The sequence below is a fragment of the Eleutherodactylus coqui genome, chromosome 10, assembly GCF_035609145.1.
Source record: "Eleutherodactylus coqui strain aEleCoq1 chromosome 10, aEleCoq1.hap1, whole genome shotgun sequence".
NCBI classification, from domain to species: Eukaryota; Metazoa; Chordata; class Amphibia; order Anura; family Eleutherodactylidae; genus Eleutherodactylus; species Eleutherodactylus coqui.
The window spans coordinates 57742001-57868779 of NC_089846.1; the positions used below are offsets into that span (position 1 = coordinate 57742001).

At 45.1% G+C, this 126779-nt stretch overlaps 1 protein-coding gene across 1 annotated transcript; it reads left to right on the forward strand.

Moving 5' to 3' along the window:
- The first annotated feature begins 9135 nt into the window (after positions 1-9135).
- Positions 9136-90459, forward strand: LOC136579754 (complement factor B-like). The gene is made up of 20 exons (XM_066579815.1): positions 9136-9150; positions 9267-9365; positions 12294-12446; positions 19517-19720; positions 33674-33859; positions 35126-35299; positions 37986-38081; positions 41295-41428; positions 47444-47582; positions 48776-48907; positions 50349-50444; positions 52090-52227; positions 53604-53710; positions 59184-59301; positions 59458-59602; positions 62663-62742; positions 63156-63259; positions 73968-74100; positions 75198-75247; positions 89839-90459. The coding sequence occupies exons 2-20, from the start codon at positions 9320-9322 to the stop codon at positions 89998-90000; spliced, it is 2397 nt and encodes a 798-aa protein (XP_066435912.1). The 5' UTR covers positions 9136-9150; positions 9267-9319; the 3' UTR covers positions 90001-90459.
- The last annotated feature ends 36320 nt before the right edge of the window (positions 90460-126779 follow it).

Sequence of the window (126779 nt, forward strand, 5' to 3'; positions counted from 1 at the left end):
CAACCCAGTTAAGGTCTGGGGCATTCTATCACATTCACCCTGAGTGCAAGGAAATGGCCAAGACGAACAAACGGATTGTGTACATATATACACACACACAGGGGCACACTTTTTATATTATATATACATATACATATACACAGACACTTTTGCATTTTTATAAACAAGGCAAACAAATATGTTTATATACCAGACAGAACAATCTGTATACTTACCTGCATCCAATGTGGTCCCAATGGCAGGTATACAGGCTGCTATCCTCCTGCATGCTTGGGCCCCTGCTGTCTCCCCAGCTCTGCTGCCATGAACAGAAGGAGGGCCGGTGAGAGGAGGTCTGAGCTCTTCTCCTCCTGCAGCTGCTCCTCACACCAGAGATGATGTCTTCTGCAGGCTTCTTTCCTCCTCCGCGGCCGTTGTCAGTGTGTTATCGGCACTTCTCTATTTTTGTCTGCTCCACTAGACAGAACAAGACGATTGAATATCTCTTACTGACAACAGCACGGAGGGTGGGGGAACTTGCTGCACAGCCGGCGGGCCTTGTGTTTGACATGTGTGGCATAGACAGATTGGAGCCAAGTTCATATCCTGCCACACAACATTATCATATATGATACAAGGTGCATTAAAATGTTAACATACATAGATTAGTATGGGGCCCCTATGCTTGTGGGGCCCATGGGCAAGTGCCCATCAGGGCCATGCGTTAAGATGACTCATTCAATGAGAATCACTAAGTATCGTTCAGTCTTTCACATTAGTGAATATGAAATAATGAACAAGCGCTGTTTAAATGGAACGACAAGTGAAAGAGCCAACAATGATTTTTATGCCTGCATAAAATGAATCATGAGCGAGAAACGAATGATTCTTTATGAATAATCATCATTCAGCCGTTGATTCGCATTTAGACTGAACGATTATTGTTCACTTTCTCTATATTGAACAATGCTTTGAGCGATAATCCTTGCATCTGAAAGCACTATAAAGGCCCATTTAGACACAACGATTATCACTCAAAATTTGCTCAAAAGCCGTCTTTTGAGCGGTAATCGTTGTGTGTAACTGCACCTACATTGTGCAGTTTTCGTTATGCCATCGCTCATCGTTTTCTTTCAGTGTGCTGAAAGACAAGATGAGCCTTATCAGGGATTCACAGCGGGATACAGCTGATACAATTGTTTCAGCTGCATCCTGCTCCCTGATAACAGGCTGGTATGAAGAACAGAGCTGTACAGCTCAGTTCTCCATACCCCGCTCGGACAGCCCGGCTGTATAACAGCTGGGCGCTCGGAGCGGAGAACAGCTGGAGTGCAGGGTGATTGCTCAACCTTTGAAAGGTGCAACTCCCGGAACGCAGTCATCTGTGAATGAGATACTGCATCAGCTACTTTGCTACCAATGCCAGGAACATGCTTGGCCCTGAACCAGATGATATACTGCAGACACCTCAAAGCCAGGTGGCAAAGCAAAGCTAATATCGGCAATGAACTAGAAGAGAGGTTATTGACTACTTGAACCATGGACGCTTTATCTGTCTAAAAGAGGATACGTCTGTTGGACATTATGCAACCCCAAAAATCCACAGTTGCCACAATTAAAAACAACTCTAGCAGTGTCAGATTTTTTGTAAGGGCAAAATTTGACCACCGACCAGGCCAAAGCCCTATAAACAATCTCTCGCCAAAAACTGCCCCAAATCTTGAACTACCTGCAGCATCTGTAAAAAGCTGAAAGCCAAAATTTGAACACTCCATCTCCATCTCCTGGCGGAGCTCGGCCCCTGATGACTGGTCAGTCTATATGTTACTGGTGGAGCTCGGCCCCTGATGGCTGGTCAGTCTATATGTTACTGCCGGAGCTCGGTCCCAGATGACTGGTCAGTCTATATGTTACTGGTGGAGCTCGGCCCCTGATGGCCGGTCAGTCTATATGTTATTGGCGGAGCTCGGCCCCAGATGGCTGGTCAGTCTATATGTTACTGGCGGAGCTCGGCCCCTGATGGCTGGTCAGTCTATATGTTACTGGCGGAGCTCGGCCCCTGATGGCTGGTCAGTCTATATGTTACTGGCAAAGCTCTGCCTCTGATGGCCGGTCAGTCTATATGTTACTGACAGAACCCTGCCCCTGATGGCTAAGTCTATATGTTACTGGCGGAGCTCGGCCCCTGATGGCTGGTCAGTCTATATGTTACTGGCGGAGCTCGGCCCCTGATGGCTGGTCAGTCTATATGTTACTGGCGGAGCTCAGCCCCTGATGGCTGGTCAGTCTATATGTTACTGGCGAAGCTCGGCCTCTGATGGCTGGTCAGTCTATATGTTGCTGACAGTACCCTGCCCCTGGTGGCTGGAAAGTCTATATGTTACTGGTGGAGCTCGGCCCCTGAGGGCCGATCAGTCTATATGTTACTGGCGGAGCTCGGCCCCTGATGGACGGTCAGTCTATATGTTGCTGGTGTAACTCAGCCTCTGATGGCCAGTCAGTCTATATGTTACTGGTGGAGCTTGGCCCCTGATGGCCGGTCAGTTTATATGTTACAGGCAGAGCTCGGCCCTTGATAGCTGGTCAGTCTATATGTTACTGGCAAAACCCTGCCCCTGATGGCTGGTCAGTGTATATGTTACTGTTGGAGCTCAGCCCTTGATGGCCTGTCAGTCTATATGTTACTGGTGGAGCTTGGCCCCTGATGGCTGGTCAGTCTAAATGTTACTGGCGGAGCTCGGCTCTTGATGGCCAGTCAATTTATATGTTACTGGCAGAGCTCGGCCCTTGATGGCTGGTCAGTCTATATGTTACTGACGGAACTCGGCCCCTGATGCACGGTCAGTCTATATGTTGCTGGCGTAACTCAGCTTCTGATGGCCAGTCAGTCTATATGTTACTAGAGGAGCACGGCCCTTGATAGCTGCTCAGTCTATATGCTACTGTTGGAGTTCAGCCCTTGATGGCTGGTCAGTCTATATGTTACTGGTGGAGCTCGGCCCCTGATGGCTGGTCAGTCTATATGTTATTGGCGGAGCTCGGCCCTTGATGGCCGGTCAGTCTATATGTTACTGGCGGAGCTCTGCCCCTGATGGCCGGTCAGTCTATATGTTACTGGTGGAGCTCGGCGCCTGATGGACGATCAGTCTATATGTTGCTGGCGGAGCTCAGCCTCTGATGGCGGTCAGTCTATATGTTACTGGTGGAGCTCGGCCCCTGATGGCCGGTCAGTCTATTTGTTACTGGCGGAGCTCAGCCTCTGATGGCCGGTCAGTCTATATGCTGTTCAGACAGCTAGTTGTCATTATACAATGATTATCGCACTGGTTTCTATTAACCCTAATATATCAAGGCAAAAAATATATAGCATCTTTGCGTTGCGATCTTACTAGACCCTTTGGTTCCTATTACTCTGTAGCATACAGGGCTGTTAATTGTACACCCCTAACACAGAGATATTAACCATTTAGGGGCTCTTACCATCAAGGATTTATTTTTATTTCAGTGAAGCAATTACTCACATCTGAATCATCCTATTTTAAGCAATGCCTGCATGCTATTGTGGTAATTACATAGTGAGAAGAAATATATTCTAGTCCTAAATAATAATCAGTATATCTACCAAACTGACTAAGACCAATAATAGACCTTTCATTCTGACAGTCATTAGCTGTTACTAACATAATACTGGCAGTTGTCATACAAAAAAAAGATATTCAAACTATATCTGTCTTGAAGATTTTATCTTCACAGTGATGTATGATTGTCCACCAATGAATAAAGATTGGACATGTTAGTAATCACTTCTAGGCTGTAACCTATGGTTCATTTATGCCTGAGATTCTAATAAATGACACCTCACAAATTTACACATACCTGCTCTTAGCTCCGCCCACTGATCACATGATGATGACATCATCACAGGTCATTTATCATCCTTCTACACTGAATGAGGAATTGTGGGCAGACTACATCCCCCACAAATCCCTGCGGCTTCAGTTGCTATGGATACAGCAATTCTCAGTCTGACAGTTTGTACCTGCTTGTAAGACAGCTGGACACCTGTGTTGAGACTCCAATAAATGACACCTCACAAATGTCTACATACATATCTAGCGGTTCATACTGACCAACAACATTGCAGCATAGTCCTTCACCACTATCTTCACATCTCCTGAACGTGATATCATGTCATCTCAAGTGCTAATGCCACCAACACCAGTCCAGCCTTCATCTAATCATCAACCGTTGTCCATTGTTGTAATAAACCGTTGCTGTTGTGCAAACATGTCACCACAGAGGCTTCAATGCCGCCGTGAAGCTAATGCAGCTTACATGACACAGCGACAAGCCACAATTTCACCTCATCCACCAGCTGAAGTTTGTAAATCACATGCAGCTCATATGCGAAAGCTATGTAGCAGAGCTGTGTTTGTGTGACGTGCATGTAGCAGAGCTGTGTGGCACATTGCGCCACCAGAAACACTGGCACTATAATTTCCTAATATTTACTAGTAGCTTTGTTAATGATATAAGGTCGCACGGCCAATCACAGAACATCATCCAAGTATTAATAGACTATAAAGCTGGCCATATGTAGGGGTCCCTCGGACAGGTGGATTAAGAGAAAGTACGTAAGTTGCGGAAACTGGAACAATCTTTACTTGGAGCAGAATTTGTGGTATAGTCTTTAACAAGTTGTGGCACAGTTTCAACACTTTAGCACACAGGCTTTAGAATCTCTGCATCACAGTCTCTCAACTTGACAATTCTATCCTGACTTAGCAGTCCTTGCAGAAGTAAGTCACAGTCCCATTAAACAAGTTATGATCTATTTATACATGTTATAGTTTCTATAAGCACATTGCATGGCTTCAGGGACACACTCATGAGGCTATACACTCACAGTCTCTATTGTGGCAAGGCCTTCAACCTCTCGACAATACAGCAACATCAACAACAACAGCATCCTCAGCTCCATTATTTGGATTGACTGGAGCACGCTCACCTCCAAGCCAGGTCTCTCTTGCAGTATAGTGCCTTCAGCTGTACCCAACCTCTTGTCAGACCATTCATACTAGCTACTGCACTCACACAGTGATTCTCTTTCAACCACCATGGCCATAACAGCATTCATGCATGCATCAAACACTCCGCCTTAACACCACAGACACCACCCTTATGGGTGAGATATGCTCTACCATTTGCTCAACAAATGCATATACCCCTCCCAGCACAGCGATGGGTATGTAAACTTTGCATTTAGAAGGAGAGAATCGCTTGTCATTAGGGTCTATTTCTTATGGGATGATTCCCTAAAAACGTATTCAATCGTATTAATGATGCACATTGTGTGTACTGTACAATGATAAGTTATTGATAAGATGGAGGGTGGGACTTCAGAATCATCTTCTCTGGGGTCCCATGAAACAACAACCCAACACTGTTCTCACCAAGATGCAACCAGTACTTTATCCTCACCCTTACAGCCAGCGACTCAGGGCATCAGAAACACAATGGTTCTTATCATTTTTTCTTCACAACTATCTCCTACTTCCTAAGGAGAGCATAACATGAGGAAACCCGACAGTGGAGGTGAAGAGGATCAAAGAAATTCTGAACATCAAACAGGGCAATAGCTGGGAAGATTATCTGGGTAAAGGCTGATTTAGGCACACCGATTATCGCTCAAAATTCGCTTAAAAGCCATAGTCTTAGCGATAATCTTTGTGTCTATCTTGCGCCTGTCATTCAGTTTTCGTTAACGATTCTCCACAGTATATACATATAGAGGTACGGTAGATTCTCCTCAGTATATACACAAAGAGGTGAGGTAGATTCTCCTCAGTGTATACACATAGAGGTGAGGTAGATTCTCCTCAGTATATACACATAGAGGTGAGGTAGAATCTTCTCAGTATATACACACAGAGGTGAGGCAGATTCTCCTCAATATATACACATAGAGGTAAGGTAGATTCTCCTCAGTATATACACATAGAGGTGAGGTGGATTCTCATCAGTATATATACATAGAGGTAAGGTAGATTCTCCTCAGTATATACTGTGAGGTACTGAGGGGTGTAGTGGTGGATGGTCGCTACGTCACCCCTCGGTTCCGGTATTATGCATAAAGAGACTGGAGGAAGGTCACGTCCCGCTATTGGAGACGTAGGAAACCAGGAGTGTAATGTGGTCTCCAGCAAGTAGTTGCTGGAGATCTATTCTTTAAAATATCCAGGCCTGTTTTTTTGGGAATGGATGGCAGGTTGGTAGTGGGGCTGTTCATTCCACCTCCTCCACTCCAGGGTGTGGGCGAGGCCAATCAGCCCAGGTGCTGAGGCTGAGCCAGACTAAGGGTGCACATAAAAAGCAGGTGCACGGACACAGAGAGAGCTAAGATGGCTTCGGACCCTGGCAGCCTGTGTGACCGGCTGGAGTTAGAAGCCCTGCGATACACTGCACCTGCTAAGTGCAACCTAATCAGGCCAGGACGGCCTGATAGCGGGATTGTGGACTGTTATTTGTTTGCCTGAAGCTAAGGCTTGGACTGTTTATGTTGCTGATATAGAAAATAAAGACGCAGGTCACGCCTGCTTTGGACTGCATCCACTGGTGTTCTGTCTCTACATATTGCGAAATCCGCACGCTACCAAGCTAATTACCCCACAATACACATAGAGGTGAGGTAGATTCTCCTCAGTATATACACACAGAGGTGAGGTACATTCTCCTCAGTATATACACACAGAGGTGAGGTACATTCTCCTCAGTATATACACATAGAGGGGAGGTAGATTCTCCTCAGTATATACACATAGAGGTGAGGTAGATTTTCCTCAGTATATACACATAGAGGTGAGGTAGCGTCTCCTCAGTGTATACACATAGAGGTGAGGTAGATTCTCCTCAGTATATACACACAGAGGTGAGGCAGATTCTCCTCAGTATTTACACATAGAGGTAAGGTAGATTCTCCTCAGTATATACACATAGAGGTGAGGTAGATTCTCCTCAGTATATACACATAGAGGTGAGGTAGATTGTCCTCAGTATATACACACAGAGGTGAGGTACATTCTCCTCAGTATATACACATAGAGGTGAGGTAGATTCTCCTCAGTATATACACATGGGGGGTGAGGTAGATTATTCTCAGTATATACACACAGAGGTGAGGTACATTCTCCTCAGTATATACACATAGCGGTGAGGTAGATTCTCCTCAGTATATTCACACAGAGGTCAGTCATATTCTCCTCAGTATATACACATGGGGGGTGAGGTAGGTTATTCTCAGTATATACACATAGAGGTGAGGTAGATTCTCCTCAGTATATACACATAGAGGTGAGGTCGATTGCCCACTGTATATACACAGGGAGGTGAGGTAGATTCTCCTTTGTATATACACATAGAGGTGAGGTAGATTTTCTTCAGTATATACACATAGAGGTGAGGTAGATTCTCCTTAGTATATACACATAGAGGTGAGGTAGACAAATCATTTTCGTAGGCGTTATGGTTTCTGAGAAAATAACTATCTTATGTATCACAGGTTTTCACAGTTTTCCAGGTTTAGAATTGAATATTGAAGTAGCGACCCCTTTACTTTTGATATTTATGACCCAAAGCATGCTCGTGCCAGATTTCATGTTTGTGCGGTACAGATGTGTGTTATTAGTTACATTACATGGGGGGTGGGGGGGTCACTTTCACGCTTAGAATTGAATAATCTAGTTCCGACCCCTTTACTTTTCCTATTTAGGACCTAAAGAGTGGTCGTGCAAAATTTAACATTTGTACGTCACCGGGAAGTTAGAGAATTAGTGGCGAGTCAGTCAGTCAGTCAGTGAGGGCTTTCGCCTTTATATATATATATATATATATATATATATATATATATATATATAATATATAGATAGATAGATATACTTGTGCCTCGCTTCAGTAGACAATTTTACGCTGCAGTAATGTAAAACTTTGGTCCAACTCCAAATTTTATCAGATGGCATCCAACCTTTCATGGAAGCTGCTGCAAAGTTTTTCACTTTAGCTATTTTAAGCTTTACCAGGTAAGGATCTGATCAGATCTATCTTTGGTGCATCCAGTTTAGGAAATGTTTATCCCCCTTAAAAAACCTGTGACAGATATATCTATATAGGCAGGTGCTTGTTCTTGCAGAGCTAAACATATATCTGTCACAATAATCTTATGGGTACCGCCAATGCAAACCGTGAGATCAGAAATAGGCAGGAACATGGCTGTTACATATCCTACTCCTGCTACAATTGCTGGCATTGGTTAGATCGCCCGGCGGAAGTCAGGTGTCTTCCGATTATCGGTGGTGGCTCTCAGCTGCGATCTGGGGCTCCAAGACAGGTGAGTATGCCCTCTTTTTTATTTTAGGCTGGGCTCAACAGGTGGATGGGATTAGGTTGTATTGAGAAAACCCCTTTAAGTCAGCAACAAATGGGATAAGAAGGAGGTTTGTGAATGTTGGAATTGTGATTATTCTTTTTTTTTTATTTCAATAAACTTTTATTCAAAAAAAGAAGAAAATTGTATATGTCATATGTTTATAGAAATTGCACTTTGTAACAGAAATTAGTCAAAAATATACAACTGTACATTGTGAAAATAAAGCTTCCTATTTTTTTTTAACTTTTGGATTAATAATATTTACTATAGGAACATAGCTTCTTGCAATTTTAACATGGGTTTATGAACCTAGGAGGAATAGAGTAGGGGTAGGGGTGATTGAACAGACCATAGGGAGGGGTGAGGGGGGGGGGGGGGACGAGAAAAGAGGGAAAAGTGGAATGGGCAAAGAGGGGAGGAAATAGGGGTAAAGGTATAGGTCACCACATACTGCATACTCTATATATATACTTGCATTGGGTTCTCCTGAGGCTCCTCTACATATCTCCTTCTATTGTAACATTTCCTCTAACTGTTTTGTCTACTAAAGGCAGTTCTCATTCTGTATATGGAGTAGCCAAGGACACCACATGCCTTTGAACGAATTCCATGAATCTTTCTTCATTGGAAAAAATTTCTCAAAAGAGCTATGTTTAGACACCATTTTTATGATGTTGCTGAGGGAAGGTACGTCAGGTCATCTCCAATTTCTGGTTAGGGATAACTTGACTGCTAGGAGATTGTGCGAAGTAAGTATTCTACAATATCTTGGGGCTTCATCTATTCCTAACGACATTAAGCATATATCTTTTGCAAGAAAGAGTTGTCTCACCTCACTTCATCCATATCTGCTCGTTTCCTTTAGTGTTTGTAGAGAAAGATATATATTCACGTCCGTAATCCACTCGATCGGGTGGCATGCATAAACTGAAATGTCCAGATAATGGGAACACACGGATCTTTGGTGAGTAAAATCTTCTCTTTATTAGAATAAGTGCTTCACATAATCAAATAGCGTGGAGAATGCGTTTCAGCTCAACAGAACCTTGTTCACCTCGTATAAAAAACGTCACTACCTGTTCATTTAAATTTCACAATCAATTAAAAACATCTGATTATTAACCCCTTGCAAATTTAATATATTAGATGCTGCCTTGTTCACTTTAGGTCAGCAATACTATTACTATATATATATTCAAACTGGATTCATATAATAGAAATTGTATATCATTTATCAAAAGAAATATAAATCATACCATTATATTATATAGAAAACTCGGTTTATAAAATATATAATACTTGTATATATATATATATATATATATATATATATATATATATCTTACAATGAAAGTAGTATACTTTAATATACTTAAACACATTATCATTAATCCTATATACATAATATTATTATTAAGACACTATATATCACATATGATTACATTATGATTATGATTATTGTGAATATGATGAATAATTATCGTTAATGTAAAACAACTATTTGATATTTATTAACATTAAGACATACTATTAATTATTTATTTATGTGTAGTGTAATAAGGATAATTTGGTATACCTAGCTTAATTATTTGTGTGATATATAGTCAGGTGGCACCCAGCGGTCACATGATCGCCGAGCCGGGAGACAGAAGGGAGAATGCGGAAGACGCCTGACAGGTAAGCAGCCCCCCCCCCCACGGTGCAGGCTCCCGGCTCGGCGTTCATGTGACCGCTGGGGGTCAGGTGACACCGGCGGTCACATGATCGCCGACCGGATTCTCCGTGCATTACATAGCGCTAATTGAGCGCTATGTAATGTGTAGAGGAGAATGCAGAAAGGGTTGAAAACCCTTTCTGCCCTCTCCTCGGGGGTACTCGATGAGGACCAGTGCAGGGGTGTATCTGCACCCGATGTGTCTGATGATAGGGTGCAGATGCACCCCTGCACTGCAGTGTCGGGTCTGTCCCGACATCGGAGCTGTGGAGAGAAATTATGATGTCTGGGCAGGCCCGACATTGGATTGGAAAGGGTTAATAATCTACCTACAGACAGTGGTATCTACTCGTGGACGTTCAAACGGTAAACATATATATGTAGACAATGACCCTCAACCAGTGGACCATAGCAATACTGGTGGGCAGGGTATGGGCTGTTTTGCTTACAGATCTCCCAACCCTATGTGCTTATGGTTAATAATAACCCTTTCTTACAATCAGGACAAGACGTTGGCCACAATGGTGACATATCCAGGACTTGGAACAATCACCATTATAGGGCGGTGGCCACTCATTTACAGTTTCTTTATCAGGCAAATAATACATATTTAACTTTCCCTAACTGACCCTCAACTCTTCTTCCACCCAACCCTCCTAGGCAATGGCGGCCGCCGTTTTCCCCCACATTTTAACGCTTTCTAGTAAACCTGCATCTTTCAGGGCGCCCCTCTTAGTCCTAAGAACTTCTTCCTAACTGCTGTATTGCAATCTACCATGTGCATCCATGTCACACATTTTCATAAGAGTCTTTTTTAACTTTTCACAAATTGAGACCCTTGTTTCTCCGACACAAATTTATCCGCTCGACGGCGGCCCTTAAGGGGCCCCGTCCTCCTTAACAAAGTCTTAAGCATATCAAAACAAATCACAACAACGACAAAGAGATTCCATGGAGTGTATCCTTCTAATCCAAATTATCAGCCCTTTGTATATATGGCAAAATAACCGAAGGTCTCTTCTTCTATGGAACCTATCTCACAGAGTGCATCCCCCTAATCCAAATTGTCTGCCCTAGCACGTCTCACAGAGTACTTCCCTCTAATCCAAATTATCTGCTTTTTACACAGGATAACCGAGGGTCCCTGCTTCTGTGAGGCTAGTATGTGGCGAGACAACCGAGGGTCCTTTCTTCTGTGAGACAAAAACCTCTGCAGATACAACAAACAACCCCCACTACTGCTGAAACACTACAGGCTTCACAGTATAGATAAACTATAGACTAGTCCCTGGGTGGGTGATTGATGCGCTTATCACGGTCAGTGGTCCGTGACGACAAACCTGAAGCCCAGGAGTTACTGTGTAGAACTCTTAACCCAACCCGTCCGGTCACAATTCACAGATAGTCCCTCCTGCTGCAAGACTCCAAGCGTAAAACACAACATAAATATATGCTGGTCTAACCTTGAGTTCTGTGAATTGATCAGACTCGGTTGCAGCAGGACGGCTTCCTTGTAGCGTGGATACGGGTGGTCTGGGCTTTACGGCTCCGGTTTTACCGCCCCACCGTTGGGGTCAAGAAATACAGAAGGGTCAATTTTCCAAAGGTCACTGACAACCATAATTTTTGATAATTCGTATCTTGGAAACTATTGAGCGTAGAAGGATGTGCACGGTGTCTTTCTCTTTCGAATATTATGCAGATTTTTAACATCCTTTCCTAACACAGTAATTCCAATACAAGTTAAAGCGAAATTGGAGCAAAAATCTTTCATGCACGCACATTTTGAACAATATGTGTGAAAATGTCTGCTGAAAATTACAACCATCTGAAGCATTGGATTACAATGTATTCATTCAGATGGGTGATGTTTAGCTGTGCAAAATTGGCTGGCTGAAAAAAAAAAGCACATACGCGGCCAAATTTGCCCTATCTTTTGACCCAAACACGCTGACAGCTCCATAGACTCCTATAAGAGTCTATGGGAGCTGTCAGAAAGGAAGGAGGGGGGAGTTTAACAGTAGGTAGCACTGCCAAACACCGACAGATGATTTAAAAGTGATTAATAGTAGTTCTGTTGACCGAGGGATATATCTTGTGCATTGGGTAATATCACTCAGCTCCTCCCTTCTGCAAACACCTTTTGTTAAACTGCACTGTTTGTTTTATCATTTACAGGAATTAAGTTCTCCTCAACCTCTATATATACAGCACCAAATCCCCAGCAAGGCTCAGATTCCAGAAGCAGAGAGAAGAGGAAAGACAACTGTCTGTGCAGGAGAGAGAACACGTACAAGATGTTACCTCTAATCCTCCTCAGCCAAGTAGCAAGTAAGTAACAGGGGAGAGGAGAGAGCCCAGGACATGTACTGCAATACATGTACTGCAATTTACAGATGGAAAAAGCTTTATCACAGCAAAGATAGCAAATGCAGAGTTTGTATACAAGAAAGAGCTGATCTTGCCAGGTCACAATACATCTTAATAACTGTCATTATTTAACTTGATATTTCTCGTGCGCTATTTGTTCATCACTGACTTCAAGCCAGCTTGAAAACCATCATTCCTGCTTATCAGGACCGCACGCTGAGTTCTCCGCGGGTAGGTCTGATAGCTACCATCCCGCTGGAGAACAATGGAGATGAATGTAGAGAACAGACCTCCAGCTGTTATCTGCATTCAGCGAAAGGCATCATTTGCATGCTAATAAGCTACTAAGTAGCTACTTAGTAGTTTATGCAAAATGATCGCTCAAAACTGTCACTCAAACTATTGTTTGAGCTAATTTTGAGCAATCATTGTTCCGTCTAAATATGCCTTTAGTCAGAAGAGGAAAATGTGATTGTTCTCAGCAAGAGAAACAAAGTATTCTTGTAGATATGATACCTTTTAATGGCTAACAAAACAATGTTATTTCATTCAAAAAATAACCTCTAATCCATTTAGGGTTCTTCCTCAGGCTTAATGGAATATATCTGAAGATCTGAACAAATATATATATGTGTATATATATATATATATATATATATATATGCATTAAAATAATACCAGAACCGGATGAGTAGAGAAGTAAATCTGTAATTAATCAATTACTCCACTGATAAGGATGTAAAAGTTTTATGGTCTCTAAACTGGTGTTAAAGGGGTCATATCAGTGGACTGATGACCCATTTCCTGCTTGTTTTTTGTGATGGGAAAATAAAACCTTTTGGATACTGAATTTGCACCTTGGATGCTGCTGAAGCTTTTTCTTCTTTATGGTATATACTTCTTGTAGTGACAAGGATCCAGTCACTTCGCTTTGGCTATTGCATGCTGGACGCCCAGCCCCTGGTTGGGGTCTTACAATTTGTGCTGCTATCGGACTTTTTTCCAAGGAAAGACGATGTGCATGATACCTAGAGGTCTTACATGATGTCATGGGGGGCATAGATGTTAAAAAAAATAGTTACAAAATGAGACTGGGGGTAGCAGCCAGAACTGGTTTTTCTCCGCACTGCAGCCTCCAATAAACCCCACCAGTCTTGCCAGATATAAGGGTCATTATGATGACTGCGGGTAAAGTGGCCCATATGGCATAGAAACACTTTAGCAATGGGTTTAAGTGCAGCATATCTACTTTTTGAGCCCTAAAAGTGTGCTGTACAGTTAATGTATATTTATTATTGCAGTTATCTATGGTTGCTTTTAACAAATCCTTTACCTCAATGTCATTCCCATTGTCTATACTGGCATTTAAAACACTGCTGTGTAAATGAAGCATACTAAAGAAGGAAAGTCTCATGAGAAGAAATAAACTGATTTTGAATGTCAAAAAAAATAGTTACAAAAATAAGTAAAACAAAATTACAGAATGAAATGAAATTAAAATATATACCGGTACGTAAAAAAGAAAATGACTCAAAGCAGATGCCAACCCACACCATGGCCATATGCACCCTGTAAGCCAAAACTATACAAATTTATATATCAAAAAATCAGAAAAAAATGAGGTACACATTCCAGTTTTTATTTTAGCGTAAATATACCAATTTTAAAAATAAACAACTATGATTTTTTTTTTTTTAATTCTTTTTAGCTTTTTACCCCTAATATAATAAAAAAAGCCAATGAAAAAAGATATAAGAAATAGCCCTATATGTCATGGAAAAAAAAGCTGCAGAAATAATTTTGGTAGCTGAAGAAAAAACTAATAGTAAGAAAACCAAATGAGTACAATCCCTAAAAAGTTTCTGATCATTTAGGACCAAAACAGCCAGCTCTGATCTGTATCATTGGGGAACACAGCTCTGACCTTGGGTATATCTTGTGCCACTAGGAGGCGACACTAAGCATAAAAGTGTTAACTCCCCCCACCAGCTGTACCCCCACTAGCATCGTGCTAGGTTGGTTTTTAGCTTAGTGTCTAGGAGGCAGGACTATTTTTTCATCTCTTATTTTTTCATTTTTCTCCAAAAGGACCAGGGAATAACAGGGAGGCTGGACTCTCCCTGTTAACCCACCGAGGAGGGCGAACAGAGGTGAACCCAACCCTCTGTTGTCTGCCTGGTCCCCTCAGAAGACAAGGAGGCACACTCGGCCCCCAAACTGTGTGACCCGCCAGCCGTAGAGCCCCCCCCTTACTTATGGTCCGGCATCCCCTGTCCCATCAAAGGCAGGCGATGGTGGGGAGCAGCTCTGCTGGAGCCGGGAAGCCACCTTACCTCAGGCAGGAGGTAAGTATGTGGTTTTATTTTGTTAGTCCACCTTCGCGCGGGCCGAACGGGTTGCGCTCGCGCCCCAAAGGCTCTTGTGTTGCGTAACCTGCGATTGCCGCGCTCTGGCAGTTTGTGTTTTGCGCTGTCTGCACCCGTCGCACTCCAAAGACTGGCGCCTGGAACTGGTGTTTTGCGTTTTTTTGCGCCGTCCGCGGCTTTTGACCGCACGCGGCCTTTGGTGTAGCCGCCCTTAAACTTGTTTGTGCGGCTTGTTGTGCCACCTGCGGCCTATGGCGCCCGTGGCCGATGGTGCAGCCGCCCGCAGTTGTTTGTGCCGCCCGTGGTTGTTTGTGCCGCCCGCAGCCGATGGTGCAGCCGCTCGCGGTTGTTTGTGCCGCCAGCGACCGATGGTGCAGCCGCCCGCGCCCTATGCTGCAACCGCCCGCAGCTTATTTGTGCCGCCCGCGTCCCCTAGTGCAGCCGCCCGTGGCTTGTGTGTACTGGCCGCCTGCGGCCCATGGTGCCCCTACGGCTCGTGCTTGTGCTGCTCGCAGAAGGGAGCTCAGGTGCGCGCAGCTCAGCGTGCTGCCGCTTGCGGCTGGGTTTTGTTTAGCCGCCATGCAGTTCAGGCATTATGGCGGCAGTGCGAGGGTTTTTTTTCCACCCAGTTGCACTCCGGCCTTGATGGCATGCCGGACCGGGTTGAGCCTGGCCTAGCGGCTAGCTACCCGGTTACCCCTCCTGCAGTTACCTGCAGGCCGCTTTCCGCAGGGTCCGAGGTCAGTGGACGGCCCGGGTAGAACCACATACGGTGTGTCATCTTGCTATGAAACGAGACTTGCATTCACTAGAAGACGTCGCCCTATGAACGATATTGTCAAACTGCCTGTGGCCTTTTCTCTAGCCTTGCTGAGACCTGTGGTACCTTCCAGATGAAATGAGTACTGTCACAGGAGTTCCGCCAATACATCACGCATCATCTCCACTCTGCAGCGGGTGAGCTCTCGCATTGGACCCTTACTTACCGGCTAGCTCCCCTGGGATGACCACCTGCAGCTCCCAGCAGGCAACTTTAGGGTGATCTATGATTTTAGGAGAGTCGCAGGCTGGAGCGGCATACTATGCGCGCTCCCGCCACAGCCGAGAGAGACATGCAGTCACAGAGCATCTCGCTTTACGCACAGTCCGGACTTGGGGGTATCTGGTGGCTTTCCTGGGTCCCAACTCCGACATGGAGCTGGGGGGCTATAGATAAGTCTATAGTCCGCCCCTCCTGTCAGCTGTTTGCCAGGTTGAACCACTGTAAGTCCGCTCCTTCTCGGGCGGACTCAGAACTGCATGATATATTGCGTTTTTTCTAAGAACCTGGACTGCTAGTTCTATCAGCCGTGTCCATACGGACATGGGTAGCTCAGGTCGTCTGGACTACAGGCAGGATACCGTTTGAGACTGAGCCCCCTGCTGGCCCTGATGGGTGCAGTACAGGCAACGTTTTTCCTATATTGGGATTGAGAGAGTGTGGCCGTAGAGGTACTCGGTAATTCAGTCTCTAATTGCGGATCAGGTGTAGGGCGCTGATCCTCAGCAAAACTAGTTCATCTGATTGCCTTGTGAGACTAATCGTATAGGGAAGTTAATGTGTGCAACGGAATTAGGGTGGACGGATCCAGAACTTCGCTGCGATCCTCCTGCATTGTTCTTTCTGCATATTGCTTGTAGGAGAACGACTTGTACTGTCGAAAAATCCTTAGGGTTCGTCCCTCTCTACTGCTGATGTTTCCTCAAAGGGACCAGCGAGAGTCCCGTGCCTGCATACCCTTGCGGTCCTGCTGTGTAGCTTACCTTTTTGTGCCTAGTGCATTCGGGTGGTTGCAATGTATCCTAGTACAGGGACAGCCATAGTGGACTATCCAGTCAGTTCCCATTCCAGAGGATAGACTTCTTCGGAAGCCCACGGTTTCATGCAGAAAGTGGGTGCTGTGGACATTGCCTCAGGATCACAGGGCGGAACGATCCTCTCAGATCAAACAGCCGACGTCACGGATAGGGGTTGTTGGGATACACAGCATCTGGGTCATGCTGCTCTTCAGCTGTGCGGCCCGGGGCCTGAAATTGGTCCTGTAGGTTTAGATGCCACCCACAGTCTGGGGGTAGCCAGCTGCATATATGACTTCTTCAAGAGATCGACCGGGGAACTTTCCGCTGCAGAATCACACAAGTGGTTTCTTCATTGGTGTCTGGAATCGACCCGCTTCCTCCCTCATGACAGGACTGTGAAGGTGATATTGATAAATGTGGATGTAAAGGGAAGATGATGTCTCCACAGCTTTGTTTTGTACCGAAGGTTGTCATCAGGAGACGTTCATTATCGACCTGTGGTATATTTTCCCGCTCCCGCGGGTAGTGGGACCCACTTCAGTGAAGTATCCAGTGAACACCATTCTCAGTAGTGCCTCATCCTGAGGAACGCTCCGGTGGCAAGTGGGCTCGGTCTGACTACGCAAGAGTATCTCTCTCGGGTAGCATCCTTCAGTTACGCTGGCTCGCTGCTAGTAATCCAGGCAACTCCAAGTGGATTCCTGCTCTTCCAGGGTGGACTTCTTGCACCAGCTTGCCGCAGTACAGGATAACAAGGCCAGTAAGGTTATATTCTCAGGCCGTGTTATGGCTCATATTACTCGGACGGCGGGTGCCTCTTTGGAAGCTCCTTATCAGGAGCCCCCTTTTTTCCTCCCAGAGGATGGATGGGGCGGTTACTCGGGCCCCTTTATTCCACATCTCTGAGCACGCTGGATGCCTAGTCATCCATTAATGCTAGTCGCAGTTAAAGAGCTGATTACGCTGCTTTACACATGCGGCTTATATTTCCCACATCCTTGGGTACTGCTCTAGAACATCCCAAGGTCAGAGCTGTGTCCCCCAATGATAGCACTTACCGTAAAATCTTTTTCTCGTCTTGTTCATTGGGGGACACAGCACCCACCCAGTCTGATATTAGGACTGTAACGTATACTCCTTAGTTGGAGGATCCTCGGTGCAGTCACACACAGTGTTGGAATGAGTTACAGTTCGTGAGTATTGTTATTTATTATCTATTACTGTCATATCCTACTGCTTGCATACAAACTGAGCTAGCACGATGCTTGCACGGGGGGTATAGTGGGTGGGAGGAGTTAACACTTTTATGCTTAGTGTCGCCTCCTAGTGGCAGAAGCTATACCCAAGGTCAGAGCTGTGTCCCCCAATGAACAAGACAAGAAAGAGATTTTACGGTAAGTTCTTACAAAATCTAGTTTTAATATTACAATTGTTGAAATGGTGCACTTTATATGGATTTATTATAGAGTTATCATAAAGTTTGAACCAAACCACCAGTAATATTGGGTATATACAGTCATAAACTGCCCAATTTTCCCATTATGATAAGTGTATGTTTGTTACGGGATGGCCCTGTATTGAACAGCGTACTCAATTGCACATTTCCATCCAGATAAAAGAAAGGTATATTCATGCATAACATCCTGAAATATATATGCCAAAAGGGCACTATGTGCATGTGCCAGATTAAAGCTTTACAAATTGTCTGCACTGACTACTGTGGGCGCCTATACACCTTCCCCTTTAAATATCCCACACTTATCTATGAAATCGGGTTCTACACTGATTATTGCCAGGGACCTCCTTTTCTATAAAACTGTCCATTATTATACTATTATACTATACTATTATTGTTATTGACACTGGTGAATGTTGCCATGAACGATGGCCAACCAATAAATTGAATAGAGGGTCTGTTCATAGTGGAAGTGTCTGTCAGGAAGCTGCTTGCCAATATGCTTTAGGGGTTGCCTGGTTGGAGGGGGAGAGCCGGGCCGGCATGACTTCTCTAGACTAAGATGAGCTCTGTGCATGGAAAAGGACTGACAAGGTGGGACAAGAGGGCTACTGGATCTGGACTGACCGATGGTGAACCAGTAGAACCAGAAGTGGATTGTAGCAGGAAATGTGAGGAATATTGCCAAGCAGTGTTTAATCTAAGTTGCTATAAGTAGCTGCCATGTGTATGATGCAACCACAAGTTTGTGCCCCGTGTGAGAGACTATTATGTAACTACCAGCTATGTTTGAACTGTTACTACCGTAACCACTAAGCTTCTCTTATGGGACCGTTAAATGTACACTAATGGCTATGATCACCCATACAAATAATAGAGTTGGATCAGTTCTCAAAGACTTTTATTCTAAACTTACCTGAGTCTATTGATTAACTTAGTATTGCATTATATCAGCTACCTAAGTACATAATACATCCAATGCACCATTTTATATCTTATGGAAAAAGACGAGTCACCTTGTAAATACATTACATTTATCATGTATTATTCTACAGAGCTGTATTCATAAAGCTGCTGGTAGTAAATGGAAACTGTTAGTTTATTACTGTATAGTGCCTGGTGTAAAAGCAACACTTTCCATAATTCAAGGAAGCAAGGTGTGCACAGACATTGTAACATGAACAGTGCAGAACTCTGAATGCAGCTCTGGATTAAACTGTAATTCCTTGAGATTGGGATATGTGTTATCCTGTCTATTGGTTAAAAAATGGCTGCCCTCCAATTATATGAATCTCTGTCCATACTGACCAATGGCTTCTGCTGCTCCTGGGTTACATTTTCTTCTTTAACACCATCTCTCTTTGTTTTAGTGTCCATTGCTCTTCCTACCCCCCAGTGTGATCTTAATAAAATAATCATTGCCGGGGGTAAATATACTCTGACTAACGGCACAAATGTCGGCAGTGAGGTCGAGTACACCTGCCCCGAAGGAAAGTATCCGCACCCATCCTACTCACAAGAGTGCCTCCCCAACGGTCAATGGTCGAAGCAGAAAGCGAAGCCTGAATGCAAAGGTAACTCACTATGTCTATGTTTACTGGTAAGATGTTCTATGGGGCTTATTCACATATCTGTGACCTTGTGCTTTTCAAAAATTCGGACACAAAATACATCAGACAGCATGCGGACACCGTTCCATGTGCTGTCCGGTGTTCACAGAGCCCACACATTACATGCCCCATTTTTGCCTGTAAAAATGGAGGAGAATAGGGCATGATGCGATAGTTTTTACCCATGTGAATAGCCTAGTTGGCTGTTATCGATCCGTGTGCTGTCCGTGGAATACAAGGACAGCAAATGATCCAAATGCGCTGACATGTCAAAAGTCATGGGATAGCAATATGTAATTTAATTATGAGGTGGCATTATCTCAAGTGACAGCTTGGGTGCCACCACACCTGTCTAAGTAGCGAGGTGTAATCTAGTAAGTGAGGTTAAAAAAGAGCCAGTGAGCTCATAGCAAAGAGATGTGAATTATTGGAGCTCCTACGAGGCATGATAGTAGATGCCACACGAATGGGACATTCCATTTCCGAAGTAGTGTGAGAATTTAACATTCCTTGATTCACAGTGCCATGTGAACTGGGAATACATCATAGAAGGCATTACCACCTACAGTGGACAGCAGTAGTCACTCGTGGGTGCTTAATGATCACAACCGGTGGCATATGGCTAGAATTGTGAACAAGTGACTGGCAGAAATCACATCCACATTCAATGCAGGAGCCCCACATACATATTCTGCAGGCCAGTGCTGCATTATTTAGCTTCTATGAGATATGGGAGCAGAGGAGCCACCAGAACGCCTCTGTTAACACTTCAACACCAAACACAGCGTAAATTCCCTGGGCTCAGGAGGTTGCTAACAGAACTGCAGGGGACTGGCAGCATGTGGCATGGTCCCATGGGTCACAGTACCAATAGTTTTGGGCTGATAGTAGGGGTTTTTTTGTGCCACAGAACCCATTAACCCCTTGAGTGGCACGCCCTGGGACGAGCTCCACTGCCCATAGGGATATAGCCCGGAAGATTTCCGGGCTATGTTTCACAATGGGACCTGCAGAGCCCAATGCCATAAGCTGTGGCATCATGCTCTGCCTGCACAGTCCCACAGATAACAGTGCAGGACTTTTAAAAAAGAAACAGGAAGATATTCCCGATCTGCCGGCAACTTCCCGCTTCTTTTTTAAACTCCTGCACTACTTTGTTTACAGGTTGCCACGGAGACCATCGGCTTGTCTGAAGCCGGACGATGGTCCCTGTGGCAGGAAGAGAGCTGGTGCTTGGCTGTCAGAGGATAGCCAGGTACCAGCTCTTACACAGCAGAGAATGGAGAAAACCTCTGATTTCTGCTGTGTTAACCCTTTACATGCCGTTGTCTATGCTACCGCAGCATGTTAAGGGCTGGCAGAGGAAGGGGACTCCCTGTCAGAGGATAGCTGGGCACCAGCTCTTACACAGCAGAGAATTGAGAAAACCTCTGATCTCTGCTGTTAAACTCTTTACATGCCACGGTCTATGCGACCGCAGCATGTGAAGGGCTGACACCATCGAACACCGCAATGTGATCAGGGGGTCCTGATGGGTCTCTGTGGAAGTCCCCTAAAGAGACAAAAATTTTAAAGTAAAAAAAAATATTAAAAAATAAACATAAAAAAACCTTTCTCTCTTTACTTTGTAAAAAATTAAAAACAAAATTACACATGTGGTATCCCTGCATTTGTAATGACCCAGAGAAGGAAGTTAGTACATTATTTAACCCCTTAATGACACGGCCCCTTTTTTCCCCCCTTTTAGTTTTTTCCTCCCCTTTTTAAAAAAATCATAACCCTTTTATTTAACCATCGACTTCGCTGCATTAGGGCTTGTTTTTTGCGTAACGAGTTGTATTTTTCAATGCTGCTATTCAATGTACTGAAAAACATTTATAAAGTTCTAAGTGGAGTAAAATGAAAAAAATGACATTCCGCCATCTTTCAGTGCGTTTTGTTTCTTACAGCACACAAACTGCAACAAAAATGACCTGATAACTTTATGCTATGGGTCAGTAAGATTACAACGATACCAAACTTGTATAGTTTTTTTTTTTTGCTGTAGTATTTGTTTTTTTTAAAGACATTTAATGTTTTAAAATTATTTTCTGCTGCATCTTCTGCGCTCAATAACTTTTTTATTTTTCCATTGACGTTGTTGAGTGAGAGCTCATTTTTTGTGGGATGTCTTGTAGTTTACGTTAGTACTAGAGATGAGCGAGCAACAAAATGCTCGGGTGCTCATTACTCGAGACGAAATTTCTGCGATGCTCGAGGGTTCGTTTCGAGTAACGAACCCCATTGAAGTCAATGGGCAACCCGAGCATTTTTGTATATCGCCGATATTCGCTAAGGTTTTCGTTTGTGAAAATCTGGGCAATTCAAGAAAGTGATGGGAACGACACAGAAACGGATAGGGCAGGCTGCATCTCAAGTTCACAGGTCCCACTATTAAGCCACAATAGCAGCAAGAGTGGGCCCCCCCCCCAACAACTTTTACATCTGAAAAGCCCTCATTAGCAATGCATACCTTAGCTAAGCACCACACTACCTCCAACAAAGCACAATCACTGCCTGCATGACACTCCGCTGCCACTTCTCCTGGGTTACATGCTGCCAAATCCCCCCCCCCCCCACGACCCAGTGTCCACAGCGCACGCCAAACTGTCCCTGCCCAGCCTTCAGCTGCCCTCATGCCACGCCACCCTCAGGTCTATTTATAAGTGCGTCTGCCACAGGAAAAGCAGGCACACACTGCAGAGGGTTGGCACGGCTAGGCAGCGACCCTCTTTAAAAGGGGCGGGGTGATAGCCCACAATGCTGTACAGAAGCAATGAGAAATCCAATCCTGTGCCACCTCCATCTGGAGCTGCACAAGTGGGCATAGCAATGGGGAACCTATGTGCCACACACTATTCATTCTGTCAAGGTGTCTGCATGCCCCCAGACAGTTTTTTTTATAAATAGTCACAGGCAGGTACAACTCCGCAATGAGAATTCCGTGTGCACCCACAGCATGGGTGGGTGCCAGGAAGCCACCGGCGGTACATAAATATATCCCATTGCATTGCCCATCACAGCTGAGGTAATGTCGTGCTTAATGCAGGTGGGCTTCGGCCCACACTGCATGCCCCAGTCAGACTGGGGTTCTTTAGAAGTAGACACATGCAGTTACAACTCCCTGTGGACCCTCAGCATGGGTGGGTGCCAGGAAGCCACCGGCGGTACATAAATATATCCCATTGCATTGCCCATCACAGCTGAGGTAATGTCGTGCTTAATGCAGGTGGGCTTCGGCCTACACTGCATGCCCCAGTCAGACTGGGGTTCTTTAGAAGTAGACACATGCAGTTACAACTCCCTGTGGACCCACAGCATGGGTGGGTGCCAGGAAGCCACCGGCGGTACATAAATATATCCCATTGCATTGCCCATCACAGCTGAGGTAATGTCGTGCTTAATGCAGGTGGGCTTCGGCCCACACTGCATGCCCCAGTCAGACTGGGGTTCTTTAGAAGTAGACACATGCAGTTACAACTCCCTGTGGACCCACAGCATGGGTGGCTCCCTGGAACCCACCGGCGGTACATAAATACATCCCATTGCAGTGCCCAACACAGCGGATGTAACGTCAGCTGTAATGCAGGTGGGCTAAAAATTGATTTGATTACACTGTAGGCCAAAAATTGGTGTACCAACAGTACTAATGTACCTCAGAAAAATTGCCCATGCCCAACCAAGACGGCAGGTGAAACCCATTAATCGCTTTGGTTAATGTGGCTTAATTGGTAACTAGGCCTGGAGGCAGCCCAGTAAAAATAAAAATTGGTTGAGGTGAAAGTTTCAATGCTTTAATGAGCATTGAAACGTAAAAAAATTGTTTACAAAAATTATATGACTGAGCCTTGTGGGCCTAAGAAAAATTGCCCGTTCGGCGTGATTATGTGAGGTTTCAGGAGGAGGAGCAGGAGGAGGAGGAGGAATATTATACACAGAATGATGAAGCAAAAAGGTCCCCGTTTTGGATGGTGATAGAGAACGATGCTTCCATCCGCGGGTGCAGCCTACTTATTGTTTAGGTATCGCTGCTGTCCGCTGGTGGAGAGGTGGAGAAGAGAAGTCTGGGGAAATCCAGGCTTTGTTCATCTTGATGAGTGTAAGCCTGTCGGCACTGTCGGTTGACAGGTGGGTACGCTTATCCGTGATGATTCCCCCAGCCGCACTAAACACACTCTCTGACAAGACGCTAGCCGCAGGACAAGCAAGCACCTCCAGGGCATACAGCGCGAGCTCAGGCCACGTGTCCAGCTTCGACACCCAGTAGTTGTAGGGGGCTGAGGCGTCACGGAGGACGATCGTGCGATCGGCTACATACTCCCTCACCATCGTTTTACAGTGCTCCCGCCAACTCAGCCTTGACTGGGGACCGGTGACACAGTCTTGCTGGGGAGCCATAAAGCTGGCAAAGGCCTTGGATAATGTTCCCCTGCCTGCGCTATACATGCTGCCTGATCTCTGCGCCTCCCCTGCTACCTGGCCCTCGGAACTGCGCCTTCGGCCACTAGCGCAGTCGGATGGGAAGTTTACCAACAGTTTGTCCACCAGCGCCCTGTGGTATAGCATCATTCTCGAACCCCTTTCCTCTTCGGGAATGAGAGTGGAAAGGCTCTCCTTATACCGTGGGTCGAGCAGTGTGTACACCCAGTAATCCGTAGTGGCCAGAATGCGTGTAACGCGAAAGTCACGAGAAAGGCATCCTAACATGAAGTCAGCCATGTGTGCCAGGGTACCTGTACGCAACACATGGCTGTCCTCACTTGGAAGATCACTTTCAGGATCCTCCTCCTCCTCTGGCCATACACGCTGAAAGGATGACAGGCAAGCAGCATCTGTCCCCTCAGCAGTGGTCCAAGCTGTCTCTTCCCCCTCCTCCTCATGTTCCGCCCCCTCCTTCTCCTCCTCCTCTGGCCATACAGGCTGAAAGGATGACAGGCAAGCAGCATCTGTCCCCTCAGCAGTGGGCCAAGCTGTCTCTTCCCCCTCCTCCTCATGCTCCTCCCCCTCCTCCTCATGCTCCTCCCCCTCTTCCTCAACGCGCTGAGATATAGACATGAGGTTGCTCTGACTATCCAGCGACATACTGTCTTCCCCCGCCCCCGTTTCCGAGTGCAAAGCGTCTGCCTTTATGCTTTGCAGGGAACTTCTCAAGAAGCATAGCAGAGGAATGGTGACGCTAATGATTGCAGCATCCCCGCTTAGCATCTGGGTAGACTCCTCAAAGTTTCCAAGGACCTGGCAGATGGCTGCCAACCAGGCCCACTCTTCTGTAAAGAATTGAGGAGGCGGACTCCCACTACGCTGCTCATGTTGGAGTTGGTATTCCACAATAGCTCTACGCTGCTCATAGAGCCTGGCCAACATGTGGAGCGTAGAGTTCCACCGTGTGGGCACGTCACACAGCAGTCGGTGCACTGGCAGATTAAACCGATGTTGCAGGGTCCGCAGGGTGGCAGCGTCCGTCTTGGAGTTGCGGAAATGTGCGCTGAGCCGGCGCACCTTTCCGAGCAGGTATGACAAGTGTGGGTAGCTTTTCAGAAAGCGCTGAACCACCAAATTAAAGACATGGGCCAGGCATGGCACGTGCGTGAGGCTGCCGAGCTGCAGAGCCGCCACCAGGTTACGGCCGTTGTCACACACGACCATGCCCGGTTGGAGGCTCAGCGGCGCAAGCCAGCGGTCGGTCTGCTCTGTCAGACCCTGCAGCAGTTCGTGGGCCGTGTGCCTCTTCTCTACTAAGCTAAGTAGTTTCAGCACGGCCTGCTGACGCTTGCCCACCGCTGTGCTGCAACGCCGCGTGACACCGACTGCTGGCGACGTGCTGCTGCTGACACATCTTGATTGCGAGACAGCGGTTGTGTAGGAGGAGGAGGGTGGTTTAGTGGAGGAAGCATACACCGCCGCAGATACCACCACCGAGCTGGGGCACGCAATTCGGGGGGTGGGTAGGACGTGAGCGGTCCCAGGCTCTGACTCTGTCCCAGCCTCCACTAAATTCACCCAATGTGCCGTCAGGGAGATATAGTGGCCCTGCCCGCCTGTGCTTGTCCACGTGTCTGTAGTTAAGTGGACCTTGGCAATAACCGCGTTGGTGAGGGCGCGTACAATGTTGCGGGAGACGTGGTCGTGCAGGGCTGGGACGGCACATCGGGAAAAGTAGTGGCAACTGGGAAACGAGTAGCCGCCATCATGCTTTTGAAAGCCTCCGTTTCCACAAGCCTATAAGGCAGCATCTCCAGGCTGATCAATTTGGCAATGTGCACGGTTAACGCTTGAGCGTGCGGGTGCGTGGCGGAGTACTTGCGCTCGCGCTCAAACAGTGGCGCCAGCGACGTCTGGACGCTGCACTGAGAGACATTGCTGGATGGGGCCGAGGACAGCGGAGGTGATGGTGTGGGTGCAGGCCAGGAGACGGTAGTGCCTGTGTCCTGAGAGGGGGGTTGGATCTCAGTGGCAGGTTGGGGCACAGGGGGAGAGGTAGTGGTGCAAACCGGAGGCGGTGAACGGGCATCGTCCCACCTTGTGGGGTGCTTGGCCATCATATGCCTGCGCATGCTGGTGGTGGTGCCTCCCTAGCTGATCTTGGCGCGACAAAGGTTGCACACCACTGTTCGTCGGTCGTCAGGCGTCTCTGTGAAAAACTGCCACACCGTAGAACACCTTGACCTCTGCAGGGTGGCATGGCGCGAGGGGGCGGTTTGGGAAACAGTTGGTGGATTATTCGGTCTGGCCCTGCCTCTACCCCTGGCCAATGCACTGGCTCGGCCTGTGCCCACACCCTGACTTGGGCCTCGGTGTCCTCGCCCGCGTCCACGTCCTCTAGGCCTACCCCTACCCCTCAGCATGCTGTATTACCAGTAGTGCAGAAACAGAACGCTGTAATTTAATGTGCCGCTTATTGGCCTGTGGTTGGAGGCTGACTTCGTTTACGGAACGCCAGGAAATAATTTGGCGCAAGCCTGCTGTAACACTTAGCTGGCTGCGTATGATTTAGTAGAACTACTACACCCAGCACACACAGACCCAGAACACTGAGCACAGTGACAGGCAGGCCAAATAGATTTTTTGCCCATTATTTTTTTGAAAAGCCCCACTGCCTATATTCAATCAATAATATTTATATGTCTTCTGTCCCTGCCTAAACACCACTTCTGTCCCTGGAGTATTACTGCAGGGCGCAATGCTCTGCACGGCCGATATAGCAAAAAAAAAAAAGTGCAACACTGCAAAAAGCAGCCTCCACAGTACTGCACACGGTTAGATGTGGCCCTAAGAAGGACCGTTGGGGTTCTTGAAGCCTACAATCACTCCTAACACTCTCCCTGCCTAACCACCACTTCTGTCCCTGGAGTATTACTGCAGGGCGCAATGCTCTGCACGGCCAATATACCAAAAAAAAAAAAAGTGCAACACTGCAAAAAAGCAGCCTCCACAATACTGCACACGGTTAGATGTGGCCCTAAGAAGGACCGTTGGGGTTCTTGAAGCCTACAATCACTCCTAACACTCTCCCTATACCAGCTCCAACACAACAGCACTTTCCCTCAGCTAAGTCAGAAGGCATCTGTGGCGAGCCACAGGAGGGGACGATTTTTATACTCGGGTGACACCTGATCTCCCCAGCCACTCACTGCAGGGGGGTGGTATAGGGCTTGAACGTCGCAGGGGGAAGTTGTAATGCCTTCCCTGTCTTTCAATTGGCCAGAAAAGCGCGCTAACGTCTCAGAGATGAAAGTGAAAGTAACTCGAACATCGCGTGGTGCTCGTTACGAGTAACGAGCATCTCGAACACGCTAATACTCGAACGAGTATCAAGCTCGGACGAGTACGTTCGCTCATCTCTAGTTAGTACCAATTCAGAATGCATACGACTTTTTGATCGCTTTTTATTGCATTTTTTTCTGGGAGACAGAGTGACTAAAAAAGGGCATTTCTGGCGCTATTTTTTTTTTTTTTCGGACTACGTTCACTATGTGGGGTAAATAATGCACTACTTTGATAGATCGGACTTTTACGGATGCGGCGATACCAAATATGTAATTTTCTTTTATGATTCAGATTTTTTTTATTATAGATATGGCAAAAGGAGGGTGATTTAAACTTTTATGCCTTTTTTTTAAAACAATAAATACATTTTTATTGATCTTATTTTTACTTTTTTTAAAACCCCCATGGGGGACCACAACTGGTGCTTTGATTGCTCCTGCAGTACGATGTAATGGTGTACAATTGCAATTATTGCCTGCGGGTGTCAGCTGTAATAAACATCTGATGCCCGTGCTGTATGAATGGAGGTTGCGCCACGATCTCTCTTTACACATACCCCAACGCTGTACGTCCTGGAGCGGGAAGGGGTTAATCTGCAGGGTGCACAGCATGGAAAAAAATTTTACGTGGCAAAAGTAGCTAATTTAGTAGTAATCTCACCATATAAAAAATGGAATGAAAAGGGATGAAAATTCTGCACAGATCAATAAATGGTACTAGTTAAAAGTACAACTCATCCTGCAAAATAAAAACCCTTACACAGCTCTGTTGATAAAAAAAAAAGTTAAAATGCTCAGCAATAAAAAGAAAAAAAATATTATTTTATTTTAAACTGTGAAAAAGTAGCTAAAAAGAGAAAAACTATTACAATTTGGTATTGGCATAATCGTACTGGCCTGTAGAATTACTTTAGGCTGGGTTCACACAAGGCGGATTTGCCGCGGAAATTCCACGCGGAATTTCGCCGCGGCAAATCCACCTGCGGCCGCTAATCTCGGCATTAGCCAGCCATGTGGACGAGATTTCTCAGAAATCTCATCCACACGGGACGGCCAATCCGCTGCGGTAAGTCAGGCAGGAACCGTGGCTGCGGCGACCGCAGCCGCGGCTTTAGATTATGCAGCATGTCTATTTTTCTCCTCAATGGGAGCGCCGGCCGCACCGGAAGAGCGAGCGGCCGGGCCGCTTCAAAGCGGTTCTCCCGGCGGAAATCTTGCGGTTTTTGCTGCGGCCAAACTGCGGGATTTCCAGCGGGAATCCGCCCCGTGTGAACCCAGCCTTAATATATTATTTATACTGCTCAGAGAATGCAGTGAAAAATAAAAATAAAAAACATGCCAGAATTACAGATATTGTTAATCTTGCCACTAGAAAAAAATGGAATAAAAAGCGATCAAAATTTTACATGTTCCTAAAAATTAGATAAATGAAGACTGGAGTTCATCCTGCAAAAAGCAAGGCCTTCTAGAGCGCTGGTAATGGAAGAAAAAAAAATAATACGGCTCTTGGAATGTGGCGACACAAAAGCAAACCTTTAAAAAAAAATTTTTTAAATGTTCAAAAATAGCAAAACATAAAACAACTGTATAAACTTGGTATCGCCGGAATCGTGTGACTCAGAGAATAATGAGAATATTTATTCTGCACGCTGAACGCCGTAAAAATGAAATCCAAAAAACAAATGTCAGAACTTCTTTTTTTTCCCCAATCTCTCTGCAATTTTTTTTCAAAAGTTACGCAATACATTATTTATACCCAAAAATGATGCCATCAAAAAGTACAACTTGTCCCACAAAAAACAAGCCCTCATATGGCTGTGTCAATGGAGAAATGAAAAAGTTATGGCTCTTGGAACGCGATTGGAAAATTAGTTGAAATTAAATGATTGGCCCATTTAACCCCTTAGTGACGGAGCTTTTTGCTTTTTTCCATTTTCGTTTTTTCCTCCATCCTTTTAAAAGATCGTAGCTCCTTTTTTTATCCATCAACGTCGCTGTATTAGGGCTTGTTTTTTGCGGGACGAGTTGTATTCAATGGCACTATTTATCTATATATATAAAATTGAATGTATGTCTGTCTGCGTGCGTGCGTGTCTGCGTGCGTGTCTGTTTGTCCTTTATGCGCTACTACACCATTCATCCGATCGCCGTGAAACTTTGGGAAGTTGTTAAGTACACTCCTGGGAAGATTATAGGCATAGTACAAATATCCTACGATAAATGGCGCGCGAGCGTCGTCGAAAGTTACGCCCCCCCCCCACGTAGATCGAATAAGTAAGCCACCTGCTATTGTGATGTCATCACTGATGTCATCAACATCGGACGCCCTTGAACATGCCCCAACATGTTCTATAAAGCTGCATTGTGATGTCATTAAGGCTGTATTATGACACGTACAGCTTGGAACCACTAGAGCACGCCAGCCAATTACCATTGGAGTTGGAAGTGGGTAAACAAGTACTAGGATATCTTCCTAAGAAGCCACAGCAGCCGGATAAATTGTATGTTCCACCCAACGGCTATTTTATTCAGCCCGCAAGGGGGAAGCAGCGGCCTACAAAATCTAATTCTCTCATTTCCTGATGTCATAGATAGATAGATAGATAGATAGACTGTATGCAATAACCCTGATAGATAGATAGATAGATAGATAGATAGATAGATAGATAGATAGATAGACTGTATGCAATGACACGTACAGCTTGAAACCATAAATACTAGAGCACGCCAGCCATTTACAGTCAGTCTCCATTGGAGTTGGAAGTGGGCAAACATGTACTAGGCCAGTGATGGCGAACCTTTTAGGGACCGAGTGCCCAAACTACAACCCAAAACCCACTTATGTATCGCAAAGTGCCAACATGTCAGGGGGCGGGGCTTATCACAACGTATGATTTTACCCCCGTCGTTCTAAAAAGGACAAGGCTGTTTCAGAATAGACCGGGTGCAGATTCTGACTGCTTTTTGGACGCGGAAATACTGCAGAATGTCCTCAGCGGAGATTTCTGTGGAAAATTCTGCAGCATTTCCGCATCTAAAAAGCAGTCAAAATCTGCACCCGGTCTATTCTGAAAGAGCCCTGCCCATTTCTGCCACATGTACACATACCCCAGCGGTAATAGTGACACCTTCACCCCAGCGATAATAGTGACATCCCACAGCAGTAATAATAGTGACACTCCCCCCATTAGTAATAAGAGTGACATACCCCAGCGGTAAACCTCAGTGGTCGCTGCTGCCGTCATCTAGATATATAAAAACGTAGTATGTATGTATGTCTGTCTTCGCAGCAACGCGCGAGCATGCCCCAACATGTTCTCTAAAGCTGCATTGTGATGTCATTAAGGCTCTATTATGACACGTACAGCTTGGAACCACTAGAGCACGCCAGCCAATTACCATTGGAGTTGGAAGTGGGTAAACAAGTACTAGGATATCTTCCTAAGAAGCCACAGCAGCCGGATAAATTGTATGTTCCATGTAGGAAGCAGCGGCCTACAAAATCTCATTCAGGTAGGTAGGTTCAGTTCTTGGAGGTTGGGGAATGCTTATGGGCAAGGCCTTATGTCTCATCCCAACTCGATTATTCAATTCTAAGCGCAAAAGAATTAGCGTCCAAATTTTATGTACGGAATTTAATTCTCTCACTTCCCAATGTCATAGAAACTTGAAATTTGGCTCGAGCATTGATTATGTCATAAATAGGAAAAGTTAATGGGTCCCAACTCGATTATTCAATTCAAAGCGCCAAAGAATTAGCGTTCAAATTTTACGTACGGAATCTAATTCTCTCATTTCCTGATGTCATAGATAGATAGATAGATAGATAGATAGATAGATAGATAGATAGACTGTATGCAATGACACGTACAGCTTGGAACCATAAATACTAGAGCACGCCAGCCATTTACAGTCAGTCTCCATTGGAGTTGGAAGTGGGCAAACATGTACTAGGCTATCTTCCCAAGAAGCCACAGCAGCCGGATAAATTGGATGTTCCACACAACGGCTATTTTATTCAGCCTGCAAGGGGGAAGCAGCGGCCTACAAAACCTCAGTGGTCGCTGCTGCCGTCATCTAGATATATAAAAACGAATGTATGTATGTCTGTCTGTCTTCGCAGCAACGCGCGACGGGTACGCTAGTTGTAACATATAATGTACTGAAAAACTTTTAAAAAATTGTAAGTGGAGAGAAATAGAAAAAAACGACATTCCACCATCTTTCGGTGCGCCCTGTTTCTACGGCGAACAAACTGCTACAATAAAGATCCGATAACTTTATTCTATGGGTCAGTACGATTACTACGATACGAAACTTGTATAGTTTTTTTTTATGTACTACTTGTTTTTATTTTTTAAGATATTTAATTTAAAAAAAATATTTTCTGGGTCCATTTTCTGCGCACAATATCTTTTTTATTTTTTTGTTGACATAGTTGTATGAGGGCTCTTTTTGTGTGGTACGTCCTGTCATTTCCGTTGCATACAATTGACTTTTTGATTGCTTTTTATTACATTCTTTCTCAGAGTTAGGTTGACCAAAAAAGTGCATTTCTGGCGTTCTTTATTTTTTTTTCACCGTGCAGGGTAAATAATGCATTACTTTGATCAGACTTTTATGGACGCAGTGATACCAAACACATATTTTTGGTTTATTATTTTGATTTGTTTATTGCAAATATGGCAAAGGGTTTTTTTTTTTAACTTTTATTACTTTAAAAAAAAAATAATTACTAAAACTTTATTGATCTTATTTTTACACTTTCTTTTAGCCCTCCTAGAGGACTACAACCAGCGATGCTTTGATCGCTCCTGCAGTATGACGTAATGCTACAGCATTACGTCATACTGCTTTTTGACAGGCAGTCTATCAAGCCACCCCATGGGGATGGTTTGGTAAGCAACCTGCTAAGGCAGCCCTGGGGCCTTTCATCCCCCCCCCCCCCCCCCCCGGGCTGCCATGACACCTGTACGGCTCCCCCGATGTTCAGGGCATTTAAAGGGTTAATAGCCGACTGATTTCGGCTATTGCCCGCAGGTGTGAGCTGTAATAAACAGCTGACACCTGCGATGTATGGAGGGAGATAGTTGCGCTATCTCCCTCCATACACGTCCTGCAACAGCTATGGGGCTGTCACTAACGGGTTAAAAAACCTGCCCCCGAGGGGTCTGACAGGGTGGTAAGAAACCCGCCACTAAAGGGGTTAAGTCATGAACCCCAGTTGTCAACAAGGCACTATGCAGGCTGGTGGTGGTTCCATACTAGTGTGGGGTGTTGTCATGGCATGTGTTGGGTATACTAGTCCGCCTAAACATGTCATTGACGGGTGCTTGCTATGTTTCACTGAATAGTGATCATTTGCAACCCATCACATGTATCCCCATAATGATGGGATATTTCCACAGGGTAATGCACCGTGCCATCAGGCCCAAGTTGTCAAGAACTTGTTTGAGGAGCATTCTGGAGAGTTCCTACGAATGGTGTGACCTGCACGTTTGTACAATACACAAGCTCAATTGAGCATTTATAGGATGTGGTGGAGATGTCCATACACCCGAGATCCTGCGCCTAGAAATACAACAGAGCTGTGGGTCAGAACAGCATGGTTAACATTCTTTCAGATGTCTTCCGTCCACTTGTGGAGTCAATGCCACATTGAGTTGCTACACTTCACTGTTCTAGAGGGGGTGCTAGGCAATATTAGTTCCAGTCTGAAGACTTTTGGCATGTCAGTGTATATCGGGGGAATAGCTATAAGGGTGCAGAGGTAAAGGTTGCACCCAGCCTCTGGTACCTGCAAAGAACCAAAGGCCTTTCTACCACATAAGAAGAGTATTATAAATGGCACTTAGTAGGTGGGGACATAGATTTTACATTGGGGCCTGGATCCACAAGTTATGCCTCAGGCAATAAAGGGTATAATATATGACTGTGCCACTTAGCAGTGTTGGAATTTCTCCTCAGAGGCTTCAAAGAAGTTTGTCCTCTACTGAAGCTTTGTGGACCATCACTGTGACATGACATGGGCCCAGCGAAGGATCGACTGGTACCAGAACTCATACTTAGCATATCATTCTTATGTGTTATATTTGTTCCCATCACCCTACAGCCGTGCAGTGCCCCCGACCAGCCATGTTTGAAAATGGAGAGTTCTATCCCCGGAAAGTGAGATATTTTGTAGGAGACATCCTTGAGTTCGAGTGCTGGGGAGGATTTAAAATGTTTGGACCTGTAAACCGTACCTGTCAGTCAAATGGAAAATGGAGTGGAAAAATTACAGTATGTGATGATCAAGGTACAAATATGTCATAAATCTCATATGTTGGTGTAGTAGCAGCAGGGTTTTGGTAGGTTATATGCTTTTCTGAAAAGATGACCTCTCAGGTTGCTTTTGAAGGTTTGGAAGATGGGGGAGAGTGTGATCATTTGGTGTACTGAGCTCCAAAGTATGGGGGATGCATGGGAGAAATTTTGGAGATGACTGTGTAGCAGTGGTTTTGTGAGGACCAGAGATTACATGTAGGGAGGTTTTGGAGGATTGAGTCAGAGATGTATGGAGAGGACAGGCTGTGGACTAGAAATTACATGTGGGGATGTATCGGAGGATTGAGTCACAGATGTATGGAGGACACAGGTTGTGGACAATCTTGTATGTCATTGATAATATCCTGAACTGGATTCTCTGGATGATGGGTGGCCAGGGAAGGAATTGGCAGAGGGGAGAACAGCAGGGAAGTATCAGGAGGAAAGGTAGATTAGTCAGGCAGCAGACTTGAGAATGTACTGGAGGGGCTCAAGAGTGCTGGATGAAGGGCCAAAGAGAAGGATGTTGCAGTAGTCAACGCAGGAGATGATAAGGGAATGCACTAGACATTTTGCTGTCTCAAAATTGAGCAATGAGCAGATCATGGAGATGTTTTTTGCTTTGGATGCGGCAGGAGGTGATAAGGGCTTAGTTATGTGGTTCGAAGGACAGGTTGGAATCAAGACTTACCTCGAGGCAGCAGATTTGTAAAACTAGGAAAAGCACGGAGTGTGATTGATAGGTCTAGTGGGAGGGTTTCGTGAGATGGTGGGGGGACCTAATGAGTCCATTTCTCTCTATGTTGAATTTTGAAAAGCAAAAGGAGAAAGCAGGAGGATATAGTTGATAAGTAGTCTGGGACTTTGGATAGCAGGGACGTAACGTCTGTCATAAAAGTGGTTCTGAAAGCCATGAGATGGTATTCTAGGCTAAAGGTATAGATGAAGAAGAGTAGGGGTCCTAGGACAGACCCTTGAGGGACATCAATAGAGAGAGTGCAAGAGGAGCAAGTGGTGTGTGAGCGGGAAACACTAAATGCTCAATTGCGACGTTATGAGGAGATCCCAGTGAGGGTTTAGAAGAGTGAATGTATAAAACGTGATTTACTATGTATATTATCTACCGTGATCATGCTCTGGATGAAGGAAACATACCCTAATATTACTCTGACACAATTGTCCTCTCTCTTCTCTGTGCATCTCTTCTGCCATTTCCATTCCCCTTTAACACCCCCTCTGCTTTCCACACATTGCACAGATGGCGACTGTCCAAACCCAGGAATTCCTCTCGGGGCAAGAAAAGTAGGTACTTCTTACAATATTGAAGCCACAGTGAAGTATACATGTGAGCCTGGGATGGAGATGCTCGGTTCTAAGGAGAGAGTATGTAAAGAAGACAAGAGTTGGTCGGCTGCAGAACCGTCCTGCAGATGTAAGATCATTCAGATTAAAGTCAAACTGCCTGACTCGCCTATTTAGAGTAATATGATGTAGTTGTTTGCAATTAGGTTTATGATAAATCGATATATATATTTACGTACAGCACCATTATCAAGGTTGCCAACCACATTACAAGGGGTCATCCAGGACTAAAATTTGCATTTACTCTGAGGAAGCCGCATTTAATGCGGCAATACACGTGGGGCTTGGGGTTGCTACTTCAGGCATATATTTTGTGGCTACTTCAGCCTGGATTTGTCTACATTCACTTTCTGGAGTGCATGGTTTTAGGACTACTTTTGCTACTTCCCAATACCAGATCATTCTATTCCATTTGGGACTTTTCATTTCTGATTATCTCATGCACTTGCACTTTATTATGTTTTCAAGTCCTATTTCATTGGACTAAGGCTCAGACTTGCTCACAGGGAAATGGGCGAAGCCCCCGTTTCCCTGGTTAATTCCTTTTAAAGTTGAATTCCCCGGTGGACCCCCCACTTTTTGCACAAGTGGTGCATTAAGAGGCTGGCTAGAATCCTCCTTCCTTGGGGCTGGCCTTCTTGATGTTGCTGTGCGTCCTCCATCATCTTGCAGCTCCTCCATGCTGCATGCACATGTATGTTCAGCTCACAGAACTGATAGGATGAATAGTGTAAGGCAAGATCCAGGCAGCAGGCTGCTGATAGGGATTCTACATTCCCCGACAGCTGCACACCTCCAGGACCTGCTAGGAGTTGTAGTTTTCCCCACAGATTGCATTCCACAAGGAACCTTCCTAAGGCCTCATGTCCACGGGCAAAATAAGAATTAAAATCTGCAGTGTTTTTACCATACGTGGATCCGCGCCCCATAGGAATGCATTGACCACCCGCGGGTAGATAAATACCCGCGTGTGGTATTTAAAAGTGAGTTAAAAAATTTCTGGAGCATGAAAAAAAATGGACATGCTCCATTTTAGTGCGGATCACGCATGCGGGAGCTCATAGAGTACATAGCTCAATTGATCTCCCGCATGAAAAATAAAAGACAATTACAGTGCATCCGCAGTCCAAATCCGCGGTACAGATTCGCAGCGGATCTGATTTTCCCCGTGGACATGAGGCCTTAGGGCTCTTTCTCATGGTACGAAATTGGCAACAGGATTCGCCGCTTGTTGAAAAATTCTGCACCAAAATCTGCAGGTCTAACATGCAGATTTTAATGCGGCATTGAAAACTGCTTAATTCTGCTGACAATTCCACATCAAAGCTGCATTTAGACATGCAGATTTAAGTTGTGACAAATTCTGCTGTGTGCTGCGGAACAATTCCGTCCAGGTGAGATCACATGAAAACTGTACTGGCCCAGCACATCATCCTGGTCCCCTCCATAAATGTCATACATCTTTGTCTAAGGCTGGACACCCACTGGCATTTTAATCTCTCTTGCGCTGCGAGAGTAAGTGAAAACACTCTGAAAGGGCTGTGTTGATTGGCTGAGCATTCATGAATAGCTAAGCACTAGCTGTAATTGGCTGAGCGGTCAGCCAATCAGCACAGCCCTTCTTAGGAGGCAGGGATTTTTAAATCCCCACCTGCTGAAAGTGCTGGACAGCAGTGTCAGGGAGCCAGTCGGAGGACGCGTCTGAGTGGCGGAGAGGTGAGTAAATTTTTTAAACTTTTTATAACCAGTAATAGATGATTTTCAGGGAAGGGCTTATATTTCAAGCCCTTCCCCGAAACCATACTGCGGTGTTTGCCACAAACCACTTCTTTCAATGGGACCGGCAGCAGCGCCGATCCCATTGAAAGCAATGGCATAGCATGCTGAACTTCTGCCACAGCTGTCACAGCTGTGGCAGAAGCCTGTGGTGTTCTCTCTATCTTTTCAACGGGGCTAGCGCTACTGCCGCTGGCCCAATTGAAAAGGCTGGTGATATCCCGGCGTCATCTCGGCTTTTTTCTCGTGCTGCGAGGCGAGTGTTTTCACTTGCTCTTGCAGCGCAAGAGAGAGAAAAACGCCAGTGGGTATCAGCCCTTATGTAGATGCAAATTCCTGTTCTCAGCATTCTCCATATACAATACTTCAGTGGAGACAAAGATGCTCACAAATGCAGCTGACTTTCAACTGAAGTGTATGAAAAGTGAATGAGGATCTGGTAATATTTGCATGTACCTGTAAGGGCTCACACCCACTTGCGTTTTTGTAACACTATGATATCGCTGCAGTTTTTTAACGCGACTGTCAATGTTAAAAACGCATTGCAAGTTTGTGCTTTGCAATTTTTGTGCGATGCGTTTTTAACATTAGAAAGTCCCATTGACAATCGCGTTAAAAAACGTGCAAGAAAAACGCAAGTGTACAGGAGCCTTAAACTGGGTGCCCAGAATAATTTTTACTAGTGGGCTCTGGGCAACCAAGTCCGATAGTGATTGGACTGTTTATGCCCTTTGGTTGTTGTACTATGCTGCTCTTGTTGTGAGGTTTATGTTTATCCTTGTAAGTTACCTATAATGACCATTTGCTTTATTGTAGCATAAACGGTATGTCTTTGAACTTGACCGCCATCGCTGACTGACTATTAGTGACGTATCCTGAGGATAGGCCACCAATACTATACAACTGGATAACCCCTTTAACTACAAGTGAGAGATTCCTGCTGATTTTGATGGTGACTGATTTACCTCTTTCTTCCACAGACTGGTATACATTCGATACCCCAAAGGAGGTGGCGGAAAGTTTTTCTGCTTCCATTTCTGAAACAATTGAAGCATCTGACCCCAATAGGGTAGAAGGTAGGAGAACTAGACATAAGATGACCTCTACAATGGAATATACCTATGTGTAGTAGGAGGGTGGACACAATAGAACATTACCGCTCTATGGCTGGAGAGCATCGATGCTGTCTATATTCTGCTTTATGGGGCGCATTATAATCATAGACTGGTATAAAGGAGAATGCAGAAAACTACATGTTTCACAATGTAGCTCAGATTAATAACTCTGACCAGGCTCCAGGATTGGATAGCAGAGTCAAATAAGAAGAAGAAACAATGTCGGGTTCAAGGTCCAGTTTTGTTTAGGATATTGGTTTCTTAAAGGCCCATTTACACATAATGATTATCGCTCACAATTCTCTCAAAAGCCATTATTTGAGTGATATCTTTGTGTGTAAATGCTCCCATTTTTTACTCTTCGGCTGAACAATGATTTTTAGCTGTGCACATCTGTGCTGTGCATTATTTAAGGCACATTTAGACACAACGATTATTGCTCAAAATTTGCTCGAAAGTCATCTTTTGAGTGATAATCGTTGTGCCTAAACGCGCGGCCATCATGCACTTTTTGTGCACTATTCACTCATCGCTAACTTTTCGCAAGCTAAAAAACAGCAATGAGCCTTATCAGTGCCGCACGCTGAGTTCTCAGCGGAATACTGCTGATACTATTGTTTCAGCCTGTATCCTGCTTGGAGCTCTCAGCTGGATACCAGCTGAGAGCTCCGAGAACACAGTAGGTGTATGCAGAAAGCAGCGCTACAGCTGTCTTCTGCATACCCCGCTCAGAGCTCTAAGCTGGATACCAGCTGATAGCTCCGAGAACACAACAGCTGTATGTAGAAGACAGTGCTTCAGCTGTCTTTTGCATACCCCACTCAGAGCTCTCAGTGGGATACCAGTTGAGAGCTCCGAGAACACAGCAGCTGTATGCAGAAAACAGCTCTCCCGCTGTCTTTTGCATACAGTGGGAGCCTTTATTTACACACTAATAAGCTCTTAAGTAGCTAATTAGCTACTTAAGAGTTTATGCAAAGTGATTGCTCAAAACTGTCGGTCAAACTGCCATTTGAGTGAATTTTGAGCGATCAACTTTCTGTGTGAATGGGCCCTTAGCAGTGCAAATCTTTCAGGCAGGAGAAGATAACACAGCCCCATGCTGTGTTTGCTGTCCATGGTGCTGAATTTTCCACATGGCGCTAGAGATTACATTGTTTTCTCTTTGCAGCCCATGGATGAACAATGGAGCTAATAGCAGAGCTCAGACCTCCTGCATACAAATGAAGCTGATAAAGTACTAATGGGCATTATTGCCCATTAGTACTTTATGCAAAATGATCACTGATCTTTCAATCTTTTGAAGCATCATCTTTGTGTGTAAATGGGCCTTAAGAAAAGACTGTTGATGTTTCCTTTGCACAAGCAAAACTTCCTATCTGTAAATGAGGTCATGAAGGAAGTAGATGAGATTTTCGTAGAAGTGCAGAAGCAAGAGACGATATCTGAAATACAGAATAACGGTGCTGAATTCAAGGAGTTGTACAGGATTAGAAGAACATGGATGCTTTCTTCCAGAAACAGTGCCGCACCTGTCCATGGCTTGTGTCTGGTACTGCAGTTCGACTCCTTATAAGTAAATGGGGCTGAGCTGCACTACCACAAACAGCCTTTGGACATTTTGAGAAGAAAGCAGCCATGTTGTTCTGATTTAAATAATAAAAAAAAAACTTTAACCCCTTCTTGTAGTAGCACTTTTTTTGTTTTTTTTTTAATTCAATTTTCATTTTTCCATTTTTAATCCTAACTTTTTTTATTTTTGTAGCGACATATCTACATGAGGGGTTTGTGTTTTGTGGAGCAAGTTATGTTTTTTAATGTTACAATTTAATATACAATATAATGTATTGGCAAACATCAGACGCTCCCCATTGCCCCTCCGAAGGGTTTATTTAAGCAACTGCAAACACCATTTGCTCACTTTGTTTGGGGAGGGAACCATAGTAGGTTAGGTTTTAGAGCATTTACGACACCTAAGGGTGATTGAAGAGCGGGGCTACCAGACCTTATTATTTACCATTTGGCCTCTGTAGTAATGTGCCTGTTTGACTGGCATTTTGACTGGGATTCCAAGCAATAGGTGAGACTGGAGGAGGATTTGTTGGAAACAAAAGTGGGGGATTTGCCTTGGCTGGCGCAGATGTTGGGACCCAATAAGCGGTTGCCTTTTGTGGTAGATTTCCTGAAATTGTGGGACAAATCAGCAATAAGATATCCAAAAAGAGCGGACCACTAACTCCTTTGTTTTGTATCCCAGATTTTCCTTCTGCTATGGAGTCCTCCAACGTCCTGGGTTAGTTAATAACTAGAGATGAGCGAGCACCAAAATGTTCCGGTGCTCGTTACTCGAGTCGAACTTTCAGTGATGCTCGAGAGTTCGTTTCGAGTAACGAACCCCATTGAAGTCAATGGGCGACTCGAGCATTTTTGTATATCGCCGATGCTCGCTAAGGTTTTCATTTGTGAAAACCTGGGAAATTCAAGAAAGCGATGGGAACGACACAGAAACGGATAGGGCAGGCGAGGGGCTACATGTTGGGCTGCATCTCAAGTTCCCAGGTCCCACTATTAAGCCACAATAGTGGCAAGAGTGAGACCCCCCCCCCGCACTGTCAGCATAAAGATCGTTCTCCTCTGCCACAGCTGTAACAGCTGTGGCAGAGAAGAACGATGTTAGCCCATTGAATTCAATGGAGCCGGCAATACAGCCGGCTCCATTGAAAGCAATGGGCTGCCGGCGATCGCGGGATGAATTGTCGGGAAGGGCTTAAATATATAAGCCCTTCCCTGCAATTCATCCAGAAATGTGTAAAAATAAAAAAATATATATATACTCACCTGGTCCCGGCAGACGGAGTTCAGCGCGGCCAGCGGCAGTCCTCCTGAACTGCTCTGAACAGCTGTGAGTAGTATTCAGCAGCCGGGGATTTTAAATATGCTTTTTCTTGGGTGAGCTGTAGTTTCTATGGGTACCATTCTGGGGTACATACATTTCAGTACTGCATTATATTGTACTTTTATTGTCTTCCTATTATGTCATGCCACAGGACATGCAGGGCTTAATAGGATAAAACCCATGGCAGATCTGGGAGGCATCACTAGGCATTTCACCTTACACAATATTTTAAATATTGAAAAAATAAAAATAACCCTTTTCCTTTATTCTTCCCACAGGTCAGACTTATCGTAAAATAAAAGCGCAGACTGGAGACTTTATGAACATTTTCATTATCATAGATGCCTCTAAAAGTGTTAAACAGAAGAACTTTAAGATTGCTAAGGATGTCAGTGAAGTGTTCATAGACACAGTATGTAAAACATATACAGATTTATGGTCTCTGTCCTCTTAGGGTACTCTACTTAGGGCTGGCTATATGTTTGATGCGGTACCTTCTGTTGATTCTTCCCCCTGATATGGCGAGCTGTCATGTAATGTACAAATAACTATACCCCAAAGTGCTGACATATCAGCATCATTCAGGATGGTGCTCAGATAATAGTGCCACACAGTATAACATATAATACTTCTATACAGTTATAATTTACAAAGTGTGCTAAACTTAATAAATGTGCCTATATTAGTACAAACAGGAAAAGAGACATATAGAATGCAGCAGAATGGAGTACAGAAAGACAATATAGCAATGTTAAAAAATACCAGAAAAAAGTGGCAGTAAAAGTACAAAACAACAATATATGAATGTGAAAAAACACTCACCCATCAGCAGCAGGTGAAGGGCGGGAGCAGCAGGCAATAACTATCAGTAGAGAAAGCACAGAGCACACGTGTGAGCCGCAGCCACTTCAAACGGTAGTGGCTGCATACACAGATACTGCGGCCTGGGGGTGATGTCACCTAACCTCACTAGGAAAGCTAAAAAAGCCCAAGAAACTCCAACGTGTATCAAGACCTGGTCTCTTCCTCAGGGAGAAAATTTTCCAGGTAAATAGATCTCCTATTAGTCTCGCTCTTTCCTGCTTTGTTTCTGATAATTAGTTCTTCCTTTTCTTTAGCTAACTGACAATCCACCTCTATCTTTTCTTCTGATCTCTCTTTCTCTTTTCCCCCAAATTCTGGCTTTCTGGTTTTCACTAACACCTATTCCCCTCTCTCCTTTCTCTTTTCTGAACTTTCTTTGACTCCTCCCCCTCCACCTATTTATCTAACTGCTCCCAATTAGAGATGAGTGAGCATGCTCATTTAAGGCTACTACTCAACTACTCAACTGTATACTCGCCTGAGCAACATGTGGGGGGGGGGGAGGGGGGGCGTCGGGGGCCAGCGGGAGGGAACGGGGGGGGGGGGGGAGGAGAGAGAGATCTCTCTCACGCTCCCCCCGCCGCCCGCCCTTCCCCCCACATGCTGCTCGGGCGAGTACACAGTTACTTGATAAGACTACTACTTGATCGAGTAGCAGCCTTAAACGAGCATGCTCGCTCATCTCTACCCCCAACCAACCCATGTGGAGGGCTTAACCCCAATCACGGTCTCTCTCTCTCCCTGCCACTTATCTAGCCCCCCCCCTCTCTCTCTCACTCTCAAACTGTTCCTAACTTTTAAGGTGAGCTTAAAATCCATAGTTCAGCTGTAGAGTAGATAACAAAGTCCTCACGCTGTGTTCTACACGGGAGCGTTTTATTACAGTGTATTCATGCTAATAGCCCATGACAGCCCATGTGATGACAAAGGAGCTGATTACAAAGCTCAGGCCACCTGCTGAGTTCTGCAAGCAGCTCCAAGAGGCTCATTTGCATGCAAGTAAGGCCTTAGTCAGACGGGCGTTTTTACGCGCGATTTGCGAATCGCATGACGGATGCGCATCCGCAAATCGCGTGACCGGTGCACCCAAGTCGTCCGCAAATCGCCCGAAAATCTGCTCCTAGCCGCGTTTCATTAGAAACGGGCCGGAGCTGTCCAGCGCATTGCATTCAATGGAGACGGCAATACAGCCGTCTCCATTGAAAGCAATGCGCTGCGGGCGAGCCCGGGATGAATTGTCGGTAAGGGCTTAAATATATAAGCCCTTACCTGCAATTCATCCTAAAATGTGTAAAAATAAAAAAAAAATGTATACTCACCTTCTGCAGGCAGCCGGAGCTCCGCGCGGCCGTCCTGCAGTGGGTGTGAAGGGGGTGTGAGTCAGACCTGCCCCCTGATTGGCTCAGCACTGAGCCAATCAGAGGCATGCCTCACTCACACCCATTCATGAATTCATGAATGGATGTGAGTCAGACCTGCCCCTGATTGGCTCAGCGCTGAGAGGCAGCAGTCACTCACCCATTCATGAATTGATGAATGGGTGTGTGAGTGTTTTCAGCCTCTGATTGGTCAGGGCTGTGACCAATCAGAGGCAGATCATTCAGCAGGCGGGGATTTTAAAGTCCCGCCGGCTGAATAGTGCCAAGAAGCAGTTCAGGAGAACTGACAGCGGCCGCGGCTGGACTCCGGCTGCAGCGGAAAGGTGAGTATACAATTTTTTTTTATTTTAACACATTTTAGGATGAATTGCAGGGAAGGGCTTATATATTTAACCCCTTCCCGACAATTCACCCCGCGCACGCCGGCAGCCCATTGCTTTCAATGGAGCGGCTGTATTGCCGCTCCATTGAATTCAATGGGCAAACATCGTTCTTCTCTGCCACAGCTGTTACAGCTGTGGCAGAGAAGAATGATTTGTCTTCTATATGTTCTCAATGGGGTCGGCGCTGCTGTCGCCGGCCCCATTGAGCGCATATACAGAAGAGAACAGGAATCGCAGATCGCAGATTGGTGCGATCTGCGATTTTTTGTTCTATAATTTATCGGACGAGCGCATAAAAAGCGCTCATGTGTCCGATACCATTGCAAAGCAATGGTTTTAAAAAATCGCCGGACGCATGCGCATGCGCAAATCGCGGCTAAAAACGCCCGTCTGACTAAGGCCTAAAGCTGATAAAGTACTAATGGGCATTAGTACTCCAGGAATTTTGCACCTAACAAGAGAAGTCCATTGGATTACAGGCACTGATGCTAGATCAACAAAAGTAAATCATTAGTTTTCAGAAGCAACTTCTGGAGTTGCATCACTTAGGCTCCAATGTCCACATGGCACTGTCTGCAAAGTTCAGTGGGGATCCTCGTCAGTATAGAGGCTTCCTTATTCAATGCCGGGTTTATTTTCAGATGCAGCCCACCTTACTTGCCAGTGACAGAAAAAAGGTGTTTTTCATTATTAACCTCCTCATTGATGAGGTGCTTGCATTGGCCTCACCGTACATAGATACCAATCGTAATATCCCTAACAGCCTTGATGCCTTCACAACCACTATGGGTCAAATCTTTTATAATCCGTATCGTTGTGCCACGGCTGAAAGGAGGCTACATAATCTATGACAAGGACAATGTTCCGTTGCAGAATATATGGTGGAATTTTGTCACTGGGTGAATGAAACCACATGGAACCCAGCCGCAGAACAGAAACAATTTCGACAGGGATTATCTGAGTGGGTAAACAATGAACTTGCTAGAGTGGAGACCACTGATAACCTAGAAGCTTTGATCCAGCTGTGCATTCGAATTGACCAGAGAGTTTTTGAGCGGCTAAAGGAGAGACTGTGGGTTTGGGGATCAACACCCATTATTCTTTCAGTCAATACACGTTGAGTCCCCAACCGAGAACTGAAGCAGCACCAGAGGCAATGCAAGTTGATGTAATCCTCAAACCCCTCTTCACTACTGAAAAAGAAAGATGCTTTACTGTGGAAGCTTGGGCCATCATACCTTAAACTGTCCAAATAAGCCCCAAAGGACTCTTGCCTTAGTCAACTTTAGGACCACAACCAATCTAGCCATCACAAAACAAAAGGATGCCACCAAACACACATTTGCAACAGTAATTCAAGATGGTGTGAAAACCCTTTCCCTACTCCACCACTTTGTCCTTCCAATAGAGATCTTAATGGTTAATCAGAAGATGCTGTACTCAGTGATGTTGGATTCAGGAGTGGGAGGAAACTTTATGGACTTAAAATTTGGTCTTGATCAAAACATTGCCACTAGGCTTAAGGCCATACTGATTGATATGGAAACCATGGATGGGTTACCCTTGTCTTCAGGACTTGTCACATGGGAGATAATCGAACTAGAGCTTTGCATGAAACCTGACCATGAAGAAATGATCAGCTTCCAGCTCATCTCATCCCCTAAATTTCTTTGGATTCCCTGGTTCTCTACCCATAATCCCTCTATCAAATGAGAAACAAGGACCATTGCCTTCTCTCTACAGAATACAGTTCTCTCTACAGAATACTGCTAGATGGCACCATCCACCCTTAAACCAGTAGAAGACCTTGAGTATGGTCAACAGGACTTTGAGAAATTAACAGTTCCCTACCAGATGTTCAGGGATGTCTGTAGCAAGAAGAAAGCTGACCAGCTGCCACCTCATTGGCCATATGACTGTCCTATTGAGCTGCTCCCTGGATCTTCTATTCCATTTGGGTGTATCTAAAACCTCACTGAACTCTGAGTTTGCCATTAATAATCACTCTAATTCAGCCTCTGGAACTTCACCATTCTTCTGCAATGCTGGCTATCACCCTTGGTTTTCCTTTTCTGTTTCTCCTGCTTCCGAGAATTCATCTGTGGATTCAATGGTCAAGAGGCTCCAGGAGATTTGGGGTGAGGTGCGTTAGAATTTGGAGCCGTCTCAGAAGGTTATGCTGAGGAATAATGTGAATAGATGCACTGTCTCTGACTCATTTTCTGTTGGTCAGTTGGTTTATTTATCATCCAAAAATTTGAAATTAAAGGTCCCCGCATTGAAATTGGTTCCACGATTTGTGCGACCTTTCCCAGTCACTAGGATTATCAATCCAGGGGCTTATGAATTGGCACTGCCAGACTCTTGCAAGATTCATAGAGTTTTTCATAAATCTTTGTTAAAGAGATACGTCCCTCCAGTGGAGTAGTATCTCTGCTGCTTCACCTCCTATCTTCAGGACGACTAGGTGGATTATCTAGTAACAGTGGAGTCACATATAACAATGCTCAACATAGTTCTACCACCCATAGCCTGTTTTATGCCAACTACGGAACACACACCGTTTTCATTCCTGGCTTTCTTGCGAACCCTTCTGTCCCAACAGTCAACCACAGACTAGCAGCATTGGCGGATATTTGTAGACAATTAAAAGAAACCTTGCAAGGATCCCAGGATGCCTATAGGCATCGTTTAGAAAGTTCACCATCACCACATCCTCAGGCAGAGGGTTCCATAGTCTCACTGCTCTTACAGTAAAGAACCCCCTTCTATGTTGGTGTAGAAACCTTCTTTCCTCTAGACTCAGAGGATGCCCCTTTATTACAGTCACAGTCCTGGGTATAAATAGATAATGGGAGAGATCTCTGTATTGCCCCCCTGATATATTTATACATTGTTATTTGCTTGCCCGTCAGCCATCTTTTTTTCTAAAGTGAATAACCCAAGTTTTGATAACCTCTCACGGTATTGTAATCCACCCATTCCGTTTATTACTTTATTTGTCTGTCTTTCTACCCAATCAACCTCTGATATGTCCTTCTTGAGTATCGGTGTCCAAAACTGTACACAATGGGAAAAATTTACAAAAAGGCTGCATGCCGGAAAACTGCTGCACAGAAGTCACAAAATTTTAAGCAAACACTGCTTGCGTAAAAATTTTCCTTCTGCCACAGCCTCAACACTTTTTTTAAAAGTGGGCGGGACCACCACATACCGTAACATTTATGTATAATTTATGCCGGAAACTGGTGTAAATTTATGCCAGAAATGTATGCCTGGTCGGGATCGGACCTACATTTCTCAGAAGGCGCACGGATGCATCCAGGAATGTGCTGAATACATAAAGAGGCTTCATTTATTCTTGTATTCAGCAACAAATATGCCCCCTGTGGTACTCCACTGGTAACGATTACCCAATCAGAGGATGTACCATTAACAGCCTCCCTCTGCTTTCTATTACTAAGCCAGTTACTTACCCACTAACACATATTCTCGCCCAGACCAAGTATTGCTATTCTATATATCAAACTTTTATGTGGCACTGTGGCAAACGTTTTGGGAAAGTCTAGATGCACAAGATCCAATGACTCTCTCTGGTCCAGTCTAAAACTTACTTCCTCGTAGAAGCTGATCAGATTGGTTTGAGAGGAGCTCATTGTTTTAATTTTAAAGCTTGCTTTTGATATATAATGGCTGTAATCTGATTGGACGTTATGGGTAACATAACTGAGATCCTGTGAATGAATTGTTTTTGGCCTGCCATAAAGACTGGATTCAACACAACTATAATTATCTCTACAGATGGCCAGCTATGATTTTACCCCTCAATACGCTGTTATCTCATATGCTTCATATGCAAAACCCGCTGTGCTGCTCTCTGACGATGACAGTACGGACGCTGAGGCGGTCATTGAGAGGATTAAAAACTTAAAATATTCAGGTAAGAAAGTTCATGTTTCATTCTCAATAACTTTGCTAATGATATAAGGTCACACAACCAGTCACAGAACATCAATCAAGTGCTAATAGAGTACAAAGGCTGGCCATACACCTTACGTTTCATTCACACGGTGCAACGACTTTCGTCTGGCTGTGTCACGGCCACAGCACAGTCGAAAATTGCGTGAATGAGAGGCATTCTCAATGTGTAAAGTCACAGCTGGATCTCCCATTTAGATGGCCTGGGATCATCGTGTATACACCGCACACAAGCTACCGTTGGGCGGTAAAGTGAGCTAAACTCCCTCTCCCTCTCCACCTCCCAGCAATGGGAGGGGGCAGGAGCTAGTTTTCAAAACTCCCACAACCCCTCTCCACCCCTTGCTAGCTGCCAGCAATGGGAGGGGGGTGGGAGCTAGTGTGCTAATATCTCGCCTCTCGCCTCCTCCTATTGCCAACAACTGGCAATGGGCAGAGAGTGGGAGGGAAGAGGGAGGGAGTTTAGCAGAGACAATGCTCCCTCCCACCTCCCTTTTCCTGCAGCTCCCATAGGCTCCTATAGGAATCTATGAAACCAGTCGTATTCTGGCCGGGAAAGATAGGTCCAGAACTATCTTTCTCGGCCGATGCAAAAATGGCCAGCCAGAATGTATGTGCTATCTTGGCCAGCCGGCCGTTTTTATGCATCGGGAATACGTCCACCTGAAATAAGGCATTGGGAACCAATGCCTCAGATGGGTGGCGTATATCGGTGGTCGTGAAAACGCAGCTGATATATGCCCGAGTGAATGCACTCTTAGATGGTTGGCAGACAGCTATTTCTGCCCCCCCCCCATACACGTACAATACATGCTTGGCTTAGCTAAGCCATATCTGTTTTTTCAATGGGAAGAATGGGAGCCCTCTGTTCAGGATCCTCATCTTTTATCTTTCTCAGCCTGGAGGACCTATCCTGTCCTGCATTGCATCTACCAACTACGGATGGGAATAGGCACTGTGTATGCATCATTCCTCCTGTGGTGGCGCTGCAGGGAAGCTAAACACTTACTGCCAGGTTTCTCCACACTTTGCACCTGATCGCTGGGGATTCCAGCAGGGAGACTCTTTGCAACAATCTCACGTTACAAACACCTGAAGACAAGCTGTATTACTTCTTCTTTTCCTGATCATTCTGCTTCTATTTTTCTTTTATAGAACATGAAGATAAACAGGGAACGAATACTCGGGCTGCTCTGTATAAAGTCCGCGAAATGTTGTCTCTGCAACATGTGAGAGATCCCAAAAAGTTCATGGAAATGAGAAATGTTATCCTACTGATGACAGATGGCAAGTATCAGATCACAGATGGTGCTTCAGATTACTCTTCAAAATCTCATCCAGTTCTTCATCCTTGTATCATCTCAGCCGTTCAGCTTCTTTTTGCTCTTCAATTCAAAGCCACTGCTCCATTTTGCTCCACAAATTCTCAGCAAGGGCTGGACTGGCCCACCAAAGTGCAAGAAGATCCTCTGGTTGGCCCCGGCTCTGACAGTATAATAGGTCCTGAAAGTCCAGCAGAAGACACCCCATTTGGAGGTGACTCTGGAGAGAATCACTTGTCACTGGGGTCTATTTTCTCTCAGGTGGTTTACAAATAAGTTTTGCTAGATTATAAGTAGATTATACTGATGAAATGTCCTGTGTGTTGTGATAGTTTAGGGGTTTTCAGCTCACAGGACTGCCATTTTTCCTCCACCAGATGGGTATGGGCACAGTACAAATTCACATCCAGGCCAAAACTTTAGTAAAAAATCTGGTATTCCAGCATTTCCAAATAAATGCTGGAATACCATTGTTTAACGGAGTATCAGCAGCAAAGATACACTCCACACTATTGTTAAGCATCACAGTGTACATATATTAAATAACATAATTCCTAGCTGTCTGTCTGCTAACTAATATAGGATTATGTCTCCTATTGGTCACATTGACCTAATGCCATAACATAACACAATGTCCATCCGTTCATATCCATCCAGTATGTCAATGTAGAGGCCATACATCCCTATCAGATTTGTTGCTCTCCAAGTGGCAGTAGGAGCTCCACACTAGTCTGCATTGGACATCTCAGGGGCCAGCATATGGACCTGTGATGAACACTGAGCTGAGAACCTCAACACCTTTTCTTTGCTATGGACACTCCTAGCCAGGTGTCTAGTAATTAATAGGCAGAAAACACCCTCTCTCTGCCAGAAACTGGGGGGCCAGTCTACCTATCAGCCCTCTCACGGCCACTTCTTGGTATTAAATTCCTATAGTGTGTAATGATAACAGGATGGTAATAAAATGGAGGATAGGCCCTCAGAATCATCTCCTATGGTACCCTGAGGAGTAGTGTTGAATGAACCGAAATACTGTTTAAGGCGGAACTTTGCTAAAAGTTTGGTTGATGTGAACCTAAACCTGGCGCGATTTATCTCCGGTGAACCCAATTAAACTTCTCTTCTTTCTTTTCCTAGTTTTAGGCGTGTTGGTGAAATTTGAGTTCAGTTCGAACTAATTCAGACCAAGCTGAACTTTTTGCCCAAATTTGGCAAACTGCCCAAACCAAAATTTAAAAAAGTTCACTCAACACTACTAAGGAGCTCCAGTCCAGCACTGTTCTTCAGATTTCTCCTCAAATTTGCATCTAGTATTTTATCCTCACCCTCACAGCTAGCTCCTCATGTCACTACAAACACAATGGTTCTTGTCATCTCCTTTTCACAACTGTTTTTTTTCCCCTTAGGAAAGCATAATATGGGTGGAGACCCGAATTTGGAGATTAAGTACATCAAACAAATGCTGAACATCAGGAAAAACAATACACGAGAAGATTATCTTGGTATGGAATTTACATGGTGTATATATAGCACTTGCACTGTGTTTCAATAAACGAGGATAGTTCATCATCAATATCTTAGTCCAGGGAGAACCCATTTAAATGGCACTACAAAAATGTTAAAAAAATGTAATTTAAAAGTTATGCAAAAAATGGATAAAAAATGCATCACATATCATAGCCTTCACATATTTGGTATCCTCATGACAAACTCGCACCATAGTATAAATTTGGGCACTTGGTTCAAGTCAGTGACAAATGGGATAAAAAAGGGTGGGGTGTGAATATAGGAATCATGATTTTGTTTTGCCAAAATTAAATTAATAGCAATTAAACCCTAATGTACAGTATATACATACCCCAGAATGATGAGTATGGAAAAAAACAATAACTGGGCTTCATACATTGACTCATCATAGTAGTTGACCGGTATGGGGGTTACCTTTGGGTGATGCATTTTACCAGCTTTGCGTGTTCCAAAATCAGAGATACAATCCCCCTACAATGAGATACAGATACCAAAGTTCTACTGTATTATCGGGAAGGGTTATAGTATGGAAAAGAAGTACCGTATTTTCCGGACTATAAGGCGCACATAAAATGCTGAGAATTTCTCAGAAATAGAAAGTGCGCCTTATAATCCGGTGCGCCTTATATATGAACCCGACAGTAAAGAAAGGGGTTCATACAGGATCCTTTACCTCTATCGTGGGCGGCATACCACAGCACACACCATGCTCCTCCCCCCCCCCCCCCCCCCGTGCGCCTATGAATTTATTCTTCACTTGGGTTTTTACAGTACAGGTGCTCCCCGACTTGCGAACAGGTTCCGTTCCGGGAGCCCGTTCGCAAGTCCGTTGTGTTCGCAAGTCAAACAAGTAGTAGTATGGAGCGGGATCGCGGGTGGATCCTGCTCCATACAACGTCGGGTGCCGGCTGTTCTTACAGCGGGCACCCGGCGGCAGCAGTTCCGACGAGCCGCGCCGCTTGTCAGAACTGTTAACACTTTAAATACCGCTCTGACAGCGGTATTTAAAGTGTTAACAGTTCTAACGAGCGGCGCGGCTCATCAGAACTGCTGCCGCCGGGTGCCCGCTGTAAGAACAGCCTGCAACCGATGTTCAGGGGGCCCGTACAGCGTCCCACGATGAGATCGCGGGACGCTGTGCGGTTGCTAGGCAGCCGGGGACCTCCTGAAAGGCCCCAGGGCTGTCTATGCAGAGTGCCCATCTAGCGCACGACTTGCTAGGCGCTCTGCATAGACAGCCCTAGGGCCTTTCAGAAGGCCCCTGGCTGCCTAGCAACCGCGATCTGACCGGACAGGCTTCTATCAGGCTTGATAGAAGCCTCTCCGGCCCCTGCACAGCACTAATGTGCTGCGCCTTATAATCCAGTGCGCCTTATATATGAAACAAGATTGCTTATAATGCGCTCATAGAAAGTGCGCCTTATAATCCGGTGCGCCTTATAGTCCGGAAAATACGGTAAGAACATTACAGCAGAAACTGGAAATAACAACCTGCCTCACAGTGAATGTCCACCTCAGCCTCCTGTGTTTAGAGTGATAATATCATTTATTCTCAAAGTTCCTCAACAATTTACAATCCATTATCTCACATTTAATGAATCACTTTTCTCCTATGTACAGATGTCTATGTGTTTGGCCTGGGTGAAGACACTGACAAGACTGAAATCAATGAACTTGCATCCAATAAACGTGGCGAGACGCATGTCTTCCCAATGAAATCTATAGGTGATTTGTTGACGGCCTTTAGTCAAATGTTAGGTGAGAAACTTTAAATCTCTTCGTTTCCTATTGTTGTGTTGCAATGAAGCCTTTTCACCTGCCTGTATGAAGCTGCTGGACAAACAGGCCACAGGCTGGAATAGTCTGTCGATACAATAGCAAGTAGAGGAACGTTAAGTAATGGCTGATTGGGGGATGATATGAAGAAGGCATTTGATGACATGTTAAATAGGGAGCCATTTACACGCAAAGATAATCGTTCAAAAGATAGGTTTTGATCGATTGTTTTGCAGAAACTACTAATGGACACTAATGTCCATTAGCAGCTTATCACGTTGCATGTTAATGAGCCTCTGGGAACTGTATGCAGAGAACAGCAGGTGGTCTGTTCTCTGCATACAGCTCTACTATTCTGTAATGGCGCTGCCGCGGGCTCTCTGCTGAATACATTGTAATCCCCAGCTCCCATAGAGAATTTAGCACCATGGACAGCAAACACAGCATGCAGTCTGTGTTATTTTCACTCGGGCTGAACCATGGATTTTATGCTGAGCTAAAAATCATCGTTTAACTGAAGAGTGAAAGATGGGAGCACTTATCCACAATGTTTATTGCTCAAACGATGGATTTTGGGCAAATTTTGAGCGATAATCGTTGTGTGTAAATGGGCCTTTAGAAGAGTTACATCTTTTTGTTCTGTATTGTTATGATGTTGTTACACCTGCCTGCGCTGGAAGACCGGGCCACAGGCGGAAATCATTTAGTGATATGGTAACTAGTATAGAAAAGTATACTAATGGCAATTTTGTGGGTCTATAGACTTTAGTGGGAAGGGCCACGAGCATGTCTGACAATCTCCCCCACATAGTAACATAGTATGTAAAGCTGAAATCCACATCAGCCTGTTATCCTGCAACATTGATTTAGAAAAAGGCAAAAAACTCCATGAGGTAGAAGCCTATTTTTCTCCTTTTAGGGAAAAAAAATTTCTTCCCAACTCAAAGTCTTGCAATCAGATTAAATCCCTGGATCACCGACCCTTCTGAAATAATTGGTAGCTATAACATGTAATGTTATTACACTCCACAAAGGCATCCAGGACCCTCTTGTACTCTTTTAGCGAGTTCTACGTCCCCTGGCAGAGAGTTCCACAGTCTCACTGCTCTTACGGTAAAAAAAACTCCTATGTTGGTGTAGAAACGTTCTTTCTTCTAGACGTAGAGGATGCCTCCTTGTTACAGTCAAAGACTTTGGTCTTATATGTGCCTGTAATGGGGATCAGGTGGAGTTCAGGTCTGATAGGTGGGATGGAGGCACCCATCACATTTTGTGCCTTGGAGCTGCCCACAACATTAATCTTGTCCTGTATGGATGGGTTCTGTTTTTTTATCAAGTTTGCTTACTATTACTTTCAGATGAGACACCTATTCTACAGATGTGTGGACTTTCCAGAGAATTCCCCCCGGACGAGCAAGAAGATGTACAAGAAAAATTTCCTTGGATAGCTAAAATTACTATCACTGTAAGTGGCCATCACCAAGCTCTTAATAGTTAGTAAAACACCCCCCTTTACTTAAGTCTATTTATGCTTAGTGTCACAAAACCATTCACAAGCATACTGTAAGAGAGCCTTATGCCCTTTTTCACATGAGTGTAAGTGTATTTGCACGTGCCTGAGCACTGCATATTTGTGGAATCAACTTTGCTTTTTTGTTTGCCCCCTTGACGTATTGTACTGTACTTTTTGCACCCGCAATGCATGTTCATTCGTGTGCAGCAAACAAAGACGCACCAATTGAAATGGCTAATTGATGTAACGAGTTCCAGATGTGTTCTTTTTCCTGTGAAATTACAGTGTTTCATGCATCTTCTAGCCTATTGCGTGTGCATTTGATTCCATGAGGATTTGAGGTGCGCAAATGCGCAGGAAAATGGAGCAGGCTGCGGGGGTTTTCTGTACAGCTAAAATACGCGCATGTGAACAAACCCATTGAAATCAATGGGTTCTATTCTCTGTGTATACGCCTGTGTGAAGGGGGCCTTAGGCATGCTACACCAAAAGAAAGTTGGAGTCAGAAAGTCATAGGCCTGCAAGTTGAGGATACTATACTGTAGATCAGGGGTGCACAATGTTTTTTGGTGTGAAGGCTGCATTGTCATGTTTTACTTGAAGGGTTTGAAATAAAATGGAAGCTGCTTAAAGTGCAAATAGAACAGCCATATTATATTATTTAACAGCACCATCTTAGGGTATGTACAGATGTAGCAAATATTAGTTTGACATTTAACACGTAATGACTAAAATGTAAAATCCTATGGAACCAATACTTCCAGTACTTCAGTGCCTAATAATCTGGTCACACTGTGGAAGATTGTAGAAAGTAAATTAAGTTAATTTAGAACACGGTTACAATGTTAAATCTGGCATAAAAAGAGATTATAAATACAGCCGGCTTGAAGAGTTTGCAAACTACAAAGTGCAAAGTCTGATGATGCTCTGTTGTGTTGCTACTTAAGCATATTTTTTTTGGCATCCTGCCCTGCAGAAGTTCCTTGCCCTGCTCTAACAAAAAGTGTCACCCCCTGCACACACAAATAAAGGGTTGCTGTAACTGAAAGTCTTGATTCTCACAGCCTTGGGAGGGTCAGGTAAATAATCAACTACCCCAAAAACCAATAAAACTATATACAACAGTTTATGGTGGGCGGTTAATTAACAAAACCCATAAACAAACAACCCAACATTGCCCCCAAGTACCACAAGTAGCTACGAGAGTGACGTCATGTCCCACTTGAGTTCACTACCATGAACATGTGGTCGGGAACCCCTCGTCATAACCAAACTAAAGTGAAAAGGGGGCATAAGAATCTGCATTGACAACAACCAATGGTTCTCTCCACTGTCATTAGTTGGGGCCACAAAGGGGACAGCTACCAGTCATGGCTGTGAGTAGTCTTAATGGCGATCTGGGCTTAGAAAAACAAAAGTGGACATCAACAATCAGAGGAAACATCACTTGAAAAGGCTAGAGGTGGCATTGTCCCTATTCACTTACAGTGCCCAACGATGATTTTGTTTAGGGCTCAAAATTAGTGTATTTTTATGTTTTTCCATCTGCTGAAGTCAGAAATCACTATGTAAATGATCGATTAGCTCTTGCTTTGGAGATACAGTGACATGTCATTTTTTAGAGTTTACATTTTTATTTTGTGGGAATCTTTTTTGGGGGGAGTTGTCACACCTTTCAACTGACAGAACACAATGTTCTCCATATGTTTGTAGGTTATAAACATAATAAATGTTGCTATGACTGAGTTTCATATTGTTTCTGTTTTTCTGTTTTTTCAGAATTTCTGTTTTGGAGCACTTTTGAAGTATTAAATTTGCTATATCAAAATGTCACAAAAATGTGTAAATTTAGTGAATAATTTTTGTTATATTAGTGGTGAAGTAGCATTTTTGGCACAGAAATGCAATCTAACGCCTCTCGTGAATACTGGCTATCATCATTATTTTGGTATGAAAGTAGGGGACCAGGATAGGTCATGGGCTCCACATATATGTTACAACTCTAGTTGAGTTAAACTATGAGAATGGCTGAAAAATAAAAAACGATCTATCGCTTTTGCTGTGCCTATGGTTTGGCAGGACCCTACAAATCATACAGATGGCTGCTATCTCTGCTTGACTCCGCCTAAAAAGACAGCATTGTCAATGAAGAAAATAGGAACAGTTCAATACCTGAATCTTCTATCTGCTGTTTGACTTATTCCACTTTCAGATAGTTTACCAGTTCCTACTCCACCCCAACATTATGAGCTCGAAGTAGAAAATGAAGAAAGTGTGGAAAAAGAAGAACCCAACAAGCCTTCCACATCCCATGACCCTGACTTAGAGGTAAAAGATGAAACACTGTACAGACTGAGTCAAGCGGAATTGAGTGATCTCATTCGAGACCTGACTTGTCAAAGGAGAAGGTGGAACTTCTAGGGTCAAGACTACAGCAATGGAATCTTCCCCAACGTGATGTCAGGGTCTCACAGTACAGAGAACTGAAGAGGAATCAGCTTCTTTTTTTTGAGAAGATAAACAATCTGGTTGTTTGCTGCGACGTTAATGGCTTGCTGAAATGTTTAAATTTGAACCATGATCCAACTGAATGAAGGCCATTCATAGACTCCTCCAAGCTTAGTTTGAAAGCTGTATTACTTCACAGCTGCAACCATCTTCCTTCTATTCCTGTTGGTCATGCAGTTCACATGAAGGAGACTTATGCAAACATGACAGCCCTCCTCGACTCAAATATGCTGAACACAAGTGGAAAATCTGTGGCGATGTAAAAGTCCTCGCTGTACTCTTAGGAATGCAACTGGGGTACACGAAATACTGTTGCTTTTTATGGATGTGGGACAGTAGGGATAGGAAATCACATTACATTTAAGCGGACTGGCCTGCAAGAAATCTTGACTCCACCGAGAGAAATGTCGTTGCCGAGGCTCTCTTGGACCCAAAAGATGTTGTTCTTCCACCCCTTTATATAAAGCGGCGTTTAATGAAAAATTTTGTCTAAGGTATAAACCAGGAAGTACTTAAGTACTTAAGTTTAAGTATTTAAGAGACTAATTTCCTAGATTGAGTGATGCAAAGGTTAAGGAAGGTATTTTTGTTGGGCCACAAATTCGACAACTTGTAAAGTATCCTGAGTTTGACCAAGTTTTGGAGGGAAAAAAAGGAAGCCTGGCAAACCTTATAGGGAGTTATTCATGGATTCTGAGGCAACAAAACAGATGATCACTACACTCAGCTGGTGACAGAACTTCTGGAAAAATACCATCAACTCGGATGCAACAGGTCCCTTAAAATCCATTTTCTCCACTCCCACCTAGACTTCTATCCACCTAGTTGGGGAGCTGTCAGTGATGAACACGGATAAAGATTCCAACAGGAGATTTCTGTAATGGAAAAAAGGTATCAGGGCCGTTAGAATGAAGCAATGCTTGCGGATTACTGCTGGTCTGCTGGGATGCTCCGGAACTCACTTACAAGAGGCAAGCCAAAGGAAAACGATCTCATGAAGTCACCACATGATTCTCTTCACACCGAACCACCCGCCAGGACTTCTTCCATCAATTTAGAACTTTTAGAATGTAATTGTCATAAAAAAAAATTTCAAATGCACTTTTAATGTTGTTAGCATGTGTAATTAAAATGTATCATTTTCTCTTAATCCGTTAAAATAACATACGTCCACCTATTGTATAGAACAGAAACTAGAGCTAATAAGGAAACATTCCAAAACATTTTTATTTGTTGGCCAGTGTTGTTGGCTAGATAGAGACCGGTCTCTTACATGTCTGGCAGCTGTGTCTCAGTTGATGTGTAGCTCAAGCAAGTCCTCCTTGTGATCTTCACAGTGGTGGAGGTCCTGTTACTAACCTCTTGTTACTAACCTTGTTCGTGGTGGGCAAATGGCTCTTGATGTTGGGTGATCCTGTAGTTTGTTCTTGGCAGCAGCAGTCCGCAGCTCCAACAGTCCTCAGCAACAGTTCTTTTGCTTAGCAATCAGCACAGCAGGACTCACATCAAAATAGGAGATGCGGCAATTAGTGAAAAATCGCTTGTGTGCAAAGTGAATTGGTTCTCTTCCTGTGAGAGTTCCGTCCATATCGCAATCGGACGGAACTCGCGTGGGAACATTGCCCGTGTAAATATGGCTTAACCTCGCCTTTTCCACTGACTGATTCATATTTTTTGGGAGATGAATGATCGTTCAGACGATCGTCTGTCCCCCATTCACTTCCATTGATGTCAGCAGTACATCCCTCCTGTTCACACATGGAGATGTGCTGAAAGTGTATTTTCTGGCTGTACAAAAAATCTGATCAGCCAACGAACAAGTGTTTGCTTGTTTGTCAGCTGATCATTGACCTGTTTATATAGGGCAATGAGCATGCGAACAAGCGTACTAATGAACGCTCCTATATGATCAAAGGCCTGTGTAAACAGGCCTTAAGTTGTCAGAATGCTATAAATCTGAAATCCCATAAAGCTGTTGTTAACGCAATTTTTGCGCTTTTAGATATACTGTGGGTGCCATATTAGATAAGAATAATGTGCAGGCCTGGAGAGCCTTTCAAAGACCACACGTTTGACCATCATGTGTCCCAAAAGAGTCCGTCTTTATTAAGGCGGGTAAAGTTTAAATAAAGTTTCAACACAGGAAATTAGGTAATTTAGGATACAGTTACATTATTTTGTGTGCTGATAGGTCATTCTCAGAGGGAGGTATTTGTGAGGTAGCTTTTGATGTCATCCATCTGGGAGGAACTTCGGTGAGCACGCTCAGTTCATTCTTGAATTTGGTCTCATGAGAAGAACATCCTGTTTCTCCTCTCTGCTTGTCCAAGACAAAGACATTCCTAGATAGGTTTTTGCCAGTTAGAACCAGTTTGACCAGTTTATGGACACAAAGCACTGCTCCTTCAGTTCTTGTGGAGGTGGGAGGGCGATGTTCCCTTCCCCCAGAGGATTAGACTAGAGACACAATATAGCATCTTCATAGCTGACAACAGAAAATACATACAAAATGGTGACCCTATCGGCCATCTCCCACAATGTTGATTAAAGTTTCAGCACACTAGTAGAAAGCTATAACTAGATAATGCAAAAAATCTGAAGATTATTTGCATGAGCAAGCGGATGGAAAACCATAAAAATGTAGTATAAGAAAGCTGTATGTTAATAGTAGCAGTGTGCTATCAGAAAGCCATAATCCTCTAGTGCCAGGCAGCTGCAGATAAGCGGTGTCAGTAAGCTGCCTGAAAGCCATGTACGTCTATTGCAGTATAGCTGTAGAAAAAGCAGGTGATGTTCTTTTTCCAGCAGACTGTATACATGAAGTGCCAGCATCAGGCTCCATTTATTATCATATATTCAGAAGAGCTGGAATCTACCACACATCTTGACACTTTTCTTTCCTTTTATTTACTTAAAGCGTGCAGGTTCTCAAGAAAAGTGTAAAGGATCCATTGTGAGCAAATTTTTCATCTTGACTGCCGCTCACTGCTTCTACATTGATGATGCTCCCCGTGCTATCAGTGTCAGTGTTGGAGGTAAGTGCTCCCATTTTCATTCAAGCTCCAGCTGATGTCCAACTACAACCTCTAACATGTTCTCTATCAGGGATATGAGCCTCTAGGAGACACCCTACAATATGAGGCACTCAGGACTATGTATGTGTCTGCTTACTCTATTTACATCTATTGTAGATAAGACATTCAAAGTGAAGAACCTTCACCGTCATGAGAAGTATGACCCAGCGGGCAAACAGGACAAGAAATTGGCGAATTCCTTTGATTATGATGTGGCTCTCATTGAACTGCAAGAGAAGATTGAGTTTTCCCAAAAAATCAGGTATAACAAGCAAAGATTTCTTCTTGCACTCGGTTAAATTGAGCATAAACATTTTAACCCCTTAGTGACCAAGCCTGTTTGCGTCTTAATGACCAGGCCAAATTTTGGAAATCTGACATGTATCACTTTGACATAGAATAACTCTGTAAAGGTTTTGCATATCCAGGTGATTCTGACATTGTTTCTTCGTCACATATTGTACTTAATTTAGGCGGTAAAAATAGGCCGATAGAATTTGTGTATATTTAATAACAGCACCAAAATTGAGAATTTTTGAAAAAAAATTCATTTTTTCATATTTTCAACTGCAATATCTTACATATGTGCAAACGTACTACACAAAATTTTTGATACGATATATATTTCCATCTCTTTACTTTATTCTGGATGCACATTGGAAAAACCAGTTTTTTTTTAACCATTTAAGAGACGTAAAAATTTAACATTGATTTTTAACATTTTGAGGAACATTTTGTTTTCCTACACCAAGCCAAGATTGCAAAGGCTCATAGGTGTCAGAATTATAGATAACCCCACACATTACCTCACTTTAAAAACTACACCCCTTAATGTATTCACTGAGGGGGGTCAGGAGTATTTTTACGCCACAGTTTTTTTTTCAGGAATGAATGCAATTTAGAGGAGAAAAAATAAAATTACGTATTTTTGCATATATGCCATTTAAAAATGGGATTTTTTTTCTATAGTGCACATGAAAATGAGGATTCGCACCCAAAATGGATACTCCTGTTTGTCCTGTGTTCAGAGGCATACCCATTGTGGCCCTAATCTTGTGTCCATATGCACAATAGGGCCAAAACCGAGAGGAGCAGCCGGTGGCTTCCAGAACAGACATTTTGCTTGAAGGTGATTTAGGCCCCATTGCTCACTTGTATGGCCCTTGAGCGGCCAAAACCATGGAGAACCCCCACAAATTACCCCATTTTGAAAATAAGACCCCTTAATGAATTCATCTAGGGGTCTACTGCGCAGTTTGACCCCACAGTTTTTGAATGAATCTGAGCAAAGCAAAAGGAAAAACATTACGATTTTAATTTGTTGGGCAATTGCGTCATTTTAAAAACATTTTTTTTGTACAGCATACATATCTGAATGAAGACTTTCACCCCAAAATAGATCCCCCCATTTGTCCCATGTTCAGAAACATACTCGTTGTGGCCCTAATACTATGTCCGTATGCACAACGGGGCTCAAATTGAAAGGCACATCAAACTTTAACTGTGTCTTAACTTTTACGCAATTGCCTTTATCCATTGGATAACGGCGATTACGTTACCGGGGACTGCTCACGGCAGCTATCGGTCACTGCTCCAGGCTCTCTGCTAAGTTTTGTAGTCAGGAGCAAGGAGACTTTAAATTTCCAGGACCCTCCACAGTTTCTGCGCTTGCATTCGCCATTTTGCTGATGGGCACATGCGCGAAAGTTGGAGAAAGGTCTGTGGATAAAGATCCCATTGGGGGACATTGCCGGAAGCCTTAGGTAAGTAATTTCACCTCCCCTCATGAATTGGATCCATGGTTGGAGGTGAAACTTTAACTTTTTTTTACTTTTACTGCGGGCCCTGGTGAAATCTCCAGGCTCTTGGCTATGTTTGGTAGCCAGGAGCAGGGAGATTTTAAATTACCCTGGCAATCTGCGGCTTTTGCACACGCGTCCGCCATCTTGGGGCCTGGCTCGTGCGCAGAAACCGTGGTGAGGCCCACGGATAAATCCGGGGCGTTACATAATTTCATCTCCCCTCATTGATATGATCCGTGAGGGAAGATGAAACTTGAACTTTTTTTTCTTTCTTTTTTTAAACTTTTTTAAAACATTTTTTACTTTACATGATCGCTGTTATCCATTGGCTATCAGCGATCATGTGACTGGGAACCGCAAACAGCGGTCCCGGTGACATCTCTCTGATCTCGGCTACACATGGGAGCCAGAGAGTTTTTAAATTTCCCGGGCCACGCGCCCGATATATGACATCTCGCACGCATTCACAGAAGGTGCTGTCGGGACGCGGGAGACCAGGACCACGCAGAATATCGCAGAGAAGGCGGGTGAGTACTTTCAGCTGCTCTGATGGATCACATCCATCAGGGCATCTGAATCTTTAACTTTTTTTTACTTTTTGTTGACTTTTATGTGATCGCCGGCATTAGGTAAAATTTCAGAGGTAGCTGGCAGCATGGAGCTGTCACGTCCTCAGCTTGCAGGGCCTTAATCCCTGCAGGAAACATGTTTCTACGTCCTCAGGGATTAAGGCCCAGCAAGCTAGGATGTAAAAAAAGCAATGGGCTGGTCACTAAGGGGTTAAGTGCTGTGGATGCAATCACTAGAGAATGGGGCATCGTGACTAGCTTTTATTATAGGGCATGGGAACTGGCATTATTATAGAGGTGCTGCAGTTGTGTCTGTTATGGAGGGTGGCACGTTATTGAAGCTTGCACAGTTATGGGGACAGTGTGGCTTGCATTGTTATAAGTGCAAGTTCTTTGATTGTATTAGTATGGGGCAATAAGGTTGGTATGATCAGGGACTGGGGAAATGCCTCACAACTATCCCTACTGCTCTTTATAACCATCTTAGTAACATTATAGTGAAAAACATGGTAGAGTGTGGCCTTCTGACCAGTAAATGCTACATGACACCTTATGTAATACAAGGAGAGATTAGTTTTACCCAATAAACACTACAAGGAACATTTTATTAATACCTATACAACACAGGGTTGAATAATCCTGAGACTTCAGTAGCCATTAAAAGTGTCATTTTGTGTTGAATTTGCAGAAATCACTTGTTGTTAATTGTATTGAGCTATTTAAATTGTTCTTGTTTGATTGATTGCTTGTGGGGTTTTTTTTGCAAAACGCTGAAAATGTCCAAATTTGGTAAATAAACCTAATTTACATTGGGTGCTGAATACTTTTGATAGCAACTGTAAACACTAGGAATTTGGATTTTTCTTGTTAGAGCCAGAGATTATTTGGCTTTAGTGGAAAAGAATGTAATTATTTAGATAGCAACAATGACACGGTTTTCTCTTCCTGCAGACCTATCTGTCTTCCATGTACAAATGGAACATCCTGGGCTTTAAAGCAAGCAGGGAAACCTGTAAAATGCCACGATCACGGTGAGTATCGGAGGGAAGGCTTTTGCACAGTGGATTTGTGATTTTGTGTTTCGGGCTAAAATTTTGTTTTGATTTAACTTCATAATAGAACTTTATAGGGATCAGACTTCATCTTTTGTGATACAGAGCTCCGAATCCTCTGCTACCCCTTACATAGCCATAAAGTAAACTAATACAATCTGGCTGTGTATAGTCACCACTAGGTGGAGCTTAGAAGGTTAGTGAAGACAGATTTATTATTGGGATCAATGGGAGCTATATAAATGTGTTTTCCGTCAGCTCTCGATGGGGATGGGTGGCTGGAGACAAGATCACTAAGTCTACAGTTCAAGTGTCATTGAGCTTCATAAAAGTGTACCTAAAGATGGAAAATGTAAACGTTTTTTTAACCCATAACATTTTACATTTCCTAGTACAAACATTACTCTCTGGAGAATTGGTGAAGGCCATGTTTGTTGCAGAGGAAAAGGAGAAGGCACTTCAGCGGAAAGATGTCTTCATAAAGCGAGGGAATAAAGTAAGGAGAAAGAACAAGAAGAAATTCCTAATGAACAGATTGCCTATGCATAGAATAGTGTTGCACTGTAGCATCCATATTACCAGACCCCATGTGGGGGCATCTAAGTTTTTTTTTGTTACTAGAGCTGCTATATGTATGTACGGGGCACATTAAGTGTCTGTATATGAAGTGAGTTCAGGAGTCGAGTCCACTATATACATGGCGGGTGTCAGACATCTTTTATAGCTGACACCCTCCAGCAACAGCTGTGATCAGCGTTCACGCTGATTGCGGCAGTTAAGCCTTGCTAGAGTATACACTCAATTTAGGTGAAACTCAACAGGTATCATAGCCTTGTCAATCAGGTATGCCTAATTATTATTTGATGCATCGGAGAAGAAAACAATGAGAAACACTAGTGATGTTTTCAAGCTTTTCAGAAGCACTGTATTATTGCATATTTTTTATAGCAAAATTTCTAGCACTTCTTAGGAGTTGGTTACGCACTACCTTGCCCCATCAACATCCAATCACTATGCAATGAGAATTTTATAGCGAATCATAATAAGTTTACATCTCTAGCATATTCATGTATCTATAGCTGCGTAAGTGCAGCGTCTGAGGAACAGGCCCCAGCCTAGGAAACAGCGGTTAAAAAAAGTTGTTCACTTATTTACCATCACCTACCCAGAGGGCAACCAGGGACAAGTTCAAGGGGCGCAGGCAGACTATATGAAATAGGGAAACCCGCAAGTGGAATACCTTGGTTCTTCTTTGTCATGCATGACACCACTGTTCCTTTCTCCACGGCGAATTCTCCAGTCCACATGGGGTAGAATTCAAAATGCCAAACCGGTAACAGTCGGTAAAGCAGTTTACTGAACAACTTGAACAAACACTTGAATAACAGTTTTTGGTACATCCACAGGCAAAGTAGTGAGGGTTCAGAACACGTGAAGCGTCACGGAGGAAACATGGGAGAAACAGGGTGACTTATACAGGCCTAGTTATCTGTGGTTTCCTGGTCTCGGACACCGACTCTCTAGAAACTCCGCCAACACTCTACCGGTCCACTCTCACAGAACTTACACTCTTCAGCTGACATTGCACTTCGGGAAAATTCCACTTGCAAAAGGGCAAGGAGAAGAAGGGGTCCGTGGCATTGAAGGTGTATCCACTCGGCATCTTCCATCTTCCCTGTATATAGATTGAAGGTGTCTGTGTGCAGCCTGGCTTCTGACTCCACTCTCCCAGAAAGCTCACAGGAAAGAAAGACTCAGTCATGCACCTTGCACTCACAAATATAAAACAAGGTCACATGACATACAAATAGATACTTTCGCAGACATAACCCAGACAGTAACCCATTCAGTGCTGCAAAGGTACAATTCACATCATATCCATACACATAGAAGGCAATGGAAAAACACAGAAACACAAGACTACATAGATCATCCAGAAACTTCCAGAACACACGTGCACATTATCTTCTTTACACTATATAAGTGTAAAATTTTATTTTATACATTATGTTCTATTGCAACCAAAATAATCCTTTAAAGAAACGTTCAGCACATAAGCAAAGAAATAATGCCAAACTATCGAGAAGATAGTTTGGGATATCTTGATAAACTGCCTGTCTGAATACAGCATAATGTAATATTATGGTATTGCATAATACAGTATGAACAATCAAACTATCGCAAGTTCAATTGCCCCATGGGGACTAAAGAGAATTGTCAAAATTAGTTTTTTTAATTATTAAAAAAAATAAATATTAAAAGTTTAAACCCCCCCCCCCCCTTTCCCAATCATCTCATAAAAATTCTATCACTACATCCACAAGAGTCCAGATTATTAAAATATTACATTATTAATGCCACACAACAAATGCTGTCAGAAGAAAAAAATAAACAATGTCAGAATTGTGCTGTTTTGGTTTCACTGTACCAAAGAAAAAAATGTAACCTGTTATGGACCAGGGTGTTTTGGTCCTAAAGGACTAGTAACTTTTTAGGGATTTTACCCATGTCGTGAATTTACTGCCCTATTTCTTTTTTCTTCATCTACCAAAATTATTTTTTCTGCTTTTTTTTCCATGACTTTAGGGCTATTTTTTAATATCTTTTTTCACTGACCTTTTAGTTTTGTAGGGTGGCTTCACACAAGCAAGTGCGTGTGCCATACATAGGTGCAAGAAATGGGCTGGCAGCAACCCCTGCAGTGATTTTCAGGGAAGGGCTTTAAATATAAGCCCTTCCCTGAAAAATCATCCCTGTTTTATGTAAAAAAATAAATATATATACTCACCTCTCCGCTGCTGCCTTGTAAATATTCCCCACAGGGAGTCCCCTTGTCACTGAACACCCGGCCATTCATAGCATTCAATGAATGGCTAAGCACTGCCTGTGATTGGCTGAGTGCTGTGACCAAAAATCCCCCCAAATCCCTGCAAGCCTTGCCAGCAGCCCATTGCTTTCACAGTGATCAGTGCCGAGAGGACTCCTCATGGGAAGTAAAGAATCCCCTGCGACAGCTATCATAGCTGTCACAGCTGTGGCAGAGGATTTCTTCATCTCCACAGGGAGTAAAGAATCCTCCGCCCAGCTGTCACTGCTGTGGCAGAGGATTTCTTCATCCCCGTGGGGAGTAAAGAATCCCCTACCACCACTGTGACAGCTGTGACAGAGGATCACAATGTTCTCCCATTGCTTTCAATAGGACCAGCACTCCTGCAGTCCCACTGAAAGCAATGGGCTGCTAGCAAGCCCTGCAGGGATTTGGGGGAATTTTTGGTCACAGCACTCAGCCAATCACAAGCAGTGCTTGGCCATTCATTGAATGCTATGAATGGCCAGGTGCTGCCTGTGATTGGCTGAGTGCTGTGACCAATCACAGGCAGAACTCAGCTGTCATTCAATGAATGGCTGAGAGCTGCCTGTGATTGGCTGAGTGCTCAGCCAATCAGATACAGCCCTTTCAGCAGGCAAGGATTTTAAATGCTCACCTGCTGAAAGAGCCTCAGAGCAATGCAGGGAGAAGACAGGCTAGACGCGCATGAGCCCCGGCAGCTGAGGAGAGGCGAGTATAATTTTTTTAAAATTTTAACACATTCTAGGGATGATTTTCAGGGAAGGGCTTATATGTAAAGCCCTTCCCTGAAAATCCATGCAGGCTTGCCAGCAGCCCATTGCTTTCAATGGTACTGCAGAAGTGCCGGTCCCATTGAAAGCAATGGGAGAACATCGCGATCCTCTGCCACAGCTGTGACAGCTGTGGTCCGGGATTCTTTACTCATTGCGAAGATGAAGAAATCCTTTGCCACAGCTATCACAGCTGTGACAGCTGTGGCAGGGGATTCTTTACTCCCCGTGGGGAGTCCTCTTGACACTGATCACCGTGACAGTGCTGTCACAGTGTTCAATGACAAGGGATCTCTCCGCTGGGAAATATTGACGCGCACCATGGACCTATGGTGCATGGATGTCCTATGTTTTGCAGGTACGTGCGTTTGCACGCCATAAAACACGGATATGTGAACACACCTTAGGGAACCAATGTTTCTAATAGGAGCGTGTTTTTGTGCGCACAACTGTACACCCATAAACACGCTCGTGTGAATCCACCCTTAGTTTTGTTGGGAGTAAAAAGGTAAAACAATGTTGATTTTTAAAATTTACTGTTGTTTATTTTTAAAATTGGTATATTTACGCTAAATTAAGTATGGGAATGGATTCCTCGTTTTGTTTTTGATATTTTGATATATAATTTGTATAGTTTTGGATTACAGTCGCATATGCCGACTGTTTTGGTTGGCGTTGGTGGTGGGATACATTCTTTCTTATGTATATATTTTTATTTCATTCTGTAATTTTTTTTTTACTTATTTTTGTAACTATTTTTTTTAACATCTATGTTCCCTATGACATCATATAAGACCTTTGGGGATCATTCACATTGTCTTTGTTTTTATTTCATACTTTTCCACTGTAGCCCCATAGGAGCCCAAGTTACAGGAGAAACATTACCCCTGTAATGATAGTAGTCACTAACAGAGCTGATCAGGGTCTGCTAGGACATTGCAGCTCTGTTTTGACAGGGACAACCGTCAGTCACATGATCGTTGAGTCACATAGCGGAACTAACACTTCGGCTTTCACTTTTGAGTACATTGCTCATTGAGTACTATGTAGCTTGGAAAGGAGAAGGCAGAAGTGGTTAAAAAACGCTGCTCCTCTGAGTCCTCAGCTGTTACTTACAGTCGAGAACTTGACCTGATCCTGCTTGATTGTAGGATTTTTAGTCCTGCACTGCTATCAGCCAGGATTAAAGCCCAGGAACAAGCGCTGTATATTTACTGTGCTTAGTCCTTAAGGGGTTAACTCTTTCCAATCCAATTTGCATCCTGGTTTTTCTAGGGGGCTTACTCTTTTTCTGCCGTTTTACAACAGTGCTATATGCTGGCTAAAGCCAGTACTGCATGAGGTAACACGTTGGATAGGCTCCGACAGCAGAGGGGCTGGCAATATACAGTAAGGGAACCCTGACGGATGTCTACCAACATCAGAGCTGTACAGCCTTAAATCATAATGTCTTCAGAGATCAGACAGTGGATTGGAAAGGGTTAATTAAAAAGCGATCAACATGTCTTATTGAACCACCGCTAATAGACAAAAGCTTATCTTCTCTGATTAATTACATTTTCTGCTTCATCAAATGGACATTGGCATGTCAGGTGAAAACAAACTGCCTGCAACCATTGCTGGAAGAACACAAGCTGGTGTCAGCAGCGTTATGGTCTTGAAATTTTTTTCATGGGATTCTCGGAACCACTCATCGATGTGAAAGACACTCTGAACCTATTTATTCAGGAATTTATCTGCAGCGGTCCGAGAAGCTGGCCACGGCCTAGGAGATGGCAGGGTAGAGTTTGGGCCTAGTGGCTCTACTGTCTCCCACCCAGAGGGTAACTGGTGACACATCCAAGGGCCGAGGGCAGGTTAATAAACCAGGGGAGCCCAGTTGTGGATTACCTTAGTCCTTTTGTCACACGTGACGCCACCGTTTCTTCTGCAACGGGGAATAATGGCTAATGGAGTAGCCATCCTCTCTTGCGCAGCTTTCTTGGGGTACTTCCTAGTTGGTGGAGTAAATTCACACACACATGGGCATTTGTTTAAGACAGAGTCTCCGGAAATGGATGGGCGACTGGTCGTTTTACTAAAGTTCAACTCAGCAGCAACTTGTCCGGTGGTGTGACAGGGAGCACTCACGGGGATGCAGGAGAAACCACAGTCTACGTTATCTGCAGGTCCTGGCCCAATTCCACTCTTCTTCTCTACCGGTCCACACTCACTGGCTATTCCACGCTGCACGGCTCCAAGATTCAGCTATTCTCACAAATTATAGAATATTCTCTCAGCCTCTTCCATTCTGTATCTGTGGGTTGATGGTACCCACAGACAGCTGCCTTGTACACCTTAAAAACAAGCCGAGCCCGGAGTTTCTAAAACAGAGTGCACAGGTCCACAGTAGACTAGTCTTCAGTGTCCTACACAATAACATCTGGAGCACCATCTGCGTAGTCACCGAGTGTGCAATGCGAAACCTCTAAACACAACTCCCCCTCCGGTGCTATCTAGTGCTTACCCATCAAAGCGTACTCAGACTACTTGTGACATAACATTTTGTGTCTAGCATCACTTTTTATGACGGCGTGTGCGAATAGTGGTATGGCTATTACCACAAAAATCTGTTAGGCTGGACAGAATCCAGGATGCACTAACATTTCCATAGGGCACTTATATAATTCTTCTGACCAAAGATTAGTGGAAAGAGAAATAAGGCATCACACCGCTACTAGTCACAAATCTGACAAAGGGTTAACTGGCAGTACTAATACAGGATAAGTGGAATTATTTATCACTCTCCCAGAAGACTAACTCATAGAGGGCAGTAACCTGAGGTAAATACTCCCAACTGAGTGAAAAGAAAAGATGTATAATGTGGATGCCTCCCCTGGGACAGGTAAAAGAGCATGCCGAAACACTTACCCAACTAGGAAACTCACAGGGTAGAAACCTCCCACTCAAATCCACAACTACTCCACACAACATTCAGTAGAGGCAAACAGGCTTTACTTCCCAAATCCTTCCGCAGAGGAAAGGAAACATGGTGGGAAAGCGTCTCTTTTTGGCGATTTTTCACTATTTTTACGGTCTCTTCATAGCAGGCACATAAAATTCATCCTGTTTGGGACACAAAGATTAAGCTCCGCCCTGCAGCATCTGAGAAGTGGGCCACAGCATAGGAGACGGCAAGGTAAAGTTTGGGCCTAGTCACAGTGGCTCTACCTTCTCACACCCGGAGGGTAAACGGTGACACGTCCAAGGGCCAAGAGCGGGTTAATAAACTGGGGGAACCCAGTTGTGGTTTACCTTACTCCTTTTGTCATAAGTGACGCCACCGTTTCTTCTGCAGCGTCCTATTTTTGGCCGTTTTCAGCCCTGTGTTGCCCATTAAAATGAATGGGCAGAGGTTCCAGCACTGCCGAAAATGCAGCACAACTTGGTACTGCACTTTTGCAGCGCTAAACGCCCTAGCTACACTGCCTGAGTCAGAAAAAAAAATCAATACTCACCTTACAGGTGACGTCGCTGTTCCTGGCGGCACTCTCGGGATGTGTCAGCCGGCAGGGGAACTTTTTCTCTGGTGACAGGGATTTGAAATCCCTGTCTCCAACAAGAGATTGCTCTGATTGGCTGAGCGCCACTGAGTGACAGCCCACTCAGCTAATCACAGCCAGCACTGGATGCATCCAAGTACAGCCATTCATTCATTGAATGGCTGTGATTGGATAAATCCATTGCTGGATTTGATTTGCTCAGCCAGCTGTCACTCAGCTGCCAATCAGAGCGATCGGCCAGCTTCACAAGGTCCTGAAGGCGGCGGCGGGGACAGTGACTTCACCAGCTAGGCGAGTATTGATTCTTTTCTTTTATCAGCAGCCTTGGCTGCGCTTTTAGCTGTGCTGAAAATGCAGTCAAAACGCTGGCATAACTCTTCGTTTCTGCAAATGAATGTGTAAGGGAGGCCATAGGGCTCCTACCCACTTGCGTTTTTTTAACGCTGCAATATCGCTGCATTTTTAACGCGATTGTCTATGGGACTTTCTAATGTTAAAAACGCATTGCACAAAAATTGCAAAGCACAGACTTGCAATGTGTTTTTAACATTAGAAAGTCCCATTGACAATCACGTTAAAAAACACAGCCATATCACAGTGTTAAAAAACGGAAGTTGGTAAGAGCCCTTACCCAGCCTCATCCACTGAACTGCTGAATTCTCTTTTTGACTGCTTTTACAAGTCAAAATTATAAACCATAAATAACCTTGAAATAAAAATAATGTGCAAAAAGCACTATTACAGGTTACTCTTACAAGTGCAAGCTAATAAAGCAAAAAAAAAAAAAAATAGTATCAATGCATGTGCAAAAACATAATAAAGGAGAAATACTTAACTCAGTTGTCTGGGGTGCCTCACATCATGGTATCAGCCCCGATGTATGTTTCGGTGTATATGCCTTCATGTTTTTAGATTTTGCCTTAGTTTTTAATGGTTTATTTTTACGCTTTTTGCCGTGCAGGATGAAAAGTGTGTTCAATAACAAATATGTGGAATTTTTATTTTTTTTTAAATGTTATGCTAATATGGGAAAAAGCACAAAAAGGATTTTTTTTACAATTTTTTTTCTTTTACACTATTTTTATCTTTCTTTTTTTTTAACACTTTTTATGTCCCTGTAGGGGACTTGTACAATAGCAGCTTTGATCACTATGATAAAGCATTATCGCTTATATTAGTGATCACAGGCACTGACAATGCAGGAAGCCTGTAGTTGGCGACCTGCTGCCATGTCAACCCGTCGGCCTCTCCGCGATTATATTGCGAGAGTCTGATGACGTCACAGAGGGAGTGTGCTCCCTCTGTGAACCTTTTACATAGATCGCTGCAGGGAAGGAGTTAACAGAAGGGGTCACTGTCCCGATACACTCCCGCTGTTGCAGGGGGAGGCCAGCTATCAGTGACAGCCGGCTCCTGCTGCCGGATCTCTTCTGATCTTGCGCTATCCTCAGGGAGTAACTGTATGTCCTGTTGCGCTAAGTACCCTTCTGCCAGGATGTACGTTATGCCCTGTGGCCTTAAGGGGTTAATATGGAATTTTTGTGCACTTCTTTTTTGTTGTTGGTCTCTAGTAAATGCTAGTACCAGTGTTTCTGGTGGCACAATGTGCCACTTGGTAATATAATATAGTGAAAGGGTTTGGAGTTGGTTGAAATATTTCCATGCAAATAGTAAGCTATCGCCATTATTTGCAATTTTGCTGAACAGTGCAAACACCCATGAATAAGGAAACGTCATGTAAGTAACATGTAAGCTGCGTTAGCTTCACGGTGGCGTTGAACCCTCTGTCGTGCAAAAATGTCACCCTCTGTGGTGACATGTTTGCACGATAGTGACGGTTAGTTTCAACCCAGGACAACGGTTGATGATTAGATGAAGGCTGGACTGGTGTTGGCGGCATTAGCATTTGACATGACATAATATCACGTTCAGGAGATGTGAAGATAGTGGTGAAGGACTATGCTTCAAAGTTATTGGTCAGTATGTACCGCCAGCTTTGTATGTGTATATTTGTGAGGTGTCATTTATTGGAGTCTCAACACAGATGTGCAGCTGTCTCACAACTTGCTACAAACTACCAGACTGTACTGCTGTATCCACAGCAACTGAGGCTGCGAGGGTTTGTGGGGGATGTAGTCCACCCGTAATCCCTCACTCAGTGCACAAGGATGTAGGACCTGTGATGACGTCAGTGTCATGTGATCAGGGGGCGGATCTCAGAGCCCTGGTAACTTATCACATGGCAGTGACATCATCACATGTAACTCCCACAGTCCCCTATCACTCAGACATGTGATCGTTAGTATTTTGATAGTTGGCGCATAACTCAGCTGCCAAAAGTGCATTCTTCCCAGGTACATATTTCAGCGGAAATAACTTTTCTAAAGTTAAAGTTTCATACAACTCCTTTTGGAGTACATATGATGAATTGAATAACTTTTATTACGTTTTTTGAGGGAAGATACAAAATATCCTGCAATTCCATCATTGTTGTTTGGAATTTATTTTTATGGTGGTCACTGTGGGGTATCAATAACATAAGAACTTTATGGGTTGTTACAATGGCAATGATACAACATTTATATAGCTTTTTTGTCACATTTTACTGCTTTCGCACAATAAAAAGACTCATTTTTACCATAGGGTTTGTTTCTATTTTGCCAGATTACTTTTCTACTTATGTAGCTGTATTAGGATTTACTTTTCGCAAGCATGCTTGAAGTTTTCATTGGTATCACTTTGAGGGTACACACTGTATGATTTTTTTAAAATTAATTTTTATTCTCGTTTTTGGGATTTGAGATGGACAGGAAACTGGCAGGTTTTTATGGTGTTTACTGTTAATTTTATAGTAAGGATCATTATGGATGCAGAGATAACAATTGTGTGTCAGCTTTTGGTTTATTTTTATATATATTTTTATATACCAAGCTCTAAATCCTATACACACACACATATGTAGGATTTAAGGGCTAATCCCCATGGACTGATTTTTGCTGCGCTTCCCGTGGCGTAAATCCGCGGCGGAATAACGCAGCTATTACGGTAGGTTCTATTGAACCTAATAGCTCAGTGCTCACATGTATGATTCTGTCACGGATTTCCACCGTGGCATGTTCTAATTTACCGCGTTTTTCCGCTATGGGAGGTCTCTATTTATTTAGTATTAATGGAGACCCCAGGATTTCCACAGAAGAATTATGATTTTAAACGTGGTACTTCCCCGGCGGAAATCCGCGGGCGTATTCCGCTCCATTAATAAGCAGATCTCTGTATCAGTAAAACTGCAATCTGACCACTATAAAAACATATATGCTGCAATTAATTGGCCTAGACTCTTGGACCAAAATATGACGTGATGATAAAAAGTGGAGGTTCACTTTAAGGGTAGGTACACATACTATATACTTTGTGTATTTTGCACTGCGTATTTGAGTACGAACAATACTCAGAGTATAACAGTACAAAAAAAGTAGAGGAGATTTACCAAAATCTCTTCCAAACGCTGCAATAAAAATGTGCAAGTAAATTGATACGCAGTACAGATTTTAAATCCACAGCATGTCGATTTATACTACAGATTTTCACAATAGTTTTCATCCCTTCAAATTAGTAAGGTGAAATTCACCAGAAATCCCCATGTAACACATTTGGATTTTGCTACAGATTCATTGTGGATTTTGCTGCAGAATCCCTGAAAAATCCTTGCTGGAGCTCCTGCTCTGGACAATGTGTGCAGTCTGGACATACTCCAAGGGCTCACTCACATGGGCGTATGTTGCCCACTTAACACGTGGTGCTAAAAGCCCTTGTATTCTATTGGGCCACTCTCACCTGCGTTCTTTTTACGCACTTGAAAAATACGCATCATGTTATGCCCAAATATAGGCTATGGGAACTTAACATATGCAGCAGATACGCATAAAACACGCATAATAGGCAAGCGACATACGCCCATGTAAGTGAGCCCTAAGGGTTGAGTTTGCTTAGTACAACCAGGAGTTACCTTACTAAAATAACATCTTCTTTATTTCTTCACAGAGGCTTGCCTGTCTAGATGATACCAAAAAAATAGAGAAATTCAAGGATATTCCAGACATTAAAGATGCTGTGACTGACAATTTCTTATGTACAGGAGGAATAGAACCTGAAGTGGATCCACAAACCTGCAAAGGTAAATTGTGTTTATTTGTCTTACTGTAAGCACTAGATCTTTAAACTTTTCATATATTCATTGCCATTACCTACCAATATTTACCGTGTTCTCCCAAAAATAAAACACTGTCTCATATTCATTTTTGCCCCAAAAGAGGCACTAGGTTTTATTTTCGGGGAGGTCTTATTAATCTTATTTAGCAGGCTCGGTCCAGGTCCCTCTCACTGCGCTCTGATGCTTTGGCTCTCTTCTTGCAGTCCTCAGCCACGCACAGAAGATTACTTCCGTGTTACGGGATTCATAAATCCCGCCTCCAGGAAACAATGGCTGTGATTCGATCATCAAGCGCTGCATTGATTGGCTGAACCAATCACAGCCATCGCGTTGTGGAGACAGGATTTATAAATTGGCTGAGCTATGGCATTGATTGGCCAATTCATAAATAACAGCCATCGCATTGGTTATATCAAGAATAAACCAGAGGCATCGCTTCCCGGAGGTGGGATTTATGAATCCCGTAACCTCTGTGGGTGGCCAAGGACTGCAAAAAATGCACAAAAGCTCCAAAGAGCAGCGGGAAGGACCTGGACTGAGTTTGCTAGGTAATGTTTTCCTTTCTTCTTTTTTTTATGTAATGTACCATGTTACCCAAAAATAAGACCCTGTCTTATATAAATTTTTGCCCCAAAAGAGGTGCTGGATCTTATTTTTGGGGGATGTCCTATTATACTTACCTAGCTCTGTCCAGGTCCCTCCCGCTGCTCTCTGGAGCTCCGACACACTTCTTGCAGTCCTCAGTTGTCCACAGAAGTTCACTTGCTGGTTACGGGATTCATAAACCCTCCCTGCAGGAAGCAATGGCTCTGATTGAGCCATCGCTTCCTGGAGGTGGGATTGGTGAATGCCATAACTTCATGGTGGGAAAGAGATGTAATTATGTACCTACCTTGGGTCCCAAAAGGGATTGCCCCATCCCTGAATGGCATTTTGAGGCTGAGTTGGACCTGCTTACTTCGAGGCTGCTGGATATTGTTTTACAGGAATGCTAGATAATTATGGGGCTGGGACTTCATGACCAGGAAATGCATCTAAGTCTACTTTTCTTCTTAATGCAGGTGACTCTGGAGGTCCTCTTATTGTGCCCTTCAAACGACGCTACATTCAGGTAAGTGACTGTCACATCGAAGCTCATCTCATAGTCTCTTTGGTTCCTTGGCTGGATTTGCTTCATGTTGGGTGAATTGTGAAATTGTCCACAGTGCTGCAATAAGATGTAAATGAAAAACCCAATCTTCCCACGTACTCAGTGGCAGCCCCTATGGTCTATTGAGAGGGCACTACCAGCTCAGGTTGGGTGCACCTTCCTTTTCCTCTTCACAGGTAGTATATCTTAGCAAATAAGGCAGGGTGTATGTGTGTCTTCTCTTGTACAAGGGGTGAGTGAGCAGGTGCCACATTCTCCTTACATTATGCGATAGGTGGATATGAACTACAAATGAGTAAAGTGTCCTATTAGACCCCTATCTATGAAAACACCTGTTGAACTCTTGGTAGATTGTTCTATTATGTGTTTAGCTGGATAGACTCAAGACTTCCGCCTTTAGTGTAAAGGGAAGGTGTCATCAAAGAATGATGTATATTTTTAATAATTTCTGTATGTGGAAGAGAAAAAAGTGGACTTATGCTAGAGCTCTGCTTACTATTTAAGGACACCATCACCAGCTTGTGCTCACCTCCCTCCAGAGTGTGGTCACAAGCTCACAAGGGGAGTTGTAACCTTGACTCTGACCATTTGACATAAGCTTTTCTTTGTGGAGTGCTGTTCCTTCAATAGTTTGTTCTTTAATAATTTCTGGTGATTTTGTTCAAACTTTCCGTGCAAATATTAATATTAGAGATGAGCGAGCATACTTGCTAAGGACAATTACTCGATCGAGTATTGTCCTTAGCGAGTACCTGCCCGCTCGGAAGAAAAGGTTCGGCTGCCGGCGTGGGTTACAGGAGAGTAGCGGCAGTCAGCATGGGGGAGTGGGGGGGAGAGAGGGAGAGAGAGATCTCCCCTCTGTTCCTCCTCGCTCTCCCCCGCCCGCCGCCGACAGCCGTATCTTTGCTCCAGAGTGGGCAGGTACTCGCTAAGGGCAATGCTTGATCGAGCAATTGCCCTTAGCGAGTATGCTCGCTTATCTCTAATTAATATTTTTTTAAAATCCTGAAATACTGCAGTTTTCACCCTGATCAATAAGCCTAATAATAGTCTGACACTTCCTGTTCTGTAGAGAATTTTTTTGACAGTCATCTTATTATCATCACAGGATTACAATGAAAGGTAGAACCTGTATATAGATAATACAAGATCCACTATACACAATAGCCGATTATCACAGCTCACGTCTTTCCCCTCCTTGTATAATGACTTCTGCACAGGTCACAGAGCATGGCCACAGCACTTTACCATACAAACCAATGAGTCATATCCAGTCTACTGGTTCCTATGGCCAATGTGGCTGCTGTAAAGCACATCTTTGAATGCTGTTAATTGCAGCTCATGTAAGTTGATCACCATCATAGTTATGTTCAGAAATAGAATAAAAACTCTGCCTTCTGAAATTAAAAACAGATTAGAAAAACAAATGTGTGTTTGTATCCGATTTTAAATAGTACAAATAAATATACCGTACATGATACATTTCCTTAAACTCTCAGTCAACTGCTTCCTGTCGACCATATTTTCTCCCATGGGTCTTCCAGTCTCTTTCCCTTTCTCAGCAATCATTGGGCATCAATCTCTGTGGGTAATCTACCCTCTCATTCTTGATTGAACCTACTGTATACCTGTAGAGTGTGAAACATGAACTGATATCAGTGACCAAATGTCTATTTTGCCATGAGGAATGTGTCTTGGAGAATAAAGCCTTCACCTTTATGTAAACCCTATAAAGTTAAGCATTATATATAGGAGAACTGGGAAGTATAGGAGGAAATAGCTAGTTTCTTCTGTTCCTTAAGGCCTTTTTATACACAACGATTATCGCTCAAAATTCATTCAAGAGACCGGAAACTAGCAATAATCGTTACATGTAAACACGAGCAGTCTTGCAGTATTCATTCACTTGTCATTTAGCGCTGTTTTTTAGCTAACATAAAAATAGTCGGTAGGCTGTTCCAAAATCCACTCCATTTGAATGAAATTCCTTCAGTATTTTAAGCGGCCTGACGACTTGATGGGAGTAAAAAATGGACTCATTGTGTATGCCTTGCATACACAATCAGGACATTGTTTTCTCTGTTGGGAGAAGACAGTGGAATCCTGCCAGCCAGATAATCCCTCACATAAACCCACACCCACATGAGCAAACAACTCCTAGTTCTCCTTTTAGAAAGTTTACTTTTGCTGATGAGGGAAATAGAACCATTATCTGTACGTGTAATTTTATGTAAAAATGTTGTCAATTTGTTCAGTCATTCAGCCATTTAAGGGATTATCTTTGTGTGTAAAGGGCCCTTAGGCTTTAACCCCTTAAGGGCATGGCCTACTTTGGGCTTAAAGGTGTTTTTCAGTCATTAAAACTATTGATGTCCTATCATCAGGATAGGTCATCAATAGTTGATCGGCCGGTGTCCGCTGCTCCCTTTGGGGTGCAAAGTTCTAGACTATGGGATATAGCTACTGGTCACTAGGAGGCAGCACTAAGCAGAAAGGTGTTAACCCTGCCTACTCGCTATATCCCTCCTGCTGGCACTGAGCTAACCAGTTTTAGCTTAGTGTCTGTAGGAGGCATACCAATCTGTTATCTGTTGCATTGTCTGCAGAGTAGGGTGTTAACAGGGAGGCAGGACTCTTGCTCATTAACCCAACCTAGGATAAATTCTTAACTTACTGCTGTCAGCCCCAACCTCTGAAGAAAACATGGTCAGTGCTCTGAAAGTTAACAGTCATATTAACACACCAGCTATAGTGTGCCCCCCTTTTTTATATGGAGTACTCCATGCCTAGCTCTAAAGGATGGTGGCTACAGGGGGCATGGTGCTGGAGCCTAGGACTTGTTTTCCCTTACTCTATGGTGGGTGAGTAAGGGGACCCTGGGGGATATATATTTTCTTATGATCTGTCACTGCATGTTGTGGGCTTACCTTGGGGTGACCCTCCTGGGAGCTTGGAGGCTCCATGCTCTGGTTGCTTCTGACTGTAGGGGCATCCGATGTGACCAGTCATAGGTGTGAGGGCACTCTTCTGTGGTATTCCCCACTAATTTAGTCCCGCTTTAGACCAAGGCGTCTTCCAGGAGCTAGCCAGTGTGCGGGGACGTCAGATGGCCGCCCCTTAAGCAATCACAGTGCAGGGTGCGCTGTTTGAATACCAGTGACTGGTCAGCAGCACTAAAGCTTGATACCCCCCACCACCACATCTCCAGCGTTATACAGGCAGGCTGCATGGGCATTTTGGAACTTATAGTTCCATGCCAGGAGTTTCTCTGCAATGACAGCACTGATGCAACAGCTCTAGTCCATGGGTAAGCTCTGCATGTGCTTTGCTCTCCTACTAGCTATATTCCTATTGTAACTGGCTGGCAGTTATTTTTTTGGGAGTACCATGTTGGAATCCAAAGCTGAGGAGCCAAGACAGGGGTCATCCAGAGCCTTTTATTATGCATGTTCTCAGTGCACAATTAAGTTCACGTGCAGGCAGCTGGAGTCCTATTGCAGTAATTGTACTCCGTTGCGGCAGGTGACTGTAAACCCGACTACTAGCACCCTTCCCACATTGTCCTTGTGAACTGCCGAGCTGAAATAGGCACAGTCTCTATCATTGGTGGTCTCTAATTTGTCTGTAGCTTCCTCTGATATTCTGGAGAGGCCGGATCGGCTGTCGAAGACTCCTAGCAATGTGGGGTCAGAGAGAGAGGATTCTGTGTCGCATAATGTTCCTTGTGGTAGGCCGTGGAAGCGGGCCAGGCCTTCAGGGTCGAGGCAATCCTCTGGTTCGCCTGTATCTTCAAGACGGTTGCCGCCATCTGGTGCCCAGGCGGAGTTTTGTTATTATTCTCGACACCTTTGTCACACTGTCTTGGTTATTCAAACACACTACACTGCCCATGGCGGACGCCTCATCCTTTCGGGGTATGTGGGACAGAAAAATCAAACAGACATCTAAGTCCGGTTTTGAAGCAGAAGGAGGGGCCTTTAGGCTAGTGTTCACCACTATCTGGGTCAGTAAGGCCATTTTGGAGTGTGCTGCAGAAAGCTATCCTAGCTGCTGGCGCTCAGTATCATTATTGGAGCTGGCCCAACAGATTGATCACGCTGGGATATATGTCTGCAAGGCATCCCTTAATGCTGCCAGGATCATAGCTCAGGCATCTGCATCATCTGTGATCATACGGCACACCTTGTAGTTGAAGGCTTAGGAGGCCAATACCGTCTCTAAGAAAGCGCTTGCGAGCCTCCCCTTTGGGGGCTTTAGGCTATTCAGTGCTGAGCTGGACAAAATAATTTCTGATGCAACGAGAGGGGGAGTAGTTCCCATTTGCCTCAATATAGGCCTAGATTTGTTGGCCCCAGGCGGGGCAAAAATTTTCTCTTTCGGCCCTTTCACCGTTCCCGAACCTCAGGTGACAGGAGCAACGCAAGACCAGAGGCGAGGTTCCTCCTTCAAGCCAAGACCGACATGGCACCCATGCCCCCAACATGGTAAGCCCTTTTTCACTAAATCCTCTAAATAAGGGACAGCCCCCAACCAGGGTTTACAGGGTGGGAGGACAGCTGACCCTGTTCATGGATACCTGGTTCACCAACATTGCAGACGCATGGGTTCTACAGGCTGTTTCTGCAGGTTATACGATTGAGTTTATTGCCCAGCCTCCAGAACATTTTTTTTTAACTTCAAGGGTTCCAGAATCTCCTTTAGCATCCAGAGCCTTGACCTATTCCATTCGCAATCTGCTTTCTAAACGTGTCATAGTGCAGGTCCTGGTCTCCAAGCATTGCAGGGGTTTTAAATCTGACTCATTTACTGTGGCCAAAATGGATGGATCATTCAGGCCGGTCCTGGATCTGAAAACCCTAAATTGCTACATAAGAGTGCAGCAGTTTTGCTTGGAGTCCCTGAGGTCAGTTATGACATCCATGGAGCAGGGCAAATTCCTCTCGTCCATAAACATCAAGGAAGCCTATCTGCACATCCCCATTTGTCAGGCGCATCAGTGTTTCCTGTGGTTTGCCGTTTGGGCCAGGCATTACCAGTTTTTAGCCCTCCCATTCGGGCTTGCTACTGTACTGCAGGTTTTTACCAAGGTGTTGGCGGTGGTCATGGCACTCCTCCATCTAAAAGGGATTGTGGCCATTCCTTATTTGGAGGACATCCTGATAAAAGCTCCTACTCGGGAGTTCAACCTGCAGAGTCTACGACGGGGTCTCAGTTCCTTAAAAGGACAGGTGTTGGCCCTCTCAGTGCTTTTTCAGTGTCGTCCTGCCTCAAGGTTGGCGGACCACACCTTCGTGCAAGGTATCGCTCACACCATCCCTCCCTATCATTTCCTGGTACTGCCTTGGGACCGGAACTTGGTTCTGACGGCATTACAATTTCAACTCTTTGAACCACTGAAGGAGGTTCCTATGCATCTCTTGATGTGAAAAGTTGCGTCAAGGGACTAGGGTCGGGGTCCTGGAAGTTCCTGAAAACTACTCGCAACCCCTGTCCCTACCTACTTGCCCCCCTGGGCTAGGCCCCAGGGCGATAACTGGGCAACAGTCTCTAGGCTCCCTAGGGAAGCAGGGCCAGGAGTCAGACTACAGACAAACACGGAAACAAACACAGAGACAGGTCAGGCAATCTGGGTCTGCAACTGGAGAAAACGCAGCACAAGGGGTCAAGCAAAGGCGAAGTCAGGGTTCAAGAAAGCGGGTCACAACAAAGCATCAGATCAGGAAACCGCTGGGGTAGTGGAATACCAAACATACACTGGCAGTGCAGGACAGCAACTGAAAGGTTAAAATGCTGTCAGAACTCCCGCCCCAGCTGCTGATTGGGGCAGAGAGCCTGACAGCAACAGGAGCCAATCCCAGGATGCTGGGAGAACAGCGGCCAGCGCCTACTAAAGACAGGCAGAGGCCCAGACATCCAGCAGAGAGTCCAGAGCCGAGATCCAGACATAGAGCCGCGAGTGCAGAGCAGAGATCCAGACAACAAGCAGCGAGTGCAGAGCAAGCATGCCAGGGTTTCATGGAAATGGGGATGTGGTGGGGCAGTAACCCGCCGCGTCTCCAGAACCCAGCTAACTAGGCGCACGCTTCCTGCGCATGGGAGCGCGTGTCTGGAGCCATCGCACCGGATCGCGGCGGCCAGGGGAGGTCACTAGAACCGGGGCCCCCCTGCGCTGCCCCCCGCAGCTCGAGTACTAGGATCGGTAGTGCGTTCATGGAGACCCCGAGAGCCACCGGACCTGACAGGTTGCCTTCTTGGTCACCATTACTTTAATTAGCAGGATGTCTGAGTTGGCAGCTCTCTCGGCTAAACCGCCATTTACCGCCCTCCATCACAATATGGTGGTGTTATGGCCTTTTCTGTAATTTCTTCCTAAGGTCGTATCAGCCTTCCACCTTAATGACGAAATCATCCTCCCCTAATTTTGCCCTGCCACCAATCATATGCGATTATGGACCTGGTACAGGCTTCTAAGATCTATCTCTTGTGGACAGCCTCTTTCACGCATTCCGATTCTCTTTTCACTATCCCTGAAAGTCCAAGACGTGGACTTCCTGCCTCCAGGATAGGCATTTCCTGCTAGATTCAGTCGGCCGTTTCTGAAACCTACCGTGCGGCAGGAAAACTGCCTCTCCTTCTGAGTCACGGTGCATTCGGCTCGGGCAGTGGGGGCATCATGGGCTTCTACCACCCAAGTGTGTAAGGCACCACTTGGTCCTCCTTGCACATTTTTTCCACATTTTATTGTGTTGATATATTAGCATCTGCAGATGCCACTCTGGGGTGCAGAATTTTGCAGACTACCATCAGCTGACCGTATGTGTCCTCGACTTTTCACCCTAGACAGAAACTGCTTTTGGGCATCCCATGGTCTAGAGCTGTGTACCCCAATGGGATGGACCAGTAAAAGGAGACTTTGCTACTCACCGGTAAGGTCTTTTTCTCATCTCCTCCATTGGCGGACACAGCACTCACACAATTCGAATACTGTTTTTTTTTAATGTTTCTCGTTCGAGGTTCTCCTTTGCTGTAGTACATGGTACTATCCTGAGTGAATAGAGACTAGAGCTGCAGGAAGATCATTTGCATATTCCCTGTGCATTCTGAGAAGAGCAAAGAATTACTAAGCGGGAAGATTGTTAGGATTAGCCGGGTCTAACCGGTCGGAGGACATTGCAAACTGCATGCTGAACTTGAACACTTAGTAGTATCTTCACCATTAGTAGTAACTTCATTACAATTCTTGACTTTTGGAAGTTTGGAAGTGGACATCATCTGACAACATGGAAAAGGAGAGGAGACATATGGTGACCTGCAACATATGCAATATGTTTACAGACCTACCAGAGGAAAAGCCAAACTTCACCTGCCAGAAATGCAAACTTGTGTCTCTACTGAAAGAAAAGGTGCATAGTCTTTAGGAGAGAATAGATACATTGAAATTCATTTAGGAAGATGAGGATTTCCTTTACAGAGCAGAAGAAAGTCTTCAAAATGCTGAAGGAAAAGAAATGTCCAGTATACCTGCAGAAGCAGAGGAATGGAAGCATGTGACCCAAAGAAGCAGGAGGATTAGGAGTCAGCCAGCACCCATACTGCTCAGGAATCGGTACCAGGTTCTCACGCAGGGAGACCTAGTACTGGTTCCTGAGCAGAAGGAAAAATAGGTACAGCAAGAAATGACTCTACCCACAAAGAACAGAGAAGAGGAAAAAGAGGTACGGCAAGAAATTACTTTACCCACAAACAGAGCAGAGGAGAAAGAGGTGCAGCAAGAAATGACTTTACCCACAAAGAACTGTGTAGTAAGCACACAGAGTCCTCTTGAATGGAGAAAAAGAAGTGCTGTTGTGAAGAAGAAAAGAAGAGTGGTAGTTGTGGGGGATTCCCTATTGAGAGGAACAGAGGCTGCTGTCTGCAGACCTGACACCGCAAGAGGGGTATGCTGTCTTGCAGGTGCACAAATCAAAGATGCGTCTGATAGGCTGTCAAGACTCTTCAGTCCTACATAACACCACCCATTCCTACTAATACATGTAGGGACAAATGACACTGCAAAAAAAGGACCTTACAACTATTGGCAGAGACTTTGAAGACCTTAGAAAAAAGGTGAAGGAACTAGGAGCACAGGTAGTCTTCTCATCCATTCTCCAGGTGGGTGGCCATGAAATAAGAAGTTGGAACAGCAAAGATTTGGATTTCTAGACCATGGAGTGAATTACCTATACGATGGACTGCTTGCTAGAGACTGGTTCCACCTTACAAAAACAGGTAAGCATATATTTGGTGGGCACCTTGCTTCACTCATTAGGAGAGCTTTAAACTAGAACAATATGGGAAGGCAAGTGAAAGGCCAGGTAAAAATATTAAGCTAATTAATACATTTGAAGTGAAAAGAAAGAACAAAGACAAAAAATTCAGAAGGAAAGTAGAGGAGCAAGAGACACCGATCACAAACTAAAATGTTTTTACAAAAATGCACAGAGCACGGAAACTTGATGGAATGATACACATGATTGGAATACAAGGCTTGAAGGCTATAACTTATTTATAAGGAACAGCCCTAAAAAAAGGGAAGGAGGTGTTACGTTGTACGTTAAGAAAACATTAATCTCCACAGAGATTCAAGCTTCAGAGCATGGGAGTTCTGTAGGAACTGTTTGGGTAAGAATACAAGGAGAGAACAACAGAAAGGACATCATTGTGGGCATTTACTTTAGGCCACCTGGACAAGCAGGAGATATTGTTGAACTCTTTCTACATCAGATGGCCAAGCTCTCAAAGAAACACAACATAGTCATTATGGGAGATTTTAACTATCCAGACATTTGTTGTGAATCTCTCTCAGGTAAAAGTAATGAATCCAACAAATTCTTATCCGCTCTTGCTGACAACTTTATCTTCCAAAAGGTAGAAGAAAAAACAAGGAGATCTGCTATCGCTGACCTAATTCTTACCAACAGGGAGGGAATGGGTTAGGAAGTAAGAGTGGCTGGGACCTTAGGAGGCAGTGATCGTGCTATCCTTGAATTTTGGATAAAAAGGGCAGGAAGACCAGAGAAAACTCAGATCAGCCCTATTCTCATTCGCACAAGGAAAGACTGGAAGCAATGTGATGAAACTGAAAGGAAGAAGACACAAATTAGATATTAGAAAAAACTTTCTGACAGTGAGGGTGATCAATGAGTGGAACAGGTTACCACAGGAGGTGGTGAGTTCTCCTTCAATTGAAGTGTTCAAAGAAAGGCTGGACAAATATCTGTCAGGGATGATTTAGTGAATCCTGCACTGAGCATGGGGTTGGTCCTGATGACCCTTGAGATCCCTTCCAACTCTACCATTCTATGATTTTTATACGTTTTTATCTGCTGTATGAGCGTCAGTATCATTTCAGAATTTGAAGGAAAGCGGTAGGACAAGAAAGCACTTTCCAAAGTGGCATCTCCTCTTTCTGTTATTATGGCTTTTTCTTAGTACATTCATTGTTTTTCTGAGATGAGAAAGAAACTTTACAGTGAGTACCAAAGTCTACTTTTAACAATTTTTTTTGTATAAAATCTTTACTTGTAGAATTTTGGGGTTGACAACAGAAGAAACATCAGGGAAGGTTCAGGCCCTTTTACACGCAATGATTATCGCTCAAAATCCGTTCAAACAGCCGAAAATGAGTGATAATCATTACATGTAAATGTGGGCAGTCATGCACTACTCATTCAATTATCGTTAGCCAAGGTTTTTAGGCTGGCATAATCTATTGTTTGATTGCTGGAAATTCGTTCAGTTTCAATGCAGTTCGGTTAGTGTTTCTAGAAGCCAGCCATGGATTTGTTTTGCTTTGCATATTTAATTACTGGAGTGTTTACTCAGCCATGAGAACAATGGAATGTGGTGGCCTGATGTTTGCGCAGCTGGGATAAAGCCTCATTTACACACAATGATTATTGCTCAAAAGCCATAATTTAAGCAATAATCGTTGTGTCTAAATGCTCCCATCTTTCACTCTTCAGCTGAACGATGATTTTTAGGTGAGCATAAAATCCATCATTCAGCCGGAGAGCTGATAGCAGGGACTGCATGCTGTTTTTTTCATGGGTAGCGCTGATTACTTTGTATTCAGCTTGCAGTCCCGCAACAGAACAAAGAAACTGTATGCAGAGAACAGACCACCTGCTATTCTCTGCATACAGCTGTGGAGGCGTATTTACATGCAAATGAAGGAAATAAGCTGCTAATAGGCATCAGTGCCTATTAGCAGCTTATGCAAAATGATCGCTCAAACTGTCATTCTTCCAATCTTTTGAACGAATTTTAAGTGATTATGCGTGTAAATGGGCCTTAAGTTTTAAGCAATAAGAATCACCTAAACACACACCCAGCTTAAGGCTGCATTCACACAACAGTATATACGCAGCTATTTACCTGCGTATATACGCTGACCATCTGATAGAATGCCTTGAATCCAATGCATTTATTCACATGGCCCAGTGTACATAAACAGGTAAATAGCTGCGTATATACTGTCGTGTGAATATAGCCTAACAAACAACTCGTGGAGGAAAACAAAGATGAGTAATTAGCTAATGGAGTACGTGTAATTTTATGCAAAACCATTGCTAAATCTTTCAGTCTTTCCGCAGTTTGAGACATTATCTTCGCATGTAAAAGGGTCTTACCTTATAGGGTTAACAAAGAAGGAACTGGAGAGGTGGTACAATAAACAGTTTAAAAGATATTGTTAAGATTATGAGCTAGGTTGTTCTTGAAATACAGCCATTTATCCCAGGTTTCCAGATATCTGTCTAAATTCTCTTTTCAAAGGCATCTTGCTTTTTTCAAAACTGCTTATAGTGTTCAACTCGTTATACCATTTCGGGATTCCAGGGGAATTGACATCAAGCCAGTGTCTGGGTATAATTATTTTAGCTGCATTATTGTTGGTCGATGGAGTTAGGTTTAAAAGAGGAAGTTTTGGGATAATAATATGTTTAGTTCCTAGTATAAGGCCGGCTGCACACGGCCGTGACAGGCTCCGCCGCGGAATTCTGCGGCGGAGCCCATCATGGCACCCCCCAGAGACCCCAATACTTACCTGCGGATCCGGCGTTTTCTGTCCCGCATGACGCTTCGGTGCGCATGCGCAATAGAGCGCGTGACGCACCGCAGCATCACGTGCCGCGTCGGCCGCGTCATATGACACGCCCACAGCATCACATGATGCACCGGCCGCGTCATATGATGCTGCTGGCGGTGGGCGGGGAAGCGGTTTCACGCTATCTTCCGCTGTGCTACAGCGGAAGATACCGTGACGAACGGCTTCAATTGACTGCAATGGAAGCCGTCCGCGCGTACACCCGCGGCAAATAGAGCATGCCGCGGGTGAGGTCAGGTGATTTCACAGTGCGGAATTCCGCGATGGAATTCCGCACCGTGCGCATTGAGCTATTAGGTTCAATAGAACCTAATAGCTGCGGGCAACGCGGCGGATTTTCGGCGCGTATTACGCGGCGGAAATCCGTCCGTAAGAAGGAGCCCCAAGATAATATCTTGTAGATCACTTCAGGGGCGTAACTATAGAGGATGCAGGGAATGCGGTTGCTCCCGGGCCCAGGAGCCTTAGGGGGCCCATAAGGCCTCTCTTCTCCATATAGGGAGCACAGTACTATAATTAAAGCATTATAGTTACAGATTTTGCATCAGGGCCCCGAATCTTTAAGTTACAACTCTGGATCACTCCAAAAGGATTGGGTAATGGGCGGGAAAACCATGTGTGAAAATATGTGCCTTTTGCTTTAGGACAACACCAGCAGAGTGGAGAATAATTAGGGTATTTTTTGTGAAGCAGTTCTGGGGTTTTATTAGCATTTTTATTTAAATGTTAAAAAAAAGAATTTAAATATTAAACTTAAAAAAAACGTTTCCTAGTATATGTATTAAAAAACAAGCACAATAAAACAACACAATTAGTATCACCACGCCCTTAAAAGTCTGATTTATTAAAATATCACATTATTTATCCGGAACGGTTAATGCCAGCAGAAAGAAAATACACACTGACAGAATTGTACTTTTTTGGTCACTCCATTTCCAAGAAAAAAATAGAGTAAAAAGCAATTAAACTCATATGTACACCAAAATAGTACCAATAGAAACAACTGCCCCACAAAAAACAAGGCTTCACACAGCTCCATTGACAGCAAAATAATAAAAATGGTTGCATCTCAGAAGATGGCGACAAAAGCAATACAAAAACCCACGGGGAGCCCTATTAAATAAGAGCATCAAAAATATCCCCCCCATCTTCCATAATCTCATTCTTCTTTTTAGCCACAAAGCAAACTATTGCTAAATCTTGGCACAAGGCTTCCTTGGACTTCTCTGAGATTAAGCGCCGTATAAACTAGTATCTAGTCAATGAAAAACTAACGTTGATAATGGAAGACAGGTATGATAGGTTCCTGAGTATTTGGACCCCATGGATAGATTATGCCCTCCCTGCAACAGGGGTTGGCCCAACAACCTCTCTCTAAGTCCAATACCCAAAACATAGTCTTACAACCCCACCCCCACCCCTTTTGAGTCGTCACCCCAGGAGCGAAGAATTCCCCTGCCTCCCGAAACATCTCCTCTTCCCTCCTCCTTCCCTCTGACTTTCATTGGCCCGGTACTGGTGTACCTTGACGCCACTGGAAGCTAGAGATTTGACAGGAGGAGCGCCTCTGTCACACCCCTAACTCCCGATTGGCTGTGGATCCAGCACAGCTCTGAGGAGGCAGAGAGCAGCATATCGTGATTTCTGGCAGGGATGGAGGGTTAGGCTAAGGGTAAGTGTAACAGTTGCTGGTCTGCATGGTGAACTACATATATCAGAATGGTCTGGCACCCTGTATCCACTATGTGTGGGAGTGTACACCAGCATCCACCCCCCTCATTATCAGGAGGCAGTGTGAGTGGGTGTTTTATCGGTGCCCTCACAGGTGTTATTGGCTCCTCCATTTGGTAGTCAGCTACCTGCATGGTGAGAGGAGGATGCATCTATATGCACTCCTCAGTCAGTAAGTAACGGCCATTTTCTGTGATTGTTTTTAATTCTTGATTTCCCCTTCTGTGATGCATTTATATTAGTGTAGGGGCCCACTACAACGCAAGGAACCATGAAGTGGTTAGTGGGCTCATGTATCTTGGCCAACATCCAACCAATGCCTTGCATTTATTATCTATCATTCACATGCAGTGTGGCATTAAGACTCCAGGGGGAGCCCAGGGTGGCAGTACCAATGTGGTTCACTGATGGATATGCAGGGCAACCCGCCGAATTATCATGGCGCCGTTAATAGGTTACTGGTCTGCATGGTGAACTACATATATCAGAATGGTCTGGCACCTTGTATCCACTATGTGTGGGAGTGTACACCAAGCATCCACCCCCCTCATTATCAGGAGGCAGTGTGAGTGGGTGTTTTATCAGTGCCCTCACAGGTGTTATTGGCTCCTCCATTTGGTAGTCAGCTACCTGCATGGTGAGAGGAGGATGCATCTATATGCACTCCTCAGTCAGTAAGTAACGCCCATTTTCTGTGATTGTAAGTGTAACAGTTAGCCTTACTTTTATAAGATAGGGCAAACTGTTACACTTACACCTCACCCTAACCCTCGATCCTTGCCACAAATTGCCACACGGTGCTTTTTCCCTGCTGGACTGCTCCACCGCTGACAGCCCCCCTCCCCTACACCAGCACTCTTGGCACCCGCTCCCCCTGCGGCCGAAGCAGGTGGGAGCGGTGTGAGTCACATCCCCGAGTCCCGCTCACCCTGCAATGGCACTCTCCGCTCCTGCTTCCCCTGCGGCTGAAGCAGGCGGGAGCACTGTGAGTCGCTTCCCCGGCTCCCGCTCACCCTGCAATGGCACTCTCTGCTCCCGCTGTACCTCAAACGCTCACCCTGAAGTATCCCTCAGCGGCTACGGTGGCAGGGTGCTGGCCAGGGGGAAGGACACAGCACGACACCCGGGCAGATAAAGCAGCTTGCCGGGCCGATAACCTTTCATCCAATCGGGAACTAGGGGTGTGACAGGCCCCTCCCTCCTTGTAAGGGCTGTCACACCCCTAGCTTCTGGTGGCGTCAAGGTACACCAGTACCCATATTATTTGATAACTTCTTTATAATAAGCCAACATAATTTTTCATACTGCTATTTCATAGTATATTGGAAAATTTTCAATAAGAATTATTATTTAAAATAATAAACAAAATGTCCACAAAGGTGATACAATTGCGGGGGTTTCACTCCACTTAGAAGTATGTAAAAGTTTTCCAATGCATTATATGCTGTGTTAAATGGTACCAGTATAAAATACTACTTGGCCCTCATACAGCTCTGTCGATGGAAAATAAGAAAGGTAATTGAAATGCAAGAATGAAAAAAGAAACAACTGTAATCTTGAAAGGGTTAATCCACATTCAAAGGTCTAACATTCAGTAATGATTGTTATGTGACTCACTCTTTGGATCTTTAGGGGTTTTCATTTGTACTAATTTCATTTCTTCTTTACCGTTTAGGTGGGCATTATTAGCTGGGGGACAATCAACAGCTGTAATGTATCTAAAAGAAGACCTGGACCGGTGCCGGCATTATCTCGGGACTTCCATACTGATGTGAGCCGCATGATGGATTGGATAAGGGAAAAGTTGAAAGACGAGGGGTTGGAATTCCTGGTCTAAAGTTTCTTGGCGATGAAGCGGAGCAAATAATGATTGAGGCCAATCCAAAGGCCAATCGATGTTTGAGCAGGCTTCATAAAGAGATTTCAGGAAGCAACAATAATGCCAGGCAGCACCAGCACTAAATTTTACAAAGCAATATAGTATCATGTGCACAAATACGATAAAAGTACTATTGGAATTGTATAAACATTGCCTCTGGAATTAACCCTACTGACCCTTTTTCTGTAAGCCATAATGAGTGCAAACCAACACAAAGGCAAATAGAAGAATGTTATAAAATGTATCCTCATGTATAAATAGTGCAGACAGTAGATGGCGATGCTGTTTGCTTCTATCATTACCCAATGCAGAAATGAAAGCTGTAATCCAATTGGCTCCTGTGGGTAACACCCCCGCTTAATGTCTGGCCTAATATTTATGTGCAAGGCCCTATTAAACCTGTTTGGCTCATTGTAATGTCTGTGTTTAATTTTTTTTTACATAATTGTCCTCTGGAATTAGGGTGCCATAGAACCATGATGGCTCCCCACATCCTCCATTATTATAGTTCTCTGAAGAGGGAGGGTGGGATAGAAACTAGCAGGAGGAGTGACAGAGCAAGATCACCAAAAAATTCTAAAAAGTAAGCAATGGTTGTTGTTGGTGAAGGTCAGTACAAAACAAAAACTTCTGAATTATCCATTAAAGCTACTGATGTATTGTAAATATACTAATATACTGTAACTAGCCGATATACCCGGCCTCGCCCGAGTTAATTTGATACAGGTGTTTACGTGTTGTTTGCGCGGAAAATTTTATGAAGTCAAGGTTACCGAGGAATAAAATATGCATACACATAGAGGGTCGTTAGATTCTCCTCAGGCTGCATGCACCGATGTCCCTCTGCAGAATGTGCCACTTCACCCACTCTCCTCATTTCTAACCTAAAGAATGCTTGTGCCAAATTTCATGTTTGAAGTTAGAGAATTAGATTTGCTACATTTCACAGGGATGCCAATACTTTTGCACTCAGCAGTGAATAATCGAGGTGTGACCCCTTTACTTTTCCTATTTAGGACCAAAGGAATGCTTCTGCAAAATTTCATGTTTGTACGACACCAAGAAGTTAGAGAATTAGATTAGGTACATTATATAGGGGTGCCAATACTTTTGAAAGTAGCAAATCGAGTTGTGACCCCTTTGCTTTTCCTATTTAGGACCTAAAGAATGGTCATGCCAAAATACTATTACCATTATTGAACTACTGAAGTCAAATATAGTTATAATCAATAAACATAAAAACAATCTAATATCATTAAACATAAATAAATTATTACAAAATTACCTCATAAATTGGATCTGTCCCGCAATGGAAAATACATAACTCTATAAATAGACCCCTAAAATCAATCTATCCTATAGACATAACGTAGGGGTGCCAATACTTTTGCAATTAGCAAATCGAGTTGTGACTCCTTTGCTTTTCCTATTCAGGGCCTAAAGAATGGTCGTGCCAAATTTAATGTTTGTACAACACCAGGAAGTTACATTACATAGGGGTGCCAAAATGTTTGCACTTAGTATTAAATAATCGAGTTGTGCTCCCTTTATTTTCCCTATTTAGGACCAAAAGAATGATCATGCCAAATTTCATGTTTGTACGACATCAGGAAGTTAGAGAATTAAATTTGGTACATTACACAGGGATGCCAATACTTTTGCAATTAGCATTGAATTTTCGAGCTGTGACCCCATTACTTTTCCTATTTAGGACCTAAAGAATGCTTGTCACCGAAGAAAAGATCTCTGCAATTATGTGGATATGGGTATAAGTGCCGTTCACAGATAGGGATGGACATAGTACAATGAGCATTTTAGTAAAAGTAACAGCTACACGTTTCGGCAAATAGAAATGCCTTTTTCAAGCTTAAAACGAATAAATATAAGATCACAACACAGATATATATATATATATGCATACTGATGTACCTGTTAGAGGAGGACACCGAGAGACTCACTCTGACCTCATCTACAGGGAGAGAATTCCCTACGTAAGAGATGTAATGTATGGAGAGCTACTATGAAACGCACGTTGCGTTCCGAATTTTGAATAAACTTTGTTCAACCATGCCATACTGACAGAGTTCAATTTTCAATAAGATTTCATGGAACGGACACATAAGCTTAAATATAACACTCACTAGCCCTATTAAGATATAGTGGTATAAAATTCATTCCGATATATTGGTAAAACACTAGTACCATTAAAGGGGTTCTGTCACTAAAAAAGAAAAATTCTATACTTATCTATTCCTCTCCCGTCAGTCTACTTAACACATCTTCACCTCCCCCATATTCTCCTGTCTCCTAAAGTCTGGGGGGGGGGGGGGGAGGGGGGTCACTCCACCTCCAGCTGCCTGATTCTTCTCCTTCCTGTGAGGTTATGTATATTTGGTTGGCAGTCTTCTGCCTGCCAACCAATGTATGTTACGTTAGAGCTCACAGGCTGGCAGGGGGACTGCCTATCTTCTTCAGAGATTACTCATGCAAGCTGTCTCTAAAATAGATTACAATCCCTTCCTGGGCAGTGAAGCTACAGCAAAGGGATGTGACCTTTACTGACCTGGCTGAAAGGAATTTGAGGAATGCAGCCTTCATAACAAGCTGGGCCCAGCGTGCAGTGAGGTGACCCGGGACACTGCAAAAGCTCAGCTAGGAGAAGTGCTAAGGAAACTGACAGGGAAGGAATAGGTAAGTAAGGATTTTTTTTTTAAATGATACAACCCTTTTCATGAACTACCGTAGTCAGTACAAAATATTAAAATATAGTGATACAAAATTGATTCTGAAATATCAGCAAAACACTATTACCATTATTAAACTACTGAAGTCAAATATAGTTAAAATCAATAAACATAAAAACAATCTAATATCATTAAACATAAATAAATTATTAAAAAATTACCTCATAAATTGGATCTCTCTTGCAATGGAAAATAAATAACTCTATAAATAGACCCCTAAAATCAATCTATCCCATGGACATTACATAGGGGGGGGGGGGGGGCAATACTTTTGCAATTAGCAAATCGAGTTGTGACCCCTTTGCTTTTCCTATTTAGGACCTAAAGAATGGTTGTGCCAAATTTCATGTTTGTACGACAGCAGGAAGTTACATTACACAGGGGTGCCAATACTTTTGCAATTAGCATTGAATAATCAAGTTGTGACCTCTTTACTTTTCCTATTTATAACCTAAAGAATGCTCCTGCCAAATTTCATGTTTGTACGACACCGAGAAGTTAGAGAATTAGTGGCGAGTAAATCAGTCAGTCAGGAGTTAGTGAGTCAGTCAGTGAGGGCTTTCACCTTTATATATATATATATATATATATATATATATATATATATATATATATATATATACACTACCGTTCAAAAGTTTGGGGTCACATTGAAATGTCCTTATTTTTGAAGGAAAAGCACTGTACTTTTCAATGAAGATAACTTTAAACTAGTCCTAACTTTAAACAAATGCACTCTATACATTGCTAATGTGGTAAATGACTATTCTAGCTGCAAATGCCTGGTTTTTTGTGCAAAATCTACAAAGGTGAATAGAGGCCCATTTCCAGCAACTATCACTCCAGTGTTCTAATGGTGCAATGTGTTTGCTCATTGGCTCAGAAGGCTAATTGATGATTAGAAAACCCTTGCGCAATCATGTTCACACATCTGAAAACAGTCTAGCTCGTTACAGAAGCTACAAAACTGACCTTCCTGTGAGCAGATTGAGTTTCTGGAGCATCACTTTTGTGGGGTCAATTAAACGCTCAAAATGGCCAGAAAAAGAGAACTTTCATCTGAAACTCGACAGTCTATTCTTGTTCTTAGAAATGAAGGCTATTCCATGCGAGAAATTGCTAAGAAATTGAAGATTTCCTACAACGGTGTGTACTACTCCCTTCAGAGGACAGCACAAACAGGCTCTAACCAGAGTAGAAAAAGAAGTGGGAGGCCGCGTTGCACAACTAAGCAAGAAGATAAGCACATTAGAGTCTCTAGTTTGAGAAACAGACGCCTCACAGGTACCCAACTGGCATCTTCATTAAATAGTACCCGCAAAACACCAGTGTCAACATCTACAGTGAAGATGCGGCTGCGGGATTTTGGGCTTCAGGGCAGAGTGGCAAAGAAAAAGCCATATCTGAGACTGGCCAATAAAAGAAAAAGATTAAGGCCTCATGTCCACGGGGAAAATCGGGCCCGCTATGGATTCTACATGGAGAATCTGCAGCGGGTCCCTCCTGCCCCGCAGACATGAGGGCTGAAAATAGCAATTTAAAAGAATTTACCTATCCGTAGCGGGCGGGGAAGGTCAGCTGTTCCTCACGGCCGGTTCTTCTTTTTCGGCCGGCGGATGAATTCGTCACGCAGGCGGCACGTCGCCGGCACGTCGTCGACATGCCGCGCGCATGCGCCGGGCACATCCGCCGAGCCGAAGCAAGAAAGATGCGGCCGTGAGGAAGAGAAGACCTTCCCGGTCCGCTCCGGATGGGTAAATACTTTTAAATTCCTTTTTTAGGTCTCCCGCGGATCCGGACGGCTTCCATAGGCTTCAATAGAAGCCCGCGGGAGCCGTCCCCGCGGGAGCCCCGCACGAAAATGGAGCATGGTCCAGATTTTTTCATGCTCCATTTTTTTTAAAATCCCTTTTATTGACCATCCGCGGGTATTTATCTACCCGCGGGTGGTCAATGCATCCCTATGGGATGCGGATCCGCATGCGGGAGATCCGCTGCGGATCTTAAATCATATTTTGCCCGTGGACATGAGCCCTAAGGTGGGCAAAAGAACACAGACATTGGACAGAGGAAGACTGGAAAAAAGTGTTGTGGACGGATGAATCCAAGTTTGAGGTGTTTGGATCACAAAGAAGAACGTTTGTGAGACGCAGAACAAATGAAAAGATGCTGGAAGAATGCCTGACGCCATCTGTTAAGCATGGTGGAGGTAATGTGATGGTCTGGGGTTGCTTTGGTGCTGGTAAGGTGGGAGATTTGTACAGGGTAAAAGGGATTCTGAATAAGGAAGGCTATCACTCCATTTTGCAACGCCATGCCATACCCAGTGGACAGCGCTTGATTGGAACCAATTTCATCCTACAACAGGACAATGACCCTAAACACACCTCCAAATTGTGCAAGAACTATTTACAGCAGAAGCAGGCAGCTGGTATTCTATCGGTAATGGAGTGGCCAGCGCAGTCACCAGATCTGAACCCCATTGAGCTGTTGTGGGAGCAGCTTGACCGTATGGTACGCCAGAAGTGCCCATCCAACCAATCCAACTTGTGGGAGATGCTTCTAGAAGCGTGGGGTGCAATTTCACAAGCTTACCTCAACAAATTAACAGCTAGAATGTCAAAGGTGTGCAATGCTGTAATTGCTGCAAAAGGAGGATTCTTTGACGAAAGCAAAGTTTGATGTAAAAACAATGTTATTTCACATACAAATCATTATTTCTAACCTTGTCAATGTCTTGACTCTATTTTCTATTCATTTCACAACGCATGGTGGTGAATAAGTGTGACTTTTCATGGAAAACACAAAATTGTTTGGGTGACCCCAAACTTTTGAACGGTAGTGTATATATATATATATATATATATATATATATAGATAAACTATAGAAATAACATCATGTCCTTTCCTTATGGTGCCAATCCATCCCTTTTTTAACAGTAGAAATCGTCAAGCAGCAAAAGAATGACTGGAGATAACTAATAGGGCATATTAACCATTATCAATCATATTACCTCCCATTGACAGAGATTCAATCTGACATCCTCCATCTGAAATCTATTATTCGTCACCACCAATTAACCCCTTAGTGACATGGCCTATTTTGGACCTAAGAATGCGACAATTTTTAGGGGTTTTCAGTTCCTCTTTTCAAAAGCCATAACTTTTAGAGTTTTCAATGAACATGGCCATATCAGGGCTTGGTTTTTGTTAAGTGAGCTGTAGTTTGCATTGGTACCATTTGCATGACCGCAAATCACGTGAACGGGCAAAATTTCTTCATGCGCCTGAAATTCGTCCATTCCCTGGAGCTGCTGCACTTGGAGAAGGAGGAGGGGAGAGAGAAAAAGCCCCGCAGGGCTTTGGGATTTCCCCCAGAGCAGGGAGAGAGAGTGGACCTACAGGGGATTTCCCCATAGCAAGGAGACATAGAGCAGGGCTATGGGTGAATCCCCCATTGCTCCGCTCTCTGTCCCTTGCTATGAGTAAATCCCCCATAGGTCTGCTCTATCTCCTTGCTATGGGGAAATCACGAGGGCTTTCACCATAGCGCAGAGAGAGTGGGCGGGGCTGAAAGAGTTGGTGGGGCTATAGATTCTTAGAGATTCCCTAGAGCAAATCATAGAGGGGGCGGGGCTAGGGGTGGATCCCTCTGGCCCCACCCCCTCTTATGCACTTTTTAAAAAATCTCGGTTTAAATTCTTGTTACTCCCCATGGGGATTAATGGAACCAATTACAATACAAAAATGTTAAAGTTATTTTTAGATATCACATCTGTGAAAGCCGTGGGATCTGCAACTTACACGGATGCAACCCAGTTAAGGGCTGGGGCATTCTATAACGTTCACCCTTAGTGCAAGGAAACACCACGGCCAGGACGAACAAATGGATTGTGTTCACCCAGGAGGAGACGATGTGCATACACAACAATGCAAACACTAGATAAATAGACGTCGACAACAATCTGTACTGTAATACTACAATACATGCACCAAGTGTGCGTGCAAACCACCAACAGCAACAGACAAACGCCCAAACACTTACTGATAACACCAGCACGCATAAGCAGATGGAACATCTAATAAGTGCGAGGTATTAGTTAGTAATTTGGCCAAAGTACGTAAATTCACGAGCCCACAACATGGGTCCTTGTTTCGTGTGAGTCCCTAGTCTAAGAAGACAACTTAATCCCACAATCCAGACTATTTTGCTGTTGTCTCTTGTCCTGAGCTCTGTCTGTCTGGTTGTTGGTGCATGCATGCATGCAGATTGAAATGCCATCAGATGGGTGATATCTGACGACCTTGATCTGGTTGAATGAATCCACACTATCTGTAAGTATGCTGACACAATTTAGTGTTGTTTGTGGTGTTAGGTGTGTCTGTGGTTTTCTGTCTGTCATGTACCTGTTTCTATTGTTCCCAGCTGTCATCTAGGGATACACTTAGTCCTGTAGGTATGTGACACGGGGACTTCCTTATCAGACTGCAGGAAAGCTGAAAACCAGTAAGTGAATGAGGCATCCCATCCAATGCCATCTTAACAGCATTATGGGTCCCCATGCAAATCAGTGTACTGGGGCCCCTACGACAACTACTCACAGGAATAAAGCGGGCTAGCGAATCAGTAACCAGCGAGCTAGACCCGAGAACCGGAAGTCTAAGTCATAGGGTCCATTTTCCTTCTGCTCTGTAGACGTTACTATGTTCATAGTGCTAGGTTACTCTACACTACAAAGTAACAAGACAATGTACTACACTTCACAAGATGATCCACACATCCATTCAGTGGGAAATCTCTCTTTTTATTATAGAAATTTTGGATAATTTACAATAGGGATTATGGGTAATTTGAAAGTGAATCAGAAAGTGACAAAATTAAAGTCTTCACACATGGCATAGACTGATTGGAGCCAAGTTCATAGCCCGCCACACAACATTATCATTAGAGATGAGCGAGCATACTTGCTAAGTGCAATTGCTTGAGCAAGCATTGCCCTTAGTGAGCACCTGTCCACTCGAGAGAAAAGGTTCGGCTGCCGGCGCGGGTGACAGGTGAGTTGCGGCAGTGAGCAGGGGGAGCGTGGGGAGGGGGGGTGGAGAGGGAAAGAGAGATCCCCCCTCCGTTCCTCTCCGCTCTCCCCCGCCGCTCCCTGCCCGCCGCCGGCAGCCAAACCTTTTCTCTTGAGCGGGCAGGTACTTACTAAGGGCAACGCTCGCTCGAACAATTGCCCTTAGCGAGTATGCTCACTCATCACTAATTATCATATATGATACAAGGTCCATTGAAATGTTAACATTAGAGATGAGTGAGTATACTCGGTAAAGGCAATTGCTCAAGCGAGCATTGCCTTTACCGAGTACCTGCCCGCTCGGGATGAAACGTTCGGGTGCCGGCACGGGGGAGCGGTGAGTAGCGGCTGTCAGCAGGAGGGAGCGGGGGGGGGGGGGGGAGGGAGAGAGAGATCTCCCCTCCGTTCCGCTCCGCTCTCCCCAGCAGCTCCCTGCCCGCCGCCGGCACCCGAACGTTTCATCTCGAGCGGACAGGTACTCGGTAAAGGCAATGCTCGCTCGAGCAATTGCCTTTACCGAGTATACTCGCTCATCTCTAGTTAACATACATAGATTAGTATGGGGCCCCTATGCTTATGGGGCCTCTGGGCAAGTGTCCATCAGGCCCATGCATTAAGATGGCACTGATCCTATCCCATGTACAAGACACTCCCCATAAACCCACTGACACTGCAGTTCTTTTATGTTGGAGGGTGGTGGCCACAGCTTTTATTAGTATTAACTCTCTTAGGGCTCCCACACACTTGCGATCGCGTTTTTTGTTAACGCGATTGTCAATGGGACTTTCTAATGTTAAAAACGCAACGCATAGCAATACACCAAAAATGCAGTTGCGTGCGTTGCGTTTTTTTACAATAGAAAGTCCCATTGACAATTGCGTTAACAAAAAACGCAATTGCAAGTGTGTGGGAGCACTTAGCTAGGTATTGTAGTGGCCCGGGGGATACTTCAGGGTAGCCACACAGTTACACGTCCTGCAGCACCTGGCTATGTGCTTATACTGAGACATAGAAGGTGTCTTACGTCTGAAAGGCCCTGTCTTTCCACTTTCTTCACAGGCTTAAGCTATCTGCCTGGCAAACAATGCGCTGCTGATTGGCTGCTTGTCATTCAATCCTTGATTGGTAGATGCGAAGGGTGAGAGCCAAGAGCGGGAAAATGAGCAGGGCAAGGCAGGATGTAAGGAGGAGTTTAGAAAGAATGTTCGAGACTTAAGACAGGAAGTGAAGGAGTAGGCAGAGGGAGAGTCTAGAGGAGGTTGTCATTGTCGGAGGATGTGAGAGAAAGTGTACAGCAATGCTACTGAGGACTAACGTTGTCCGCAGTAGGAAGCAAGCATTTACAAGCTTCCAAAACAAACGCAGTGTGAAGAAGAAAGTCTGTGATTCATCTACACAACAGTGAGTTGAACAAGCCCCTGTTAAAAGTAAAGTCAGGGAAAGCAAAAGAGGCCCACTTCTAAATAACTTCACCGACTGCATAGTAATCTTCTTGAAATCAACCCTCAGATAATTAGGACTGCGGGTATTCTTACTGAGTAACCTTTAAATGCAAAGAGATAGAGAGAGCGTTGAAGTTTAAAGTGTATTGTGTTATACTGAAACTTAGAGCAACACTATTTACAATGCAAAGCAATATCTCTGCATACTGATGAAATGTACATGTTGTTTCTGAACGTTACAAAAAAGCTGAAGTAAACTGAATACCTCCGGTTTGCAAGCAAAGCTACAAGGATTCGTATTATTTATTTCTTCATTAACCCTTTGAGTCCATTTAAGAAAGAGGTACTGGCGTCACGTGACAAACCACTGTTGATAATTGCTACCCATAGTCAACCCTTTGCCACTGCGCGCAACCAAGCCAGGCCCTTTTCCGCCATCGCAGGAAGAGATTGCAGAGCCACCCGTGACATTCATCTTGTTTACCCGTGGTCTCCCCTCCTTGGCTCGTCTCTGCTTGGCTGCCACAGTATTATCCTTTAGAAAGCATTTTCTTTTAACCCATTTACTCTGACAGCACTTAGAAGCTGTATGCCAATTGTCGGACTCCCAGTAGGCAAGTTGGCCTTCTTAACAGCATTTTTAACTAAAGGTCTTTAGAAAACTGCCAGCTGTGACTTTGTATTCAATAAGGCCCCTTTTAGATGAGCCGATTCCCGTTTGCACTTCACAGAAAACACCTTAAAATAATTTTATTACGTAATACTAAAAACAGTGCTAATTATTCTCATTTGCATGGGCGAGTAACATCACAGCTTGTTCATTCACTCTCCTGCAGCCTTTTAAGACAGGCAAATTCATCACTGACTCATTCAACAAGAATCCTTAAGTATTGTTCAGTCTTTCACATTAGTGAATATAAAATAACGAACGAGCGCTGTTTAAATGGAACGACAAGTGAAAGAGCCAACAATGATTTTTATGCCTGCATAAAATTAACTATGAGCAAGAAACGAATTATACTTGTTCATCGTTCAGCCGTTGGTTCGTATTTAGACTGAACTGTTATTGTTCACTTTCGCTATATTGAACAATTTTTTGAACGATAAACCTTGCATCTAAAAGCACTCTAAGACAGAAATCTTGAACATTACAAAAAGAAAATGGGACTTAATTAACTTCTTCCCTGTGGGCAGCCCAAATAACATACAAGTGCATACAACTTGTATAGGCACAAGACCTGCAACAGATAAGTAAAACAAACTGACAACAAAGAACGTTATGACAAAACCAAATCAGGACGCACATATGATCGAAATCTATTAGGCTGGCTTCAGACAGGGTGGATTTGCCATGGAAATTCCGCCCGGAATTCCACTGCGGCCACTAATCCCGGGATTAACCATCCATGTGGGCGAGATTTGTCAAAAATCTCGTCCAAACAAAATGGCCAATCCGTCTCGGCAAAGCCGACAGAAACCGGCACTGCGGCATGGATTTCCCGGCTGCAGCATGTCAATTTTTTTTTTTTACCGTTGTGGCTGCGCTCTCCTCTATAGGAGCACTGGCCGCAATGAAAAAGCATGCGGCCAAGCCGCTCCAAAACCCGTGGCTAAGTGCTGTGAGTTTTGAAGCTGTGCTTTCCCGGCAGAAATCTCACGGCTTTTGGCTGCGGCCAAACCACAAAATTTAGAGCTCCATCTACACAATTGTTTAATCCTCCAAGCTCCAAGTCCAACTGCATCTGATGGTGGGGCTGCCCCAATTCTGCATGAATGAATCCCAAATTCCAATGGTGACCCAACTTGGTTGAACAAGAATTAAAAAACTAAATAAGTTGGAATCCTGTCATGTGTAACCTATTGGCATGAACCAAACACTGAGAAGAGGATTCTCTAATCAATGAAAAATGACGGCCCAACCATACAGGACAACAGTCACCACCAATTTTCCTAATAGGCAACTAAGTGCCCCTCCCATCCTGATCAGTCTTAGATCTTCTAATTCCAATCTTCAAAACTGGCTGCAAGAGCAAAACATCTAACGCCAACAAGCCACCCCATTAGAACAGCTAAGAACTACTAGTTCCCCAATACATAAGGCTCCAAAGAAAGCAATAGCAAAGGCTGCTTTAAGCAAACTAAACTCATAAGCATACAAGGCAAAATCTCCAACTGCCCCCAACAGATGCTGCAACAATGAAAACATCACCAGGTGATGTGTGTCCTTACCAACATGCTATCACCTCCAACCTTTTAACATGTGGTGGATAAAAAAAGGCTTTCATTACATCAGAAAAACCACACAACTTCAATATAAATGCAACACCAGACAATCATTTAGAACGATCCAGACTGGCGCAACTGTAACAAATAATCCAACGTAACCTGAAAATGGATCATATCACTACCAGGAAATTTTTTGCCCACAACTTGCAACCATTCTATCTGTGTTTTACTTTGACTCTTCTATGTGCCATGAACCATCAATTTCTTTACTAAGTCGATAATTTGTCCATGACCATCGCCCACAAGTGCTCTGAGCAAGACTCCCCAAGTTTCTTCTCTGAAGGGTGCAACTCCAAGAATGCAGTCATGTTTTGCCAAAAACTGCCCCAGATCTTGAACTACCCGCAGCATCTGTAAAAAGCTGAAAGGCTAAATTTGAACACTCCATCGCCTGACACTCCATTCTCCCTTTGAAAGTGTGAAGAAAGACCTGCCAAGTCCACAGGTCCTCCCGCGTGCTTCATGCAACTTGGATAAAGTGTTCAGACCATAGTATTCCCTTTGTCGACAACGACAGGCGATGCGAGAACACCTGCCCCATGGGTGGGACTCTACAGGCAAAAACTAGTAAGCCTAACAGGGATTGGAACTGCTTTAAAGTTACCTTTTGGCACACAAAGCCTGATCGATAGCTGAACTCAAAAAAGCAAGTTTATCCAACTGCAGCCTGAAAACCATTACAACAGTATCGATTTCTGGACTGGACCTTTGGTCTTATCCTTCGCAATCGGAATACCAAATGTTTTCATCATGGCTTTAAAGCAACTCAACAAATCGGAACAGGAAGAAGAGTAGGCCAGACCAACAAAAAGCAAATCGCCCAAATAGTGAATAATGGACGGAATGCCAGACTATGTGAATAACCCCTTCTAAGAACATACTAAGCAGTTCAAAATAAAATCAGGATATTGAGCAACCTAATGGAAGGCACATGTCCACATAAAAAAGGCGATCCAAATGGCAGCCCAAAGAATAGAAACACTCAGGGTTGGCCAGAAGCAAACAAAAGACTGACTCAATATCCGACTTGACCATCAACATACTGGGACCCGCACTGCGTACTAACTGAACAGCAATATAAGAAACCACCGCTTCCTCATTGGAGTTACCGTCATTAACAGACCCCCCACCAAGAAAGGAAAGATGGTGAATTAATTGAAACTTTCAGGCTGCGTGAGTACCTCCACAGATGGAGCATTGGTGCCTGAACTTGCAGTTTGTAAAAAACTGGTAATGTCCCTCATTATGGAGCCAGCAGGTTCCTGTAGGACACTGAGCCATGGCCCCAGATACGTGGGTCGTTGCTATGTCTACACTTGGAAATGAGCAAGGGTGGTTTTGGAACAAAATAAACAGCATCCAGACATCTTTGGCCTTAGTCGCCCAACCAGTCTCAGGCAACAAGAACATCTTCCAATGAAATTATACGTCATAACGCCACCCAGCTGTACCAGCATACAGCTTATGGGTGCAGAGAATAGTATGTAAATAAATAAATAACTTCGGCCCTTTTTAAGGAAAGCGCCAGCGAGGAGTATAGGCAAGGGTGGTGAAACCCTGTAACCAATTAGCAAAAGTCTTTGCTACCTTAGGCTTCTTCTCTGAACCTTGCTCAAATGAACGTTCTTTGTCTATAGTCACATGATTCACATGAATCAAAGACCAAATGTCCACAAATTCTTGCCGGCATATTTTATCCTTAATTTCTGCGAACATATGAGTACCCAGCGGGGACATCTCACAGAAGTAAGAATCAATACAAGTCAAACTGGACCTAACTGGCTAGTGCTCTGACGAAAGTTGCACTGCCCCAGAGGTGAGCATTGAGCAACTAGCACCTGAATTATCTAAATGAGCAGCAGCAGATTTCAAGAGGAAGGATACATCTCCCAACTTCCCCAAAGACTGCTTATTAATCCAAACCTTTTCATAAGAAAACTCATTGACTGGTGGTCTGCTGAATCCAGAGGGACTTCTGTTGGTGGATTGTAGGATAGCGCATGGGAAGACCATTGACTCCGACTGCTGCCATGATGACTCCCTTATCTCAGCCTGTGGGTTCGCCCAAATGTTGCGTATTTTAATAGGGTTTTTGATGCGGAAATGCTGCCGGTTTTGCTGGCAAATTCTGGTAGCTGAAGAAAAAAAAATTGGGCAGTAAAATCACTACATGGGTAAAATCCCTAAGAAGTGTCTGGTCTTTTAGGACCAATACACCCTGGTCCTTAAGAGTTTAAAAATCACAATATTCCTAGGAAGGAAAACTATCATATGAATTTCAGTAAACATTTAGAACAAAAAAAAGTAAAGTGTTGAAAGTTTAAACATGTCACATTATGATAGATCACTGACTCCAGAGTGATGATTTCCTCATAACCGCTCCATACTAGTCTGCTGTATAGTGAACAGACTAGGTTACTGACTCCAGAAAGAGGATCTCCTTCTAGCATCTGCATTCTACCCTGCTAGTTACTAAACTGGGGATGTTAGGATGCGTTTAGATGGAATAATTCTGAACAATATTGAATTAACCACCATTGGAGGGAAAACTTTTCTTTATGCGGAGATGGGAGGCTGACCTAAAGACTGAAATAACCATTCAAAGATGGCATCATTGTTGTACCACTATTTCAAAATGTAGCTACCATGTCTCCATTATAGAGACCTCAATAAAGATTCTTTACAGAACTTACCTGGTCCCTCAGTGGCTACATCATTGCTTTCCCCTCTACCCTGTTTTGTTTTTGGGGATGTCATGACATAGGTAATCCATTCCATATTTTGTGGACCTGAACAGAAGCTGAGAGGTTGTGGTCCCAGGCTCACGGTCTACTTAATTGGTTGCTTGTTGGTCTGGTTCCCAAATCCTGAATTATTTGCAGATAGCAGCGGTTTTCTGCAAACGGCAAAGTTAGCTGATAAGTTACATAAAACTACACTAAAAAATAATCAAAAATAAATAAAAAGGAAACATGAAGAATACAAGGGGTAGGGGATGTGTCAATAGTGGTGGTGGTCTTATTGGACGGGCCAAGTTGGCACTTCAAGCAACTCCACTGAATCAACAGCTCTACCTTCTTAGAGGCAGTTCTGCCCATGTATCACATCTGCAGCACAGGTCATAGAGTGGATGACCCAGCATGTCTCAAGGGACACCACCTCCTCTTCCTCCCAGTCACATAGTCTGCATCAGTAGGCCATGAGCATGCCCCCTCTACTTCACCCTATGCCAAATCCCCGCACCCTCTGAAGCACTCCACGTGGATCAAACGAAGCAGCTGTTTTATCATTCAGTGTCATGGATGTCAACTGGGCAGTCCAAACAACCAGAAGCAGAAGACCAAGACATTGAATACACTGAGGCCCAACCAGTTTTTTCCTCTGAAGAGGAAGATGAGGGTGGGTCAGTACATGTGGTCAGCCCTCCATAGACAATATGTACTCAGGAGGATGTGGAAACGGAGGTGCCAGCTTCTAGTGCTCACTGTGACTTACAGTCCACGCAGGAGGAGAAGGTCAGTGAAGAGGAAGGGGAGGTGGAAGATGAGGTGCTTGATCCAACATGGACAGGCAGGGAGAGTCATGATAGCAGCTAGCAGGGGAAAGAGGAAGAGGTGAATGTTGTGCAACAGCACCCTACCATGGAAGTAAGTAGGGGGTTACAGGAAAAAAGAAGGGCTTTGCCACCACCCTTAGCTACTAGTTACAGCAGCTGCAACATAAGACCCACAGTCTGTACCACGGTCTGCTCACAGGATTTGTGCAGCCTGGGTATTCTTTGAAACTGTAGGTGATGACAGAAGAGTGGTCATCCATTGTATCTGTGGTAAGTGTTTAAAACGTGGCAAGAGGCAACGGCTATAGACGAAGGAGGGCCGTATGGAGGAGCTAAGGGCCAGAGATGATGACAAGTACTTGGTCTATTGGTCTATTTGGGAGACTTGGATGACATTTCGCAGCTCTATTGGGTTCGAGCAGTGGCTGGTGAACAGGGCCTTACCTAAACATAAATAGGTGAGGGATATTGCGGTTGATACTGGACTGAGGCATTTCTTCTTTTCTTTTACTCTTTTACTCTACTCTTTTCTTCTTCTATACATTTCTTCCATACGAGTCTTCTAGGCTTCCTTCTCATTTTCACCTTCATCTGCCTGCCCATCTCCCTTGTTTCCCTCCTTCTCCCCCCTCTCCGTATTCCTTGACCTGGCTGGGTGCCCTCTCTTAAGGGTCTGCCCTATATAGGTTGCATAGGCTCTAAATGTTTCTAAGCTTATAGAAGTATAGTTATATGTTGTTGGTTTCTCCTCTTCTCTCGGCTCCCATAAGCTGGCTTGATTATTATCACATATGGACATTAAGACCCCTTGGCTCAAGACCCTTTCAAATAATCACAGTGTAGAGCTGTTGCAAAGAGCAACCCCTGTTCTGTAGACCACAGCCCAAGCATGTATTACATAGTGCTCATTCAGAGAGACTGGCCGTTGATTGACAGCTTACTAACTTAACGCTGAATCACCAGCAGATCCGTGTTTACTAAAGATATGACTGTATAACTTTCATCTAACCTTCCATGAAACCAGTAGAAGTCCGAATTTAGCTTTAACAAGAAATAATAAGTCAGGCATAAGAATTGCAAAAGCCCTTATTACGGTCTGTGCAATGGAAGTGAAAGCTGCTGATGTCTTCACTTCTCTACCAGCTTCTCATTATGTGGTTAGTTTATTTTCTTGTGGTTGCAGGTCTGTTTATGGCTTATTTTGAATCATAAGAGGGATCTCTAAGAGGTCCGCACATCTGTTAGCACACAAATGGAAACATGTAGTTTCCGAGTATGGTTGCTGCACAAATCACAACTTTGGGAGATAGAAGAATTATTCTAGCTTTCATCCCACCACTATATCCCGAAAGTGAAGTTACCCATTTGATTAACATTGTCTCTCTGTAGTCCGCAGTTTGCATCTGTCATGGGGGTTGACATCACAACACATGCTCAGGATATGATGCACACGAAGGAGTTACAAAAATACACAATATTTATTCAAAAACAAGGAACATAAGAAGATAAATGTAACAATGGCAAATAAGTTCCTAAGAAATTACCTTCAGCTACAGTGTTTCCCTGCAAATAAAACGCTGTCTTATATTAATTTTTGCCCCAAAAGAGTCACTAAGTCTTATTTTTGGGGAATGTCTTATTATACTTACCAAGCAGGCTCAGTCCAGGTCCCTGTAACTAATAACTCAGTCACCAGCAGCAGATACCCTTACATCCGATATCAGGAGGACCGGGTGGCGTTCACTGCCTAAAGGCCGGGAGTGCAAAATGCAGAGCCAAGATGGAGGTTGGCTCACACTTTGGATGCTGCCAAGACAACATTTATTTTCCTGTGATTGCTGTGCAGGTGTGATCCTGATATCGGATGCAAGGGTATCTGCTGCTGGTGACTGAATTATTAGTTACCTGGATTATGGATCTACATCAGCTTGCAGAGGCGGTGGGAGATATGATGAACTTACAGCTGGAAGGAAGTGGACCAACACCATCCAAATTATTCACCTATACCAAGGATGATATCTTTAAGATCCTAGGACCCTCTACTGGTGAGAACACACTTTACTACATTCTCCACCTACTAAGGTGCTCTTACGACGTTGGGAAAATTTGTCAAGACATATTATTTCCTTGAGCCTCCATGACATGATCTTACATGAATACTATAAGATGGGTCGGATTCCGAGAGGATTGAGACCAAATGTGAGACCGACTTTAATGGCTAACAATACTGAATTCTGCATGAAATTCGAATCGATTACAAACAGGTTTTGTTTCGATATCATCATCCTGAATATTGAGTTTCTGCAGAAAGAGATTGTAATTAAGAAAGAGGAGTTAGAGAATGCAGAGAAGGATATTCTTTCCAATATGGCTGCAGATGAATGGCACAGGAATCGTACAAGGATGGAGAATAACCTGATGCGGTATCGAGGTGACTTGGAACTGAACAAACAAACAAAATGGTATCGAGATGCCAAAGACTATGAGACTGGAAATGTATTTAATTGGCATAAGGTTCCTGTTTCTTCTATGAATGGTGATAGCCCTGTACAAACTAGAGGCAGACAGAAGATGCTTAAACCAAGAAATAATCATTTTAAGAGGAATTTCCATTCTGTAGATTCATATGCAAATAGAGCTGATAGCTCTGGTCGACAACACAATCACGCTTTTTTAGATTGGGTGCAGATGGAAAATAGTGATGAGCGCAGAGCAGGCCGGCGGCCGGTGAGTGACGTTTCTGACAATTCTTCTGGACACAATTAGTCTCTTCAGAGGTTACCACATTGCTTTTTCATATCCATAATCCATATATTAAGATAAACTTTTAATAGTGTCACACATGGTTTCCCTTAAATACTGTATAACTATGCAACTTATAGCACCTCATGAGTAAAGAATAACAAGCCACACTGTCCACCTGAAATGAACAATGATATGCACTGCCACCCCGTAGTAAATAAGGAACCATACTGTCCCCCTGTAATAATAAATAGCAATACTGTCCCCCTGTAGTAATAAACAGTGCATCATCAGTGTTGCAATTCAGTCTCTAAGGCCTCATGCCCACGGGCATGCAGGGATTCTGTGTGGGAAATCCCGCACAGAATCCTCCCGTGCCTGCTGCCGGCAACCCTGCATACTTGTCAGAAGTCTTTTCTTCTGTATGCGGATAAATCCTCCACAGTGCCACCTATTGAAAGTGTAAAGACTATAAAAAGTCTGACTTTGGCTTAAAGGAATGCTGCCTTTCAATAGGTGGCACTGTGGAGAATTTATTTTATCTCCCTTATTTACATTGCAGAAGTGCCGCGGCAGGGACAGCTTCCATTGACTTCAATGGAAGCCGTCTCTGCGTATTCCGCTCTAAAATAGAGCATGCTGCGATTTAATTTCGGCACGGAGCGGCTGCAAATAAAATCTGCTGGTGTGCGTGGAGAGAGGAATTCCCACACACATCAATGGGCACTGGAGCGTCCTGGAGCGTCAGGGTATGTATGCAGAGAGGTCGCGGGGCAACCTCTCTGCATACAGCGCGGGCGTCAGCTGTTTAGTACAGCTGACACCCGCAGGCAATAGCCGCGATCGGCCGATTGCGGCTATTAACCCTTTAAATGCCACTGTCAGTTCTGACAGCGGCATTTAAAGCCCCCGAACCTGTACGCCCCCCCCGCGCGGTGAGATCGGGGGAGCCGTGCAGGTGTCATGGCTGCCGGGGGCCTTCTGAAAGGCCCCAGGGCTGCCTTGAGAGACTGCCTATCAAGCCATCCCCGTCGGCCAGCTCCGTTCTGAGCATGCACCGGATGGCCGGCAGCCGGCACATAGCAGAGACTGAAAACGCCGGAAGTGGGTGAGCCACAGGCCTCTGCAGGGGCACAGGTCCGCATCCCGCTGCGAGAATTCTCGCAGCAGGATCCGACCCAGCTATCTGCAGGCGGCCTGCCCTGACTTTAGAAAAAAAAAAATCTCAAAACAACTCCTTAAGCAGGGGTCACACAGGGCGGATTTGCCGCGGTTCTGCCGCAGCAGATCCACCGGCGGCAAAACCGCCCGCGGCCGCTAATCTCGGGATTAGCCAGCCATGTGGACGAGGTTTCCCCGAAACCTCGTCCACACGGGACGGCTAATCCGCTGCGGTAAATCCGGTTGAAACCGTGGCTGCTGTTTTAAAAGAAGCAGCATGTCTGTTTACAGTCGGTTTTTTGTTTATTTATGTTACGGCCGCGCTCTCCTCTATGGGAGAGCCGGCCGCAACGGAAAAGCATGCGACCGGACCGCTTCAAAGCCGCCGCGGCTTAAACCGCGGCGGTTCTCCCGGTGGAAATCTCGCGGTTTTTGCTGCGGCCAAACCGCGAGATTTCCGACGAAAATCCGCCCTGTGTGAACCCAGCCTTATACTAATGAGAGCTGTGCCTGGATTACCAACTCTGGCCACTACCATGTAGACGGAGCTGTCAACTTCTGGCTCCATTTGTACTGACAGCAGGTTCAATAACAACTGATTATCAAGGGTCCAGAGCAGCAGACCCCTGAGAATTAACTAGTGATCATCTATCCGGAGAATAAATCATCAATATTTAGGTTCGGCAGTATAAGGGCTCCTTCCCACTGACGGATTTCCGCCGCGTTGCCCGCAGCTATTAGGTTCTATTGAACCTAATAGCTCAATGCTCACGGTGCGGAATTCCATAGCGGAATTCCGCACCGTGAAATCACCTGACCTCACCCGCGGCATGCTCTATTTGCCGCGGGTGTACACGTGACCGGCTTCCATTGCGGTCAATGGAAGCCGTCCATCACGCTATCTTCCGCTGTAGCACAGTGGAAGATAGCGTGAAACCGCTTCCCCGCCCACCGCCGGCGCGTCATGTGATGCTGTGGGCGTGTCATATGACGCGGCCGGCGCGTCACGAGCTCTAGTGCGTATGCGCGCCAAAGCGTCATGCGGGACGGAGGATGCCGGATCCGAAGGTAAGTATTGGGGTCTCTGGGGGGTGCCGTGACGGGCTCCGGCCTAAGAAATAGCAACCAATCACAGCGCAGCTTTTATTTAACCTCAGCAATATAAGAAATAGCAACCAATCACAGCGCAGCTTTTATTTTACCTCAGCTGTGTAAGTAATAAAAGCTAAGCCCTAGCAGCCAATCACAGCGCAGCTTTTATTTTACTTCAGCAGTATAATAAACAGCAACCAATCACAGCGCAGCTTTTATTTTACCTCAGCAGCATAATAAATAGCAACCAATCATGGCGCAGCTTTCATTTTACCTCAGCAGTGTAAAAACTGAAAGCTAAGCTGTGATTGGTTGCTATTGGCAACAAAAATTACAGAGGAAGTGGGTGAATTTTCGATTTTTAATTCCGCCAGTGTTCATCGCCTAGTGCTGAAGAACACTCATGCTAAATTTCAGTCGGTAATGGGTGTGCGCTGTCCGTGTACTTCACATCCGCTCCATCATCATTGGCCTGTGTAATAGTGCCAACCAACAGCAAATACTGGTTCGTCAGCCGGGCACCTTTTTAGCGAGCATAAATATGTTTGTTCGTCAGCTGCGTTATTTTTTATCCAAAAAAAACAAAAACCTGATAGAATGGAAGCAAACAGAAGCCTTCTATTTTTCTGAAACCACATAGAAATTTAATGGGAAAAAATTGATCCATTTTTTTCCATTTTCTGTTTCTCTCCTCCAAAAATGGAGCAGAAAGACGCAAACCCTGAACTGCGCCGTAACGCAGGTGTGAGAGCGGCCGTATAATCACATTCTTTTTGCCTATCTATGGTATACATTATATTAAATGTCCCCCAAACACACTGAGTGGGAATGAAAGTGATTTCCCCCGGCTGCCACTATACTTGGCATTTATATTGGCATGAAGGGCGTTCACGGACTGAGAGGGGCTGAGCGTTAATTACTCTCCCTCCCCCCTCCACTGTCAGTGTAACCCGTTCTACATACAGTATATTTATTTTGGTGAACCTTCATGAAGTTTTCGGAATGACCTTTGTACTTCCGTTTATACCTGAGCGAACAGAGTCGCTGACCCTGCTGAACAAGGTGAGTGCGGCTACTACTATAACTTCTGGCTAATCGATTGTTTGCTGGATATAGAGTGGCCCCATCTGACACCACACACCCGGGGAGTAGTTGTATAAAACTAATTACTCCTTTGACCCTCTATCATCACTTTTGGCGCTAGGAAGGTCTTAACATCAACACTTTTTTTTAGCAGTAAAACTGTCCTTGTTGCCCATAGCAGCCAATCAGAGCTCAGCTTTCCTGTCTGAAACTGCTCTGGAAAAATTACAACGGAGCTCTGAGTAGTTGCTATGGGCAACAAGGACAGTCTTAATATTAGACATTTTTGATAAATAGCCCCTAACGCTATTTTTAACATTTTATGCTATTCTTGAATTGAAAACCCCTTAGAAACAGTATTTCATTGGATGCAACTGATCAACGTGGAGTTACTGATTTACAGATTGACACATTCAGCTAGACCATTTCTTTAATATATGATACTCGTGGCTAAATGCCGAAACTGCTGACATCTTCACTTGTGTCACCCATCAGATGCAAAAGTGTGAATGAGCGCCATTTTAAATTGTTTTTTGAGTACATCCGTCAACTTACAATGGCCCCAGGATGTCTCAGATGGTCCAGATCTGTGGCACGTAGCGTCTCTCTATGGTACAGTGCAGTATCCACCATGGAATTCCGCAGTGTGAAATTACCCGCGACATGTCCTATTTGCAGTCAATGGAAGCCGTCCGTCACGCTATACTTCTGCTGTAGCGCAGCGGAAGATAGCGTGGGAACACTTCTCCGCCCACCGCCGGCAGTGTCATATGATGTCATGTGACACTGCCAGTGCGTCATGCGGGACTTCGTGCAGTGCATCCGGAGGTAAGTATGGGGTCTTTAGGGGGGAACCCGCTGCGGTATTCCTCTTGCAAAGCCCGTCACGGCCGTGTGCATTACGCCTTAAGGTTCAGAACTAGAGATGAGCGAACGTACTCGTCCGAGCTTGATGCTCGGGCGAATATTAGCGTGTTCGGGATGCTCGTTACTCGTAACGAGTACCACGCGGTGTTCGGGTTACTTTCACTTTCATCTCTGAGACGTCAGCGCGCTTTTCTGGCCAATTGAAAGACAGGGAAGGCATTACAACTTCCCCCTGTGACGTTCAAGCCCTATACCACCCCCCTGCTGTGAGTGGCTGGGGAGATCAGATGTCACCCGAGTATAAAAATCGGCCCCTCCCGCGGCTCGCCTCAGATGCCTTGTGAGTTAGCTGAGGGAAAGTCCAGTTGTATTGGAGTTGCTGTAGGGAGAGTGTTTGTAGTGAGTGCAGACTTCAAGAACCCCAACGGTCCTTCTTAGGGCCCCTTCTACCTGTGTGCAGGCTGCTGTTAGCAGTGGATATATTTTTTTTTTCTCAAAATCGGCTGTGCAGAGCATTGCACCCTGCATTAGGGACAGAAGTGGTGGTTAGGCAGGGAGAGTGTTAGGAGTGAGTGTAGGCTTCAAGAACCCCAACGGTCCTTTCTAGGGCCACATTTAACCGTGTGGAGTACTGTGCAGGCTGCTGTTAGCTGTGTTGCATTTTTTTTTTTCTCAAAATCGGCTGTGCAGAGCATTGCACCCTGCATTGATACTACAGGGACAGAATTGTGTAGGCAGGGCCACAACACAGTTATTATTCATTGAATAGACGCAGTGGGCCTTTCCTTTTAAAAAAAAGGGAAAAAAGTATATTTGGCCTGCCTCTGACACTCCTCAGGGCTCTGGGTACGTGTGTGCTGCGCGGAGAACGTAAAAAAATCAGACGCAGCCAGCTACGTTTTACAGCAGGCTTGCGCCACTTTCTTTCCTGCCTGTAAAATTCCTTGCTCTGCTCTAGTTAATAACTCTGCAACACTAAAGTTCTGTGACACATTTGCAGGGGCACAACACAGTTATTAAACTTATTATTCATTAAATAGACGCAGTGGGCCTTTCCTTTTAAAAAAAAGGGAAAAAAGTATATTTGGCCTGTAGGCTTGCGCCAATTTATTTCCTGCCTGGGAAATCAAATCACTGGTAATACAGCATGCTGAGGGGTAGGGGTAGGCCTAGAGGACGTGCACGTGGCCGAGGACGCGGAGGCCCAAGTCAGGGTGTGGGCACAGGCCGAGCTCCTGATCCAGGTGTATCGCAGCGGACTGCTGCGCGATTAGGAGAGAGGCACGTTTCTGGCGTCCCGACATTCATTGCACAATTCATGGGTCCACGCGGGAGACCTTTATTAGAAAATGAGCAGTGTGAGCAGGTCCTGTCGTGGATGGCAGAAAGTGCTTCGAGCAACCTATCGTCCACCCACAGTTCTGCGCCGTCCACTGCTGCAAATCCGAATCCTCTGTCTGCTGCTCCTCCTTCCTCCCAGCCTCCTCACTCCACTCCAATGACACATGCTCAGCAGCGGGAAGACTCCCAGGAACTGTTCTCGGGCCCCTGCTCAGATTGGGCAGCAGTGGTTCCTCTCCCACCAGAGGAGTTTATCGTCACTGATGCACAACCATTGCAAAGTTCCCGGGGTCCGGGGGATGAGGCTGGGGACTTCCGCCAACTGTCTCAAGACCTTTCTGTGGGTGAGGAGGACGATGACGATGAGACACAGTTGTCTTGCAGTCAGGTAGTAGTGAGGGCAGTAAGTCCGAGGGAGGAGCGCACAGAGGATTCGGAGGAAGAGCAGCAGGACGATGAGGTGACTGACCCCACCTGGTTTGCAACGCCTACTCAGGACAGGTCTTCAGAGGGGGAGGCAAGGGCAGCAGCAGGGCAGGTTGCAAGAGGCAGTGCGGTGGCCAGGGGTAGAGGCAGGGCCAGACCGAATAATCCACCAACTGTTTCCCAAAGCGCACCCTCGCGCCATGCCACCCTGCAGAGGCCAAGGTGCTCTAAGGTCTGGCAGTTTTTCACAGAGACGCCTGACGACCGACGAACAGTGGTGTGCAACCTTTGTCGCGCCAAGATCAGCCGGGGAGCCACCACCAACAGCCTCACCACCACCAGCATGCGCAGACATATGATGGCCAAGCACCCCACAAGGTGCGACGAAGGCCGTTCACCGCCTCCGGTTTGCGCCGCTGCCTCTCCCCCTGTGCCCCAACCTGCCACTGAGATACAACCCCCCTCTCAGGACACAGGCACTACCGTCTCATGGCCTGCACCCACACCCTCACCTCCGCTGTCCTCGGCGCCATCCACCAGTGTCTGTCAGCGCACCGTCCAGCCGTCGCTAGCGCAACTGTTGGAGCGCAAGCGCAAGTACGCCGCCACGCACCCGCACGCTCAAGCGTTAACCGTCCACATAGCCAAATTTATCAGCCTTGAGATGCTGCCGTATAGGGTTGTGGAAACGGAGTCCTTCAAAAGTATGATGGCGGCGGCCCCGCGCTACTCAGTTCCCAGTCGCCACTACTTTTCCCGATGTGCCGTCCCAGCCCTGCACGACCACGTCTCCCGCAACATTGTACGCGCCCTCACCAACGCGGTTACTGCCAAGGTCCACTTAACAACGGACACGTGGACAAGCACAGGCGGCCAGGGCCACTACATCTCCCTGACGGCACATTGGGTGAATTTAGTGGAGGCTGGGACAGAGTCAGAGCCTGGGACCGCTCACGTCCTACCCACCCCCAGAATTGCGGGCCCCAGCTCGGTGCTGGTATCTGCGGCGGTGTATGCTTCCTCCACTAAAGCACCCTCCTCCTCCTCCGCAACCTCTGTCTCGCAATCAAGATGTGTCAGCAGCAGCAGCACGTCGCCAGCAGTCGGTGTCGCGCGGCGTGGCAGCACAGCGGTGGTCAAGCGTCAGCAGGCCGTGCTGAAACTACTCAGCTTAGGAGATAAGAGGCACACGGCCCACGAACTGCTGCAGGGTCTGACAGAGCAGACCGACCGCTGGCTTGCGCCGCTGAGCCTCCAACCGGGCATGGTCGTGTGTGACAACGGCCGTAACCTGGTGGCGGCTCTGCAGCCTCACGCACGTGCCATGCCTGGCCCACGTCTTTAATTTGGTGGTTCAGCGCTTTCTGAAAAGCTACCCACGCTTGTCAGACCTGCTCGTAAAGGTGCGCCGTCTCTGCGCACATTTCCGCAAGTCCCACACGGACGCTGCCACCCTGCGCACCCTGCAACATCGCTTTAATCTGCCAGTGCACCGACTGCTGTGCGACGTGCCCACACGGTGGAACTCTACGCTCCACATGTTGGCCAGGCTCTATGAGCAGCGTAGAGCTATAGTGGAATACCAACTCCAACATGGGCGGCGCAGTGGGAGTCAGCCTCCTCAATTATTTTCAGAAGAGTGGGCCTGGTTGGCAGACATCTGCCAGGTCCTTGGAAACTTTGAGCAGTCTACCCAGGTGGTGAGCGGCGATGCTGCAATCATTAGCGTCACCATTCCTCTGCTATGCATCTTGAGAAGTTCCCTGCAAAGCATAAAGGCAGATGCTTTGCGCTCGGAAACGGAGGCGGGGGAAGACAGTATGTCGCTGGATAGTCAGAGCACCCTCCTGTCTATATCTCAGCGCATTCAGGAGGAGGAGGAGGAGCATGAGGAGGATGAGGAGGAGGGGGAAGAGACAGCTTGGCCCACTGCTGACGGTGCCCCTGCTGCTTGCCTGTCATCCTTTCAGCATGTATGGCCTAAGGAGGAGGAGGAGGAGGATCCTGAAAGTGATCTTCCTAGTGAAGACAGCCATGTGTTGCGTACAGGTACCCTGGCACACATGGCTGACTTCATGTTAGGATGCCTTTCTCGTGACCCTCGCGTTACACGCATTCTGGCCACTACGGATTACTGGGTGTACACACTGCTCGACCCACGCTATAAGGAGAACCTTCCCACTCTCATTCCCGAAGAGGAAAGGGGTTCGAGAGTGTTGCTATACCACAGGACCCTGGCGGACAAGCTGATGGTAAAATTCCCATCCGACAGCGCTAGTGGCAGAAGGCGCAGTTCCGAAGGCCAGGTAGCAGGGGAGGTGCGGAGATCGAGCAGCATGTACAGCCCAGGCAGTGCAACAGTCTTTAAGGGCCTGGACAGCTTTATGGCTCCCCAGCAAGACTGTGTCACCGCTCCCCAGTCAAGGCTGAGTCGGCGGGAGCACTGTAAAAGGATGGTGAGGGAGTACGTAGCCGATCGCACCGTCCTCCGTGACGCCTCTGCCACCTACAACTACTGGGTGTCGAAGCTGGACACGTGGCCTGAACTAGCGCTGTATGCCCTGGAGGTGCTTGCTTGTCCTGCGGCTAGCGTCTTGTCGGAGAGGGTGTTTAGTGCGGCTGGGGGAATCATCACAGATAAGCGTACCCGCCTGTCAACCGACAGTGCCGACAGGCTAACACTCATCAAGATGAACAAAGCCTGGATTTCCCCAGACTTCTCTTCTCCACCAGCGGACAGCAGCAATACCTAAGCAATACGTAGGCTGCACCCGCGGATGGAAGCATCGTTCTCTCTCACCATCCAAAACGGGGACATTTCTGCTTCATCAATCTGTGTATAATATTCCTCCTCCTCCTCCTGCTCCTCCTCCTGAAACCTCACGTAATCACGCTGAACGGGCAATTTTTCTTAGGGCCACAAGGCTCACTCATATAATTTTTCTAAAAATTTTTTATACGTTTCAATGCTCTTAAAAGCGTTGGAACTTTAACTTGAAACAATTTTTCGTTAAACTGGGCTGCCTCCAGGCCTAGTTACCACTTAAGCCACATTAACCAAAGCGATTAATGGGTTTCACCTGCCATCTTGGTTGGGCATGGCCAATTTTTACTGAGGTACATTAGTACTGTTGGTACACCAATTTTTTTGGGCCCTCACCTACAGTGTAATCATAGCAATTTCTATGTTCTTCGCCTGCACTCATGGTACAGAAAGGTGTGTGGGGTTGGCCTACACTTTAGCTACATAAATGTAACTTGGGCCTTGGCTATACTGCAGCTACTGAAATGGAACTAAGACTGCGCCCCCACTATACTGCTGCTTAGGAATTGTTCCTGGGGCCTGTGTAGGCTGCTACTATTACTTAAATGGAACTTAGACTATGCTCCTCCTATACTGCTGCTTCGGAATTGTTACTGGGGCCTGTCTTGAGTGCTACTATTACTGAAATGGAACGAAGACTGCGCTCCCACTATACTGCTGCTTCGGAATTGTTACTGGTGCCTGTCTTGAGTGCTACTATTACTGAAATGGAACGAAGACTGCGCTCCCACTATACTGCTGCTTCGGAATTGTTACTGGGGCCTGTCTTGAGTGCTACTATTACTGAAATGGAACTAATACTGTGCTCCCCCTATAATGCTGCTAGTGATATGTTAGTGGGGCCTGTCCTAATGCTACGGCTGAAATGTTACGAATTATGGGCTCTGCCTATACCGCTGCTAATGGTATGTCTCTGGGGTGTGGAAACAGAGGCTTCCCAAAGACATGATGGCGGCGAGGCCATTTCCCACCAACACGGTTACTGTTAAGGTGCATATAACCACGGACACGTGGAGAGGACACGTAGTGCCTCAAAAACATCCCCCGCCACGACCCACTTAATCCTGGCCACATTCCGAAAACCAACAAAATAAAACCGCGCTACTAGGTCCGCAGTCACCACCACATTACCACCAACGCGGTTACTGTTAAGGTGCATATAACCACGGACACGTGGAGAGGACACATAGTGCCTCAAAAACATCCCCCTCCTCCTCCAACAATGAAAACATTCTTGGCAAATGCCTTTGCATTGGTTCGTCTGGTGGCAGTCCAAGAATTTCACCTTTACCGACACAACAAGAGAGCCCCCCCACCATCCCCCCACCACGGCCCACTTAATCCTGGCCACATTCCGAAAACCAACAAAATAAAACCGCGCTACTAGGTCCGCAGTCACCACCACATTACCACCAACGCGGTTACTGTTAAGGTGCATATAACCACGGACACGTGGAGAGGACACGTAGTGCCTCAAAAACATCCCCCGCCACGGCCAACTTAATCCTGACCACATTCCAAAAACCAACAAAATAAAACCGCGCTACTAGGTCCGCAGTCACCACCACATTACCACCAACGCGGTTACTGTTAAGGTACATATTACCAGTCTGACTGGGGCATGCAGACACCTTGACAGAATGAATAGTGTGTGGCACATAGGTTCCCCATTGCTATGCCCACGTGTGCAGCTCCTGATGGCGGTGGCACAGGATTATATTTCTCATTGCTTCTGTACAGCATTGTGGGCTATCGCCCTGCCCCGCCCCTTTTAAAGAGGGTCGCTGCCTAGCCGTGCCAACCCTGTGCAGTGTGTGCCTGCAGTTCCTCCTCATGGCAGACGCAGTTATAAATAGACATGAGGGTGGTGTGGCATGAGGGCAGCTGAAGGCTGCGCAGGGACAGTTTGGTGTGCGCTGTGGACACTGCGTTGTGCAGGGGGGGGGGGGGGTTGGGCAGCATGTAACCCAGGAGAAGTGGCAGCAGAGTGTCATGCAGGCAGTGATTGTGCTTTGTTGGAGGTAGTGTGGTGCTTAGCTAAGGTATGCATTGCTAATGAGGGTTTTTCAGAAGTAAAAATTGTTGGGGGGGGGCCACTCTCGCCGCTATTGTGGCTTAATAGTGGGACCTGTGAACTTGAGATGCAGCCCAACATGTAGCCCCTCGCCTGCCCTATCCGTTGCTGTGTCGTTCCCATCACTTTCTTGAATTGCCCAGATTTTCACACATGGAAACCTTAGCGAGCATCGGCGAAATACAAAAATGCTCGGGTCGCCCATTGACTTCAATGGGGTTCGTTATTCGAAACGAACCCTCGAGCATTGCGAAAATTTCGTCCCGAGTAACGAGCACCCGAGCATTTTGGTGCTCGCTTATCTCTATTCAGAACACATAAGCAGCACAGGATGTCCTGTATTTACTAAATAGTTCTAACCTGTGTTGAAATAAAGTTGCAGGTTTTATGCTTCTCACTAAATACTAGATTTTTCCACCTCTCTTCTTTTTGTAATTACTCCCGCTTCCTGCTTTCTCCTGGATGTGGAATGTCAGCTATGTGAGTTTGGCACAGTGAGCTGAATTTCAGTTTTTAAGACATTCCCTGTTAGTAGCATACACAGAAAACAGGGGGGGGCCCAGAGCAAAGATCAACATGGCCCCGTTATTAAGGTGCTAGATTATTACACCCAGGACAGGAGGATCTGGTATTTGTTTTTTCCTCCACCCCCTTTCCATGACCCGTAAGACAATTACCAACCCCCTTATTTTTGAACAACGCAGTTTCTCTGGATTGGGGAGTCATACACTGGTCCCAGTAGAAAAGGGGGAGAGACCAAAGATCGCTTGGCCTCCTCTTTACATGGGCCACATAGTAGCTGCATGGTCTGCCCCCTTGGTACATACTCCCTTGCGCCCTGTACTTTTCTTTACCTGTACTGGGATGAGCTGCTCCAGTGCCAGGCATAGCTTAGGTGGCATCCTGTGTAGAATTTATTGTAGGGCCTTCCTTCATAAGAAAAAGCTATTTTACGTATAGGCAGTGTGTCTGTTGCCTGTATGGTGCAGAAAACCAATAAGGTAGCAGCACGCCACTATCCCAACAGCTCAGTAAATAAATGCTGTACTAGAATCAAGCTCAGTACATAACTACAGCACCAGAACCACACCCAGTGCATAGATACAGCACCAGAACCAAGCTTAGTACATTACTACAACTCAAGAACCAAGCTCAGTACATAAATACAGCACCAGGGACCAGCTCAGTGTCACAGCGCGCCGCTGCCCACCTTGCTCACCTGCTGCTGGGGCCACAGTCGGACATCGCCATCATCCATGCACTGCTCCCCATACTCACTCCTCTGCTGGCTCTCTGGTGTCTGCCCCAGGGGCTCGCATACGCTCCCACCCTCTCTCTTAAAGGGCCAGTGCAAACTCCCTAAACCTTTTGCCCTTTAATCTTGCTACAGCCTCTGCTATACTAAGCATCTACGCCCTAGAGTGGATGCCTAAGCTCACTAGCCACTGTGACAAAGCCTGTGTTTGTTTCATTGTCTGGTTCTGGCTTCTGCTTGACTTTTGTGCTTCCTGACCTCTGCTATTGCCTGCTGCCTGCTCCAACCTTCTGCTTGGACCTTGTTATTGCTACTGTGCCACCAACCCTGACCTTTGCAGTGTTAGTAGTCACACTTCTGGGTCTATCTGTATGTGTAAAGCGGCAAAGTCAGTATTCCACTTGGGGGGGTCAAGCGTGAAAACCGGGGTTGTCCAGGTGCTGTCACCTCAGATAGCCCAAAGCCAAACAAGTATGTGGCAATATGGATCACATCCATCTGTTTGACACTCAGTACAGAAATACAGCACCAAAACCAAACTTGGTACATAAATACAGCACCAAAACCCAGCTCAGTACAAAAATGCAGCACAAACCAACCTCAGTACACAGATACAATACCAGAACCGAGCTTATAAAAAAATACAGCCTCAAGGCGCATTCAGACGACCATATATCGGCTGGGTTTGCACGCCCAGCTGATATACGGTGTCCCTCTCTGCAGGGGGAGGAGGCTGGAAGAGTGGGAGCAGTGCTCTGAGCTCCCGCCCCATCTCTGTCTCCTCTCCACCCCCTGCACTATTTTTAATGAGGAGAGGCGGGACAGGGGCGGAGCTAATTCCCAGAACTTGGCCCCGCCTCCTCTCATTGCAAATAGTGCAGAGGGGCGGAGAGGAGGCAGAGAGCGGGTGGGAGCTCAGAGCACTGCTCCCGGCTCTTCCAACCTCCTCCCCTTGCAGAGAGAGACGCCGTATATCCGCCGGCGTGAAAACCCGGCTGATATACGGTCGTCTGAATGCACCCTCAGAAAAAGGCTCATAACATAAATACAGTAGTAGAACTAAATGATCGCACTACGGAGCACCAATGCGCTCTGTGTGTTTGTACAGAGCAGTGAAGAAGATTCTTTCCTCTACATTGAAAGTGATTTACAGCAGCTCTTTCTGACCTTTAGGCCGCCTGCACACAGGCGGAAATCCCGCGGCGGGATTTCCCGTGGGATTTCCGCCACTGAAAGCCTGCACTCCTATGCAGACGGCCGCGGTTTGGCCGCGCGAAATCTCGCGCGGCAAACAAACCGCGGCATGTCCTATTTCTGTGCGGGGCTCTGCGAGCCCCGCACAGAAATGTCACTCACCCGCCCGCCGGCTCCGGTCTGCGCATGCGCCGGCTGCCCAGCAGCCGGCACACGGAAGAGCCGGGCGCGGGTGAGTACGCGCTCGTCCCTGCAGGCGCTCGGGTCGGGTCCCACGGCGAGAATCCTCGCAGCCGGATCTGACCCGCTCTTCTGCAGGCGGGACTTAGGCTGCCTTTTTGCTGTGGAATCCACAGCAGGCGTCTGCACCGTGGAGCCGCAGCAAATATCCTTCAAACACTTTTTCATGCACACTTGCGAAAACTAATTGCAGTTTCCACAAGCGCAGGACAAATCGCAGCATAGTCAATTTTTGCGCAGAATCCTTCAATTGAAGTCAATAGAAGCTGTCCAACCCACAGCCCGTCCGCGGATTCTGCATTATCGCCTAGCAATGGCGCCGGAAAAATAATCATTTGAAAAAAAATCTCTACTGTGCATGTCCGGTAGTGGCTTGCCGCTTCCATCCACAGTTCAGAAAACGAAGTGAAAATACAGGTACGTGAGGTTGCAGTTCCCTGTCAGGGTAGAATTCCGCTGTATATCGCTTTAAATGTGAAGGTCCATTTACACGGGACGAATGTCGGGCAAACGATGCCCAACACTGGTCCTTGTGTGTACTCACTTCTGTGCAGCATCACTGGCTCGCTCAGCGGGGATGCGGGGCAGCTAAAGGACATTTCTCTCCTTGCTCCCTACCCCCCGCTCCTCTCCATTCACTTAACACAGCGGTCGTTCAAAACTGAACAGCTGCTCTTTACACTAAGGCCACGGTCACACAGGGCGGATTCCCGACGGAAATGTTGCGGTTTGGCCGCAGCAAAAACAGCGACATTTCCGCCGGGAGAACCGCTTGCTCTTCCGCTGCGGCCGGCGCTCCCATAGAGGAGAGCGTGGCCGCAGCGGTAAAAAAAAAAATAGAGATGCTGCGTTCGGCAAATCCGCGCCACAGCAGCGTCTTCTGATGGCTTAGCCGCAGCGAATTTGCCGTCCTGCGTGGATGAGATTTCTGAGAAATCTCGTCCACATGGCTGGCTAATCCCGGGATTAGCGGCCGCAAGCGGCAAAATTTTGCACGGAATTTCAGCGGCAAATCCGCCCCGTGTGAGCCCAGCCTTAATGATCATCGTCAAGGATTTTATGCAGCTTAAAATCCTGAATGATCATCATCAGTATTAAATGGCCGCTGTGTTAAGTGAATGGAGAGGGGCGGGGGTGAGCAAGGAGTGAAATCTCATAGGACAAGTCCTATCTTTTCCGGCAGGGCATAAAAGCCTCTGGTTGTAATGCGCACCGTATGCGCCATCTCTACCGGACAGCTGATTTTATGCACCGGAAAATCGCCCATCTGAACAAAAGCATTGGAATCCAATACTTCAGATGGTCGATTCTTTTGGTCGGTGTTTTATCGTAGCAAAATAGCCGCGATAAAATGATCGCGTGAAAGAGGTCCTTGTTAAGGGTTTTATAGCAGCAGAGGAGGTGGGAATAGACATGCTATTACAACTCTTCAGTTTGATTTTTTTTTATTTTTAAACAACGTACCTTTTTTATTTCACAATTTTGACAATTTAGGCGATTTTCAATTACATAAAATCTAAATTAAAAGTGAAGACAATTGGCATCTACATTATGATGGTTGTTTTTCTTTCCTTTGGATCAACACTGCAGGATTTCAGAGTAAATGGACTATGTACTACCATTTTATTGGATTTTCCTACTTACTCACTTTGATTTCATCAGGTCCTCCAAGGTCACTCCTGTTAGTTGTTGACATTTCACCTTTCGCTTTGTTAATTCTGGATATTTATATCCCACAAAGATCATCTTGATGCAGGGAATTTATTGTAAAGCTTCAAATATTTCAGTAAAATACAGAATGTGGTAATATATTTTTATAAGTGTCTTAATGTTAATAGGTCTCTTACTATTTTTCCCTCATAAACATATCCTAACCATAGGCTGTGAAGAGAACTTTAACCATACCTTTAGTTCTTTTCACAGTGTACCAAATGTGGTATGCCAATTAGGTGCAAACTGTCCAATGAGTGGCCCACTCATGGAAACAGGCTGAACTGGATGGACATTTGTGTTTTTTTCAGCCTTGCATACTATGTTACTATGTATGTTATGCATGTTACACTTCCAGAATAATGGAATTAAGATTAAAAAAAATAAAAATCCATGCTTACCCTCTTAACTAGAGATGAGCGAACGTGTTCGTCCGAGCTTGATATTCGTGCGAATATTAGGGTGTTCGGGATGTTCGTTATTCGTAACGAACACCATGCGGTGTTCGGGTTACTTTCACTTCCTTCCCTGAGACGTTAGCGCGCTTTTCTGGCCAATTGAAAGACAGGGAAGGCATTACAACTTCCCCCTGTGTTGTTCCAGCCCTATACCACCCCCCTGCTGTGAGTGGCTGGGGTGATCAGGTGTCCGCCGAATATAAAAGTCGGCCCCTCCCGCGGTTCGCCTCAGATGCCGTGTGAGTTAGATGAGGGACAGTGCTGTTTGTACCGGAGCTGCTGTAGGGAAAGAATTGGTAGTTAGTGTAGGCTTCAAGACCCCCAAAGGTCCTTATTAGGGCCACTGATAGCTGTGTGTTGGCTGCTGTTAGCAGTGGCAATTATTTTTTTTCTCAAAATCGCCTCTGCAGAGCGTTGCACCCGGCATTAGGGACAGAAGTGCTGCATAGGCAGGGAGAGTGTTAGGAGTGAGTGTAGCCTTCAAGAACCTCAACGGTCCTTTCTAGGGCCATATTTAACCGTGTGCAGTACTGTGCTGGCTGCTGTTAGCTGTGCTGCATTTTTTTTTTTCTTCTCAAAATCGCCTCTGCAGAGCATTGCACCCTCCATTGATACTGCAGGGAAAGAATTGTGTAGGCAGGGCCACAACACAGTTATTATTCATTGAATATACGCAGTGCTGCCTTTTGGTGGAAAAAAACTGAAAATAATTGTATTTGTCCTGCCTCTGTCCGTCCTAAGGGCGGTGGACACGTGTCGGCTGCATGTGCAACGTTTAAAAATCAGACGCACCCAGCTACGTTTTACTCCTGGCTTCGCCATTTGCTTTCCTTAATTGGGAAAAAAAATACCTGCTCTGCCAGAGTTAATAACTCTGCTACCCTCACGTTCTGTGCCACATTAGCAGGGCCACAGCACAGTTATTAAACTTCTCATGTTCATAGAATATACGCAGTGCTGCCTTTTGGTGGAAAAAAACTGAAAATAATTGTATTTGTCCTGCCTCTGTCCGTCCTAAGGGCGGTGGACACGTGTCGGCTGCATGTGCAACGTTTAAAAATCAGACGCACCCAGCTACGTTTTACTCCTGGCTTCGCCATTTGCTTTCCTTAATTGGGAAAAAAAATACCTGCTCTGCCAGAGTTAATAACTCTGCTACCCTCACGTTCTGTGCCACATTAGCAGGGCCACAGCACAGTTATTAAACTTCTCATGTTCATTGAATATACGCAGTGCTGCCTTTTGGTGGAAAAAAACTGAAAATAATTCTATTTGTCCTGCCTCTGTCCGTCCTAAGGGCGGTGGACACGTGTCGGCTGCGTGTGCAACGTTTAAAAATCAGACGCACCCAGCTACGGTTTACTCCTGGCTTCGCCATTTGCTTTCCTTAATTGGGAAAAAAAATACCTGCTCTGCCAGAGTTAATAACTCTGCTACCCTCACGTTCTGTGACACATTAGCAGGGACACAGCACAGTTATTAAACTTAGATTATTCATTCACTAGAGGCAGTGGGGCCTTTCGTTTTCAAAAAACGGAAAAAATTATATTTGGCTGCAGTCTTGCGCCAATTTATTTCCTGCCTGTGAAATCAAATCACTGGTAATACAGCATGCTGAGGGGTAGGGGTAGGCCTAGAGGACGTGGACGTGGCCGAGGACGCGGAGGGCCAAGTCAGGGTGTGGGCACAGGCCGAGCTCCTGATCCAGGTGTGTCGCAGCCGACTGCTGCGCGATTAGGAGAGAGGCACGTTTCTGGCGTCCCCACATTCATCGCCCAATTAATGGGTCCACGCGGGAGACGGTTATTAGAAAATGAGCAGTGTGAGCAGGTCCTGTCCTGGATGGCAGAAAGTGCTTCGAGCAACCTATCGTCAACACGCAGTTCTGCGCCGTCCACTGCTGCAAATCCGAATCCTCTGTCTGCTGCTCCTCCTTCCTCCCAGCCTCCTCACTCCACTACAATGACACCTGCTCAGGAGCGGGAACACTCCCAGGAACTGTTCTCGGGCCTCTGCTTAGATTGGGCAGCAGCGGTTCCTCTCCCACCAGAGGAGTTTATCGTCACTGATGCCCAACCATTCGAAAGTTCCCGGGGTCCGAGGGAAGAGGCTGGGGACTTCCGCCAACTGTCTCAACAACTTTCTGTGGGTGAGGAGGACGATGACGATCAGACACAGTTGTCTTGCAGTGAGGTAGTAGTAAGGGCAGTAAGTCCGAGGGAGCAGCGCACAGAGGATTCGGAGGAAGAGCAGCAGGACGATGAGGTGACTGACCCCACCTGGTGTGCAACGCTTACTCAGGAGGACAGGTCTTCAGAGGGGGAGTCAAGGGCATCAGCAGGGCAGGTTGCAAGAGGCAGTGCGGTGGCCAGGGGTAGAGGCAGGGCCAGACCGAATAATCCACCAACTGTTTCCCAAAGCGCCCCCTCGCGCCATGCCACCCTGCAGAGGCCGAGGTGCTCTAAGGTCTGGCAGTTTTTCACAGAGACGCCTGACGACCGACGAACAGTGGTGTGCAACCTTTGTCGCGCAAAGCTCAGCCGGGGAGCCAACACCAACAGCCTAACCACCACCACCATGCGCAGACATATGATGGCCAAGCACCCCACAAGGTGGGACGAAGGCCGTTCAGCGCCTCCGGTTTGCACCCCTGCCTCTCCCCCTGTGCCCCAACCTGCCACTGAGATGCAACCCCCCTCTCAGGACACAGGCACTACCGCCTCATGGCCTGCACCCACACCCTCATCTCCGCTGTCCTCGGCCCCATCCAGCAGTGTAGTTCAGCGCACCGTCCAGCCGTCGCTTGCGCAACTGTTGGAGCGCAAGCGCAAGTACGCCGCCACGCACCCGCACGCTCAAACGTTAACCGTCCGCATAGCAAAATTCATCAGCCTTGAGATGCTGCCGTATAGGGTTGTGGAAACGGAGTCCTTCAAAAGTATCATGGAGGCGGCGGCCCCGCGCTACTCAGTTCCCAGTCGCCACTACTTTTCCCGATGTGCCGTCCCAGCCCTGCACGACCACGTCTCCCGCAACATTGTACGCGCCCTCACCAACGCGGTTACTGACACGGTCCACTTAACAACGGACACGTGGACAAGCACAGGCGGGCAGGGCCACTACATCTCCCTGACGGCACATTGGGTGAATTTAGTGGAGGCTGGGACAGA

What these genes read in the sequence shown, in the direction of transcription:
- LOC136579754 (XM_066579815.1), top strand. Translation starts at nt 9,320, where the DNA reads ATGCATAAACTGAAATGTCCAGATAATGGGAACACACGGATCTTTG. An exon ending in GAGTTTTCCCAAAAAATCAG is followed by an intron (nt 59,603 to 62,662) that starts GTATAACAAGCA and finishes CTCTTCCTGCAG; the next exon opens with ACCTATCTGTCTTCCATGTA. An exon ending in GGATCCACAAACCTGCAAAG is followed by an intron (nt 74,101 to 75,197) that starts GTAAATTGTGTT and finishes TTCTTAATGCAG; the next exon opens with GTGACTCTGGAGGTCCTCTT.